The 144,179-nt window shown below is 43.8% G+C and overlaps 1 protein-coding gene across 1 annotated transcript; it reads left to right on the top strand.

Moving 5' to 3' along the window:
• Window positions 1-48,833: 48,833 nt before the first annotated feature.
• On the top strand, window positions 48,834-119,691 carry CLIC4 (chloride intracellular channel 4). The gene is made up of 6 exons (XM_004603453.3): window positions 48,834-49,091; window positions 94,235-94,344; window positions 99,635-99,760; window positions 108,484-108,590; window positions 114,976-115,157; window positions 116,127-119,691. The coding sequence occupies exons 1-6, from the start codon at window positions 49,020-49,022 to the stop codon at window positions 116,289-116,291; spliced, it is 762 nt and encodes a 253-aa protein (XP_004603510.1). The 5' UTR covers window positions 48,834-49,019; the 3' UTR covers window positions 116,292-119,691.
• The last annotated feature ends 24,488 nt before the right edge of the window (window positions 119,692-144,179 follow it).

The raw sequence follows: 144,179 nt of genomic DNA, 5'->3' as shown, positions 1-144,179 counted from the left end.
GGCTCTGGTTCTGGTTTACTGTCTTCCCTCTCACGGTCTGGAGTCTCTACTGTGAGATACGGATTGTGGGGCTGGAGAGAATTCAATGGACTGAGCACTCGCTTACTGTAGCAGGAGGCCAGGGTGGGATCCCTCCATTGCATGGTTCACTAAGTCCCACAGAGAGTGGCGCCTGAGCTCTGAGCCTGGAGTAGCCCCTGAGTACCACTGGGTAGAGCTTGAAAATATATAAACTCCATGAACTCAGGACCAGTGGCATTCAGTGGCTTGGCTGCCTGCATGTCATCCTGGCTTCTTGACAGTCACCTGCCAGCCGTGTGGCAAAGTGCACCTCTGTCTTTTTCTGGTGTTTTGTTTAGTTTTTAAGGCCACTCTTGGTGGTGCTCAGGGGCAATTCCTGGCCAGTACTGAGGAGTGACCCTTGTGATGCTTGGGGAATCCTATGAGGTGCTGGGAATCAAACCAGGATCGTGGCTGCTACAGCCACAGACAAGGCAAGTGGCTAACCAGAACTCTCTCAGGTTCAATTCAATTCCTTGGCCTACTGGCAGCTGCTGGAGAATTTTTCCTGCTCTGTGGTTGGGGTCAACTGTCCCAGCCCAGAGATTTCACACAGAATCTTATAATGTGTGTCTTGGATTCTTTCTTGTTCCCAATTAGACCAAGAGCTCCTTGACTTAAGAGCTCGGAGAGGGGCTGGAGCAGGTACAGCAGGTAGGGCGTTTGCCTTGCACGTGGCCGACCCGGGTTCGATTCCCAGCATCCCATATGGTCCTCTGAGCACTGCCAGGGGTGATGCCTGAGTGCAGATCCAGGAGTACCCCTGTGCATTGCCAGGTATGACCCAAAAAGCTCAGACATAAGCCTCCTTATTTTTTGGCCCCACCCTTAACTTTCCTCTACCATATGTTGGATTTTCAAGGAAAATTTTATTTTGCTTTTACAGCCTTACTGAGAAAATTGATACACACACACAAAAAAAAAACCTGACATATTTATGGAATGACATATTATAAATCAATACAGAAGGTAAGGCACTTGCCTGTTTTATTTTTATATTTGGGCAAAACTCAGCAGTGCTGAGGGCGTACTTTTGGCTCTGAGCTTAGGGATCACTCCTGATAGGCTCAGGGGCCCATATGGGGTGCCAGGAATCGAACCTGGGTTGGCCTGTGCAAGACTAGCGCCCTACCCACTGTGCTATTGTCCCTCCCCCAAGGCACTTGCCTTGCATAGAGCCAACCTTGGTTTGATCCCCAACACTGAAAAGGCTCCCTCACCAGCACCTCCAGGAATCACTTTGGAGCATAGAGCACCTCGAAATAAAGCCCAACAACCAAAAAAGAATTTTTTTTTTTTTTTTTTTTTTGCTTTTTGGATCACACCCAGCAATGCTCAGGAGTGACTCCTGCCTCTGCACTCAGGAATAATAATTATTCCTGCCGGTGCTCAGAGAACCATATGGGACGTTGAGGATAGAACCCAGGTCAGCTGCATGTAAGGCAAACACCCTACCCACTGTACTATGGCTCCAGCCCCAAACTGACACTTTTAAAGTGTGTGATTGGTTGAGGTTTGATGTTTATGCATACCTTGAAGCCGTTTGCACAACACCCTCAAAATTCTTCTTTTGCCTTATTTTTATTTATTTATTTATTTACTTATTTATTTATTGCTTTTTGGGTCACATCCAGCGATGCATAGGGATTACTCCTGGATCATGCACTCAGGAATTATTCCTGGCGGTGCTTGGGAGACCCTATGGGATGCTGGGAATTGAATCCAGGTTGGCCGAGTGCAAGGCAAACGCCCTACCCGCTGTGCTATTGCTCCAGCCCCTCTTTTGCCTTTTTAAATCACAACCTATCCCCAAACCCCATATACTCCAGGAAACACTGATCTGCTTTCTGTTACTAAACATGAGTTCTATGCTCTAGAATTTATGTCAATGGATATGTACAGTGTTTACTTCTTTTTGTCTGGCGTCTTTCACTTGGCATAATTATGTTGGGATCTATCTATGTTGACAAATGATTCAGGAATGCATTCCTTTAAAAGCTAAGTGGTGAGCAGCAACTAACACGGCTCCAGGATGCGGGACTGGGACAACTCCGAACCTCGAGGCCGCATTAGCGGCTGCACGACCTTTTCTAAAAACTGAAAACATACAATCTTTTAATAGAAAACTAATTATCAAATGCTTCCTTGGTAGTAGGGCTGTCTTTCTTAGGGGGAATCTCCAACAATAATAGTGAGTTTTGTGTTGAAATATGGAACGTAATCAAGGTAAAGAGAAAATGAAGTGAAATTCATCAGTTATACAGTTGGGGGTGGGGGGGCGGGGGGTATACTGGGGTTTTTGGTGGTGGAATATGGTCACTGGTGAATGGATGGGTGTTGGAATACTGTATAACTGAAACATAAACCTGAGAACTTTGTAACTTTCCACATGGTGATTCAATAAAAATAAATAAATAAATAAATAAATAAATAAAAATAAAAGCTAAGTGGTATTTTAGGGGCTGGAGTGATAGTACAGTGGATAGGGTGTTTGCCTTGCATGCAGCCAACCTGGGTTTGATTCCCAGCATCCAATATGGTGATATGGTCCCCCAGCACCACCAGGAGGAATTCCTGAGTGCAGAACCAAGAGTAACCCCTGTGCATTGCTCAGTGTGACCTAAAAAGCAAAACAAAACAAAAAAAATTTTTTTTTAATTAAAAAAAATAAAGCTAGGGGGCTGGAGCAATAGCACAGCTGGTGCTAGCACAGCTGACCCAAAAAGCAAGAAAATAAAAATAAAATAAAAATAAGTAAATAAAAGCTAGGGCTGGAGTGATAGCACATTGGTAGGGCATTCGCCTTTCATGCGGCCAATCCATGTTCAATTCCTCTGCCCCTCTCGGAGACCCTGGCAAGCTACTGAGAGTATCCAGCCCACACGGCAGAGCCTGGCAAGCTACCCATGGCACATTGGATATGACAAAAACAGTAGCAATAAGTCTCACAGTGAGGGACGTTACTGGTGCCCGCTCGAACAAATCGATGAGAAACGGGATAACAGTGACAGTGACAGTGAAATAAAAGCTAAGTGATATTTTATTGTATGGCTATACCACAATTTATTCATTGGCCCACTGATAGACATTTGGGTATCTTTTTCAGTTTTAGTTTAAAGAGTACAACTTTGCTATGAACATTCCTTCATCGAAGATGTTTTTTAAATGAGTGTCTGTGGGGGCTGGAGAGAGAATATAGCAGGTAAGGTGCTTGCCTTGTATGCGCTGACTGGGCTCTATCTCCAGATCCCCATGTGGTCCTCTGAGCCGTGTCTGAGTGTGACCTGAGCACTGCCAGGTATCACTGTCACTGTATCATCACTGTCATCCCATTGATCATCGATTTGCTTGAGCAGGCACCAATAACGTTTACATTTGTCCTAGCCCTGATATTTTAGCAGTCTCTCTTAATTTGTTCTTCCCAGTGGTGCCACATTGGAGGCTCTTTCAGGGTAAGGGGAATGAGACCCATCATTGTTACTGTATTTGGCATATTGAATACGCCACAGAGAGCCTGCCAGGCTCTGCCTTGCGGGCAGGATGCTCTCGGTACCTTGCCAGGTTCTCTGAGAGGGAGAACTAGGCTATAAGAGGTCGCCAGGTATACCCCAAAAATAAAAAACAAAGCAAACCCCAAAACTTTGTGTGTGTATGTCAGTGTGTGTGTGTGTGTGTGTGTGTGTGTGTGTGTGTGTGTGTTGCTAGGATTGAACCCAGGGCTTCACGCAGCTAAGGCATGAACTCCCATTGATCTTCATCTTTGCCCCTGGCACCACACATGATTATATGAAGAAGCACTACTAAAAAAAAAATTGGGGGGGGGCTAGAGATAGTGTAAGGGGTTAAGGTGCTTGCCTTGCATGACCCTGATTCCATTCACAGTATCACATATAAGTCCCTGAACATGTAGCCAGGTATGGTTCAGTTGCTCCCCAAAACATCTAGATAAGATGATCCCCAATGACACAAATATTTCAGGACCTAAAAGCTGGGGAGCAGCTGGGGGAACCACCATTTTTAGCTTTGACTGGTGCCCAACACCCGGATGCACTTGTTCACTTAGTCTGTGAAGCAGCTGCCGTTGTTGTTCCCAGTTTACAGACAAAATAGCTGAGGCACACAGAGAAGTGACTAGATCTGTATGAGGACATCCATAGGGCCAATGCAGCAGCTGTGACTCAGACCCCTGCCAGCCCCAGAGTCCAGGCCTGTCTCTACCACGTGGCTGTCAGCCAGCCCCTGGGCTTCCTTTGACTCACTGTGTGGTTAGGGTGGATCATCTGGGTTGGCTCCACTGTGCTGGGCTCACTGGAGCCTCCCAGTCAGGTCTGGGAGGCCCAGGAGAGGCTGGGGCCAGTGCAGCAGGTGGAAGAGCCAGCATGAGGCCCAGGGGCACCTGGTCTGGGAGGGATGGAAAGCGGGGCCCTGTTTAGGTGGAAACCACTGGACTTTTCATGCATGTTCTCTCTTAGAATGTTTCATAGCAACTTTGAGGGATGAATTATCCCCATTGTACAGATGGGAACACTGAGGCTCAGCACACTACTTATTTGTTAGGATTCTGGCACCTCCCAGTAACAGAAAAGCCAACAGAAAGGGGCATATGTGGTCAAGCAATTTATCTGACCCCAAGGCTCAAAGTTCTAGGAAACTTTCAGTGTGTGACTCCAGGGGACACAGGAGTTCAGAACATGGGTTCTTTCCCTCTTCTCAGACTCCCTCCTTCCCACTACGGCCCACCTGCCCCTCGCTGCCCCCGCAGAGAGCTGCAGTTTCAGGGACTGCAATGACCTCTGGAAGCAAACCGGGATCTCTCTTTTCCCTTGTGACCCCTTTCAAGAGGGAGAAGACCTTCCAGCAGCATCCGGCAGAGACTTCTAACCTCTCACTGCCCAACCACTCGGGGAGGGAATGAGACCTGGGCTGGGAGAGGTGGGGAAGGGCAAAGACCCACCAGGGACCACCTGTAGCGGAGTTTCCTCAAGGTTGGGGCTGCTGAGAGGACGAGGGGTCAACCACAGAGGAGAAGGGACCTGCTGGTCAGAGGAGGAGCTGAGCCTGAAACAAATTTTTTTTTTTGCTTTTTCTTGGGTCACAGCCGGCGATGCACAAGGGTTACTCCTGGCTCAAGCACTCAGGAATTACTCCTGGCGGTGCTTGGGGGACCCTATGGGATGCTGGGAATTGAACCCGGGTCGGCCGCATGCAAGGCAAATGCCCTATCCACCGTGCTATTGCTCCAGCCCCTGAAACAAATGTTTTGCAGTGTCTGTCCCCCTTGCACCTTCATTATCTCCACAGGCAGAGAGGAGGAGCAGCTCCTCCTGAAGAACCCAAAGGCATCAGATGCACCTCGCCCCGTTATATCAGGGGCGAGTGTCTGTCAGAAACACTCCTGTTTTTGAGTCAGCCATATTTTTCTTATGAGGAATCCCTGTATTATAGGAGACACAACGGCAGAGAGAAGTAACTCGCCCATGAGCCCTGGGGAGATAGTTCAGAGGCTGGAGCACCTGCAAGGATGGGGAGCAGCCCCCAGCACTAAGCCAGGAGTAGTCTTGTCACGCCACCCCCCCCCACACACACACACACATACACACACAGGCTTGCCTGAAGTCACCTAGAAAGTGTGACAGTGGTATTTGAATCCTGCCCGGTATTTCAGTATCCCACCCTTCAAAAGGTCAAAGGGTGTGGAGGGCAGCCAGGAGGCTGAGTCAGAGGCCAGGTGGGTAGCCCCAGGGCCAAGGAGTGCCCAGCAGGCATAGGTGAACGCTGCACTCGATTAGGGCAGTGGACTGGGAGGACCAGGCTGTGGTCAGGCCAGCTGGCAGGCTGAGCTGGGAATGCAATGTGAGCCCATGAGCCAGCATGGCCCACCCAGCTGGCCTCTCGAGTTCCAGGAGTCCCGCTCAGGAGCCAGAATCCATCCAAGGAACCTTAAATACAGATTCGAGTTGGGGGTGGGCGGTTGGGGCTTGAGGGCCACACCCGGTAGTGCTCAGGGCTTACCCCTGAGTGTCACTCCTAGCAGTGCTCACGGAACCACATGGGGAGTCAAGGAGAAAATAGGGTTTTGGTGTTAGGTTTGAATGTTTTTATTTTATTTTATTTGGGGGGGAGGGGTCACAACTGGCAGTGCTCAGGGTTTACTCCTAGCTCTGTGCTCAGAGATTATTTCTGGTAGTTTTGGGGAACCAGGTGGGGTAACAAAGATTAAACCCCTGTCAGCCACATGCAAGGCAAATGCCTTACCTGCTATACTATTGCTCAGCCTCTAAGTCTGGGTGTTGTTATACTAAGAATGAACATTACGTATAGATCAATTATAAAATTTAGGATTATTAGATTTAGTCATGAGTTTACATAGGTGAGAGCTAGGATCAGGATTAGGGTTCAGGTTAGGATTTGTTTAGGGGTGAAGTGTTAAGTTTTGCTCTGTTCAAAATTAAAAATGCAAGTTAACAATAAGGCAACTAAAATTTTGACTAATTTGTAGCTTTAGGCTAGGCTAGACTCAGGGTTAAGGTTAGAATCAGGATTAAGATTAGAGCTAGGGTTAGAGTTAGGTTGTGTAGGGATTGGGTGTTAAGTTTTTCTGTATTCATAGTTAATATCGCAATTTAAGAATAGAGTGATTGATGGACTAGACAGTACAGCTATCTTTCTGATGGTATACTATCACTCTGGCCCAGATGTCAGGTTTTTCTGTATTTATATAAGATAAACATTCAACTGAAGTATCATACAATTGTTAAATTTTGGTAAATTTGTACATTTGCACCTAGGCTAGGGTCAAGATCAGTATAGAGTCAGGGTTAGGGTGAGATTTGGGTTTAGGGATTGCATTAAGGTTAGGTGGCTGTTTTTGTTTTTTTCTGGGGTTTTTTGTTTGTTTGGTTTGGTTTTTTAGCTTTTTGGGATCACACCCAGTAATGCAGTTACTCCTGGATACGCACTCAGGAATTACTCCTGGCAGTGCTCGGGAGAACATATGGGATGCTGGGACTCGAACCCGGCTCGGCCAGCCGCGTGCAAGGCAAATGCCCTACCCGCTGTACTATTGCTACAGCCTTTATGGTAAGGATTTTAAGTAGGGCTAGTGTTAGGTTTCTGTGGGATTGCATGTTAGATTTTTCTGTATTCATAGTTAAAAATTCAAGTTAAGTATAGGGCAGTAGTTAAATTTTGGTAGGGTTAGCCCTAGGTTAGAATCAGGACAAGAGATAAGGCTAAGGTTAGAGTCAGGATTGTGTAGTGGCTAGGTGTTAAGTTTTTCTGTGTCCAAAGTTAATGACGCAACTGATTTAAAGTGATTGAAAAGAAAGGTTTTTTTTTTAATTAAAAAAAATAGCCCAATTTCTAGATAAAGAAACTGAGGCCAAATCTGGCATAAAAGATTTGTTTTGTTTTTGTCTTCTTAACTACCTTACTCCCCATTAGAACAATGCTTGGCACACAGTAGGCATTTCATAGACTTTGGAAGAATGTGATTGGCTGAATGAATGTGGGTTTTGAGGCACTTAGCACAGCAGTAGAAGCAGTGTCAGAAGCGTTGATTTTAAACGCATCACAGTGAGAAGCCCCTCGAGGGGTGGAAAAAAGTGATTTGTCCACAGCCAAGCATAAACCCTCATAAGGCTCATAGACTCCCACAGCTGAAACTTTTCATGGCTTTCTCCCGATACTCAGACACACAAACACATATGCCTCATTCTCATCACCAGGTCTGAAAGCACTCAGAGGGAACCATGAATGGGAGAAGGGTTCATGGCAGGATTCTTGAGCAGCCCAAGGCCAGGAAGTGCAGCCAGAGCTAAAGGGCCAGAAACAAACCCAGAAAAGTAAAGATGGATATTGCCTGCTCCTACCTTGCCCATTTGACCTCCACACTCACCAGTCCCGCCCTGCCCCCCCCCCGCCCCAACTCTGCTCACAAGCTTCCAGAAGGCTCCTGACTGCTCAGATCCGGCTTCACAGGGCCTCTTAGTTCAAGCACCCCAAAGAGAGCAGTGCATATAGTTCATTATCCTGGGGCCCTAACTTTGCATTGAGGAGCCCAGAGTTTGATCTCCAGCACCAACACTAAGTCCAGAGCAGTCCCTGACACCCCAAAATAAACAAATAAGAAAAAAAAAAAACTCATCTAGAAGAAACTGAATATTGAAGTCTCATTCCAGTTCTGGGAGTGAAGTTAAGGAGTGACTCATATTGGTCGGCAGAGGGTTGGGAGCTGCTCCTTGTCCAGCAGCTCCCTTCCGTGGCCCCAGGACTGTGGGAGAAGACCCTGAGATTGGGAGGCGGAGGAAGCAACGCCTTTCCAGACCAGTCGGGCAACTGCTAGTCCAATTCCTTCCCAGCCCCCGCTACCCCCTTCCCAGACAAAAGGTACCACTTACCACAGCCACAGCACAATGCCATCCATTGTCCCTTATTACTCACTCCTGCTTGAGGTTCTCTCAACTCATTCGTTCTTTTGAACTAGGCATCCCTCTTTGCTCATGTCTGTGGCTGAGGTATTGACCTAAAGCTAACTTGAAGCTATTCTCTCACGCTTCTCTGGAGGCTATAAGCAATTTGTACAGATTTGTATATACAAACCCTCTAAGAGATTGGTTGTGATGAGTTCTCTCACTCACCTCCTCATCAGGGTTGCCCCGGTTGGCCAGAACATTCTCCCCACTACCAGCATTGGTTGCCAGCCAGCCTATAGAACGTCTGTCCAAGGACCAGGGGTCCACCCATTCCTGGACTGCGATGGCTGGGATAATTTTTGCTTGCTTTGGTTTTTGCAAAAGTTTTCTCTGCTTATCCTGATTTTCCTGTGAGCCTGGCCAGTTCTCCACGCTCCTACCCCCACCCCAATTCTTTGTTCATTGTTTACAGAGGCTGATTCTTCTCCTTCCTGGTGTTTCCCCACCTTTTTCCTGCTGATTACACATTTTAGTCATAGCCCTGCAAAATTTTAACCAATGGCCACTTATATCATGTTGGACAAGTTCCTTTGGGCCTCAGTTTTCCCAGGTGGATTTTGGGAGTACTAATTTTCACCTCCCCCAGTGACCAAGAGGATTAAAAGAGCATGTAAACCTGTCACATAGCTGTCAGCTAAACAAAATGAGTCTGCCCTTCCTTTCAGCTTCAACTATTTTTATCTTGTTTTGTTTTGTTTTGGGGTCACAACCAAGTGTGCATAGGGCTTACTCTTGCCTCTGTGCTCAGGGGTCATTCCTGGCGATGCTCAAGGGACTATATGGGGTACTGGGGATTGAGAGACTGAACCACGTCAAGTGCCTTACCCCCCATACTAGCTCTCTGGCTTTTGCCTTCAGCTCTTACTTTAAGCTGTTCAAAAGCCCAGAAAGGCAGAAATAGACAAAGGGGAAGAGCTCTATGTTTGAGTTTATGTTGGGCATCTAATTTGCTGTATGGCTTTTGGAACTGTCTCTTCCCTTCTCTGATCTGCTTCCCATTTGTTAAATGAGAATTGGACCAAAAGATCATTTCTCACACTGCAAAAAAGGAGCTAATTTTGGGGCTTTTTTTTTTTTCACTAAAAACCAAAACCCAGAAACAGATTTTTTAGCTAAATTTGGTGAGGGGAAAACCACCAAATCCCTCTTAGGATATTTTAGTTTGTTTTGGGCCACACCCTGCACTGCTCAGGGCTTACTTCTGGCTCTGTGCTCAGGCATTGCTCCTGGTGGGACTCAAGGAACTGTATGGGTGCCAGGGTTGGAATTCAGGCTGGCCATATGCAAGGCAAGTACCCTAACCACGTGTACTCTCTCTCTCCAGACACCGCTGTCCGACCCCCGCCCCCCTCCGCCACCCTCCCTTAGGATGTTGAGCCAGTGCCATGGTAGTCACTGCTGAGTGTAAGTATCCAAATTAAAATATCCAAATTAAAATTGAGTTCCTCAGTCTTGCCAGCGACATTTCAATCCCTTAGTTAAACCCATGTAGCTAGTGGCCCTAGTAGCACTGAGTAGCACTTGAGTAGAGAGGAGGGAGTCTTTGATTACAGAAAGTGCTAGCATGGGTAGGGTGTTCACCTTGCATATGGCTGACCTGGGTTCAATCACAGCTTCTCATAGGATCCCTCAAGCACTGCCAGGAGTGATTCCTGAGTGCAGAGCCTGGAGTAATTCCTGAGCATCACTGGGTATGCCAAGAAAAGGGAAGAAAGAAAGAAAGAAAGAAAGAAAGAAAGAAAGAAAGAAAGAAAGAAAGAAAGAAAGAAAGAAAGAAAGAAAGAAAGAAAGAAAGAAAGAAAGAAAGAAAGAAAGAAAGAAAGAAAGAAAGAAAGAAAGAAAGAAAGAAAGAAAGAAAGAAAGAAAGAAAGAAGAGAAAAAAGAAAGTGTTATGTGATAGTGCTGATGCACTTCAGTCTAGTGTTTCCCACACATCTGATTGCACTGTCTCTGCAGAACATCTACAGCAAACCTAGTTAAAGATTAGTGCTCCGGTGGCTGGAGAGACAGTACAGGGGTTTTAGGCACTTGTCTAGCATGCAATTGACCCGGGTTCAACTTCCAGCGCTACATGTGGGTCCTCAAGCACCACCAGAAGTAATACCTGAGCACAGAACCTGGTGTAAGTCCTGAGCACAGCTGAGTATAACCCCTAACCCCTCCTCTCCTTACTTGTCCCCAAAGAAATATTGCTCCAGGGGCTGGAGCAATAGCACAGCGGGTAGGGCACTTGCCTTGCACGCGGCCGACCCGGGTTGATTCCCAGCATCCCATATGGTCCTCTGAGCACCACCAGGGATAATTCCTGAGTGCAGAGCCAGGAGTGACCCCTGTGCATTGCCAGGTGTGACCCAAAAAAAGAAAAACAAAAACAAAAACAAAACAAAACAAAAAAAGAAATATTGCTCCAGAAGCAAGGTCTGGGAGAGACTGAATTTGAGGGTCTCTTGGGTCCATCAGCAACAAGAGTGGAGGAGAGGAGTTATTTTACAAGAGAATCCCTTTTCAGGGAGAAGCTGCAGCTTAGCAGATTCTTGACTAATAAGACTTTGTAATTGTGCAAGAGAGCCCTAGAATAGAGGTGCTCCCAGAAAAGAGAGAGGGTGGAAATCTTAAATGTCCTAGGAAATCAAGGCCATGGGACTTGAAAGGAAAGGGCGACAAAATCGCAGAGTGAGTTGAAGATGAAAGTGGCAACCCAGTGGGAAGATGAAGTCAGGAAGGAGAGAGGACCAGGGTCCAGGTTAGCAAAGAAACTTCTGAGACGAGGAAGCTGGAGTTCTGTTCTGAGTCATCTGCACACAGCTGCTCCAGTCGCCTGTCACGGTGAGTCCATGAACTATACATCTTGCAGTGGGAAAAAAACAAGAGAAAAGGGCACGGCCCCACCTGTAAGCTGCCAAGAGAGTAGAAAGGGCCTTCAAAGGGTCTAGATGAAAAGGACATGAAGAATTCAGAGGCTGGGGTGTGACTCAGTGGCAGAGCACTCACCTTGCTTGTGTGAGGTCCTGGGTTCCAGTCCTGGCATGGAAAGAAAAATATAAATCAAAACTTACAAAAACAGGCTCTATCTTCAAGCCCCTGTTCTCCCTTGAACACAAAACTCATATCTTAACTTGCTTATCTCTCTTTCTTTGCTTGCTTATTTCTACTCTGAGGAAGCCTGTGTTCTCTCTCAAACATAAACTTACCCCTCTCCTCTCACATCTAAATAAGTGTCAGTGAAAAATGCCTTGTTTGCGGCTGAAGCGATAGCACAGCGGGCCCACCTTACACACGGCCAACCTAGGTTTGATTCCCAGCATCCCATATGGTCCCCCGAGCACCGCCAGGAGTGATTCCTGAGTGCATGAGCCAGAAGTAACACCTTAGCATCGCTGGGTGTGACCCAAAAAGAAAAAAAAAAGATTTGTTTGAAAAAAACAATAAAAACAACCCCCCCTCCAAAAAAAACCACAGCCAACCCTCCCCAAATTTCAGTCCTCGTCACCCCAGTTTGCCCAACTACCCCATCCTCCTGCCTCCACAGTGATTGGTTCAGACAGTCATGTGACCAGGGGGATTTGATTCCAGAACCTGTCTTTACTTATTTTTTATTTTAAAATATTTTTTTTTAATAATGTTTTGGGTCACACTGGGCACTGGGTGACAGAAACAGTTTATAAAAAAAGATGTAGAAATTGGCTAGAGAAATAGACCCTCTCCTTGAGAGTGTCTGAAAGATTAGAAGTTAGGAGATAGGTGATTATTTTACTTTATTTTGGTGTTTGGTCCATACTCGGCAGTGCTCAGTCTGAAACCCCAAATTACCTTTATGAGGGAATTTTGAGATTTGGACTGTTTCTCCCCTTTGTAAATTCCCTTTGTTTCCACATTCATTCCCTTCCCTGGGAACTCATCCTAGGAACTCTTATGCTTAACAATCCTTGAGCCAGACTGTCTGGGTTAAAAGGTCATACCTACCTTACTAGCTGCATATCCCTGAGCAGGTGGCACTATCTCTGCGCCTCAGTTTCCTTTGCTCTAAATAGGAATAATTATAACAGTACCTGTGTTGTTTTAAAAATTAGAAGGGTGAAGACATGAAAAACTCTTAGAAAAGTGCTTGGAATGTGAGTATCTACTACTTGTACTTTCCAACAACAAATGGTGGTGTAGACTATGTGTTTGGGCCACTCTTGGCTTGGTGCTTGGGGATCACTGCTTGGGGCAACAAGTGATGCCAGGAATCAAACCCAGGACACATGTAAAACATATGTTTTACCATATCCCCAGCCACCAGTAACAAATTCTTTTGTTTGTTTGTTTGTTTTTTGGGGGGGTCAAAACTGGCAGTGCTCAGGGGTTACTCCTGGCTCTGCACTCAGGAATTACTCCTGGTGGTACTCAGGGAACCATATGGGATGCTGGGGCTCAACCCTGAGTTGGCCACATGCAAGGCAAGAACCCTACCCACTGTCTTATCTCTCCAGCACTGTCACGACTCCTTTTTCTCAATTGTTCAATTTTATTTTCACGGGGGTATGGTGCTGCCAGCAGGTAAGCCTGTACCTGTGGGGCGAGTGCATCAGCAGCTTGATGATGCCTTTGGACTTCCAGATACCCCAAAATTGCTGCTGTGCTTTTGGCCAGACCCCAACAACTTGGGAACAAGTTTACCAAGAATTAAATGACCAAAAGTTAGGTATGTGGGAGACACACCCACAAACCTCCTCTGGCTCAGCTATATAAGCTTATTTATTGGCCTTATTTCATCATCATCACCATCATCATCATCATCATCATCCCGTTAATTGTTGAATTGAATTTCTCGAGAGGTCTCAGTAATGTCTCCATTCGTCCTAGTCCTGAGATTTTAGAAGCCTCTCTTTCTTGTCCTTCCCAATGATGCCGCATTGGAGGCTCTTTCAGGGTCAGGGAAATGAGACCCAGCATTGTTACTGGTTTTGGCATATGAATACACCAAGGGGAGTTTGTGAGGCTCTCCCATGTGGGCAGGAAACTCTCAGTAGCTTGCCAGGTTTTCCCAGAGGGAGAAGTAGGCTCTAAGATGTCTCACGGCCGCTTCTGGGAGTTTTAAGTCTCTGGATGTTGGCCATTGGTGGAATTACACGGCTCTGGGGGCAGTCCCTGGGTGTGACCACTTAGCTACTGGAAAATGGGAAATCTGGGTGGAAGAGGCCCAATCCGGATCCGAGCAGGCTTGGAAGTCTCAGCCCCAGTTCCCACACACCTGGATTCCTCTACCGGTACCTTCATGCGTGAGGCTCGTCTGAATGTGTGGAAAGAGGCCTTGAGCATGGTTGTGGCTAGGCTCCGGAGGTCTTCAGCCACCAGGAGCTCTGCACAGGGCGGGGGAGGGAAGCTGGGGCCCATCCCCTCTGAGGGGCCCCGGGGAAGATAGCCAGGTGTGCGGGCAAGAGACTCTCTTATTTCAGAGACCCATAAATCTCGAAAGAAATCAAAAGATGCAGTTAGGGCTTGTAGCACAGAGGTAGGTGGGAACCTATGACTGAGAACCCCAGGATCTCTTGGATCAGGACTCGGCCTCCTCCCCAAGGTCCCCAGTTTTCTAGTAGCTTGGAAGTCACACCCACAAACTGCTCCTGGCACCATGTAATCTCATCAATGGCCAAGGCCCAGAGACTATAAACCAGAGCTCCCAGAAGAGAGCACCACAGAATGCCCTGACCCTGCGCCAGGCTGTCTTCACCAGGGCACCTTGGAAGGGGACGGGTTGAGTTTCCCTCCCTGCCCCAAGCAGAACCCTGGAAACCAAAAACCTTCAGAACCCTACCGCTGCCATGCACAAGTCCACTCTCCACACACTTGGACGAGCCTCACCCAAGACGGGATGAACCTCACCAGAGAGTAGACCGGCAAGAAAACCCAGATATGCAAGAACCCATGACTGAGATCTCCAAGCCTGCTTGAATTGGGACTGGGCCTCCTCCCCCCAGGTCCCCAGTTTTCCAGAAGCTTGGCAGCCACACCCACAAACTTCGCCTGGCGCCATGTAATCTCATCAATGGCCAAGACTCAGAGACTATAAACTAAAGCCCCCCAGAAGAGAATGACACAGAATTTCCTGGACATTATGTTCTATCCATAACAAGCAATACAAAACAATCATCTACCGTTGCCTTTTAGGCAGGTTTGAGTGGTGGTGAGACTGGTGAGAAATAGCGAATGTAACGAAAGTAGAGAGAGAGAGTATGGGGGAAATTGCCCGCCACACAAGCAGGGGAAGGGTTGGAATGTGGCAGCGGGGAAGTACTGGAGATGTTGGTGGTGGAAAGTGTGCACTGGTGAAGGGATGGGTATTTGATGTTTATATGACCAAAGCTCAAACATGAAAGCTTTATAGCTGTATCTCACGGTGAATCAAAAAAATGAAGGGGAAATAATAATAAAATAATAAAATAAAGTTAACATTCAGAATAGAATGAAAAAAAGTAATGTGGAGTTCATGCCCAATTTAATCAGCTTAATCAATGGCTGAATAAATATCAGTACTCCTACATTATTAAAAATTTTTATTTTCATAAGGTTGTTCACATTAATTGATTACATTCAATAGTTCAACACCAGTTCCACCACCATTACACCTTTCCACCACCATTATTTCGAATTTTTCCACCACCACTCAAGCCTGCCTCCCCAGGCAGAGCTAGATAATTTATTTTCTATTGCTTATTATGAATGAGAGGTTGTGTGACTACAAAAATGGTCACAAAAGTGGCATTCTTAGAATTCTAAAATTGTAAATGATTGGAGTCCGGAGACATCTCTGTAGGGAGCTAATCCATTCTGAATTTCATTTGTTAGTCTCTGGATTAAGGCCTTGATGAGTTTAAATGGCACCCGGAGGCAGTTTGAGGGCATGATAGGCAGGACTCCGGAAGGGCGGGAGACAGGAAGAGATGGCCCATCCTCCCACGGCCATGTAGTCACAACTTCTTGAGTATCCTCCTTTTTTTTTTTTGCTTTTTTTTTCTAGGTCACACCTAGCAACCACTTGGGTTACTCCTGACTCTGCACTCAGGAATTACCCCTGGCGGTTCTCAGGGATTCAGGGGGTTCTCAGGGATATGGGATTCTGGGAATCGAACCCGGGTCAGCCGAGTACAAGGCAAATGCCCTACCCACTGTGCTATTGCTCCAGCCCCTTGAGCATCCTCTTTGCACAATGTCTGCTGTGAGTCCTAGCCACAGAGACACTGTGGTACAAGTACCCCACCACCACCACCACCACACCACTCCACGTCCCCTCTCCCTCACCTCCATGGCCTTCCCTGAGCTGTCTGCACTTCCTCCACCTAAAGCCCTTCCAGCAATGTCTCAGTTGTGACCAATCTCTTGCCCCTGACTAGTGTGTAGTGTGTGTGTGTGTGTGTGTGTGTGTGTGTGTGTGTGTGTGTGTGTGTGTGTGTGTCAGGGCGTGAGGGGGGTTGACTCAGAAGGCCTCTCATGACGAACGTTTTGTACCTCTGTGGTCCCTTCCCTGCTCAGACTCCTAGGTGAGGTCGTGTTTTTCCACTTGGCATGTCCACACAATACCCCACCCAACTTCGTCTTCATGGATGCCTGAAATTCCACCCATCACAATTCATTCCTTCCAGCTGAGCTACTGCTCCCAGGAACACCTTTAGAGCAGATTCCTCGGGGGTGGGCTGCTAACGCTTCCTGAGAGAAAAGCCAGCCTTCAGCATGGCCCTTTCTCTCCTAGATGAAGCCACTCTGGTCAGGACACTTAACCAGTCAGCAACCGTCTTGACCCTTAGCCTTCTCACACCTCTCAGAGGGCCCTGGGGTGTTCTTGTGCATTTCCTGCAAAAAGCACGTTCCGCCCTAAGGACAGGGTGTGTATGACCTGTTATAGCCGTACCCTCTCCTGCTAATGGGGTCTGGTTCACCAGTGGGCAGCTGGCCTGAAGGAAACTTTCTGTGGTCCTGCTGGATCCTTGGGCCTCAGTAAGCACCTCCTTCCTATCCATGCACAGACCCAGGTTCTTCCCAGATTTCTTCCCATACTTTGCTGCTTTTATTTGTTTGTTTAAGTAAACCAGAATTAGTTTCTGTTACTTGCTTCCTTTTCTCTCTTTTCTTTTCTTTCCTTTTTTTTTTTTTTTTTTGGTGGTGGTTGGGGGTGAGGTTTGGGCCATATTCCAGATGTTTTCAGGGATTACTCCAGGCTCTGAGTTCAGGGATCTCTCCTGGTGGAACTTGGGGAAAGTTGAAATATGTGGTGCTGGGATCAAACTGGAGCTTGCTTTAACCCGCACCACCTCTCTTGTCCTTGGATACTTACCTTTAAAGAACTCTAACCCCTCTAACCACACTTTTGCTTTATTGTTTTTTTATAACTAAATTTTAAAAAATGATAACACTGTGATTTACCAAGTTGTTCATAATACAGTTGATTCAGGCATTAAATATTCTACCACCAATCCCACCCCCAGTGTGTCCTTCCCTCCCCAGAATCCCGTTTCCCACCCACCACCCCAGCCCGTCCCCTTGCGAACACAAATTTACTTCATATCGTTCGATATCTTTAGCCTGCTTCTCCCTTTGGGAGAAACTGGCAGTCTTCTGAGAGTTTCCTGCCCATATGGGACAGCCTTGCAAACTTCCCATGGTGTATTCATATGCAAAATCCAGTAACAAGCTGGATCTCGTTCCCGTGACCCTGAAGAGCCCCCAGTGCAACATCGTTGAGAGGGCCGAGTCCAGATGGACTTCTAAGATCTCAGGGAAAGGACAAAATGAGATGTTACTGGGCCTGCCCAAGAAATCAGTGATTAACAGGCTATCGTGATTGTGATTGTGATTGTTTGTTACAGCACAAAAGCAAACAAAATTATCAAAGTTTAGATAAGAGTCTGTTTGTTCTAATTATTATATTTCCCAATAGTCTCCCTAAAGCTGTTGTCTGAGGCTCTACTGTGCTGATTGGTGCCAGCTGAGCCTCCTGGGTTATTGTTTAGGTTCCTTGAGCTGGGTGGGCTTCTTGGCGACTTTCCCATCAGATTTGCTGGGATCCTACTGAGTGGACAGTACTATGAAATTTGGAGGTGTCACGCGGCAGCCTATGCATATGTTATAGATCTGGAACAAGCTGGTGGCTTGGCAGTTTGCTGAGGCTTAGTTGTGGAGCTGGGCCACTTCTGAGTCAAGGCATCGGGTATGGCTGCAGGCTGCTGTGTCTTCAGGCAGAAAGGGGGGTCTGCCATCCCCATTCCAAGAAGGCCCCAGATACGCTTCCACTTTAGTGATGAGAAAGAAGTGGGGAGAGATGAATAAGTAGAGGAAGCTGGAGGGATAGGACAGCAGGTAGGGCCCTTGCCTTGCATGCTTCCAATCAGGGTTTGATCCATGGAACCCCACATGGTTCCCTGGGCCCTACCAGGAGTGATCCCTGAGCACAGAGCTTGAATAGGTGCTCCACCCCCAGCCCCCAGAAAAAAAAAAATATATATATATATATTTAAAGAGATAGAGTCAGGAGGACAACCCAGGGGTCCTGCCTCTCAGCCTCTGAGGGGTGGCTCTGAGGGGTGGCTCTTGAGGAAAGAAGAAAGTGTGAGCAAACAGACCTGCACACAGGGCGCACCATGGTTAATTGTGGAATTTGGGAGTCAGTATGTCTGGCTCTTTAGAGCCAGATATGTTCACTTACTAGTTAATGAAGCTTAAACAAGTTTTTTTTTTTTTTATCTCAGTATCTACCTTCCCTCTGCTATCACATAGAGATAGTGGGATCTTCTTACAGACAGTTCTACAGAAACACAGTTGGTAAATAGAGTGCTGGGTTCCCTGCACAGTGAGCATCCTGGATGACAACCCTATGATTCAATCACACCTTCCTTCTGTGGTTGTTGGAAGCATTAAATGAGATAGAGCATGTAGAGGTCTTGGCCCTGAGTCCCACACTCAGGGATGGTGACTGTCATACCATCACTCAGGCTCACAGGGGAAAGCCTCTGTAGTCTGAAGTAAAACTGCCAAGTGCTAAGCACCTCCCTGTCTCACCACCCACTCCCAAACCTCATAACCTTTCCTGAATGGCCTCCGTGCCCTGCCTCTCTCACCAGGACTCTCACGGCTTGGCCGGGTCTCTGGGGACAGGGCCATGACCTTGTCTAGCACACCATGACTTCCAGTTTGGCAAAGGCACCAAGCTGGCAAGTCCTTCCTCCTCCTAAGTTCCGAGGCTTCCAGGGGAAGCGGCCCTCCAGCCCCCTCCCTTTGACCGAGGCAGCCGGACTCAGAGTGCAGGCCTCTCCAGGACCCAGCCGAAGCAGGCCCAGAAGCCCCCCAGTGCAGCCCAATCCCCTCAAGGCCTCCTCTCTCCTGTCTGGGCAGCCCAGAGAGCTGGACCCAGGGCCCAGGGAGAGCCTAGAGCTCTGGCAGCGCCTGCAGTCCTCAAGCTGATCTCACAATGGCTCCTTTCACCAGAGAGGAGCTGGCCCAGGACACAGGGCCTGAGGTCCCAAGCCCCTGGGGCAAAGGGTAGGAGATGAGGACTAAGGGAAGGGCTGAGGCTGGGAGAGGTGCAGGTGATCTACACCCCTCCCCCGTGTCCCAGAGGCCAGGCTGCCACAGAGACCCCAAAGCAATCAGAATCCCTGGGTCCAGGAGCAGTGGGGGGAAGGGCAACAAGTGTGGGTGTAGATGGAGGGAAAGAGTTAGTCATGGGGCTGGGGAGTGGGGGGAGGTTGGGCCCGCTGCCCACGCTCTCGCTGGCATCTGCAGGCCCATAGCAAGAGGGTGACGTACTCTTGAAGCTGGTGCAGCCCTTCCAGTAACAGGCAGGCCGCTCCAGCCCAGCCTCCTGCACCCCCTCTCCCCAGGCCTCCAGGAGCTCCTAAGGGGGTTTCCTCTTCCACTTCCCCCCAGTGTCCCCTTCACTCCTGCAGTCTCAATCTCGTCTTAGTGACTCGGACCCTAAATTAAATCCCTTGCTGCTCAAAGAGCCATGACCTCAGGGACTCCCTGCCCTCCTTGCTCACCTTGTACCCACTCTTGCCTGCTCTCCAAAAGCCCTTCTTCCTGGGATGCCCCACTCTCCATCCCTGTCACCCCAATTTGCCCAACTACCGCCCTCCCTTCCCCATCCTCCTGCTCCACAGTGATTGGCTCAGACACAGTCATGTGACCAGGGGGATTTGATTCCAGAACCTGTCTTTACTTATTTTTTATTTTATTTTGGTGTTTTTTGTTGTTTTGTTTTGTTTTGTTTTGCTTTTTGGGCAATGCACAGGGGTTACTCCTGGCTCTGCACTCAGGAATTACCCTGGCGGTGCTCAGGGGACCATATGGGATGCTGGGAATCGAACCCAGGTTGACTGAGTGCAAGGAAAACATCCTACCCACTGTGCTATTGCTCCAGCCCCACTTATTTTTTATTCTAAATTATTTAAAAAAAAATTTTTTTTGCCACACTGGGCATTCAGGGTTTACTCCTGGCTCTGTCTTCAGCCCCTCATTTCATTTTTATGATACTAAAAAATGATTAGACTTACTATTCTAAATTCTAAGTTCTTCCTTAAGTTATTATTGCTACAGAATTATTTGGATTGGAGAAATAGAAGAGCGGGTAGGGCGTTTGCCTTGTATGCGGCCGACCTGGGTTCAATTCCTCAGTCCCTCTCAGAGAGCCCGGCAAGCTACCAAGACTATCCCGCCCGCATGGCAGAGCCTGGCAAGCTACCCCTGGCGTATTTGATATGCCAAAAACAGTAACAAGAAGTCTCACAATGGATACATTACTGGTGCCCACTTGAGCAAATCGATGAACAGTGGGATGACAGTGCTACAGTGCTGTGCTCAGGGATCACTCCTGGTGGGGCTCAGAAGACCGTATGCAGTGGCAGGGATCAAACTTATATCTGCCAGGTGCAAAGGCATGTGCCTTACTTTCTGTACTATCTCTCTGGTTCTAAAACTTACTTAACCTATTTAGTATTTGGAGAAAAGAATCTTTCCCTCATTCCTCCGGGCTGGGAGAGGTGGGTCTGGAGCTGCATGGCTTTAGAAGGGCTTGTCATGAGTGAAGCCAACATAAGGTAAAACAGAGAGGGGATGCCATGTTCTAACAACAGCTCGAGGACCCCGAATTCACTATGTCTAAGGCAGATAGATGGAATCACTCATTTTTTTTTTTTTGTCTTGGCCACACCCAGAAATACTCAGGACTTAGCCCTGGTCCTGCATTCATAGATCCCTTCTGGAGGGCCTCTGGGGACCATGAACAGTGCCGGGGATCAAACCCAGGTCAGCCACACGGAAGGCAAGAGCCCTCTGAACTATCTCTCCAGCCCACTTTTTTTTTTGAGTCAACAAGTTCCCTTTCGATTTTGTTTTGTTTTTGTTTTGGGACCACATCTGTCAGTGCTCAAGGGTTGTTCCTGACTCTGCACTCAGGAATCACTCCCAGCATGTTCAGGGGACCAGATGGGATGCCAGGGATCAAACCTGGGTCTGCCATGTGCAAAGCAAACGCCCTACTTGTTATACTATTGCTTTTGCCCCTCAACTGTATCACTGTCATCCCTCATCCCGTTGTTCGTCTATTTACTCATGTGGGCACCAGTAACATCTCTATTCCTCCCAGCCCTGAGATTTTAGCAGTCTCTCTTTACTCATCTTTCCCAACGATTGGAGGCTCTTTCAGGGTCAGGGGAATGAGACCTATCGTTACTGTTTTTTGGATTATGCCCCTCAACAAGTTTATTTATTTATTTGTTTGTTTAATGTAGGCCTCGGGCTTGCGTTTTGTGTTTTATGTCTCTGCACTGCTGTCCTCCCTGTTTTCACAGCCCCGCAGTGGCTCAGGACACAGGGCACTTGCTGTTTCCGCAAGCACTCAGAACCCTGAGACAAAGGCTCTGCCTGGAGGGATGTGGGGGTTTGAACCCACTTTCTCCTTTTTGCATTTGTTCAGTTCCTGAAGGTCCAGCTCCCATGCCAGCACCTCCAAGAGAGCCTTCCCCTCTCCCAGCCAGAGGGAGCGGCTCCTGGCTCTTGTCTGCACCGGAATCAACACTGGCAAGATCACAGTGACCCTTTGCTTGCAGGTCACTGCCCCCACTGGATGGTTGGCCTCCCCAGGGGCAAAGATGGTATGAGATTTCCCTCTTTCTTTAGGTGTTCAGTGATTGCCAGTGGAATGAGGTGAGCTACCATCAAACTGGTCAGGATCTGGCTGGATCGCTGCCTCTGGCACTTGTACCAGGCCTCTCTAGCCTCTGGGGCCAATGCTCCTTCCTCAACTTGAAATGTCTCCCTTCCATCTCAAATTCCAACTCATCTGTTGATGCATCAAGCTTGTAGCGAGAGGGTTGCTTTCAAGTCTGACAGGTAGATTTAAAGTCCAGACTCCCCAAGATTCACCCCCTGCAAAGCTGGGCTAGGTGAGACAAGTCCTAGAACTCACCGGAGCCTCAGATTCTTCGTGATGACAAACACAGAGGCTGGAGAGAGAGCACAGCAGGAAGAGCACTCGCCTTACACATGAGGGCTTCCATCCCAGGTACCTCATAGGGTCCCCAAGCCTCTCCAGGAGTGATCCTGAGCCAGGAGTAAGCCCTGAGCACTGCCAGGTGTAGCTGGCCCCCAACAAAAACCAAACAAAAAGTTACTTAGATAATTCTATGCTAGGAATTATCCTAAGGGACTTTATTGACCTAGCACATTGAGCTACTTTATCCTTATTAAGTGCTACGATCATCCTTATTCTAATGATAAAAAAAAACTGAGGCTCAGAGTGGTCCAGTCCTACCTGAGGTGACAACCAGGAAGTGGCAGAGCTGGGGTTGGAACCCAAGCAGTCTGAGTCAATGAAGAAAATTCTAGAACTTTTATTTATTTTTTAATTTTTTTTGCAGTGAAGCTCCACCTTCATATCTTGTGTGTGGAGATGGCAGCTGAGCTGATCGCTGCTGTGGCCACGGGTGTGTCCTCAGCTCCAGGGAGTCCAATCTGCCCAGAGAATGCCAGGCCCTGGGGTCAAGCTGGAGGGCCTCTGTCCACTTGGCTCTGACCTCACTTTAGGGCTCTCTCGGCTTGGCAAAGGCGATCTGCTCATAATGCCCGTTTGTCCGGACTGTGGCTCCATGGTCTCTGCATTCTGGGCACGCACTCCCTGGGCCCAAGAGGGATGGAGGGGGACGGCCCAGGCCCAGGGACAGCTGCTGGGAATTAAGAGCTGAGTGGCAGGGTAACCTAGATTCTAGAAACCCCAGCTCCATTGTTGCCTGGTTGCTAGAGTCCGAACACTTCACATGCAGACCTCCCTTCGAGCAAAAGTAGAAGCAGTCCTACTGGCTATGACTTAGCAGGTTAATTTGGGGGTCTCGAGACCTTATTATCATTTCACATGCAAAAAAGGTTTTGAGCCCAAAATAACCCTGGCAATGACTATTAGTAGCAACATCCTACTTTCATAGAGTGAGGGAAAATTGTAATCTCCTTGGACCCACTTCATCTGTGAAGTGGGGACAGTGATGAGACCTTTATCTGGTGGGGTCAAGATAAAAGAAATGAGCATTTTTCTGTATGCATTGCTAGTCTCTGTAACAACAATGAAGTATTAGGCTCATTTTGCTCTTTGCTGAGTTTAGTTCCCTGGAATTCACGTCACTCTTTGTCTTTTCTTAGCTGTGTGACCTTCACCACGTTACTTAACATCTCTGTGCTTATTTCGCCCATGTAAAATGGGAACAATGACAAAAAAAAATAATAATGTTTTGTCAATGTGCAGCATTGGGAATGATGGCAAAACAATAATGTCTTGTGAGTGCTTCATACATTTAAGAGCTCGTTGTTATTTTTTCCCAGGCTGTGATTCTTAGGATCACCACCTGCTCTTCCCCAGACCTCAGTTTCTCCAGAATTCACCCACTGAAGTTTAAGCTTGACTAGTGCCATCTCCTGGGCTTCCCTCCACCTGCCCACTCAGTCCAACTGCCTCTTCTGCAAGGGCAGCTCCTATGTCTGTTCTTTTTAGGGGAGAGAAAGGCTTCCCTTTCTCTGGTGTTGGGGGCCACCAGGGCCCCACCCATTGATATTAGGGAGCCACGCAGTGCCAGGGATGGAACTCAGAGCCTCGTGCCTACCAGGCATGCGCTCCAGCTCTCAGAACCATCCCCCTAGCCCAATATCCTGGTTCTTGTTCATCACCATGGCCCCAGAGCCTGGCCAGAACCTGGCACATGCTGGGACCTCAACACTGACCAGGTGCTTTTTGTGCCCCAGGCTCACTTCTGAGTGCTTAATGGTTAAAAGGCATTTGTGGGGTGCAGGGAGAGAGAGAGACAGAGAGAGAGAGAGCAGCAGCAGCAGCAGGCAGCAATAGCCTTGCATGCCACTGACCTGGGTTTGTCTCTGGTGCCCCAGGAGTTTATGGTCCCTAAACTCTGCCATATAGCCCCTAAACTCCGCCAGGAATGATTGCTGAGCACAGAGCCACACACAAATAAGCCCTGATCACAGCAGGGTGTGGCCACCAAGCCCCTAAAAATACAATTACTCCTTGAAATCTTGAAGGGCCGGGCAATTATTCCCCCCACCTCCCTTTTATCTCCAACGCATGACGCAGGTGAGGCGGAAGTAAAGCAACATGCCCCGGGACTCTCAGACTCCACATATCCTGCCCCCTGTTCTGACTGTCCCTTTCGTTTAGGGTCGGTTCTGGGATTCTCCCCTCCTTGGAGTGAGCGGTACTGACTGGCAAAGGTGGGTGACTGAGCAGTGAGCACAGCCTCCAGGGGCCACGCTGCCAGCACCTGCCATTCTGCCAAGTCCCCAAATGGCCTAGGCGCCGCTCTCTTCCTGCTGCTCCTCCAGAGCTGGAGCCAGACGGAGCAGAGGCCAGGGAAGGGCTTCGAGCAAGGCCTGGCTCCGTGCTGACTCACGCCATCCCTCCCTCCTTCCTTCCTCGGACACTCGCCGGCCTCCTCCAGACCGGAGCCAGGAAAACTATGTCAGAGGAACCCTGGACGCCACTGCCCTCCTGGAAGCTGAGGGTCTCTGCATGGCCCAGGGTGTAAAATTCACAGGAGGCCTGGAGAGTCAGGGCGGCCTTGGCAAGAAAGGGGGAGGTTTGGGCCCTGCAAGCAGGAGGCACAAAGACACAGAGAAATGGACCTGAAGAAAGGCACAACCTGTCTAGAGTCCATAATTTCTTTATTTTCAGGTTTGTTTGTTTTATTTTGCGGGGGAGGGGGTGTGTAGGGGAAGGTGGTGGCAATGTTGCCTGGACTTTTAAGAAAGTCATCAGGCACAAATTCAGAGGGTGGGTGGCAGCTTTGCTCACTGTCACCAACCTTCTGGATCATCCACCACCGCCCAGCTCCCGGCAGGGGTACACTGGAAGTTGGGGGAGGAGAGGGCGGTGTCCCAGAGTGTGGGAGGGAGGGGGGTGTGGCTAGGAACCCAGAGGATGGGGACAGTGCCATTCAGTGGTTGCAGCCTGGGAGGCAGGCTCCCCTCTGGGCGTCTCACCAGGCAGGTGCTGCGGTTTGCGCCGTGTGGTCAAGACGGAGCACTTGATCTGGGCTGGCGGAATTGGCGTGTTCTATGTAAAACAGACTCTGCATAGTGATATTGTCTGTCAGATGGGATTTAATAATACCGAATTGAGTGTTTCTGCACTTAGCATGTGTTAGGTATTGCCATAGATGTCTAATGTGTATTGTCCCATTTTCATCCTGACTACAGTTCTAAGAAGGAAGAGCTCTCGGGGGCTGGAGTGATAGCACAGCGGGTAGGGCGTTTGCCTTGCATGCAGCCGACCCGGGTTCAAATCCCAGCATCCCATATGGTCCCCTGAGCACCGCCAGGAGTAATTCCTGAGTGCAGAGCCAGGAGTAACCCAAAAACCAAAAAAAAAAAAAAGAAAAAGAAGGAAGATCTCTCTTCAGCGGAGGAAACTTTGGCATAGGGTGATTAAGCAGCTACATTGACAGTTAAGAAGAGCTGGGAAAACCCAGCAGGTTTGCTCCAGAAAATGTTTTCACTTCAATATGGATCACATCTACCTCATAAGGCAGTTATGTTAAATACTTTTCTTCATGTCAAGTTCTCAGAAGTTCCAGGCACACAGTACATGTTCACTAAACTAAATGTGTGTTCCTGATCAGTGAAGAGGGCAACATCAGCTCGAGATCTGAAATATCATAGAATCTTTTTTTTTGTTTTTTGCTTTTTTGAGTCACACCCAGCAATGCACAGGGGTCACTCCTGGCTCTGCACTCAGGAATTACCCCTGGCAGTGTTCAGGGGACCATATGGGATGCTGGGAATCCGGGTCGGCAGCATGCAAGGCAAGTGCCCTACAGTTGTGCTATCACTCCAGCTTCAGGACCTTATTATTATTATTATTTTTTTTTACCAACATTATAGGCCTCAGCATAGTTGGACTTGGAGGTCCTATTACAGCATAAGTCCTGAGCACATTCTGTCTCCTACTCTGTGTATCCATCTAGTCTATCGTACTGTTGTCCCTTTGCTCATCGATTCGCTGGAGCGGGCACCAGTAACGTCTCCATTGTGAGACTTGTTGTTACTGTTTTTGGCATATTGAAGATGCCATGGGGAGCTTGCCAGGCTCTGCCGCGTGGGCGGGATACTCTTGGTAGCTTGCTGGGCTCTCCGAGAGGGACGCATAGTCTAGTCTAAGAGAAGTTATTCTCTTTCTTTTCTTTTTGGAGGGATTGGGGAGGAGGGGCCACACCCAAATGAAGTCAGGTCTTACTCCTGACTCTGTGCTCGGGTCACTTCGTGCTCCTGGTGGTGTTCAGGGGATCATGTGTGGTGCAAAGCCGGTCACATGCAAGGCAAGCACCGAAATCCCAGAGTCATCCTAGGACCAATCACAGAAACTAGATAATGACAGGAGCTGACTGATTTAGCCTCCTCCGACCCCGGACCCGAGAGAGGGACAAGCTTTCTCACAAGCAGGGGAGTCTGGATGGAGGAGGGTACTCTGGGAAGGCACAGGAGGGACTGGATGGGACTTGAATGAGCCGGTGATCCTTGTCAGCTGGAGACCCAGGGGAGCCCTGAGTCACACAAATAATTTCCATACAATGTGCTCACTCAGGGTCCAGGCGGATGGGAGGAAGAGGTTTATTTGGACTGAGGGTGGAGGTGTGTTTGTGGGAGGGTCCCTGGAGGCTTCCCCTCTGAAGCCTGAAATGTGAGAAAGATTTCCTTAGCCAGGAAAGCCTGGGAAGAGGGTCAGAGAGTAGAGCACAAGCAAAGATCTGTGGACTTAGGGGAGGCTGGGGCTGGTGGGCCAAATAGGCCAGCAGAGGAAGAGGGCGGCAGGTTCTTGAGGAGATAGGGCTCATTCCTCTGTACTCGCCTACTGCACCGGAGGGGAGGGGAGGGGAGTGGCCGGGGCTATCTGTGAACACTCATCCAGGGCATTCACTCCTGACCTTGCAGCAAGGAAGTAGAGCTACTCACCCATTTTACAGAGAGGGTAAGTGAGATCCGAGTGATTGGCAGAAGGGTAGAGCTGGTGTGTGAAACCAGGCAGGGCAGCCTAATGCCTCAAGCTGGTGCCCTGTGTATCCTTCCCCAGACACCTCCCCCCCCGCCCGCCCCCAGCCCAGCAAGAATGGGGGTGTCAGGGAGGAGAGTGGGGAGGGCCATCAGGCCAGTGACTCATCCCCTGAGTCACTGCAGCTGATGTGGCTGTAGTATGGAACCGGCAGCTGGAAGACAGTCAGGAATTAAGGTTTGTTCTCCAGTGTGTATGCAGGGGCCTCTCCTCGGCCTGAGAGGCAGGAGGAGGTGGGGGGCTGACGTGTACAGGGGTCGAGAGTCAGGTCTTCATAAGGCCTGAGTTCTCCCCCTCTCTGGCCTCTCTTTTGAAGGAATAATAATCTGTGTTATTTCAAATACCATCGAAGCGCCAGAGCTGCTTTTTACCATGTCATTCAAAGGTTGTTTTTCTTATAAAAACCAGAAGCTCGGGTTGAAAATGTTAGCAGCATTTTTACAGCTTAGCATTTTGTTCTGGCTTTTTGGACTTTGTATTCCAGAGTTCTTTACAATAAACATCTTTTACTTTTTAATGGATTCTCCCCTCCACACAAAAAAAGAACATTCAAATGCATTATTCAAATTCCTCTGTGGACTTGATCTACACAGTCTCTGCATCCACACAGTCTTTGGAAGGCAACCCAGGAAAATGATCATGTGTAGCCGCCTGGGGGTGGAGGTGGGGGTGAAGGGGTGGGGGTGGGAGGGGGCTGCTTGCCCGCACTTGAATGATCACTGATTTCTCTGACCACTTGCTTAGATGACAGCCTCAAAGGGGGTTTTCCTTTTTAAGTCAAGAACCAAATGCAGGGGCTGGAGCGATAGCACAGTGGGTAGGGCGTTTGCCTTGCACGCAGCAGACCCAGGTTTGATTCCCATCATCCCAGATGGTCTCCTGAGCACCGACAGGAGTGATTCCTGAGTGCATGAGTCAGGAGTAACCCCTGTGCAACACCTGGTGTGACCCAAAAAAGAAAAAAGAACCAAATGCCTCCTGAGTCTCATCCTGGGCATCTCAAAATCCTCCCGACCCTCACCCTTCCAGTTCTAGCAGACACTCTCTTGGACAAGACTTGAGTCTGGCAGAATGCACCCCAGAGTGGACCCTGGAAGCTCAGAAATAACAGCTGTCACGAGGCACCTCTGCTGGCCTCAGGTGGCCCCTGGGAGCCACACCGGGGGCTCTCCCACACCGCAGCCTCCAGCCCATCAGCCTGGAGGACCCTGAGCTAGACAGGCAGCTGCTCCTCGCTGGCTGCTTACTGCCCCTCTGCACTATGGAGAGAGGTTCTATTGCTCTGGGCAGTCCAGGCCGTCCCCAACGGGCCTGACTGGCCCCTGCCCTCTCATCAGCTCCATGCTTTCCTCTCCACCAGCTCAGACTGACGATCAGCACCCAACTTACTCTTTCACCTCAGCCCTGAGTTCTTTCCGTCTGCTTAGCTACTAATATCTGTTCATCAGACCTAATTTTAGACTGGCCCTCCTCCAGGAAGCTCTCCTTGATTCACTGTGTCAGAGACCCTCAATGTCCTTGAACTCTCTACTACAGAATATTAACTGTGCCATTTTCTCATTAACTGTGAAACTTAGTGAAATTCCTTAATTTCTTGGTGCCTCTTTCCTTATTTATAAAATACTGTTTAATGTAGCTAGAGAGACATTACAGTGATAGGGGGCTTGCGGTGTTCAGGGCTGACCTGGGTTTGATCCCTTACAACCCATATGGTTCCTTGTCCTGAGCACAGAGCCCAGAACAATGTGAGTGTGGCCCAAGAAAAACAAAAAGCAAATAAAACAACAACAACAAAATACTGTTTTTATTTTCTTTCTTTCTTTTTTTTAAATACTGTTTAGGACCAGAGTGATAGTACAGCAGGAAAAGCATTTGCCTTGCATGAGGGAGACCCAGATTCAATACCTGATTTGTTTTTTTTGGGGGGCTTACTCCTGGCTCTGACCTCAGGGATCACTCCTGGCAGGAGGACCATATAGGATGTCAGGAATCAAACCCAGGTCAGCCACATGCAAGGCAAATGCCCTACTGGCTGTGCTATAGCTTTGTTCCACCCCCCCACCCTCTTAAGAATTTTTATATTTACACACCTGGCAGTGCTCAGGGCTCACTCCTTGCTCTGCACTTAGGAATTAGTCCTGGCTGTGCCAGGAATCAACCTGGATAGGCTGTGTTCAAGACACTCACCCTGCCCCCTGTACTAACAACCCCAGCCCATATATTATTCTGAGACCCTCCAAGTTTGATCCCCAAGGTGAGAGCTGAGAGTAAATCGAGATGAGAGCCGAGAGTAAATTGAGAGTAAAGCCAGAGTGCCACTGGGTGTGGCTCCCAAAACCAAAATAGATAAATAAACAAACAAATAAATAAAACACTGTTTGGTTTGAAGTCGTAAAGATTGCATAACGTTGTCACTGTCACTGTCATCCCGTTGCTTATCGATATGCTCAAGTGGGCACCAGTAACGGCTCCATGGTGAGACTTGTTACTGTTTTTGGCATATCGAATACACCACAGGTAGCTTGTCAGGCTCTGCCATGTGGGTGAGATACTCTTGGTAGCTCTCCGAGAGGGGCGGAGGAATCCAACCCGTGTCATCCGCGTGCAAGGCAAACGTCCTACCCACTGTGCTATTGCTCCAGCCCTACTGCATAACTTTAACACTGATAAAATGTTTAAAGTAGCGCCTAGTTTATGGTAACACCTGCTTTCTTGTTACATGATATTTAGAGTTTTATTTGTTTTTAGGTTTTAGGCCACACCCAGGGGTGCTTAGGGCAACTCCTAGGTCTGTGCTGGAGGGGAGGGTTGTCAGCAGTTGTCAGGGATGGGCTGAACTCAGGCTTCCTTCATTGAGCTCTCTCTGACCCTTCACATGATGTCTTGGAATTCCCCTTTTGTCTCTCCCACTAAGATGCTTCTTGACACTCTGGCTGGGTCAAGAAGGTCTGGTGTTAGGCCTCAAGGGATCAGGGATGGGCCACTCCTTCCTGGCTCCCTGTAGGGATGGGGTCCTGCTGTCACACCCATGAACTGCTTCCAGGTGTGCCATTTAAATACGTTAACAGCCATGATCTAGAGACTCACAAATGAATCTTGGAACCAAGCAGCTCACTGCAGAGATTTCTCTGGACTATTTAAAATTTTAGAATGCCAGGAGTGTGGGGCTTGTTATTCATAACAAGCAATGCAAAATAAATTATCTCGCATCTGCCTGTGGGACAGGCATGAATGGTGGCAGGAAAATTAAAAAAAAAATGGTGGCGGGAAGGTGTAATGATGGTGGGATTGGTGTTAAAATATTGAATATAATCCATTATTGTGAACAACTTTATGAAAATTAAATTTTAAAAATAAAAGGCAAATAGTTCTTTTAAAGAGAAGGTCTGGTGTTTACTGAGGGCCTGGTACATATTAAAAAGTTATTCAAAGGGCTAGAGCGATAGCACAGCAGGTAGGTTGTTGGCCTTGCACACGGCCGATCTGAGTTCGATTCCCAGCATCTCATATGGTCCCCTGAGCACCGCCAGGAGTGATTCCTGAGTGCAGAGCCAGAAATAAAACATGGCCAGGTATGACCCCAAAAACGAAACAAACAAACAAACAAACAAATCAAGAGCTGACCAATGGTTCAAAGGGCTGGAATACATGTTCTGCACTGTTCTACATGCAAGAGGCCTGTGTCTGATCCCCAGAACCTGTGGTCCCCTGAACAATAAAGAAACTTTCCCTTTTGGGGGGATGGGGCACAATTGGACCACACCTGGTAGGACTCAGGCACTATTTTCTTTTGGGGGGGGCATACCCAGCAATGCTCAGGGGTTACTACTGACTGCACTCAGGAATCACTCCTGGTGGTGCTCAGGGAACCGCATGGGATGCTGGGAGTCAAACCAGGTTCAGTGGTGTGTAAGGCAAGTGCATCAGTCCAGCCCTTCAGGTACTATTCTCAACTCATTGCTCAGGGGGGGCTCTTATAGGTGCTCAGGGGACCACATGGTGTTGGGGACAGAACCCGAACTCTCGCACACAGAGTATGTGCTCCTGATTTTTGAACTGTCTCTCCAGCTTCAGGTCTTTTTAAAATTTGCTTTTTATTTTGGGCGCTTGGGGGGCTACCACACCTGGCTGTGCTCAGGGCTTTTTCCGGGTTCTGTGCTCAGGGATCACTCCTAGTGGGATTCGGGGAACCATATGAGATACCTGGGAATCTAACCCAGGTCGACCACGTGCAAGGCAAGAGCCTTCCCTGCAATGCTATCTCTCCAACAGGTCTTGCTTTTCAATTCGTAGTTTTCTTGATCAGGTGGCAAGTATGCTTGGAGGGCAGGTCTGTGGCTAATAATTCTAGTAATACCAGACTTCAGTTGGGCACTTTACACAAACTATCCCACCAGCAGTTCTGGTGTTTGGGCCACCTATGCCAGTGGTGAGGGGACTTGCGCAGTCACAGGCAAACCCAGGGCTCCAGCCGCTTATTGGTTTCAAGCAGTCAATTAAGTTGCATGTTGTCCCTGTGACTAATGAAATGAAAAGCTGAAGAGAAGAATTCAAAATTTAAAACCAGGGATGAGAGGGAAAGTCACACTTTGGAATTGTTTGAACATTGTCTGACTGAAACAACCATATTTTAAACAGCTCTATAAATCACAGTTATTTAATAAAAATTTCTTTTTTCCTTTTGGATCATATCTGGTGGTGCTTAGGGGTCACTCCTGGTTCTGATCTCAGGAGTTCTTTTTTTTTTTTTTTCTTTTTGGGTCACAACCGGCGATGCACAGGGGTCACTCCTGGCTCTGCACTCAGGAATTACCCCTGGCAGTGCTCAGGGGACCATGTGGGATGCTGGGAATCGAACCCAGGTTGGCCGCGTGTAAGGCAAACGCCCTACCCGCTGTGCTATCTCTCCATCCCAGGAGTTATTTCTCACAGTGCTCAGGGGACCATATGGGATACTGGGAATCACTGGTCTGCTGCATGCAAGGCAAATGCCCTCCCTGCTGTACTATTGCTCCAGCTCCTAAAAAAAAAAAAAAAAAAAAATTAAACCAGCAGCTCTGGGCAGGGACCGATGTCTTTATCTTGTTCTTCTCCCCAAAGACTAAGATAAGAACAAGTGGAACTTCACTCATAAACCTTTGCTAGTGAGTCTCCAGGGACCAGAGGGGACGGCATTTATTGATTGCTCTGACGCCCAGAAGTCTGTGACCTGCCCTTCCTTCTTCTCTTTTCCTATAAAAACTGCATCCTATGATGGTGTAACACGCGTCCTGCATCTTCCAGCCTGTTGTCGCGGAAGCTCCTTTGTCACCCGTCACCCACCCAGGGGAACTGGATCTTCACAACAAGCGCACCCACTTACCCGACAAGAAAACTGAGTCTGGTGTTGATTGAGTTGTAGCTGGTCACATGTTAGCACTGCCAGACCTGGGCACTCTTCCTTACCCACGATACAGTGCCTCTTTGGAAAAGACAACAGTTTATCACAGGCTGAACAGTGACTTCTGAAAGTCCCTGACAAGCAGGAAACAGAAAAGGTGGGTCTGGGTTCCCCTGAAACTCTGCCCCCCTCCCCCCACAATGGGGGGTGGGGTTCGGGCCAGGGGAGGACTTAAGCATGACTTTGGAAAGCGCACAGCTGTCCTTCCTCCTCCAATGTGAGGGGGTGGGGGTGGGGGTGGGGGCGGGGGTGGGGGGAGGCTCCCAGAGGCCAGACTCCCTCCAAGGGCGCCTGTGGGTGAGGTTTCCCAGCTGGCCTGCCAGGAGGGCGCGACTTGGGCCCCAGAGATGGGAATCTAAGAGGTTCTTCCTGGCTATTCACAAAAGCGAAACCAACCAACCCACAAAAAAAGTTCCTCAGAAGAGACAAGTCATAGAATAAACAAGGCCTCCCCCTCACTCTCTCCAGGAGGGAAAATCATTTCAGTTGGGAGTTCAGCTTTTTCCTCTGGATGCCTGTGATGTTTATTTGAATTTGAAATAAATGCAAACTGAGAGGAAAGCTGCAAGTTACAATACAGACAAACAAATCTTTTAAGGGCTAAGGAAGAGAGCTCCAAGTTTTGACCCCTGAGTACCACTGAATGTGGCTCAAAAACCAAACCCAAAAAATCCCCAAGTTTCAAACTTTTAAATATCCTTTTTGTTTGTTTTTGAATCATAGCTGGCAGTGCTCAGGGGACATTTCCCGTTTTAAATCATAGCTGGCTGTACCCAAGGGACCATGTGAGGTCTTGGGGATTGAATCAGGGTTAGCAGCATGCAAGGCAAATATTCTAACTGAGTACTCTTTCTGGTTTTTTTGTTTTTTTTTTTTGGTGGTGGTGGGGATTTAGTTTTGGGACCATATCCGGTTATGCTCAAGGTTTACTCCTGGCAGACTTGGGGGATAATATGGGATGCTGGGAATCAAACCTGGGTCGGCTGCATGTGAGGCAAGCACCCTACTCTCTGTATTATCATCCCAGCTTCTCTCTCTGGTTCTTAAACTTTAAGATACCCTTTACCTGGATGTACCACTTTTTTCTTTTTGTCAATTTTGACCACATTTAGTTTTTATTCTTTTAACACATAATATCAGAAAAATTTGGAAGATAGTTAAGTAGGTATAGATATACATATCATTATGATGTAGAACATTTAATTACAGATTGTAAGCATTAATACTCTTTTATCCCCTTTACTTATTCTTGGGGTGGGAGTTACTCCTGGCTTTGCACTCAGGAATCACTCTTGGCAGTGCTTAGGGGACTATAAGGATACTGGAGATCAAACCCAAGTCAGCTGCACAACCGCATAAAAGGCTAACACCCCATCTGCTGTACTATTTCTATAGGTCCCCTTGACTTTTTTTTTTTTTTTTTTTTGCTTTTTGGATCACACCTGGCAATGCACAGGGGTTACTCCTGGCTCTGCACTCAGGAATTACCCCTGGCCGTGCTCAGGGGACCATATGGGATGCTGGGATTTGAACCCGGGTCGGCCGCGTGCAAGGCAAACGCCCTACCCGCTGTGCTATCTCTCCAGCCCCCCCCCTCGACTTTTTTTGGTTTGCTTTTTTTGTTTGTTTTGTTTTGTTTTTGAGTCACACCTAGCAGTGCTCAAGACTGACTCCTGGCTCGTCACTTAGGGATCACTCCTGGTGGGCTTGGGGGATCATATGGGGTGTTGCAGAATTAACGCAGGTCAACCACTTGTGAGGCAAATGCCCTACCCATGTATAATCATTCCAGGTTCTCCTCTTGATGCTATAGTATGTGTTTCCTAAGAACAAAAACATTTAGAAACTTGGTACAGCTATGAAATTCAGGGAAATTCACATTGATATAATACTTGAATCTACTCCCCGTATGTCCATTCTGTCACTTCAACCAGTAAGGTTCTCTGTTGTGTTCTTTTCCCTCAGTACTGGGTCCAGGCCAGTATTGTGTGTTGTACTTAGAGATCCTGTGTTTTGCCTCTGGAACAGCAACTTTGCCTTTCATGACATTGACATTTTGAAGAGCATTGCCCTGTTATTTTATAGGATATTGCTGGATTTGGGAGTGTCTGGCATCTCTTCACCATTCGATTCAGGTTATGCATTTGCAGTAATATCACAAAAGTGACATTGTGTGTCTCTGGGTGTCACTTCCAGACAAAACTGGTGCCTGCCAAGTGGAGATGGGGAGTTGTCACTTGGATCATCCAGTTAGGAGATGATCTGTCTTCCCCACTCTGAGTTACGATTTTCTCCCTAGCAAGGAAAACTGCTATCTGTGGGATGCTTTAAGGTCATGTAAATATCCTGTTCCTGCTGATTCTAGTAGTGTTTATTTCTGATCCAGAGGAAGAGATGCTGGCCCCCTTCACTTTCTTTGTCCTTGTAACTCATCCTCCCACCCGCCCTCACCCTAACTGCCCTCAGTCTATGGGAAGGGAACTCTTGGTGTGACAAATCAGCATTACGTGGGCCCTGTGAACTGCTCACTCCCTTGGTTGTCCTTCGGGATGATGTGGCAGTTGTGGATCTGGAAGCTGAAGGGAACAATGGGGTGCAGGGGAAGAAAGGACACCCTGCAGAGCTTCACCTGGGAACTAAAAGACTAACCAAGATGGAAAATAGGTGTGGGGCTCCTGCCTCAGGACTCTGGTTCTTTTTTCTTTTTTCTTTTTTGTCACACCCAGCAATGCACAGGGGTTACTCCTGGCTCATACACTCAGAAATTACTCCTGGCGGTGCTCGGGGGGCAGGGGAGACAATATGGGATGCTGGGAATTGAACTCAGGTCAGCCAAGTGCAAAGCACACGCCCTACCTGCTGTGCTATCGCTCCAGCCCCAAGGACTCTGGTTCTTGATATGATCAACTCAGGCAAAGCTATTGTCCTTCTGCTAGGAACTGTCCTCTGAGAGTATTAGTATTCACTGGTCTTTCTGGTTCAAATATGTATTGTTTCATGTGTGATTAGTGGCTGTTTCATACTGGAAACAAACGAACAAAGTCTGTGTTGCTGATACCACTCAAGATGCCAGCAAGGAAGAGAGGTAGCTGAGGCCTGGCACGCAGCTGGGACATTGCCGTCAGACCTGCTGCTTTTCTCTGTGCCCTCCTCACATGGACTTCTCTGAGCGAGGAGCTCTTTTGTTCTTGTGCAGCATGAAGAGCACTTCTTAGCTCTTAACACACACACACACACACACACACACACACACACACAGAGTTTACTGCTTGAATTTCAAATTGCTTAACGCCCCCTCTGCTACCTAGCTGTGAAGCAAAAGACCAATTGTTCAGGCCTCAAAGTACCAAATAAATGAACTGTGAATGACCAGAGATGGCGGAGAAATATCTTTCCACAAGTCAAGCTTTATGGCAGGAAAGAATGATTGATTTTTTTGCTCTAGCATTGCAGGGAAGTAGCTGGGAAGTGGACAGCTCACCTCTGGTGAAAAATGGCTCTTCCATGCATGGAAGAGGCCTAAGTTGAGCCCCAGGATTTCGTGGTCCTCTGAGCACTGTTGGGTGAGGCCCTCGCTGGAAAAACAAATGAACAAATAGATTTTCTTTGGACCAGGACTCACATGTATGTAGCCTCGACTGATTTCCAGCACTGCAAACAAACATCTTATTTAATTTTTACCCAAAAAAAAGAAAATAAAGTTTTTTTCATATAAAATAATTTGTCTATGTAACAGAATGTTACAGTTATTAAATAATGTTGCAGAACAGAAGGCTTAACCTGTAACAGTATTTTAGTAATCTCTTAACAAGGGCTTAATGGCTCCATGATCGGATCCAACAATATTCACTAACTTTCTTCTAAGGAAACATTTTTTTGATCATTCTTTTAGCAAATTATTTATGACAAGCAATATAAAATAAACTATTGAGGGTCTGCTATGGGGCAGGTTTAAGGGGTGGTTGGGAAAATTGGGAGTAATAGTTGTGAGAAGGTGCAAAGGTGATGGGGTTGGTGTTAGAATATTGAATGTAACAAATTATCATGTACAACTTTGTAAAAAAATATATATTTATAAATAAATAAATAAAATAATGTTGCTGAGGGGCTGGGAGTTGGCTCAGTGACTAAAGCATCTGCCTCGCTAAAGCGTGAGGCGGAGAGTTTCATTCCTAGTGCATCTTGCAGATGCCTAACAAGATTTTGACAGCTCTGCTGTTTGTGTCAGGGGAGCTCTGTTTCCTGAGATCGCCAGTGCCACAAATTATTTCTGGTAACACTGTAAATCGGTATGTGAGAATGCAGGAATGGAAACAAAATGGCTGGAGAAATAGCTCAGTGGGCTGGAGTACATGCTCTGCATCCAGGAGCCTAGGTTTGATTCCTATCCATAGACAGTCCACCAAGCACCACCCTGAGTGACCCTGAGCACTGAGCCAGAAGCACTAAGCCCTAAACCCTGAGCCCCTGACCACCAGTTGGGGGTGGGCCAGAAAAATAGAACAAAAGCCATGTGAGCAGTGTAGCAAAGAGTGTGACCCCTGGTGAGCTCATGTGTGAGTACCACAACTAAAGAAGCAAAAGCCCTGTCCACCAAGTGTTTGAGCCACATAGCTAAGCATGTGTGTGACCCCGGTGACCACAGCAGCAATATCCACAAAGAGTAGGGAAGGGGCGAGGGTCATAGTAAAATTAAAGCTGTTAATGCTGTCAATGCTGGTAGTTTGTGGGCAATATTTGGCTGTATTTAAGGCTTATTCCTGGGTCTGAGCTCAGGGATCCTCTTGGTGGTGCTTCGAGGAATCTTACGTGGTCCTGGGGACCGAAACAGGATTCTCCACATGCAAGATAAGCACCCCTGTACTATCTACTTCGAAGTTGGTTTTTTGTTTGTTTGTCTGTTTATTTGTCTTTGGTCCTCAATCAGCAATACTCAGAAGTTACTCCTGCCTTCATATGCAGGAATAACTCCTAGTTTGAGCTTGGGGGATCATATGGGATGCCAGGGATCGAACCCAGGTTGGTAGCATGCAAAGCAAACACCCTACCCACTGTACTATCTCTCCAGTCCCAGTCTCAGTTTTCTTTCTTTCTTTTTTTTTTCTCTTTAAATGTAGGAGTACTGCTATTTAATCAGCTATTGATTAAGCTAATTTAATTGGGCATGAACTCCACTGCCTCAGTTTTCTTAAAGGATTTTTCCTTCCTGGGGCTGGAATGATAGCACAGCAGGTAGGGCGTTTGCCTTGCAAGCGGTCAATCCAGGTTTGATTCCCAGCTTCCCATATGATCCCCTGAGCACTACCAGGAGTAATTCCTGAGTGCATGAACCAGGAGTAACCCCTGTGCATCACCAGGTATGACCCAAAAAGCCAAAAAAAAAGTCCTTTCTTTCTTTTTCTTTCTTTCTTTCTTTCTTTCTTTCTTTCTTTCTTTCTTTCTTTCTTTCTTTCTTTCTTTCTTTCTTTCTTTCTTTCTTTCTTTCTTTCTTTGTTTCTTTCTTTCTTTCATGTTTGGGTCACAAATGACAGTGCTTGGGAGCTACTCCTGGCTTCATGGGACCATGTGGAGCTGGGGCTGGAACCTGGGACCTCCTATATGCAAACCATGCACTCCTTGTCTGTCAAGCTCTCTCTCAGCTTCACTGTATCACTATCATCTCGTTGTTCATTGATTTACTTGAGCGGGTGCCAGTAACGTCTCCATTCATCCCAGCCCTGAGATTTTAGCAGCCTCTCAAATATAGTAACAATAACAGGTCTCTCCCAACTTATGAAGAAAAAATTTTTTCTTTTTAATTTTCATATTTATTTGAAGTTAAATCTTTTAAATTTGCTGTAGTTAAGGTAATGTGTTTATAATGAGGTTGATATTGAAAAAAATATTTTTCACTCTCAGCATCATGATTTCCAATACTGTTGATGGTAAGGTTTCATGCGTACAGCGTTTCAACACCACACTCTCCATGAACCTGTCCCCGTCCACCTTGCTACCTTCCGGGCAAGAAGGTTTTCTAAAACCTCTGCTGCTCCCCTCCTTGGTGTTCACTAGACAAGAGTCACTGAATTGGTGGCAGGAGGTCTAGGCAAATAAGCCACCAACTACCTGCACTTGGAATTTCTTATTTTTCTCCACCATTTCTCTGACACATCAAGGAAACTCCCGCTTCGGTGTCTATGTGCTTGCTGTTCTCTCTGTGAGAGCATTATTTACCCAAATGTCACCCTTATTTCCTCCAAGACTTCACTCAAATGTCATCTCCTCAGAGAGGATGTGCCTGCTTGCTATGCCTGACATCCTGTTCTGGCCCCTGACAGTCTCTTGGGGCCCTTCTTACCTCCAGCCCTGGGCACATTGGCCTGGATACTTGGTTTATTGTCTGTCTTCCTAAGCAGAATGGAATCTTTGTGAAAGCCAAAAAAGCAGGCTGTCCTGGACCTGGAACAGTGCCTGTCACATAGTAGGCCTTCTAGAAAGATTTGTGGCAGGAGTGAATAAAGAGAGCAAATGAGACTCCCCACAATACTGATAGTCTTTGCTAGTGTCTGGGAACAGTCAAAGGCCATTCAGATGGAAGGGAGAAGAATCATAATTGGAAACTTAATACAGTACCTTATTTGGGGGGTATGGCAGAGACGATCTTGGCTGGGGTGTGTGTGAGTGGGGATTGGGATGGGGGAGGAAGTATTTCCTCCCTGCCAAGCTGCAGCAAGAGGCTAATGGCCTTCATAGGGATCCAATCCAATTAAGGCCCTGGCTCTTAGTCAACTCGGGTTCCCTTCCTGGCTGGAGCGGCTTCCAAGTGACAGAATGAAACCTGTAACTTTCCCAAGACAGTCTCCAAGGGAGCAAGGCAGAAAGGGGCTGAGGGTAGGGTTTCTGCTCCCAGGAGAACAGATCTGCATTGCGTACAAATGGTCTTAATGTGTGTGTTGGTGAGGGAGGGAGGGAGAGAGGGAGAGAGGGAGAGAGAGAGAGAGAGAGAGAGAGAGAGAGAGAGAGAGAGAGAGAGAGAGAGAGAGAGAGAGAGAGAGAGAGAGAGAGAGAGAGAGATCTTGCTCTATACCAGCCTCACAGCAGCTGGAATCAGTGGGACAGCATCAGACACAGATGTGGGAGTTCTTAGTTCTGTTCCATTCAAATGTGTGACTGGAAGGAGATCAAGATGATGGTGGGAGGTCGAGCCTGCGCAGTTCACAGTGCTCTCTCTCGCAGAAAAGGAACAGCCACTGCATCCAGATTGTGCTTTTAATCTTTATTCCCCTTTTATTAAATCAGTTTTGAGTTTTTTCCTTTTTTTTTGTTTTGGGGCTACACCCAGCAATACTCAGGGGTTGTTCCTGACTTTGTGCTTAAGGATCACTCCTGGCAGTGCTCAGGGGACCATACGGGATACCAGGGATCGAGTCAGAGTTGGCCACATGCAAAACAAATGCTCTGCCTGCTGTATTCTTGCTCTGGCCCTTATTAAGTAAATTTTTAGATGGTAAATACATATTCATAGGACCAAAAATGTAAAGTTATGAGACAAAAAATATCAGTAAACAAATATAAATGTCTGTCCCCATATGATGCAGCTCCCCTCTGTGGCAAGGACCGTAGCCTTGGCTTGAGTGTCCTTCCAGTGAGACACATATACATGATACACGGTTCTGAAAGTGCAAATGTGCAGAGCAGGTACTCAAAGAGCATACATGGGAACACTACATTTAAGTTAATGGATAAATACTCGATAGGATGATTTTTGATCTCCTTATGAAAAATAAGTCATGCCTCATGTATTCAAACACATTCAAAATTTCTAATGTGAGGGGCTGGAGTGGTAGCACAGCAGGTAGGCACTTACCTTGCAGGCAGCTGTCCCAGGTACAATCCCTGGCATACCATGTAGTCACCTGAGCCCCGCCAGGAGTGATTCCTGAGTGCAGAGCCCAGACTAAACTGAGCACTGTGGGTACAACTCACAAAAAGTTTCATGTATATACATATATATATAAAGTTTCATATGTACACATATAAAGCTTCATATATACATATGTATTCTCTCATGTATGTACATGCTATTAAAAACATTACTTTTTTTTTTCTTTTTGGGTCACACCCAGCGATGCTCGGGGGTTACTCCTGGCTTTGCACTCAGTAATTACTCCTGGCAGTGCTTGGGGGACCATATGGGATGCCAGGGATTGAACCCGGGTTGGCCGAGTGCAAGGCAAACAACCTACCAGCTGTGCTATCGCTCCGGCCCCTACTTTTTTTTTTAAATAGAACTTGTACCATGTCATTAAGGTACCTTCCTATTTCTCAAATTTCTTTTTATGATTTGTTTTTGGAACACACCTGGCTGTGCTCAGGGCTTACTCTGGGCTCTATGCTTGGGAATCTCCTCTGGCAGTGCTAAAGGGAGCGTAGGTGGTGCTGGGAACTGAACCCAGGTCAGTTCTATGTAAAGCAAGCTCCCTGCCTACTGTCTCTCCAGTCCCTTCACATATACTTATATATATTTTTGATATATAGTGTTTTTAATCACTTCGTTCTTTTCTTCTGTTAACATTTCTAATATGTGGGAATTTGTGCATAGGAAGGCATTGATTTATTTCTTTGTGTTTATTTTTGTTTGGGGGCCACACCCAGAGGTGCTCAGGGCTTACTCCTAACTCTGCACTCAGAATCACTCCTGGCAGGGCTCAGGGGACCATAGGGGATGCCAGGCTGACTGCTTGCAAAGCAAGTGCCCTACCCACTGTACTGCTGTACTATGACTCTGGCCCAGGAAGACACTGATCTAAAAAATATTAACTTTCCTGGGCAAAGGAGACAGTACAAGGGTTAGGACACATATTTTGCATGCAACCTACCACCGTTTGATCCTACACACCAGATGACCCTCCAAGCATTGCAGGTTGTAGACTTGGAGGCCCCTGAGCACCACTGGGGTGACCTCGGTGACCCCTAACCCTGCAGGACTGGAGCAATCTGGCCCTAGCACTGAACTGCCAGTAGATTGACTGAGAACTCAGGAAATAGGCTCCAGGCCTCTTTAGCATCACTAGACACACACACACACACACACACACAATCTCTATTCACTTTTTGAGGTTTCTTATTATTGGCAGTGGATTTTTAGTTATTTTTTCTTTAGATTTCTAGTTGTTTTTTTTGGGGGCAATAATATTGAAGACAGTCAAACCAGTAGATCCTGTACCTAAAATAAGCCAAAGATGAGATTAGAGGGATAGTACAGGGTTTGCTATAGTTAAGACCTTACCTTGCATGTGACTGATGCTAGTTCAAAATATAACACCACATGTAGTCCCCAGAGCGCTGCCAGGAGATACTCCTGAGCATAGGCCCAGGAATAGTTCCTGAAAACTGCCTTGTGTGGCCCCCAAACAAATAAAAAAGAAACAAAAGATAACTCTTTGTGCTTTTTCCTTTTTTTGGTTTTAGGGCCACCTTTGGCTATGCTCAGGATTTACTTCTATCTCTTAGTCAGAGATGACTCCTGGCTGTAGTTAGGGGAATTTATTTTGTACTAGGGATGGAATGGAACCTGGGTCAGCTGTGTGCAAGGCAAGGCTTTACCCCTGTTCTATCTTTATGGCTTATAGATAACTTTTTTTTCCTTTGTGTTGGGGGGAAGGGTTTGGGAGTCCCATCTGATGATGCTCAAGGGGTTATTCCTAGTAGTGCTTGGAAGACCATATGGATGCTGGGGATCAAATCCAGATCAGCTATGTGTAAAGCAAGTACCCTCCCCACTACTATCTCTCTGGTCACAAGTTCAAGTTCTCAGTCATCTGTTCAAATGTCTCACACACATGGAGCACCCTCCCTTCAATCTTGCTGTCTGTGAATCCTGGAGCTGCATGTGATTTCTGCTCACACCATTGCCAGAGGTGTGTAGGCACCACAGAAACTAAAAAGATATCATCATCATCATCATCATCATCATCATCATCATCATCATCCCATTGATCACTGATTTTTCTCGAGTGGTCTCAGTAATGTCTCCATTCATCCTAGCCCTGAGATTTTTAACAGCCTCTTTGTACTCGTCCTTCCTATTGATGCCGCATTGGAGGCTCTTTCAGGGTCAGGGGAATGAGACCCATTATTGTTACTGGTTTTGGCATATGAACATGCCACGGGGAACTTGCCAGGCTCTCCCTTGCGGGCAGGAAACTCTTGGTAGCTTGCCGATATAATAGCATCATTTCCAGGAAGTGTGGCCCCTGGCAAATGTGTGAGTTCTGCAGCAACCCCATGGCACGTACCACAACCATAACTTGTGAGCCTCAACTTTGAGTATGACCTGTAGTGAACATGTGTGAAAGCACTACAACTAAAAGGAATGCAACCAGCTGTAAGCACCGTGGTTGAGTCTGTAAGCACTGCAACCTGAGGTGTGATCCGGAGAACACCACATGCTAAAAATGTGTAAGGATCACAGCCAGGCTTAGCCAACTGCATCAACAAGAGCGAAACAAAGGGTTGGAGAGATGACTAAAGAAGCAGGTATGCAAGTTTTCTTTATGAGAAGCCTGGGGTCAATGCTGGTAGCACATAAGCTTCTGAGCACTGCTGAGAGTGACCCTAGCACCTGCAGATGTGGCTCAAAAAACAAAAGGGATAAAAAAGAGTGAAGGGAAAGGAGAGGAGGGAAGTGACTTTTAAAAAATAAAAAATTAAAAAAGGGGGCTGGGGGCTGGAGTGATAGCACAGCGGGTAGGGCGTTTGCCTTGCACGCGGCTGACCCGGGTTCAAATCCCAGCATCCCATATGGTCCCCTGAGCACCGCCAGGAGTAATTCCTGAGTGCAGAGCCAGGAGTGACCCCTGTGCATTGCCGGGTGTGACCCAAAAACAAAAAAAAAAGGGGGGGGCTGGGAAAATTGCTCAGTGGGCAGGATCTCATGCTTTGCACAGGAGGCCTGGATTCAATTTTAAGTACCATATGGTCCTCTGAGCACTGCTGGGAGCAACCCCTGAGCACCGATATGACTCCTAAACCAAGGAAAAGATAATAAAGGTGGTGTGGCAAGGTTCCTTATGCTTAAAAACTATTATCTTATACCAAAGAAGATATCAACATGCATAATAAGAATGGTTAATGTTTATTAAATACTTTTCATGAAATATCTCATTGACCATTGAATCCTCACAGTCACCTTAGGATTTAGTTCTGTCTTTCCCCTCCTTTTTTTTTTTTGTTTGTTTTTTATTTTTATTATTTGGTTTTGGGGCAAAACTGTGCTCAAGGCTCACTCTTGGCTCTGAATTCAGGGATCACTTCTTCTGGTTTTGCATTTTGTTTTTTTGGGCCACACCCAACAGTCTTCAGAGGTTACTCCAGACTCTCACACTCAGGAATTATTCCTGGTGGTGCTCAGGGGACCATATGGGATCCTGGGAATTGAACCTGATTCAGCTGAGAGCAAGGCAAGTGCCCTACCTATTGTATTATCTCTCCGGCTCCTGTTTTTTCCCTTTGGAGTACTAAGAAAAGTTGTTTGAGTTAAGCAACTTGATCTAACAGGGATTCAAAACCAGGAAAAGCTCATATAAGTAATTGTATCATACCATCCTGATCGATGTATTGGCTCAGAGAAACTCCTTGGACTAGAGGGATATTTGACTTGGGCCTTAAAGGATGTGTAGGAGACTATTTTTACCCACCCACACTGCAGTGTGGATTTGAATCTCACCACCACCATGTTCCCAGCTTATACTTATGTTCTCTGACCTTCAGTTTCCTTAATTGTGAAATGGAGACAATGAAAACTGTTCTCTGAAACACCATGAGGAACTGCTAGGTGTGTGGTATGCAGTGTGGGAGTTGGGGGGTCAAGATTGTGGACAGATGAGTGTAATGCTAACAGCTAGTCCCTACAGAGTAATTACCAAGTGCCAACACCATCCCAGACACTTAGCAAAGGTTATTAAGTTGCCAGTGATTCTATGAACAGGTATGCTTTTTAGACACACCTTACAGGTGAGAAAATAAATTACAATAAGAGTAAGGAAATTACTCTGAGTTGGTAAATGACAGGCAGAATTGGGATCCAGGCAGTGTGGCCCAGAGTTCGTAGACAAATCCCTCACTCTACTCCCTAGATTGCAGATGGCAGAGTTGAGTTTGGACCTTAGGTCAGGGAGGGAGTGTGCCATCAAAGGAAGCTTTTTTTTTTTTTGCTTTTTAGGTCACATCTGGCGATACTCAGGGTTTACTTCATGCTGTGCAGGAAATACTCCCTAATTTCCTAATGGTGTTTGGAAGACCATATAGGACGCTGGGGATCAAACTCAGACCTGCCACGTGCAAGGCAAACATCCTACCTGCTGTACTATCCTGAAGCCCAAGGGAGACTTTTGGGAGGTAGCATCTTGTCCTTTGGAAAAGACTAGTCCTTATATTATGGCAATCATAAACAAACACAGAATACCTGGTTTCCTTAGGAGAGCAGGACCCCTCAAAAGCCATGCAAGGGGTACAGGAAGATATTAGGCTTTACACATGCATTCCTTCTGTGAGTTATTACTTCATGGCAGGTGTTGTTCTGTTGGGAATATAGACATAAACGAAATAAAACAAAAATCCTTGCCCCTATGGAGTTTATGTTCTAGTGAGGGGACCAGAGAGACAGTACAGTGGCTAATGTTTTTGTCTTACATGCTGCTGACCCCAGTTTGATCCCTGGTGCTTTGTATGGTCCCCTGAACATGCCCAGGAGTGATTCCTGAGCACAGTATCAGTGTAAACCCTGAGCACAATTAGGTGTGGTCCCCAAACCATAAAAAAATAGAGAAAATATGTATCAGAGGGTTAGAGTGTATTGATAGACACGATGGAGAGAAAGTGGGGAGATGAGATGAGCTGGAATACTTGCAAACTTGACTAAGGTGGGTTTGGGGTGAACTTCTGGACAAAGTAGTGTTTGAGCAAAGACATGCAGGAGGTCAGGAAATAGGAGTAGCAGGAATTTTTAAGGGATGAATGAGGGACAGAGGGAGAAGGGTGCATGCAAAGGCCCTGAGGCAAGAATATGTTTCATTCACTCAAGGAATAGCAAAGAAGTTAGTGTGCCTGAATGGAGAGGAAAGGGGAGAGTGTAAGAGATGAAGTTAGAGGAATATGTGTGTAAAACACATTAGCTCTCTTCATGGTCAATGTTTTATAAAAACAAGCAGGAGTATACAGGATGCAAAATGAGCACTCATTTCAACCTTGAATGATGAAGCTTGAATGTAAAATAAATGTGGAGCCTCTTGCAAAAACATCCTGATTCTCTCCTCGTCTCACCCTCTCCCAGATTTGCACTGCACATTCCTATGGGTGACACTGGGATGGAAACCAAGAAACATAGGTGTGAGTGATAGAGACCAGGCTTCAGAGAAGAGTCTCTGGATCAGAGCCTCCAACCCGCATTGGCTCAGGGCTCTGTGGAGGAGAATGTCAGGGCTGCCTCTGGAGATCAGGGTGCATCTCCTCAGTGAAACCTGAAAGACTGTCAGCTCTTCAGCCCTTCCTCAGCCTGTGCTCATGCTACATCTGGTGCTGTTAAGCCAGCATGGGGCCTGCCATAGACAGTCACCACAGGGAGGGACTATTTGCTGATTCAAATCAAATTTGATAAACTCTAAGGTACACCTCAGAGGACAGGAGCATCTTGAATAAACTTCTTTGTTTCAGGGCAATCTGAGGTTCCACTGATTTTTTTAAAGGCTTGAATCCGCTTTGAACTGGTTCCTCTTTTGGTTCTTTTTCAGGTAGGGGGGTGGGAGGGGAGGGTTGGAAGGGACTTTGGTTCAGATCATGAGTTCCTGAAAACCTAATTCTGGGTTCATATCAGAGTTCAACCAGGTGTTTCAGTTTGTTTTTGACTCTAGTTCCTATCTGGGGAGCTCCCTACAGGCTGCAATTATTTTTAACCAACAAGTTAGTGACTAAGGAGATGAAATGACTGCATTGCAACCTGCAGGTGACAGGGATAGTAGTGATAACAGCCTCCACTGAGCAGGACCTGTGTTAAGGCGAGGACCAGTAATGGCCCACCACTTCTATAAATGAAATTGAAACTTGGGGGGTTCAGGGGCTTTGTGATGCCCTTAAACAATCTGATTCTTGAGAATGTGCTACATGTTTCTTTTAAAAAAGTCCCAAGAGGAGTTGGAGAGATGTCAAGTATGAGAAGACTGAGTTCCATTCCCTGTATCCCAAGGTCCATCAAGTAATTCCCTAACCCCCTGTACACAGCTAGTAGTTCCTATACCCACCAGCACTGCAGGGTGTGGCTCCCAAACAAAAATAAAACAGAAACAAACAAACAAAAGTCTCTAGGCAAATATGAGCAATCTGCGTCTGGACTGGGAGAGGAAGATGTTGCTCTCCATGCAATTAGTCATTTGGTTTGTTCAACATTCTGATGCATTTTAAGTACTAGGATGTGGAGAAGGAACTCCTCTGTCTGATCCTCCTGGGACTCACTAACCTGGGAAGTGGGGAGGAGCAGCTGAGTCAAGTATGAGCAAAAGTCAGGAGAAGGAAACAAATAAGTAAGTGTTTCCAGAGGGGGTGACTTTTGCCCCAGGCGTTCAAGAGAAGAAAACCCAGACTAGGTGTTCAACTCCAAGTATCTCAGCACCTGCACACTTTTTTGGGTGTGTGTGTGTGGGTGGGGAAGCTCTAGGATATTATGCTTGACCATGACATATTAAATCATTGTATCACTGTCATCCCGTTGCTCATCCATTTGCTCGAGCGGGCATCAGTAACGTCTCCATTGTGAGACTTGTTACTATTCTTGGCATATCCACTATCTTGGCAAGCTTCCACTACGGGAAGCTTGCCAGGCTCTGCCCTGTGGGCAGGATACTCTCGGTAGCTTGCCGGGCTCTCTAAGAGGGACAGAGGAATTGAACCCAGGTTGGCAGCGTGCAAGGCAAATGCCCTACCTGCTGTGCTATCGCTCCAGCCCTACCACCCTGAACCCGCCCGATATATTAAATATGACAGCAAAATCCCAGGCAGTGAAAGAAAACTAAGTTGAACTTGGAAAAAAAATCTTTTTCTGTCCATTAGAGGACTTCATTATAAGAATGAAAACATAATCCACAGAAGAGTGAAAAAATATTTTTCTGCCTACCTTTTTTCTCAGGTTGAAGATTACCTATATAAACATTGTTATTGTTAAAATGTGAAGTCCTGGGACTGGAGAGATTGTACAGCCGGTTAGACACAGCGGGTAAGATGCTTGCTTTGCACACAGCAGACCGGGGTTCAGCTTGGACATCGCATATGGTCACCTGAGCACGCTAGGAGTGCTCCCTAAGCACAGAGCCTGGAGCTCTGAGCACAGCTGGGTGTGGCTCAAACCCCCTCCCTCCCTCCCTCCCTCCTCCCCCTCTCTCTCTCAAAAAAAAAAAAGTCCTCTTAGAGAGGGAAAAGGATAACAGGAAAATTGAATAAGACAGGGTTGTGTAGAGCACACACGCAGATAATTCTGATGCAAATTCAGTGGGGGTTGGGATGAAAGAGGCCCGACAATGCTTTGGAGTTCTCTGCAGCCTTCAGACACAGGGGTTTTTGCTGAAGGCTGTCTATGTAGCCTCTGCAAGGCGAGAGATCCAGTCCATAGTTTATCGCCCCAGGCCTAGCGCAGAGCCCGGAACACAGCAGAAACTCTAAATAACTTGTTCGACCCAAGACAGAAGAGACGGAGAGTCCAGGGAAAAACGAAGAAATCAGAGCGGGGGCGATGAGCGGGTGTAAGAAAGAGGTGTTGCTAAAAGAATGCAAACTTTCCGAAAAGTTGTCCCGTACGAGACAGTTTCACGTAACACAGGGAGGGAGGTGGCCGCTGAGGGAAAGAACGACGAATCCTGAGAGGCTGCAAGGAGGAAAGATGGCAGGAGACACAGCCCCATCTCCTCCAGCCGGCAGAACGCATGAGGTCACCTGGAGCCGCGCCAGCAGCAGCTGCGAGGACACGCCCGCGCTGCGGAGGGAGGCGGTGTCAGGCTCCGCAGCCCCGGGAGTTCCCCGCCCGTCTCTCTCGGAGGCGTGGCCCGGAGTCCGCCCAACGCCCGCCGGCGTTCCGGACGTCCCCCAGGCCACGCCCCCTAATCAGCCTCCAGGCATAGGAGTGGTCGGTTCTCCGGACCCGCCCAACACCACGCCCCGGAGCTCCGGCCGGGCCCACCCATTTCCTCCGGAGAGTCCCGAGACTTTCAGTCTTGGCCCCACCCCCAGGGAAGCCCCGCCCCGTGCCCCGCCCCGGGGCTTGAAGCCGCTGAAGCAGCGGCCGCCTGGGAGTCGCGCGCGGGGCGTGAGGCGGTGCTGAGGAGCCGGAGCTGAACCGAGCTCGACGCCCGGACTGTCCAGGAGGCACGCGCGGCGCGAGCCCGCACCGGAGACCCCCGAGAGCAGCCGCCGCCCACGCCAACGCCGTTCGCGGAGCGCAGCAGATCTAGCCATGGCTTTGTCGATGCCGCTGAACGGGCTCAAGGAGGAGGACAAAGAGCCCATCATCGAGCTCTTCGTCAAGGTGAGCGCTCGACGGCCGTCCCGCCGCGCCGAGCTGGCGCCGTGGGGCCGCGGGGGGCGGTGTCCGGGGGCGCGGGGCGCGGGCGAAGCCCGGGCACCCCCGCAGCGCCCTCGCGCGGTGCCGGCCGCCCCCGGGGCTGAGGGGAGCGCCGCTCGCGCGCCCCCGGCCCATTGTCTCGGCCCACCCGCGCTTTCCCGTTCCCGGAGGTCCCAGGAGCCGGGGTGGGACCGGCCGCCACAGAAAGCCAGCGCCCCTGGCGTCGGTCCCCGCCTCCAGCCGCGCCGATCCTGGTCGACTCCAGCTCGTGGTCCCGCGTCGCCACCTCGGTCCCTGGTAGCCCCCAGCCCTAGGGCCGGGGGAGGATGGTACCCCCGCCCCAGGTGCGCGGCCCCCGAGTGCCCCCGCTCCCCGGCGCCCCGAAACCCTCCTGCGCGGAGCCGCAGCCCGCAGTCAGCCTCAGAGCGCTGGACAGAACTCGGAGCGCCCGTGGCTATGAAACTGGAACTTTTAATTTTTTCAGAAAAAAAAAAAATCCAGAAAGAAGCCTCCGGAAAAGCCCGAGATTCCCCGCTTGGGGTTTTCCTGTCTGAGGTATTTTACCACCATCTGGTTTTCTTGTTTCTCAAACGCCGAGTGTTGCGTCTGATGCAACCTCCTGGCTGCTCCCCGCGGCGGTGCTGCCGGGGCAAGGATCGGGTCTGCCGCTGTGTCCGGGAAGAAAAACGGATGCGGGGGAGAATTCTTACTGGAGTTCTCAAGGGTTGATTCCCGGCCCTGGTGAATTCAGTTTTAAAATCCTGAGCTACCCGATTGGCAGACACACAGTAGCCCCGTCTTCCAACTCTCCACCCCCACCCGCCGCGTTTATGTCTTTAGTTTCAGCGAATGAGAGCAGTTAGGAACATCTGGATCCAGCAGCCTCCTTCAAAACTTCTATAAAATCCTTGACGCTTGCGTCAGCAAGGCTTGCTCGGAGCTGTTTTCGGAGCTGGAAACTTAGCAGGAGTCTAGACCCAAGTTTACGTTTTTTTCCCCTGCGTTTTGTTTTGAAGACCAGAAGGCACTGCATTAGGTGTATTTGAGAGAGGAAAGAAGGGATCAGCAAAGGATAAAAATGTTTGTCTTAGTTTTTCCCCCCCCTCCCCTCCCACTTAGCAGTTTCAGCTCAGGACCTTAAATAGCAGACCTTAAATAGACCCCCTAAGACTGCAGAGTTTCGGTTACTTTGGTAGATGGAGTTTTTTGATTTGCAGAGACTGTCGGGAGGAACCCTGAAATAAGAGAAAGGAAAGGAGTAGAAAAAGGCAACATGGAAAAAGAAGAGTGAGTCAGAGATTAGCGTTCAAACACTTTTCATTGAGCTAGGATTAGGAAGGAATTTCCGTAAATTCAAAAATAGTGTATCTACTGAAAAAAAATCTGTAAAAATACGATACTTAATGGTGAAACTATGGGAGTAGCATTAAATTTCGAATTAGATTACAAATACTTTGAGTAATGGCTTTTTCCCAGCTTTATATAAAGTACCCCATGCCAAACCAATAAGACATGAGAAAGAAATGAAGCATCTGAGAGGAAGATCACAGTGCTCTTAATGCTCTACTTAATGAGGATTTAACTCTTTAGTTAGGAGCACAGAATGGTGCATTGTTTCCCAAATTTAAATCACTTGCATGCTCCTTCTTAATTTTCCTATTTGTATTGAATTAGTATTATTTGCCAGATACAATTAACTTAAAAATTTTCAAAGGTTAAAAAAAGTATGAAAATGATATTGCGAGGATGTAATAACAGGGAACTATGGTGTAGGTATTACGACTGTATTTCTTACATTCATAACTATGCTTTTTTTGTTTCTTGGGGGGGCAAACCCAGGGGCTACTTTTGGGGCTCTGAGCTCAGGGCTCACTCCTGGCATATCTCTGGGGGACTGTATGTGGAACAGGGAGTTGAACTGAGTTTGGCTTCATGCAAAGCAAATGCTCTAACCCCTGTACTATCTGTGGTCCTATATCCTGCATTTAATATGTTCAGAAACAGTATTAAAAAGGCTTAAAATCACATCTTTTTTTTTTCTTTTTTCTTTTTGAGTCATATTCAGCGGTGCTCAGGGGTTACTCCTAGCTTTGTACTCAGGAATTACTCCTGGTGGTGATTAGGAGACCCTACAGAATGCAGGGGATCAAACCTGGCTCAGCCATGTGCAAGGCAAACACCCTACCTGCTGTACTATTGCCCCTGAATCAGTTTCTGTTTTTGTATGTGAAGTGTCAGGTATCGAACCCAAGTCTCATACATAGCAGGCATGAACTTGGTTACTAAGCCACATCCTGGTTCTCAAGCACAGTTTTGTAGTCACTGACTAGGTTACTATGGTCAAGTTCTTTTTGTGAAATAAGAGGGAAAATATTTTCTGCTGTTGTGTGATTCAGCATAGGTATAACTTGATACTGCTATAAATCAGGACTGTTGTTCTAAAGGTTAAAATAAGGCTAGGTAAATTGTGGTGTCAAGAGTATCCTTTATTTCTCCTGAAAGCTTTTGTGGCAGATGCATATAGTGGAAAATACCTTTTTAAATGTCGTTATTTTGAAAGTGAGAGGGTGGGGACCAGGGAGATGACTTAAAGGGCTGGAGCATATGCTTTGTATGTGGGAGCCCCAGGTTGATCCTTGTCACCACATGGTCCCCAGAGCACTGCTGAATGTGGGGAAAAAAGTACCAGGTTAAGGTCATGACTGTCTAGGTTGTTGAACCGTATTAATTATTGTGTCAAGATGTATCTGAGTTTGTAGCAGAAAACTGAACAAATGTAAAGAATATTTAACATAACTTGTGTAGGTAGTTTTAAATGTGTGAGAAGGCAGGCTGGAGAGATAGTGTAGGAGTTAAGGCCCTTGTCTTATACCACACTGGACCTGGTTGTATCTCTGACGCCTTGTGTGGTCCCTTGAGCACCGACAGGGGTCACTTCTGAGTACAACCAGCCATAGCACAGCCATATGTGACCCAGATCAAAAACAAAAAACAAACTTAAAAAAGAGAAATTGGCTAGCATCTTCCCAACTAGTGTGATTATACTCAGCTACTTTTTCTTCCTTGTTTTTAGAGTTGTCTGTTTATGAGCCTAATGACTCAGATTAGCTGTCTGATAGCAGTTCTTTATTTCTGCTTTGTTGACTCCCAACACCTAGAGGATGGGTAGTAAAAGAAGTACACAGAAGTCATCATCCTTAACAGTGTCATCATCAGGACCCAGGCAGATGTATATATTTTGACATACAACTCCTGGTGGAAACCACTGACCAATAGGGTGACGTTTAAAGCCTGTAGCAAGGGTATGAGGTTCCTTATTATCTGACTGCTGCCTGGGTTTCTAATCCAATTTGTCCACTTACTAATTGTGTGTCCCAAGACACATTACTTAAACCTGTCTGTGACTCACTGCACAGTAGGGATATTAATAGACTAATCTCTTGGGAATAAACTAGTTAATGTATGTGGTATGTAATACGCTCAGAACATTGTCCCACAGAAAGCAAAGAAACACTTATTCTTGCCATTTTGCGTACATATACTTATATTTATCACAAATGAGAGAAGTTAGGAAAGACAGGGTTTAAGGAATTTTCTTTTGCTCATATAAGTTCAATTCCTTTTGACATTGCAGCTGCCCCACTTCCCACTAGCAACTTTGGTATGTGATGTAATATTTCTTTTTTTCTTAAAGAATTTTTTTCGGTCCTACCCAGTGATGCTCAGGGTATGACCCAATGGTTTTGTATATATATATTCATTAATCACACCTGATATTGCTTGAGAAACCATCTGAATGTCAAGAATTAAGCCTAGGTTGGGTGCATGCAAGGCAAGCAACCTACCTGCTGTACTATCTCTCTGACCCCAGTTATATATGATCTTGGTGAAGGAAGAAGTTCTAGTAGAGTTGTGGGGTGATTTAGGCTTCTTATTGAATCATATTAAGTTGGGGCAGTATCATATGATAGAAGGCGTTAAAATGCTGGAATTGGGGTAGTGGTTGTAAAAACTTAATCCGGTGCAGGGTGGTGTAACTCATAAGAATAACTGTTCAGGGGCCGAGATAACTCAGAAGACTGGTGCACACGCTTTGCACGTGGGTACCTCAGATTTGATACCTGGTACTTCATGGTCCTCTGGGCTGGGAGTAGTCTCCAAGTACTACCAGCTGTGTTCTCCTCCCTACTCTCCTACAAAAACAGAAACAGGGTAACCATGAGATTTTTGGCAGAATTTCTGGAGTCAGACTGCTCAATTTGAATTTGGCTTGTAGCAGTGTGTCAGGCAAGTTTCTCTTTTCTTTTTTACCTCTAATATCAGGATAATAATAACAATTTTCAATAGATCCTGAGAGGATTAACTGGTATGTTTATTAATTAGGCAGTGTAAGATGCCCCAAACAATAGTTCAAATAAGATGGCTTTAATTTCCTTTCTTACCTAGTAGTACATGGCAATTGGTACATGGTAGGTTTCCTCCTTAGAGCCTGTTACTGAACGATGGTTCTCTCAGCATGTTTCCACCAACCACCAGAGCATTTTCCTTCTCTGAAGTGTCAAAACTTACTTCAAAGTCCTAATTGCTGCCCTGTTGGAGCTTGGGAATATGAAGAGAGACACATCTTTTTAAGTGCCCCAACCCAGAAGTTCTACTTGTCACTTCCCTTCATATTTCATTAGGGAGAACTTTATTATATGGCTTCTTCTAGCTGCAGGGAAAGCTGTGACATGTGATTTAGCTGTATATCACTCTACATAAAATATTAGGAGTAGTGCTTATCACACAGTAAATTCCTATTTTTGATAGGTATTCAATATGTAGTATTGATGATAATGTATTATTATTGTTAATTTTGGTCCACATCCAATGGTGCATAGGGCTTACTCCTGGCTTTCTGCTCAGGGATCACTTCTGGCAGGGCTCGGGGGATCATATGCAGTACCAGGGATTGAGCTGGGTTGTCACTGTGCACATTAACCTTTGCACTATTTTGCTAGCCTCTGGTAGTATATTATTCCTAAATGTGGGCTTTATTAATAGGATTCAGGAGAGGAAACTGGCCTCAGTCTCTCATTTTTCTTTTTTTTTTCCTTTTTGGGTCACACCTGGCTCTGCACAGGGGTTACTCCTGGCTCTGCACTCAGGAACCATCCCTGGCGGTGCTCAGGGGACCATATGGGATGCTGGGAATCAAACCCGGGTCGGCCACATGCAAGGCAAACGCCCTACCCGCTGTGCTATCGCTCCAGCCCCAGTCTCTCATTTTAAAAAGCACAGATAAATGACAAATTTTCTATAAGAAATAATGTTGATAACTTCATTTATTTATTTATTTATTTATTTTTTCTTTTTTGGGTCACACCCAATGATGCACAGGGGGTCACTCCTGGATCTGCACTCAGGAATCACCCCTGGCAGTGCTCAGGGGACCATATGGGATGCTGAGAATCAAACCCGGGTCGGCCACATGCAAGGCAAACGCCCTACCCGCTGTGCTATCGCTCCAGCCCCGATAACTTTATTTTAATAACTGAGTAGAGTTAAATTAACACTAAGGCAATATTTGCATTGAATCTAATTGATTTGCTATTTGAAGTTTCCAGAGAAGAACAGTTCAGGAGATTGGAATGTGAAGTTAACCATTTATAGTGTGAGCAAGAAACAGTGCTGTCCCAAATTTGGGGCAGTGGAGATGCAGAGACAGAAACACAACATTAGGACATACCAGGAGTAGAAGGAAGGAAAGAAAGAAAGGAATTAAGAGTGACTGTTGGGGATGGAGAGCATGCAGGAGTCTGCCAGGTAACTGCTAAACTTTGGGATGAAACACTTAAGTCTTTTCTCTCAGAGAATGTATAATCTATGATTGATAAATGCCACTAGGTTAAGAGACAGTTTAGAAAAACTGATAGATTTAAAAACCAGTCTTTAACATCATAATGTCTAGATGAAGTGAAACGTTTAATATTTATGTTTAATGTCTAAACAATACCTTGGAAAAAAAGTTAATAGGAACTCTGTTCTTGGGGTCTCTTCTCAGGCCGTTGCTAAAGATGCTGCCTCTCTTGATAAGGTGAAGGTGAATGTTTTGGTTAACTAAGATACTGAAGAGAAGGAAACAACAGAGCCATGCTAATGTGGGGAGAGATGAGGCTTCAGAGCCAGGGGAAACTTAACACATGTGAAACCCAGTATGGCATAAGTAGGGAGTATCTGGCTGTTAACGAAAAATTACAGCTGGTTTGAACGGATGCTTTCAGAAATACCTAGAAGCCAGTAAAGGATAGTGAGCAAGAACTTCCCGTTTCCTATTTCGTTAGAGCAGTTGGACTGTCAGTGTACTGGTGTCTCCTGAATAGGGAATTAATCAGCCCTTAAAAGGAAAACGTGTTAAGCAGGAAGGGAAGTGTGCTAAAGGCAGGCTGGGGTAGATAGCACGATTAGTCAACACACTCCCTAGCTTGTTCGAGGCCCTGTGTCTGAACCAGGCACCACATTTTTCCCCGGCCTTCTATTTGGGGCTTGCATCCCCTGCAAGAATCTCTTTGGGACTGGCTTCAGGGGAAAAGGCATCCCACCTCCTCCCTGCTCTACTGGATGCGGCCATTATTATTACTATTTTGAAAGGATTTTGATGGAGAGAATAAATTAGAATGGATTTGCTCAGTTTAGAGTCTTGTAGAGAACAGAAAGGGAGTTTCTGAAAGAAAAAACATTTAGGTCATGCTTACAAACCATCCAAATATGATTTAACAGAAATCTAAATTTAGTTCAGGATACCAGTTTGTGAATTCTCTTGCAATTTTCATTCCTGTTTTTTTTCTGAGACTTGACTTTTTATCTTTCAGTGCTTAGTACCAGGTATTAGTATAAGGAATATTAATTAATTAACCTTATTTGGTTTCATTTTCTCCCCTACCTCTTTATTTAAAATATAGAACCAGGTGCTGTATAGGTCTATTAATAAATTTCTAAAAGTAACTGTCACTGTCATCCCGTTGCTCATTGATTTGCTGGAGCGGGCACCAGTAATGTCTCCATGGTGAGACTTGTTGTTACTGTTTTTGGCATATCAAATATGCCACGGGTAACTTGCCAGGCTCTGCCGTGCGGGCGACATACTCTCGGCAGCTTGCCGGATTCTCTGAGTGGGGCAGAGGAATCCAACCTGTGTCGGCCGTGTGCAAGGTGAACGCCCTACCCACTGCGCTATCACTCCAGCCCCAAAAAGTAACAATGTAGATAAGTAGGAATGTACTTAAAAGTTATGACAGAGGTAATCTTAAACTTTAATGTTAGCATTTTGAAGAAGTAACAGTATTGGAACCAGGGCTAAACTCATTTCATTAAGCGTATTTTTAATTTATAGATATTCTTTCTCAGAGCTGACTTACAGTGGACTCCAGTGAGGTGCACAACAGGTTTTCTTTTTGTAATGAAGCTATTACTTCCAACTTTACAGGTGAAGTAATTAATTCTTTTGAACATAATCTAGTTTTCATAATAGTTGTTAAGCTGTCAATCATCTGTAATAATTTAAGTGCTGAATTTTACAACACTGCAGCATAGCTATTTGTATGTGTTACAGAAGAAAATAAGAATCTGAACAAAACATTGGAGGGAATAAAACCAAGCAATTAGATAAAAGCTGCGGTAATTAAGACCTTATAAGGCTATGCATATTATTCTTGGCTAACAACCATTTACTTTATTGTGGAGGTAGAAACCAGGTGCTAGGTTACTAAAATTTAAAAAAATAATTTTTTTGCCACACCCTGCAGTGCTTAGGGATTACTTCTGGCTCTGCACTCAGCAGTTATGTCTGACAGTGCTTGGGGGACCATATGGGATGCTGGAGATTGAACCCAGGTTGGTTTGCATACAAAGCAAGCACCCTACCCACTATACTATCCCTCCAGCACCTAAAATGAAATTTTAATTACAAAAATCAGGTGAACCAATTTAGGCTGTTTTGTTACTTAGGAAAATGGAAGAGTCATAATCAGATCCAAGAGTACATAGATAAATCAAGAGAAAAGGGGGATAAGACATAAAAAATGAAAAATTTGGGACCAGGCATATAATTTAGTAGTAGGGGATACTTTAATGTGTGTGAGATCCTTAGTTCTATCCAAAGGAATATACCAATAAAAATGTATATTGATTTTTGATGGCTCTCAATAAATCATGTTAAAAATTATTTCTGGATATCAATAACACATTCTGTTTGAATTTTAGAATTGTCATTAGTCAGTAGGACCCTGGATTGCAAATACGCTGGGTTTTTTTGGTTTTTTTTTTTTGTTTGGTTTTGGGTTTTGGCTTATACCATGCAGTGTTCAGAGCTCTGGCTCTGGGATCACTTGTGGTAATGTGTGTGGGCTAATATGGGGTGCTGGGAGTGAATTGAGGTTGGCCACTTGGAAATAAAGCACCTTATTTTCTGTGTTATCTCTCTGGGTGCGTGCGTGCATGCGTGCGTGTGTGTGTGTGTGTGTGTGTGTGTGTGTGTGTGGTGTCTCAGGATCAAACCCAGGTCTCATGCATAGAAGGCATGTGCTTTGCCTTCTATGTGAAGAGAACATCACTTCAGCCCTGGCGTATGTTCTCTGAGAAATGCACACATCCCCTGGGCCCACAAGTGTACTGTTTTTAAATGACTTAGCAAGAATAGTATCTAACTTTGTCTGTTTTAGTTTAAGTATTGACAGTGCGATAGCACAGCAGTAGGGCGTTCGCCTTTCATACGGCTGACCTATGCTCGATTCCTCCGCCCCTCTCAGAGACTGCGGCAAGCTACCGAGAGTATCGCGCCCGCACGGCAGAGCCTGGCAAGCTACCTGTGGCGTATTGGATATGCCAAAAACAGTAACAATAAGTCTCACAATGAGGGACGTTACTGGTGCCCGCTTGAACAAATTGATAAACAACGGGATGACAGTGACAGTGATTGACAGTGAATTAAAAAAGTAATGCCATATTTTGTGTCCTAGCAAATTCATTTGTAGGTACTGTGGTGTTTGTTTATTTTGCTATTGGGCCGCACTCAACAATGCTCAGGGGTTACTCCTGGCTCTGCTTAGGAATTACTCCTGGTGGTGCTTGGGGGACCATATGGGATGCTGGGGATTGAACCCTAGTTGGCAACATACAAGGCAAACACCTTACCACTTGTACTATCACTTCAGCCCTGGCGTATGTTCTCTGAGAAAGGCATTTTTCTGAAATCATAAAGATACATTTATTTATTAAATAAAAATTAGAAAACATACAAAAGAATAAAAAACAGGGGCTAGAGCGATAGCACAGTGGGTAGGGCGTTTGCCTTGCACACGGCTGACCCGGGTTCGATTCCCAGCATCCCGTATGGTCCTCCGAGCACCGCCAGGAGTAATTCCTGAGTGCATGAGCCAGGAGTAAACCCTGTGCATTTGCCGGGTGTGACCCAAAAAAAAGCAAAATTAAAAAAAAACAACACACATTATTTATATGTAAATAGATTTTTTTTTTTTTTTTTGGTTTTTGGTTTTTGGGTCACACCTGGCGATGCACAGGGTTTACTCCTGGCTCTGCACTCAGGAATTACTCCTGGCAGTGCTCAGGAGACCATATGGGATGCTGGGAATCTAACCATCTAACCTGGGTCGGCCGTGTGCAAGGCAAATGCCCTACCCGCTGTGCTATCACTCCAGCCCCCTAGATTTTAATACTTATAACTACTTTTAGAAATTATTACTATTACTCCTTGGTTATATGTCCTAATTTATTTTTATAAACGTGAATTATTGATGTTTATAACATTTTAATATTCTTTGTGACAAAAATACACTTGTGAAGTCCAGTTTGTCAATATTATATAAATTGATATTTTTACTTTATTTGGTCTTGTTAAAAAAAAAATAAGATTGTACATAGGTTTGTACTGCACCACTAAAAGCATTTACCTTGTTTCATTTTTGTGGATAGAAAGCAAGCTCATGTAGTGCAATAGTTATCTGTCGACAATTGAATTGCTTATAAAATATTGATTAAATGATTTGGAGATAGGCCTTCCTTTGTGCCCTTTGGGAGAAATCTGTTCTGAAAGTTTTGTTTTTTTCTTTAAACTATTGATTTCCCCCTTTAATATCTGTAATTAAATGTATGCCCATTTTATAGTTGGAAGATAGAATAATCACTTTTTGACATCGAGCTAGGGATTGAATCCAGGGCTTCTCACATGTAAGCATGTGCAAGTGAAGTGCTTGACCACAGATTACTCCCTTGGCCCACTGCAAACTTTGTATGGGAATAACTAGGCACAGCATAGGTATCATGTAGAAACAAACATGGAATACCTACTACATACTAAGTGCTGGATAGATTTTTAAAAAAGGAAGAAAGAATAAGGGCTTTGTCTTCAAGGAGCTCATTATGTATGTAGCCTAGTAGAAAGTCAGAGTGAGTGATGAGCATGGTAGATCACAGTCAAGTTCTCAGCACTGTCTTTGTTCTGGATAACACAGTGACTTTTGTCTTTTATGGTTTTCAAAATCCAATTGAATTAAGACCTTAATAAATGGTTTGGGGGCTGGAGAGATAGTACTTTGGATAAGGCACTTAAAACTGATACCAGTTTGATCTCTGGAGCCACGTGTTTCCCCAAGCACTGCCAGGAGTAAACCCTGAGCACAGCTTGGTGTGATCCACTCTCTTCTATCTCAAGAAAGAAAATAAAAGAAGAGGAAACAGGAGGGAAGGGGAATAAGGGGAGGGGACAGAGGTCAAGGCTTTTGCCTTGAATTCACCACATATGGACATATGGTCCCCTGAGCACCATCAGGAGTGACCCTGATAGTACAGAGCCAGGAATAAGACTTGAATGTCTCGGAATGTGGCCCAACTCACCCCCGCCCCTGCCCCAACCCCCCCAGTAACACACACCCCTACCCCCTAGCCTTCACCAAAAAATGAACAAGATAGTAGAGGGTAAGGTGCTTTTCTTGTGCCTAGCTAGAGTACTATTCCTAATGCTGCATACAGTCCCCCTGGAGCAGTGCCAAGAGTGCCCTGAGCACAGCCTGGTGTAGGCGTGGTTCCAAAGTGAAAAATAAATATAGAAAATACACATATGTATATACGTAATTGCATTAAGGATAAGAACTTGGTGTTTGAGAAAGAATGCTAGGAAACTGGTTAGATGGAAACTTAGTGGGGGCTTTGAGAAAATGACATGTAGGATGAATGATTATAGAAGACTGACAAGACACAGGAGGAGTTGGTATATATAAAGGCTGGAAATAGTGAACTAATTCAGAGAATGACTGTGATGTGTAGAGCAAGGAATAGATGAGCTGCATCAGAGAGGTCATGATATGTCATGTAAATTTAGCTTCTAGTTAAAAGAGCAGTTCCTGGGGCTGGAGCAATAGTACAGTGGGTAGGGCGCTTGCCTTGCACGTGGCCGACCCAGGTTCGATTCCCAGCATCCCATATAGTTCCCCGAGCACTACCAGGAGTCATTCCTGAGTGTAAAGCCAGGAGTGAACCCTGTGCATCACCGGGTGTGACCCAAAAAGCAAAAAATAAATGTATAAAATAAAAGAGCAGTTCCCAAGTGAGAAAGTAAGCGAGCATCCTGCTTTAATTGCGTTTTTTTTTTTTCTTTTTCTTTTTGGGTCACACCCGGCAATGCACAGGGGTTACTCCTGGTTCTACACTCAGAAATTACTCCTGGCAGTGCTCAGGGGACTATATGGGATGCTGGGATTCGAACCCGGATCGGCCGAGTGCAAGGCAAATGCCCTACCCGCTGTGCTATCACTCCAGCCCCTTTAATTGCGTTTTTAAGATGAGCATTCTGACCACTCTGGAAAATGAAGAGTCAAGAGTGGGGAAAAAAAGGACATGGGGATATTTTCTTGGTTGTAGAACACTTAGTTTCTATGGTGAGGCCCTAAGTTTCACTCCCTCCCTCCCTTCCTCCCTCCCTCCCTCAAAAAAGGGAACAAAACCCCACTTTTAGGCCATTGCAGTCAAAGATGATAATGGCTTGGATTTGGGTAGTGATGGAGAGAAGGGAATGGATTTGAGATAAGTTTTGAAGATGCATTAATTAGGAAAATACTGAGCAAGGAATGATGTGAGAAAGTAGTATGAAAAATGACTTGGGTTTCTAATTAAATCACTGGTTAATAGAGATGCTTTTTATTGAAACAGGAGGAACAAACTGTTCATCCTGGTGTGGTAAGTTTAGGATGATGATATTGTCAGTGGGAAGTGTCTAGTAGAAGGTTGGGGACACACAGAATTGATGCTCACGAAGAAATCTAGGCAGACTACACTTGGTATATAAAATATTGTTATGACATCCAAAGTATCAAAGATGATTTTGTTGGTAGAATGAAAGAGTAAGAAAAATGCCAAGGATCTAGTTCTGATCAAGTTTGAAGGGACTTTCTTACTCTTAGGAACTGGCATAGTAATGTAGGAGAGAATGCACAAGTGTATATAAGTGTATTTTATATATCAGTAGATTATGCATTATATTATACATTATATATATAAGTAATGTAGGAGACACTGAACAAGGAGGAGTTGCAGTAGAGTAGTGTTGAAAGAGGAAATCTTTGAGCATGAGGTACCAAAGAAACTAGAAGACATTTTAAAGATTGGGGGATATAATTTAAGTGGTGGAGCATATGCTTTGTGTGTATGAGGCTCTGGGTTTGATCACAGGCACCAGATGGGCACTCCCTCCTCCAGCCTTGCTCTCAGTGGTCCTGGTGGACCCCTTACACCCCCCACCCACTCACACACAAAAAGGGTGTGACTATTTGTATCAAGTGAGTTGAATATTACCAACTCACTTGGAAGTCATTAGTAACCTTAATTGTGACAGTTTTGATAGAGTATGGGTGTAACGTGAATGGAGTTCAGTACATAAAGTCAACTCTAGCAAGAAGCCTGGCTATGTAGAAGAGACAGGTTGGTAGCCGGAAGGGAATATATATCAAGCACTGTAGCACTGTCGTCCCGTTGTTCATGGATTTGCTTGAGTGGGCACCAGTAACATCTCATTGTGAGACTTGTTGGTACTGTTTTTGGCATATGTATAGTCCACAGGTAGCTTACCAGGCCCTGCTGTGCAGGTGGGATAATCTCGGTAGCTTGCCAGGCTCTCCGAGAGGGATGGAGGAAAAGAAACCCGGCTTGGCTGTGTGCAAAACAAATGCCCTACGTGCTGTGCTATCGCTCCAGTCCTATATATCAAGAAAGCACACACACATACACACAAAAGGCAAAAGAGCTGTAATGTAGGGGAAACATTTTTTTTTTTTTTTTGCTTTTTGGGTCACACCCAGCGATGCTCAGGGGTTACTCCTGGCTTTGCACTCAGGAATTACTCCTGGCGATGCTTGGGGGACCATATGGGATGCCGGGGATCGAACCCGGGTCGGCCGCCTGCAAGGCAAACGCCCTACCCGCTGTGCTATCGCTCCGGCCCCTAGGGGAAACATTTTAAACCAATAATTTTTTTTTTTCTTTTTGGGTCACACCTGGCGATGCACAGGGGTTATTCCTGGCTCTGCACTCAGAAATTACTCCTGGTGGTGCTCAGGGATGCTGGGAATTGAACCTGGGTGGGCAAATGCCCTACTCGCTGTGCTATTGCTCCAGTCCCAAAACCAATAACTTATTAGGGTAAATATTTCTCATCAGAGGATTCATAGTTACTGGCTTGGAAATGCTAAGAAGCGTGATTTGTGTGTATTTAGAATAGATGCTTACTCCCACTGACTTTTCTGTTGTATTTCCTCTGTGTGTAAGAGGAGAAATAATATAAAAGTTTATTTCTTATTTAATTGAATGTTTTGTAAGAGCCTTTTATGGGGCACTTTCTTTGTGCCAGGTACCATATTAACTGCATTACCCATGGCGTATTCGATATGCTAAAAACAGTAACAACAAGTCTCACAATGGAGATGTTGCTGGTGCCTACTCGAGCAAATCGATGAGCAACGGGATGACAGTGATACGTGTATACATGTATTTTTAAATTATATTTCCCCCCCCCAGTGCTGAGGATCAAACCCAGGTCCTCATACATATAAGGCAAGATTTTACTGCTGAACTATATCCCTAGATCCTAATATTTTTGGTTCAAATATAGGCTTTATTTTTATTTAATAGATAACACAAAATTATGCAAAACATTATATAATATTTTTATTATGTCTGGTATTCTATACACACACATTGCTTACATATATTCTACCAGGGAGGTACAGCTTTTCTCATAAAATTTGGGTTCTAGAATCATGTGACTAGTAAAAATACCCAGGATTTAAATATAGATATTGCACATGTTATATAAAATAAGCTGGAAGAATAAAGACAAACACAGGACAATATCACTTACATGTGACATTGAGAGTAACTGGAAAAGGAAATTAAATGGTTTAAAGTGGAGATGCCTAGATCAGCCCTGGGCCCAGAGTATAGTGAGGAGAAGAGAAGAAAGAGTAAAGGGGAAAGGGAGAAGAGATAGATGAGAAGCAATGGGGGCAAGGTAAAGAGGATTCAGATACATGGGTGGCATTAAGGAATGACAGCTAAATATCCAGCCAAAGAGTCAGCAACAGTAAATCACGAGACCCAAACCTTAGTAATCAAATGCGGAAGATGCCTGCCAAGATGGCAGGCTGGGGCTAGGGCGGGGATGGGGATTAGGAGAGGGAACCTAGGAACACTGGTGGAGGGAAGCTGACTGGTGGAACACTGTATTATATTTGTTTTTTGGACCACACCAGGCAGTATTCTTGAGCTACTCCCAATGCAATACTTGGGGGACCATGTGGTGCCAGGGATAAAATCCAGGCCTCTGGCATGTAAAGCATGTACTCCAGTCCTTTGAGCTACTCCTCTGGCCCATATTTATAAACATGTGTCAATACTGAAGGAAAATATAGAAACTTGTTGCATTGTATTGATTTCAGAAAAGGCTGATAGAAAAAAAAGTTTAAAATCACATGATTGAGAATAGTAAAAGTCTATTTAAATGCCCAGAAATAATACAAGAAGCCGGAGAAATAGTGTGAAGAAACACTAGCCTTAGTTCGTATTTGGGTTTGATTTAGAGCACAGTTTCTTTTTCCAAAATGGATATCATCTATTTTCCTTGGTGTGGGGGATTGTGGAATGATCCAGGGACAGTGAGTAGTTGGCCTTGTGTGCAAATGGAGGTCACTTTTGGTGTTTTGGCTTGGAGTTTATGGGTGGTGTGGGGGGGTGTTACTTAGTCTTTTTTCTTTTTTTTTTTTGGAAGGGGGATGGTAGGCCAAAAAAGTATGAGAACCTCTGATGTGTCTCAGAATGACTTCCATTGGGTCTGGGAATGTCACCCACTGGTTGTTTCATGTGTTTGAGGCTTTGAGTTTGATCCATGGCACTGCAAAAAAAGAAAATAACTTCATACTGAATATGAAGACTTGAATCCAGCATATTGTATATGTTAAAATGTACAGAGAAAATTCCCCCCCATGCAGAAGACTTGAGGAGAGTGCAATTTTCTGTCCCTAGGGAAGTGATGATAACTCATCTACTGGAATGAAGAGTTGGTTATTGTTCTGATGACTCAGCAAGAATCCTTGTGCTAGATTCTTTTATTGCCTGTTAAGGTTCTTTGCAATATTATATTGTGTTCTGAGATCCCAAAGTCAGAGCCAAGACTGATTGTTGATTTGAAGGATTTATATTCCCTATTAGGCACTAAGAAAGAGTTTCAAGTCTGAAATAGTTTTAGACTTGAATGGAGATTGTTAGAATTGATATTTCAAGTAGGCACTTGAGCTGTCATTTGGAAAGCTGGCTTTGTCTTATTTTGTTGTCATAGTGTACTAGTAAAGAAGATGGACTAAGGCTGGAGATATAAGCGGGTAGGGTGCTTACCTTCCACATCCCCTTGTTCTCTCCCTAGCACCTCATACGGTCCTCTGAGCACTGCTAGGTATGGCTCCCAAACCAGGAAAACACCACAAACCTCAGGAGCCATGTAGTCTATTTCAGTTTTGGTTCTACCTTTTTCTAGTTGATTTAATTTCTCCGCTGGGGTAATAATATCTACCACTTGAGCTTTTATAAAGATTAAAAGAATTAATATATAAGGAAACCACTTAATTGTTTGAGCATTGTAAGAGTTACTGGCTTACTATTATTGTATGAGCCTTTAGGACTGTTAAGACTTTCTAGGCGACGGTCAGTTCTGTTCAATATATATGTGTATATATATATATATATATATATATGATTTCAGCCACTAGGATGTCGCTCTCTGTGGCTACGACTCCAAATAGGGAACTTTTTATTCTTCATGGAAAGAGCAGATTTAGGATAAGAAAAATCGAAGATTAGATTTGAATTTGTTTCTGAATTAACTAACTTGTGTGGGCATCTACTAAGTGTGGCTAAAGGACAGTCAGGTTGAACCCTGTCATTTTATACCATCTCCCTCAGCAGTTCTTTCTGGAGTTGTAGCTAAAAACTAACCTACAAGAAGTACTGCTTTTTTGTTTTGTTTGAATTTTTGGGCCACACCCAGAGGTGCTCAGGGCTTACTCCTGGCTTGGTGTTTGGGGATCACGCATGGCGGGGCTCAAGAGATCATATAGGTTAATGAGAATCAAATCCAGCTTGGCTGCATGCAAGACAGACCCTCTACCCACTACACTGTCTCTCTGGCCCCATGAATTTTGTCTTTTTATTTCATTTATCTCTCTGAGCATTTCAGTTTTCCTTATTCTGGTATATACTTACAAAGTTGAATTGGTCTGTGCTTTTAGCATTTTTTTTTTAAGGCTTTCTGAATGTCTAAGAAAGATTAAGTTCTGTTTACTTTGCAACAGAAGAAATTGAGATAGTAAAGATGAATTGGTGTTTTTTTTTTTTTGTTCTGTTTTTGGGTCACACCTGGCGATGCACAGGGGTCACTCCTGGCTCTGCACTCAGGAATTACTCCTGGCGGTGCTCAGGGGACCATATGGGATGCTGGGATTTGAACCTGGGTTGGCCGCATGCAAGGCAAACACCCTACCCGCTATGCTGTCACTCCAGCCCAGATGAATTGGTTTATGCTTAGTTTCTTTTTTTTTTTTTTTTGCAAGGGTAGAGGGGCTCTCAAGCAGTGCTCAGGGTGCTTGTTTGGGATTATTCCCAACCCAGCCAGCTTGACCAAAGTATATGTAGCTGCTTAGGCTGTGTGATGCTCAGGCTGTATCTGTGCTCATGGACCTTCAGCACTGGTGGAGGGGCAGAAGAACATGTGGTACTGGCATATGAGTTGGGTCCCACATGTACCCTTGATTTTTTTGTTTTGTATTTTGGTTTTGGGCCACAACGGAAATGCTCAGGGGTTATTCCTGGCTCTGTGGTCAGGAATTACTCCTGGCACTACCGAGGAACCATATGGGATACTGGGGATCAAACCTGGGTTGGCCACACGCAAGACAAGTGCCCTACCTGCTGTACTGTTACTTTGGTACTATTACTCTAGCCCCAATACCCTTGATTTTGGAGCTATCTACCTGACTCCTACTTTAGTATTTTTTTAAAAGGGATAAAGGTATGTACAGTTGAAGTTTTCTTCAATTTATTTCTCAGTTCTAATATATATATGTATATATTTCACATATGTATATATGTATGTATATATAACTATATGCATATATTTATATATAAATAAATATATATACATACACACACTTTTTTTTTTTTTTTTTTTGGGTTTTGGGTCACACCTGGCGATGCACAGGGTTTACTCCTGGCTCTGCACTCAGGAATTACTCCTGGCGGTGCTCAGGGGACCATATGGGATGCTGGGAACCGAACCCGGGTCGGCCGCGTGCAAGGCAAATGCCCTACCCGCTATGCTATCGCTCCAGCCCCCCACACACTTTTTTTATGGGATCGGGTTACTCCTGGTGACACTCACAAAAGTCACAAAGTACTGCATTACCTGGGTTTACTCAAATGTGAAGCTTGGCCGGAGCATGTGGGGAGTGGCCTTGAGCATGGTGCCGGTTGGGTTGTGGAGGGTTTTGGCTGCTGGAGCTGGGTCCCTTGGTGCAGGGAGGGCTCTTACCTGCCCCCTCTGGGGCACCTCGTGTGAAACAGCCTGACAAGGAGTTCAGTGGCATGGTTATGGGGCCTCATGTTATGCTCCCTTTCGGGAGAAGCAGCTGTGGGATCTGGACGGTGGCTGATGGTGAGATTATCTGGCCAAGCAAGGTTGATGGTTAAGTGCAAGAGCCTGAGGAGTAGGAGTCATAGTACTGCTGGTTGGGAACTTGCCTTGCATATAGCTAACCAGAGTTTGATCCTCAGCCACCCCATATGGTCTCCTGGGCACCACCAGGGGTAGTTCCCAAGTGCAGAGCCAATAGTAACCCCTGAGCATTACCAGTTGTGGACCCCACAACAAAAAAAGTGCTGGAGCTTAAAGATGCAACGCCCTCCAGTCCAGGAACTTGGGCCCACCAGGCAGCAGTGGTGGCAGTGGTGGCTCTGGTGGTGCTGCGAGTGGGGCATTCTGATGCTTAGAAAGGTACAGTTGAGCCCATCCCTGTACTTAGTATCACCCTGGCCTAGGGTTTTGTTTTGTTTTTAAAATTTTAAAATTCAGAGTAGGATGTTGGTGTGGTTGTACTTGATGTATGTGCTAAGTATCATAAGGTGCCTTTAAAATCCTTCATTTTGTAATGTCATAAGTTTCTTTTTCTTTTTTTTTTTTTCTTTCTTTTTTGGGTCACACCCAGCAATGCTCAGGGATTATCCTGGTTCTGCACTCAGGAATTACTTCTGGCGGTGCTTGGGGGATTGAACCCGGGTTGGCTGTGTGCAAGGCAAACGCCCTACCCACTCTACTATCTCTCCGTCCCCTATAATTTCATAAGTTTGTTGAAACTATTTTACTCCTTGGTGAAGAGAGTACAATGATGTGAAAACTAGCACTGTTTGTTTTTCTATTGAAGATAGAATAATAGCTCTAAGATAACATCATTGAAAGCCTTCTGTCATCCAGGCATGTTGTACCAAGTCCTTTGCATATGTTTGCTTAGTCCTCACTTAAATTCTGAAATAGGCACTTATGAAAACTGTGTCACACATGAGATTGTTGTGTGATTGTAAGGCTGGTGAGCAGCAGGACTGATCATCTGTGTCTTTAAGACCAGGACCTGATAGAGGCGGGGTGGGGTGGGGTGGAGGGGACGGGGTGGGGGTGGTGGGAGGGATGCTGGGACCTTGGGGTGGAAAATGAGCACTGGTGGAGGGATGGGTACTCAAGCATTGTATGATTGAAACGCAAGCATGAAAGTTTGTAAGTCTGTAATTGTACCTCATGTGATTCGCTAATTAAAAACAAAACAGCAACAACAAAAAAAAACAGGACATGACTCTTTACCATTAAGGATTTTTCTATTTATTTGTATTTTTTTCCTTTATTAGAAACTTAAATTTTGCCCAGTAGATTTACATTTTCTTTACTTGCTACTTTCAGTTATGCAGAAAAATAAAAATAAATGGACATTCTTAGGGTGTGTAGGGATATTTCTAAAACAGATAAACAACTAAATGAGACGAAATGATATTAGATGAATTTGATTGCTTTCAGTTCTCTTGGTTAAATTTGAAATGAAACTAAAATTTCCATTACCTTTTTGCATTTTGGGGTCCTTGTTAGTATTTTGTAAAGTACTTTAAAGGGTTTATTTATAAATTTAAGGAACTTGACTTGAACATCTTGTTATTTGATTTTAGGACTGTTTTCCAATTTAGAAGTTCCAAAGCAGTTCCCACTTTAACAATAATCGCATACTAAATTTTTGTTAATAGTTTGGTTCTTTAAAACTTCCTCCTTCAAAGCATATACTAATCTTTGCATTGTTGCTAGAAAAAAAGCAAGGAAGTTTCTTTTTGTAGAGAGAGGAAATGGCTGTTAGTTCAGGACTTTATCCATATTAGGTATAAACTAAATATAGATGTGTAATTCAGGAGTGAAGTCATATCTATGAAGTTCCTTAAGCAGAGCTAATGAGATCAGCCAGTGCTTTTGGATCTGCTTTTTTTTTTTTTCCTTTTTGACTCACTTAAAAGGTTACCACACTAATCAGGCCTATGGTTTGCCTGCTTTTGGCCCTTAGAAGGAATCTTTCTTTAAAACAAACACATAGGGCCAGGGAGAAGCAGGAAGGGCTGGAGCACATGCTTTGCTCCCTCCAGGCTTAAAACCAAGTACTGAGTTGTCTGCCTTGAGCAACTCCCAGCACAACCAGGTGTGGCTCCAAAATCAAAACCACCCCCAAAAAAAAAGAAAGAAAGGAAGAAAGAAAGAAAGAGAAAAGAAAGGAAAAAAGAAGCAAACAACTCTTCACCGCCCCCTCCCCCCCAACAAATTGAAGAAATTAACTTTTTATGTAAAGAATAGTCACATACCTTTTCTTGATGGGACGTTTGTACGTTAGTTTCTTTAGTTTGTGGACCCTGGTGTCATTTTCCTATCATCAATTTTTTTTTTCTTTTTTGGCTTTTTGTGTCACACTCAGCAATGCTTAGGGGTTACTCCTGGCTCTGTACTCAGGAATTACTCCTGGTAGTGCTCAGGGAACTACATGGGATGCTGGGGTCAAACCTGGTTCAGCTGCATGCAAGACAAAACTCCCTACCTGCCATACTATAATTCCGGCCCCCATCTCTCACTGTCACTGTCATCCTGTTGCTCATCAATTTGCTTGAGCGGGCACCTGTAACTTCTCCATTGTGAGACTTGTTGTTACTGTTTTTTGGCATATCGAATATGCCACAGGTAGCTTGCCAGGCTCTGCTGTCTGGGCGGGATACTGTTGGTAGCTTGCTGGCCTCTCCGAGAGAGATGGAGGGATCAAACCTGTGTTGGCTGTGTGCAAGGCAAATGCCCTACCTGCTGTGCTATCGCTCCAGCCCCTCCCCCTCATCATCAATTCTTTTTTGTTTGTTTGTTTTTTGGGTCACAACCACAGATGCACAGGGGTTGCTCCTGGCTTTGCACTCAGGAATTACTCCTGGTGGTGCTCAGGGGACCATATGTGGTGTTAAGGATCAAGCCCCAGTCGGCCACGTGCAAGGCAAATGCCTTTCTCGCTGCTCTGGGCCCCATATTCTTGTCTCAAACATATTTTTACTTTACAAGCTTGTATAAAAAACATAATTTAATACAGTATTTTCCTTTCTCTTTCTCTGGATTTTTTTTTTCCCCCTACACAGACTATGCTCAGGGCTTATTCCTGGCTCTGTGTTCACACATCACTCCTGATGGGTCTGGAGGATCATATGGAGTGCCAGGTATTGAAACCAGGTGAACACAGGCAAGGGAAGCACTCTGCCTTCTGTACTATCTTTCTGGTCCGTATATAGCATTTTCTTACAACCATTTAATTTAACTATTAAGTCAAATATTGTGGCTAAGTGATAAAGTGGCAATAGGATTCTGATTGGTTATAGAGTTGTAGTAGAACAGAAGGAAACAATGAATTTTTTTTGTCTGGCCAAAGCACATGTTGTTCTTAAATAAGGAAGGACTCCTATTTATTTTTATTTATGATTTAAATTTCTTTTTTTTTGTTTTTTAGGCCATACACGGCAATGCTCAGGGCTGTAACCCTTCTGGCTCTGCACTCAGAGATCACTTTATTGCAGTGTGTTGCTCACTTGAATCATTATCAGCATGTTTTTCAGGACTGAAATGTGAATTTCAGGATATTAGAGGTTCTTTATCTTTTCCATCTCTATCAAGGTTCATTTTATCAGAGAGAACTCATTTAATATTTCATTCAATTTTTTTTTGGTAAATTGATAAGCATACTCAAGGGATAGAAACATTTAAGAGACTACTAAATTTGTTCTTTGTTTGTCTTACCTCATAATAAAATACCAGAGATAAAAATGGTATTCAGTTATTGAACTTGAGACATGTAATTTGGGTTTATGACTAGCTCCTCACGAGATTGTCATTAATCTAAACGTAATAATAGATTGGGCTTAGAGGTCTAGAATCTTCAAATTATGTAACTGGAAGATCAAGTTCAAGTTCTTCTCATCTGCAAAGTGGGTGTGTTCCTTAGAAATGATATTGGTCCAGCTCAGGTGTTTCATTTATTTTTTTATCAAATTGCCTTAGTCCTTGGTGTTTGTACTCAAAGTTGACACCTGAGGTTTCAAAGTCACACTTAGATAATTAGAAATAATTGGTATATTAGAAAAAATATATAAATTGAACCAATAATTGGACAATTTGCCAGAAAAATAAAAGATATTTCAAGAGTGACTGTTTTGGCCAAGAAGAATATATTATGTTTTTCAAATGAATATATCTAAAATAAAGGAAAGATTTGCTTGTTGCATCAGACAACTAAGTTTAAATTTGCTTTTATAGGCACTTGACATTGAAATTTTAAGTTAAAGAAAATCAGTCATATAAACAAGCTATCTTGTATTCATATATTTGAATTTATACTAGGCCAATTAAGAAGATGCTCACAAAATTTGAATTTTACTTTCATAACTAACATAGTATATATAATTAAAATTATTTTAATCCCTTTTACCCTTACATATTTATATACGTAAATATGTATATAATCTTTTGTATATTTATATAAAAATGCATATATTTATATAAATATAGTAAATATATTTTAACTTTATTACTTTATAAGATTTATTACTTTATTACATCCAGCAATACTCCAGGATTACAATTGGTTCTGCACTTAGTAATTACTACTGACAATGCTTGGGACCATATGGGATGCTGGGGATGTGCAAGGCAAGAGTCCTACCCATTGTACTATCGCTCTGGCCCTATCTGCAGCATTATTTATTTATTTATTTATTTATTTATTTTTGCTTTTTGGGTCACACCCCAAGATGCACAGGGGTTATTCCTGGTTCATGCACTCAGGAATTACCCCTGGCGGTGCTCAGGGGACCATATGGGATTTTGGGAATCGACCCTTGGTCAGCCGCATGCAAGGCAAATGCCCTACCTGCTGTGCTATTGCTCCAGCCCATGTAGCATTTTTTGTGACTAGAGTTTTGCTTTTTTTTTTTCCTTGCTTTTTTTTGGGGGGGGGTCACACGGTGATGCACAGGGGTCACTCCTGGCTCTGCACTCAGGAATTACCCCTGGCAGTACTCAGGGGGCCGTATGGGATGCTGGGAATCAACCCGGTTGGCTGCGTGCAAGGCAAACGCCCTACCCGCTGTGCTATTGCTCCAGACCCCTGACTAGAGTTTTTCTTTGTTTATATTGTGGGCATTATATGAAACCATTGTTCCAGGTTTTTAGAGTTCCAAAATGTTAACTGTTAATAATGTGATGGTTATCTGATGCAAATTTTCTGTCCTTATATATATTAAATAATTTGGTCTTCAAAGTTTCTCAATATCGTATTTATTTTATGGATTGTAGGATAACATTGAGTTTGTACTTTCAGCCTTGCCGCAGGGAACTTAGTTTACCTTAAAGCAATGTCCTTTCTGTATGGACACAGGAAGATAGTTAATATTATGCTTTGTAACTTGGGAGTTGATTGACTCCAATAATATTTACTCCTGAGCATCTACTTTCTTGACTCAGTTGCCCTTAGTTCCTAGCACCCTAAAAACAGGATCCCGACAAGGAACGGAATGAACCCAGGGCAAACTTGGCATCGAAATGGGCCAGGCCAAAGCACCACAATATTCAACTATAAGTTGAGAGCATGGTCATAGACAAATGCTGTCATGATCCAAAAGTAACGATGAGATTAGGACCCTGCTGGGGTTAGGAAGATTAATCTGACCTGAGGACTGTGGTCTGGAATATATAGTGAAATGTCCTCAGGAAGAACCAAACTTTAAGTTTGATATATCTCTTACTGTGCTCATACAGAATGACATTGCTAGAAATATTAGAAGTAGATTCACCATAACTAATTAAGTAGATTACTAGCTAAGGAAGGAAGAAAGCGACACACCCTTGTTTGGATCCCACCCTTGAGCAGATCTCCTAGTAATCTGGAGTTATCTCTCTTGCCCCCTTGCCCCTACCTATCTTTCCCGAGGCCCCTCGCAGCAGGTGGGTTTCAGTTTCCCTCCCCACCCCGACCTCCGGAGCCTAGCCACAGCCATGCTCAAGGCCCCTCTCCACACGTTCGGAGGAGCCTCATGCATGAAGGAAACTGGTAGAGGAACCCAGGTGTATGGAACCCAAGGCTGAGACCTCCAAGTCTGCTCGGATTGGGACTGGGCCTCTTCTGCCCAGATTCCCCATTTTCCAGTAGCTAGGCAGTCACACCCAGGGACTGCCCCCTGCACCGTGTAATCCCACCAACAATGGCCAGCATCCAGAGTCTATAAAACCAAGCTCCTGGAAGCGACATCTTATAATGGAGTTCTCCCTCTGGGAGAACCTGGCAAACTACCGAGTTTCCTGCCCACATGGGAGAGCCTCACGAACACCCCAGTGCGTATAGTGCGTATTCATATGCCAAAACCAGTAACAAATGATGGATCTCCTTCCCTAACCCTGAAAGAGCCTCCAGTGCGGCACCATTGGAAAGGATGAATAAAGAGAGGCTTCTAGCTTCTAAAATCTCAGGGCTAGGACGAATGGAGATGTTACCGAGACCGCGTGAGAAATTTGACAATCAACGGGATGGGGATGATGATGATGATGATGATGAGGAGGAGGAGGAGGAGGAGGAGGAGGAGGAGGAGGAGAAGAAGAAGATCTCCTTCGATGAGATTTTGTTAATATCCTGGAGGAGTGGTCTTACCCCTCTTTGTTGATTTGTTCATGTTCAACCCACCTTTGTGTCACCATCCTATGTGATTGCTATATAAACTAAGACTGTAGTAGCGGGAGAAAAGAGGCAAGACAGAAGACACAGGAGAAGACACAGAAGCAAGAGAGAAGACACAGAAGCAGAGCACAAAGAGAAAAAGAATTGGAGTCTCAGAAGAGACCACAGGAGAGACGACAGAGACAGAGAGAGGTCGGAAGAGACCAGAGGAGAGACAACAGAGAGACAGAGATAGAGAGAGAGAGACAGAAGAGAGCACAGCGGCACACAAAGAAGCAGAGCACAAAAGAGGAGCCATCCCAATCTGGTCCTTACACAGTGGCTCGAGAGCACCAAATGTCAGTGGTGAGAGAGAGCACCGCCCTGAGAGCCCCCGAACAACGTAACATACACATCGCCGACCCAACGCGTGCGCCTTTGTGTTTTTTACAATGGATTGCTTTTTTATTTTGCTTTTTGGGTCACACCCGGCGATGCACAGGGGTTACTCCTGGCTCTGCACTCAGGAATTACCCTTGGTGGTGCTCAGGGATGCTGGAATCGAACCTGGGTTGGCTGCATGCAAGGCAAACACCCTACCCTCTGTGCTATTGCTCCAGCCCCTGGATTACTATTTTTTTTTAACCTAAAGTATATAATCTCTTTAAAAAACAAAATCTCTAGGGGCCATGGTGATTGCACAGCAGGTTAGGACTCTTTTTTGCATGAGGCCAACCTGGGTTCTATCCCTGGCACCACTTATGGTACCCAAGACTGTCAGGAGTGATCCTGAGCGTAGAGCCAGGAGTAAGTCCTGAGCATAGTCAGGTGCCGCCCAAATACAATACAAAACAAAACAACAAGAAGAAGCTTTATGGAGAATTTAGATTTTTTTTAAGTAAGTGTAAATTGAAAATTTTTCTCTTGCTGAATTCTTGCAATTTCTAGATAAATTGCTTACTTGGTCGGGATATTTTTTAGTTAAAGGGAAATAGCTCTCATCCACTTAAAGCTAGGTAGCTGCTATATACATAGATGGAGGAAGAGAAGTATTTTTTTTTTAATTTCATATGTGTGATTCTGAATATAGTTTATACTGTAGTGTGTGTTTTTTAACTCCTCTAACTGAAGGAGTGCTGCTGGATTTTAACTTGCATAAGCATTCTACTGACTTACCCCCCTCCCCCAAAGTATTTGTTTTTTGCTGATAAACAGAACTAGACTCTGGCCTTTGGAGCATTTATCTTTGGTTAGAAGATATTAAAAGAAAGAGGGTTCCGGGAAAAAGTTTGAGATATTTTTGTTGTGAGGATAATTGCAAAGGGCACATACTTCTTTTTTATTAAATAAGGTAATAATGTGTCACTATAGTGCACTAGTTTTCTGTATTACTGAAATATTTACATATCAAACATTTACTTAGTTTTCAAGCTGAAAAATACCTCCATTTTACTTACATTCTTTAATACTGAATTTTGCGCTATTTCTTTGTTTTACTTTAGCACTTTTAAGATGTTACTCCATATTTATCTTCCTCACTTCTTCTCTCCCTTCCTATAACTTGTAATAAAAATGTATTATTTTTTTCTGGCCTCTTTCTGATGAGAAATAAGCTTTCATGAAAATCATTCCTTTGTATGCAGTTGTATTTTTTTAGTAACTTAAATTTTTTCTTTTCTTTGGTTTTTATTTATTTATTTATTTTTGCTATTTGAGTCACACCCGGCGATGCACAGGGGTTACTCCTGGCTCTGTACTCAGAAATTACTCCTGACGGTGCTCAGGGGGTCGTATGGGATGCTGGGAATCGAACCTGGGTCGGCTGTGTGCAAGGCAAGCACCGTACCCGCTGTGCTATCGCTCCAGCCCCATCTTTGGTTTTTAAATTTCTAATTATATCACTGTATCATATCACTGTCATCCCATTGTTCAGCGGGCGTCAGTAACGTCTCCATCGTGCTAGCTCTAAGAATTAGCAGCCTCTCTTTTTTTTTTCTTCTTTTTGGATCACACCTGGCGATGCACAGGGGTTACTCCTGGCTTTGCACTCAGGAATTACCCCTGGCCATGCTCTGGGGACCATATGGGATGCTGGGATTTGAACCCGGGTCGGCCGCATGCAAGGCAAACGCCCTACCCTCTGTGCTATCTCTCCAGCCCCTAGCAGCCTTTCTTGACTCGTCCTTCCCAACAGTGCCATATTGGAGGCTCTTTCAGGGTCAGGGGAATGAGATCCATCATTGTTACTGTTTTTGGCATATCAAATACGACAAAGGGAGCCTGCCAGGCTCTGCCACACGGGCAGGATACTCTTGGTAGCTTTCCGGGTTCTTTGAAAGGGAAAACTAGACAATAAGAGGTCCTTCCGGGAGCTTTGTTTTTATAGTTTTATAGTATATAAATCCTACTGACCAAATGGGTGTGACTTTATATTTCTCTCTCTCTCTCTCTCTCTTTCTCTCTCTCTCTCTCTCTCTCTTTCTCTCTCTCTCTCTCTCTTTCTCTCTCTCTCTCTCTCTCTCTCTCTCTCTCTCTCTCTCTCTCTCTCTCTCTCTCTCTCTCTCCCCCTCTTCTTCTGATACTTAGAATGAAAAACACTGGCTTGTCTTGCATGTAGCCCACTTAGGTTCAATACCCTGCACCATTTAAGATTCTCCCTAGCACTATCAGGAATGATACGTGAGAACAGAGCCAGGGATCAGCCTTTTGTACTACAGGGTGTAGCCCCATCCCCCCAATATGTTCAAGCTTTCTTAATTCTTAAAATGCATAATTTAGGAACTAGCCTTGTACTCATTGGTAGAGTACATGCCTTGATGTGTGATGCTTTGGGTTTGATGGCCTTCACCTCAGAGACACAAAGTGCTGTAGTACAGATTCAGTGATGCAGCAATGACCTTCAGAGCTATTAAGATATGTAAGACTGTTTACACATTTCTCCTAAAGAGCCTCAGGAGTTAAGCTTTTCAAACCCATATCTTCTTTTATGTGTACGTATATGCGTGGGTTTTTTAAAAATATTTTCTTAAACTTTCCTTTAGTATTATTTTCCTGACTCTATAATTTTATTTCATTTATCTTTTTGTTTGATTTTTGTTCTTGGGTTTTGAGATCATATATGGCAGTGCTAGGGATTACTTCTCTCGCAGTGCTCAGGGGACCTGTAAACATGGATCAAACCAGTGTTGACTGCTTGCACCTTAAGCCCTGTGCTATCTCTGCAGCCCTATGTATTACAGTTTTAAGTAACATGGTTATAAAAGTGTTGACATTTCTGGTATTGATATGCAAAATTATGCACTTCACCACCATCAAAGTGCCCACAGCTCTTCATCATTGTCCATATGTCACCCCTGGTCTTCTCATTCTTCCCCCACCCCTTGCCTGACTGCTTGGTAATCTGAGTTTTATAATCAAGATCAAAGGTTTATCATTGTTCAATAGGTGTATTCCCTTGTTTTGTCTCTGTATACCACAGACGAATGAGATCATCGAGTATTTGTCCTTCTCCCTCTGATGTCTTTCATGTGGGTACTTGTGTGTGTGTGTCGGGGAGGGGGGAGTTTCCCTTCACAAATTTAGCTCTACTGATACTAGCCTATTTCCTTTAGTTTTCTACTATGATATTTTGTAGTTTGGTAAACCAGAAACAATAAATTATGCTGGACAGAGAATACAGGGATTAGGTAGATTCATACCTTGCATAGGACTGACTGGTTCTGTGTGGCACCCCATGAATAATTGGGCATAGTCCTGGAGTTCCCTGAGCCCCACCTGTGTGGTCTGAGTAATCCCTAGCACTGTATGGCCCAAGCAGGCAGTCGGGGCCCCCAGGTCTCCTGAACACTACTTGGGAGGATCAAAAACAAAACAAAATAAAGCAAAACAAAAAAACAACTGAATAATTTCTGAGTGTTTGTGTATTGAATTTGATGAATCAGGTACATGACCGTTTATTACTCGGTCTTGGTGGCATTGGTTTTGGTTATTCAGGGGCTTTTCCTCTGAAGTACATGTAGGTGTCAACTGGACCCTCTTTGGATTAATATATACTTTAAATACATGCCAGATTTCAATGACTCAGTACGAAAAAGACTGTAATACAACTGTTGGTTATATGTTAAAATAATATTTATATATATAACACTTTCAATATATTTGATTAATCTTTTAACTTTTTTTTTGTTTTGTGGCCACACCCGGTGGTGCTCAGGATTACTCCTGATTCTGCATTAAGGGATCACACCTGGAGAGGCTCAGGGGCCCATATGAGGTGCTGAGAATTGAACCAGAGTTAGAGTGCAAAGCAAGCTCCCTACCCACTATACTATAGTGCTGACCTTGTAATTTTTTTAACTTTTTAAAGTGTGAATGCTAGAAAATATAACAATTGTGGTTCATCCATACTATCAGTCTTAGCACTCCTTAGCTGTATTACCTGTTACTTTTTCTTTGCATTTCAGTTTTCTTACATGTGAGGAAAACATTTTTATATTTGTGTTTATATATTACATATATAAACACATATATACATACATACTTCATATTATGCATATTGATTATGAAATAAATTGCTAAATTAAATTTTAGCTGGAAGTTAAGGTGGAAGGTAAGATGGCATTTTCATTTATTCCAGTTGATTCTGATTTTGTTTATATGCTATAATCTTGACTCTGTGCCTAGGGATTCTTTCTGGTGAGTTTGTGGACTGTTTACAGTCCCAGAATTTGAACCTAAACCTATATCATCCTGTGTGCAAGGCAGGTGCCCTACCTTCTGTGCTCTCTCTCCAGCCCTCTAGTTGATTCTAGCAGTGAGAAAAATCAGGACTGATTTATCCAAGACAGAAACAAATGTTATGCTCTTGGGCTAGAAAGAGATATAGGGCATAAGGTGCCTGCCCTGCTTGTCCCTGACCCTGGTTTGACTTCTTAAACTGCCAGGAGTAGCACTTATGGGGTATGGCCCCAAAGAAGAGATTTACACTTCTGGTAATCTTTTTTTTAAAGTTATATTTTATTGTTGTTATTATTATTATTTAATTTTCCTCATTAGATTCTTTTATTTCTTGTATTTGGCTCTACACCTGGCAAAGCTTATGAGACCATGCACAGCCGTGATCAAACCTGGGCCTTGCTCATGTAGAACATGTGCTCAGTCTTTTTTTTTTTTTTTTCTTTTTGGGTCACACCTGGCAATGCACAGGGCTTATTCCTGGCTCCGTATTCAGGAATTACTCCTGGTGGTGCTCAGGGGACCATATGGGATGCTGGGAATTGAACCCAGGTCGGCCACATGCAAAGCAGACGCCCTACCCGCTGTGCTATTGCTCCAGCGCCAGTCTTTTGAGCTACCCTTAGGGCCCCTTTGGGCTCTCATTTAGCTTGCTTGTTTACTTGCCTGCGTGTCTGCCTGCCTTTCTTCTTTCCTTCTTTCCTTGGGGGCCACACCTGGCAGTGCTCAGAGCTTATGCCTGACTTTGCATTTAGTGGTCACTTCGGATGGGCTCAGGGTCCATATCGGGTGCTGGGGATTGAACCTGGGTTGGCTGTGTACAAGGCAAACATCCTGTCTGTTGTACTATCACTCTATCCTTCTCATTCAGTATTTTAAATTTCATAATTTATAATTTGTTCGGAAGAGATAATACTTTATTTCTTCTTTTGGTTAAAAAATACTTTATTTTATTCTTTTGGTGAATAACTGCACATTCTAGAGAAAATTCTGTTTATGGTTCTGTTCTTAGATGGAAAGTTTTAATACTGCCTATATGACACTTTAAACATATGATTTTGCTGTGATATTACAGATTGGATTTTAGCACAGGTAGTCTTTGTATGCAGTTCAAGGATGGAATAGAAATTGAAAGTACTAATTCCCTATATTATTTCAGCTGGTAAATGTGTGTGTGGGGGGTGGAGGCACATCAAGTAGTGCTCAGGGCTTATTCCTTGCTCTGCATTCAGGGATCACTCCTGGAGTTGCTCAGGGTACCATATGAAGTGCTGGGAATTGAACTCTGGTCAGCCCACATGCAAGGCAAGCACCTTACCTGCTGTACTGTTTTGCCAGTCTCCTCAGCTATTAGATTTTGAGTGATTACTATGCATTTAGTATTTTCTCAGGCATTAAGAGGAGGACTTCAAAAGAAACTTGTCATGTAGTTTAATATTTTGGCAGCAGTTAGGGACGGGAATAACATATATCATGTGTCAGTATTTGCTTAACTCCTTCCACAGAAGTTAATTATCCTCCTACTGTTTTCCCCAAGGTGTTCTAAGGAAAATTTTGTTAATTTTGGTTTGTAGTTTTCCATTCAAGAGAATAATTTTCAAGCTAAGATTATAGCTCTGTGGTTATCTTTAAAGCAATCTGTCTTTTTCCCTTTTTGTGTTTTGGCCACACCCAGCAGTGCTCAGAACTTACTCCATTTCCCAGCTTGGCTCCGGACCATATTGGGTGCCAGGGATCAAACTAGGGTCAGTTGTATGTAAGGCTATGTACCTGCTAAGCTATTTTTCAGGCCTGGGATTTGCCATTCTCTCTTGAACAAAGTGTAGGCACATCCTCACTCCCATTTTTTTGTTTTGGGGTCATTCCCAGTTGGTGTTCAGGGGCTCCTTTAAGATCTGTGTTGGGTCGGGTAGGAGGGAAAGACCACATGGTACCGGGGATGGGACCTGCACCTCCCCCTTGACTCACTCCCATCCCTCAAAACAACAGGAGTCATTTCCTTCCTTCCTTCCTTCCTTCCTTCCTTCCTTCCTTCCTTCCTTCCTTCCTTCCTTCCTTCCTTCCTTCCTTCCTTCCTTCCTTCCTTCCTCCCTCCCTCCCTCCACCCCTCCCTTCCTCCCTCCCTCCTTCTATGCTCAGTTATTACTCCTAGCAGAGCATGGGGGACCATTTGTAGTGCTGGGGATTGAATTACTGTCAGCTATGTGCAAAGTAGGTGTTTTGCCTCCTATACTCTCTCTGGCCACAAGTTTGTTTTTAGAGGGTATGAGGGTGGGGGGCACAGCCTTTGGTGTGTAGGGGTTATTCTGGTGGTGCTTGAGAGGCCATTTGTGGTGCTATGGATAGGACAGGATCTCACAGAAGTGGCTGCATGCAAGGCAAGTGCCTCACTTCCTGTATTGTTTCTCCAGCTCTGGTAGCAAGTTTTATCATGTCACTGGACACCAGAACCTGTCAATAATATCCCATCATCCCATTCTCTGCCCCTAGTACACACCCTATCCTAAGTTCCATGAAGTTCCATGAAGTCAGGGATATTCTCTTCTTGACATTTACTTTGTTGCTGAGCATTTACCATACCTGGGCAATATTGTAAGAGATTTCATATCGTAACTCACTAGATTTCTGTGAACTAGGTGTTAGTCTCCATTTTACATATTTGTAATAATGTGCTCATTGTCACACAGATGGTTCCATAGAAGAGCCCATATATCACACAGTCTGCATCCAAAGTACTTGCTGTTCACTATTGTGTTAATTTCTTTCTATACAGAAAGTATTTGATAAATATTTGTTAAGAGAGTTGCTAAATTGTTCCCCCTGTAACTTTCAAACTCCTTACATTAGTCTAGAACTTCTTTAATGATCAGGTCTCTGCCAGTATCACTATTTCATCCCTCAGTCACTTTCTGCATGACTGGTTTCTTGTTCTACAGTTCTGAGAGATCTTTCATAACCATCTTATCTAAAGTAGGTGCTCTTTGTCCTTTCCTAGTACTTTTTTTCCCCTTTAGGCATTTAGTGCAATTTATAATTGTTAACTGGATATACTTATCTTTTTCTTTACAAAAATCTTAGTTTCATAAGGTCAAATCTTCTTTTATTCCCCTGCTTTCCAGTGTTCAAGGGGCCCGGGGGGGGGGGCCTTTCCTGGTGATACTTGGCTAATAAAATCAGACAGTTCAGTGCTCTCCAGTGCTATACCCAGCAATTCTCAAGGTGCTGTAAGCCATACCCTTGATCCTGAGCTATCTTGTAGGCCTCATGAGGTCAAATCTGTTCACAGTTGTTTCCCCAGGGCCAGCTACAGTCCTTAGGATATAGGTCTTTAGTGTATATGTGTTGAATGTTAAGTACATAGACCTCGATCAGAGGCAAGAGATATTCTATAAGATAGTCTATTAATGGAGCAATAGCACAGTGGGTAGGGCGTTTGCTTTGCATGCGGCTGACCTGGATTCGATTTCTTGGTCCCTTTCTTGGTAGCCTGACAAGCTACCCAGAGTATCCCACCCGCACGGCAGAGACTGGCAATCTACCCGTGGCATATTCGATATGTCAAAAACAGTAACAAGTCTCACAATGGACACGTTACTGGTGCCTGCACGAGCAAATCGATGAATACCAGGACGACATTGCTACAATGCTACAGTCTATGAATGAGAGAACTGCTTGCTGCACCACCATCTCAGGTGAGGCTTGCCCTTGGGTAATAATCACTGGGCCTACTCCCGGTGGGTCTGAGCAGCCTCTACACCTGACCTGCACCATAGTAAGGGCCCATGTTGTAGCTCCTTCCTGACCTCTTCTTGCTGCTCCACCATCCCAGAGAATACAGAGAGCAATCTCCAGCTTAAATCCTTGTTATCTCCCATGGGGGATTAACTACAAAGACTCACCCCAGCACAGAAGGAACACTAGAAAACTAAATGGGGAAAACATATAGAAGCCCACCAAGCTTAATGAGCAATAGCATCAAAAAAGACATAAACAACACCAGTAATCCTTAGACAGTGTCTTTAGTGACACTATGATGAGGATGTTCAATAAGTTAAAATAAAATGGTATCACAGGTAGTCAACAAAACATAAAGTATGAGTCAAAATGAAAAAACTACTATAGTTAAAAATGATAGAAATGAAGAACATGGTAGGTGATTTAAAAGTCAGTAGAAGCTCTGAATAGCAGAATAACAGAAACCAAGTAACAGATCAAGGGCCTCCAAGAAGAGGTGGAGGAAACTGCTAGGAACAATAGAAGGTAGACAACAGTAGTCTGAAAAGAAATGGACAGCATGCAGAGAACTATGGGATGAGTTCATGAGGAACAATATGAGGATCACTGAAGTCCCTGAAAAAGAGGAAGGCAAATGTAATGAAGAAACAAGAGTTAAAGAACTCATCAATAGGGCTTTCCAGAGTTGAGGAGTACAGGTACTGAGATACAAGATTTGGGATTTGGACCTGAAGGGTTTCGGTGAAATAGACCCAATTAGGAAAATTCCAAGACACATTATACTCAGAATGACAAGATCCAAATATAGAGACAGAATATTGAATGTAGCAAGATTAAAAAAAGGAACTTGTATACAAAGGAAAGCCTGTAAGATAAATGGCAGATCTATCAGATGAAACTAGGAGCCAGAGCCAGAAAAATATGGAAGGATATAGTATAAAAACTCTATGAGAAGCTGGAGCGATAGCACAGTGGGTAGGGCATTTTGCCTTGCACGTGGCCGACCTGGGTTTGATCCCCAGCATTCCATATGGTCCCCTGAGCACCGCCAGGAGTAATTCCTGAGTGCAAAGCCATGTGTATCTCAGGGTGTGACCCAAAAAGAAAAAAAAAAAACCTCTACGAAATGACCATCACCAGCAATACTCTTATCTAGCTAGATTACCATTCAGATTTCAAGGAACTGTATAGCTCCAGGAATAGAACAGCTTAGGGAATTCATAGCCTTGAAACCAGTTTTGCAAGAAGCATTAAAAGAGCTCCTTTAAAGGGCAGGAGAAACTTCCCATCATGTGGTATTGAGTATAGCACTCTCTAATGGTACAAATGGTTATCCTGTACTATGTTAAGAAAGGTTAAAAACATATAGCAGTAATCATCACAAATGGATTTTCATTGATTTATTTTCTGATAATTCTGTTTGCTATTCCTTTAGGTTTTTTTATTGGACCACATAATGTGAAATAAAGTTGTTAGATTCCTTGCAAGAGGGAATGCTGATTTGGGAGGGAACCTGGGACTTTGGTGGAGGGAAGGGGAAATTGGTGGTGGGATTCTTGTTGGAACATTTTATGCCTAAAACAACAAACACTCTGCCTGCTGTTCTATCTCTTGACCCTGAGATTTTGATTATAATGTGTTCTCAAATTTTTAATTATTAAGATTTTATTTTACGGACCACACGTAATAAAAAGGCAGGACTATTCATTTCCATTTATTTGTTCATTGTTGGAGCCTCCAGTATGTAGCGTAGTTCCTCACATGGTTGATAAGTGAATATATATTTAATTCTTAAGAACTTTTTATCTCCCCCTAGAGATTATAGTATGATAAAAGTGAGCTACAGTGTGGTTACAGAGAAGATACAAGAATAGAATCAAGTTTATCTTTTAACATTTTACTGCATGCAATTTGCTTTATTGTTTGGTCCTTCTCCAGTAAGTTACAGGCATTGTAGTCCTTTTCCCTTAAATACTTAAGTGTATATTTCCTAAAAACTAGGCATATGAGTTCTATATCAACATTATAGTTATATCCGCTTCAATAGGTCACTCTCCACCTTCCTTAACTTCCCCTGTTCAGAATAGAAAACTAAGACCCAGAGAGGGAAAATGACTTCTAAGTGGAAAATGTAGTCAGAAATCTTTTTTTTTCTATTTCCTTCCTTCTGATAAGTCAGCTCAGTACAGTGATGAAAAATTTAATTGCTCCAATACTGTATTCTATACCATTAAGGATTTGATCTCTGGGTCACCATACTTGTTAACTATGTTTTTTTTTCTTTTTGTCCTAAGTCAAGTCAGATTAATTATATTTGTTTTTACTTTTTAAAAGAGAATTGCCCCTGCTTTGTAATTTGTGTGAAATAAAAATGTTCTTGCATGCCATTGTCTAGGCTTTAAGGGACTTTAGGGTGGTTTGGTTGTCTTGCAAGTTAGGGTGGCATTAAACTGAGGGAGGAGACAGTTGACTAACAGTGATCAGGTTGTTAGCCTGCAAAGAGCAGAGTCCAAAAGGCATCCCAAGAAATTAAAAGTTTAACCATGGAGTAAACTTCTTTTCTGGTTTTTTTTGTTTGTTTGTTTTGCATATTTTCTATGTCATTTTTATTCAGGTATGGCTTGCTGACTAGATGCAATAGAATTAGAATTTCTTGGAGTACTTAAAACGTTCAGATTTCAGAGCTGGGAATAATAGTGCAGTGGGTTAGGCACTTGCCTTGCACACAGGTGACCTTGGTTTAGTCCTGGCACAGTATATGGTTCTCTGAGCCCTCTCAGGAGTGAGTGAGCTAGAGCGCAGAGCTAGAAATAGGCCCTGGATACAATAGGGTGTAACCCCCAAAAAACAAAACAAGTCAGGTTCCTGGACACCATCACAGGCATACCGAATCAGAGTTTCTGGAGGTGAGAACTGGTAATTTTAAACCCACTCCCTTCTGGATTTTCATGTATCCTAAGATTTGAGAATATGCTTCTGTTATATAGATATTTTCATCTTCAGAACTCTTTCACATTTACTCTATAACCTGTGGCTTATTTAATTTTATATATGGTTAGGATAAGAACGTTTTTGCTTTCAAAAAATTTTAAATCAGAGTCATGTCCATAGTGCGAATATCCAAGAGTATGAGAGGGCTTATGATAATGCCTTCCCTATTACCTGCTTAAGCAGTATCCTGTTCCAAGCCTTTTAATGTATTCATTCATTTCTCACCAACAATCATTACAGACCCCCTCCCTTTTTTTTTCATAACAGAGGAAAATAGACCCAGAGAGATTCAATTGATTTTTCAAAGTCATAGCTAGGAACTGATGGAGTTGTCAGAAGTCTGACTCTTAACTATCCTCTGCTCAGAGAGAGTATATAAAGATTAACTAGGTCAGTACATGTCAGGAACTTGCTTTGGGAGAGTAGAGAATTCTTTTTCAATGAGGCAAAGAAATGTTCCATATGAGCTCTTTTTGTTATTGGGCCACACCCTTCAGTGCTTGGAGCCTCCTCCCAACTCTGCTTAGGGATAAAGGGGTTGCTCTTGTTAGTACTCAGGACTGTAGAACAGGGATTGAGCCAGAGTTGGCTGCATGCAAGGCAAGCAACTTAACCCTTGTACTTTCTCACCCTCTGTGTAAGCTGTTGAATTGATTTTAATTTTTTTGGTGGGGTGCGGGAGCTGGGGCAAATGCAAGGCAAGTGCTGTACTGCTGATCTGCATCCTCAGTCTGCTTCATGTGAATTCTTGAATAGTTTAGTCTGGAGTTCCCTCTGAGCCTCGTAGTTGGGTCTCCTCTTGTAGTTTCAGACTAACAATTCCTCCTTATAATTGTACAGACACTTAATTGGAAGTTAGGCTTTGTGAATTGGTGATACTGAAGAAAGTGGTAGCAACTGAAGTCTTTTCCATATTCTGATATCAACTGTCTAATATGGTCATGCTTCTATTATATTTTCTTTGACTTTATTAATTAGGTTTATGATGTAATTGTGGCCAGGAAGCAGTGATACATTCTTTGCATGACCAGAGGATTTTTCTTATATTCCAAAAAAGTATACCTTGGCTTGGAATATAGATCAGTGTAATTCTCTTTCATTCTCAGACTGGGAACTAGAACTTCACATTTACTATTTTTCTTAAAGCATGGGATCATAATATGTCATTTGGAAGAACATTATGTAGAAGACACTTAGATTTGTTTTACTTCTCATTTCCTGAAAGAATAATGTAGGAGTTTAATAACTAAGCACTTGAACTGAAGAACCTATTGTTAGGACTTGAGTTGTGTGCCTGAAGTCAGGTGACATTTACAGAACTCTTATCAGGTATTGCCAGGAACTGTGTGTGCCCTAAATTTTTTGATTCCCATAATATTGTGTTGTAGGAAGTCAAGTTTACAATGTTAAGTAATTTACTGAAATTTGCACAGCAGATAGATCGCGAAGTCATGATTCAAATCCAGGTAGGTCTGATTCTAAATCTTACTAATTCCTACATATACCATGGTTCTAGCAAAACTCCTAAAGAAGAAATAGAGGCCAGGGAACTTTACCCAGTTATTTAGTTGTTCTGTGACTTCTAATTTAATCTATATCAAAACAAGCCATTTATGTATCCAGACAGTTAATTTGTGTACACAAAAGGTAAATGAGGTCTTAAAATCTTTCAAGTTCATTTTTTTGATGACATATTGTCTACACATTCCCCTAGAAATAGTGTCAAGGGAAATGATTTAATGGTGAGTAGTCCATTCTTACCCTTAGTTCCCAGCTTCTCTTTTCTTCCCCATGTCATCATTATCTCTAATCCCCAGATCCATAGACAGGAAAATAGAGAGGAATGAAGTTAAAGTTCTTCTTGGATGATTTAAATTCTGACTATTCTGACTGTTTTAAAAACTGATTAATCTGAGTTTTCTAAGTGAGCAATTCCTTAACCTTAGTTTAGTAAAACATTAAAATATTTATGGCATCTACTACTGAACCCTGTTCTGCAATGTAGGAGTTAATCCAGCAGCTTCTGTTGAAATACTGGTGTTAGGCAATTCAAGAATTACAACAGAGGTCTGGAGGGAGTAATATGAAGAATAGTGAGTGTGTGAAGAACCCCAGATAGCAAATTAGACAAAACTACCCCTTTCATAAAAACAAAACTGAAATGAATGCTCAGGCTCATTATTTATCTGGAAATGGTATTTTCCCCCCTGAGTCACTGGTTTATTTAAGTTTTTTGATTTATAATAAAGAAAACATACACATGCATCTTTTTGTAATGTGGATTCATAATTTAAAACTCATGTGTTGCCCAATGTATGTATATTAATACTTTTTTTTTCTTTTTGGGTCACACTCGGCGATGCACAGGGGTTACTCCTTGCTCTCCACTCGGAATTACTCCTGGCGGTGCTCAGGGGACCATATGGGATGCTGGGGATCGAACCCGGGTTAGCCGAGTGCAAGGCAAACGCCCTACTCTCTGTGCTATCACTCCAGCTCCATGTATATTAATACTTTTAATCTATGCCTCTGTGTCTTATTTTTGGTGTGGCGGCCATATCTTAAAGCCCTGGTTTCAAGGCTCTGTGTTCAGGGTTCACTCCTGGCAGATTCAGGGAAACATGTGGGGTACTGGGGTTCAAATCTGGGTCAGACATGTGCAAGGCAGGTGCCCTACCAGCTGTACTGTTTCACTGGCCCTCATCAATGTATTTTAAAAACAACTCTGTTGAGATACAATTTTTATATCATATACTTCACCTATTTGAAGTGTATATAATTCCATTGTTTTTGATATAATCATAGAGTTTGCATCCATCACCAGAGTCATTCTTGAATATTTTTTAATACTCTTAAGAGAAACCCTGTACCCATCAGCAGGCCTCCACCAGCCCTCTTGTCTTCTCCCTACCCTTAATCTCCAGGTAGTTGCTGATCTACTTTCTGTCTCTATGCATTTGCTTTTTATAGACATTTCATATAAGTGGGATCACATATATGGTTCTTGATGACTGACTGTTCATTTAGCGTAATTTTCAAAGTTCAAATTCTAACATCCATATCTTATTCCTTTTTGCTTTTATTTTGTTGTTGTTATTATTATTATTATTATTATTGTTGTTTTTGCTCTTGGGGTCACACCGGGCAATGCTCAGGGGTTACTCCTGGCTTTTTTTTTTTTTTTTTTTTTTTTTTTTGCTTTTTGGGTCACACCCGGCGGTGCACAGGGGTTACTCCTGGCTTTGCACTCAGGAATTACTCCTGGCGGTGCTCAGGGGACGATATGGGATGCTGGGAACCTAACCCGGGTTGGCTGTGTACAAGGCCAACACCCTACCCTCTGTGCTATTGCTCCAGCCCCTTTTCTGATTATTATTAATTTGGGTTGGGGCTATGCTTTGTGGTACTGAGGCTCTGGCTGAGGAGTGACTTCTGGTGGTGCTTTGTTGACTGTATGTGGTGCCAGAGATTTGAACCAGGATCAGAGATTTGAACTTGGGTTGGTGGGATGTAAGGCAAACACCTTAACACCTGTAATAATAACCCTGGACCCTCATTTTAAAATTTAATAGTTCTTAGACTCTGCTTCTAAAAGATGGGACTGGTTACTTTTAAAATTTTAATTGCTTCACACATCCATCTCATACTTGAAACTGTAGAACCCACCAATTTCAGAACACCAACAGGCACAGACAAAAAAAAAAAAGATTCAATAAAAGCTTTCCCTCTGGTCATTGAGATGAGGATCAGTGATCTTAAAGATGATACCAAAATATGAAATGATAAATATTAAATTTTCAGTTTGTTTTTGCTGTGGTGTAGATTGGGTAGTTTCAGTGGTTGTCCATTACTTTTTCCTTTCTGTTTCCTCCATTTGACTGTTGAGCCCATCTTCTGAGCGTTTTATTTCAGTTACATTTTTTAGTTCTTAAATTTGTTTCTTCGCTATTCTTTGCCGAAGTATTCAATTTTTGTAAAATTAGTTTGAAGCTGTTCATAATAGTTGTTCCTACTAGTTGTTCACAGGATTTTTTGTTTTGTTTTGTTTTGTTGGGCTACACCTGTCTGTGCTCAGAGTCTTCTCCCCAACTCTGTACTTGGGAATTTTTCCTAGTGGTTCTTGAAGGGGTCATGTAGTGCCATGGATGAACTGAGGGCCCGGTGTGTGCAAGGCCTACACCGAGAACTTTGTGTTTGTAATGGCAGGTTTGAGCTCAGGGTGTCACACATTGACGTTCTAATGCAGAGCTGCATCCAGGATTTTTTTTTTCCTTTTTGTTTTTTTGCTTGACAGTGACAGTGCTATAGTGCTATTGTTTCTTTGGGGGAATCATACCTGATGTTGCTTGGACTTAATTCTGATACTGCCCAGGGGTCACTCCTGGTAGTCATTGGGGACCAGATGCAGTGTTGGGGATTGAACTGGGATCAGTTATGTGCTAAGCAAGCGTCTTAACCCTTCTCTTTAGGCCCCAGTCAGATTTTTTTTAAAAGAAAAAATAGTATGTATATGGAAAAACACATTCTAGAGGATAATCCACTCAATGGCAAATGGTGCAGGGATGGGGACTCAGTTTCTGTAGTGTTTCAGCTTTTATTTATCTTTAGGTATTTGAGCCGTACCCATAGTGGTGCTCAGAGGCTGTTCCTGGCTGTGTGCTCAGGGGTGACCCCTAATGGTGCTTGGGGGTGCCAAGGTTTGAATCAGGATTATGGCCAAAGCAGCTAAGTGCAAGACATGTGCCTTACCTTCTGTCCTCTCTCTCCCCGCCAAGACTGACTATATGAGTTACTGTTTGGTGCAGTTAAGTGCATATTTTTTAAGATGCTGTTGTTCAATATCTATGTGCTGCTGTATTACTTTTTTGGGTATGTGTTTGTATGTGCTGTACCATACCCATTTATGCTTTACTGCTTCTAGCAGTAACTTTGCCATAAGGTTCTCTCCCTCCTTCTCTGTCTCTCTTTCTCTTTTGGGGGTGTGGGAATTAAACCCCTGTCCTTACACCTGCAGGGTACAGTACCCCTAAGCAACCCCATAATACTCTCCTTTGTCATTTGCACCAGTAGATTGCATTCAACATTCTTCTAACTAAAGTTCCTTTAACTTTGTTGAAATGGAATTTTACTAGTATAACTTTGGTTAAAAGAGAAAAAAAATTTTTTTTGGGGGGGTGGGGGCCTGGGAGCACACCCAGCAGTGCTCAGGACTTATTCTTGGTTCTCTGCTCACGACACTGTATGCTGTAGCAGGGACCAAACCCAAATTGGTTACACACAAGGCCAGCACTCTACCTACTATGCTGTCTCCACGGCCCAAAGGAAGAAATTTTTGAATTCAACTTCTAGAAATCTGAATTTTACACATTCCCCTATACTTTATGACATATCAGTTGTTTTCAATTTTCTAACAGTATTAAAACATTGTTAAATTTTACACATGGCAGTGCAAAATTGAATTATCATGAGTTTTGGAAGAGTAGCACTGTAGGACTGTCATCTCGTTGTTCATCGATTTGCTCAAGCGGGCACCAGTAACATCTCCATTGTGAGACTTGTTACTGTTTTTTGGCATATCGAATACTCCATGGGTAGCTTGCAAGTCTCTGCCGTATGGGCGGGATACTCTTGGTAGCTTGCCAAGCTTTCCGAGAGAGATGGAGGAATCGAACTAAGGCCAGCCGCGTGCAAGGCAAATGCTCTACCCGCTGTGCTATTTGGAAGAGTGGCTAATAAAAAGTTCATATTTTTAGATCTTTCTTTATGATCATGCTTGATTTTTTTATTTGTGTGTATAAAAGACTGTAGTTTGATAGGAGTGTGAGATGAGATGTGTAATAAGTTTCTGATCCATCTCAAAGAGGAATAGCTTGGTAGTTTCCTAGAAAATTGTAGGCAAGGAGATGGTCAGCTCTGAAAACAAAACATTTTGCATCGTGACCAGTTTATGAAGAGGTCTATGTTCCCAGGCTCTCTGTCTGTCCTCTAGGGTAGCTCTACAGATTATTGGAGGGAATTGTGGTTTTGATCTGTAGCCAGCCACAGTGTATCTCCAAGATGCCTTTAATTTAATGTTCTTCCAAGTGCCTTTAGGCAATGTCTTTAATACATCTTTTTTTTTTTAAAACAAATTTTATTATTTTAACACAGCTCTGACAGCTCGGGAAATTATAGTTAACTGTATAGATTAAACACTATAACAAAGGCCTTGAGTCAGATTTGTTCTTATCTACCAAACTTTACTGTTTTTAAGCAGTTCTCAAATTTGGCATACTTGTTTTTGTATTTATACTTTTACTGTTAAGCATGTTAAAACCAGAGATGGAATAAAAGCAAAACAACAATGATGATAAAAAAAAAAATAGGTCTCTGACACTACAACCTATGGGCTAGAAACAGCTCAACGCGGCTGAGTGCAAGCTTTGTGTGCAGGAAGCCAGGGCTTATCCACGGCACTACACATTCTTTTAAGCACCACCCGTCGAAATCCCTGAGCATTATCAGGTGTGGCCCATCCCCATCACCACCCCACCAGCAAATACACACAAATAAGCCCCACAACTCTGTGTAAAATGTTAATTCTCAAACTATATAGAAAGGCAATTTGTAAAACTATTTTGAAGGGGTATTCTGGGGCCACAGTGCTCAGGGGCAACTCCCAACTCTGTTACCTTAGGGACTTCCCTGGCAGCCTTGGGGGAAACCTTGTGGTGCCGGGATTGAACTGGGGTCAAGACAGAAGGCACCTTAACTCCTGTACTATCTTTCTGGCCCAGACTTATACAAATTATGTTTTTACCTGTAAAACTTGTATAATATTAATGTTGTATTGTATTTGGATGATCAGCATCCTCAAAAAGGCAGCAGTGGGTAGAGGACAACTTTGTCCTGTAAACTTCCTTGTCTCTGAAGAAGGTATTCTGCCTGTTGGTACCTGAGTTTCTTGGTATGGTCAGCTTTTACTGTCATCATCTTGGAGACCTATACCTGGAATAAAGTTTCTCTGACCCTCAATCCCAGGAATTCTTTCACATTGGACTTACTGTAAAACCTAGATATACTTATTTCTCTATTTATTTAATATTTTATTTTTTGCTTTTTGGGTCACACCCAGCGATGCACCGGTGTTACTCCTGGCTCTGCACTCAGGAATTACTCCTGGCAGTGCTTGGGGGAGACTATATGGGGTGCTGGGAATCAAACCTGGATCAGCTGAATGCAAGGCAAATGCCCTACCTGCTGTGCTGTTGCTCTAGCCCCTTATTTGTTTTGTGGGGCTTACTCCCAGCTCTGTACTTAACAGTCACTCCTGGAAGGCTCAGGGGACCATAGGAGTGCCAGGGATTGAACCTGGATTGGCTGTGTGCAAACAGGCATCTTGCCCACTGTACTTTTCTCTCTGGTTCCAAATCAGATAACTCAATTTTTGCCTCACCCCCAGATTTCTGTTCATGTAAGAATTAATGACTTTACTAATGCATAATACAGCCTTTTTCTGAAATGGCTTCTGAGTTTCTGAGATTCCTTGAAGATAATGAGCAGTTCTTTGCTAGCATCTTTTTTTTTTTTTTTTGGCTTTTTGGGTCACACCCAGCGATGCTCAGGAGTCACTCCTGTCTCTGCACTTAAGAATTACCCCTGGCTGTGCTCAGGGGACATATGGGATTCTGGCAATTGAACCTGGGTCGGCCGCATGCAAGGCAAAGGCCCTACCCGCTGTGCTATCACTCCAGCCCCTCTTTACTAGCATCTTTGGATGATTTGTTGAAAGTTATTTTTGGCTCTTTTACAGTTTTTATGATCACATACATGGTGAAGAGGTGCAGTACTACCCTTGGAAAGCTTTTCTCTTCTAGCGTGCTGCTCTCTAGTTCCATCCGGGTTTTTTCTTCACCCTCCCTTCTTTTGGCACAGACTTGATGGAATTAAATACTTGGGCCACTTTGATTTTTAGGAAAATTCTACTTCATCATTGAACTCAAGGAAGTCAACAGCTTCATTCATTATGATTACAAATAGCTTATTATAGGGCTAGCTTTTGTTATTTTCTTGCACCCCAAGGAACATGTAAAATAGGACATGGGCTTTTTTTTTTTTTTTACATGGGCTTTTTTTATGATGAATATTTTTAAAAGTGAGAGTGAGGTTGTTGGTAATTCTCGAACTCTTCGGAGACATGCATTTCTCCAAGATTCCATTTTATTCAACCTGAGAATTACTTATCAGACTTTCCATGGAAAAATAACGTTATTGAACAAGGGACTTATCTATAATATGTTTAGTGTGTTTAGCAGATTTAAAAGAACATGGGTCTTTAAAAGAGTCCAGTTTTATGTTGCCTTATAGAATGAGAATAAGTCTCATAAACCCCACAATTGACTTTGTCTTTGCCCTAAGACAAGGATACATATACCTGGTTTGGGATTATTAGGTCATATTCTTCCTGTTTGGTAGCCATTAATGCCATGTAGCTATTTAAATTCACATTAATTAAAGGCAAAATAAAGAATTCAAGTTTGATCAAACTAGCCACTTTTTAAAGTAATTTCATATATATGTCACAGATGGTTAGTAGTAATATAATTTATATCACTGCAGAATATACTTTTGGGTACCTATGTACTTGACTGGCTCATTTAAAGAAGACAGACATAAATAAAACAGGAAAATATTAAAAAGTTGTGTTTCCACCCTTAACAGTGCAACTTTTCCCATTATTTTACACTCTTGATTATAATTCGGAAAAAGCTTTGTCTTTATGAGTACTCTCAACTTGACCATGTTTTTTATGTTTATTTTGTTTTTCAGGCTGGCAGTGATGGTGAAAGCATAGGAAACTGTCCCTTTTCCCAGAGGCTCTTCATGATTCTTTGGCTCAAAGGAGTTGTTTTCAGTGTCACAACTGTTGATCTGAAAAGGTAAGACTTGGTTTGCTGTTTAGGATCACTTAAATAAATTTCTTTTCTTTTTTTTTTGGTTTTTTGGGTTATACCTGGCGATGCACAGGGGTTACTCCTGGCTCATGCACTCAGGAATTAACTCCTGGTGGTGCTCAGGGAACCATATGGGATGTTTGGAATCGAACCCAGCTTGGCCACATATAAGGCAAACGCCCTACCCACTGTGCTATTGCTCCAGCCCCATATGCTTAAATAAATTCTTAGTAATCCTTTTCTCATTTCTTACTTTGTTTTCTAAAGGAAATGCATTGTGTGAAACTTTAGCTTATTTATGTACAAATTTAGCTTATGCATCATGATTATTATAATGTCAGTTGCATGTAGCCACTCATTCTTCTAAAAAACGGAATACTCACCTTACTGAAATTTTAAGAGAGCACCAGTATCTCAGTTTTAGTGTGGATACAGTGAAACTTTTGATTTTCTAGTTAAATATGGAACTATGTTTTGTTTTTGTTTGGGGACCACACCCAATGGTGCTCAGGGTTTACATCTGGCTTTGTGCTCAGGGATTGCTCCTGTTCTGGGGGGCCATATGCAGTGCTGGATATTGAACCTGGGTCAGTCACATATAAGGCAAGCATTCTTACCTGCTGTGCTAACTATCTCTCTGATCTGATAGTTATGCATGAAACTATAAAGAATTTTCTAGGCAGATAATTTCTTAGTCTCATGTGCTAAATAATTGGATTCCATAATCTGGAACCTTAAAGAGAAAAATGGGATTTTAGGAGGCTGAAAACTGCTGTGGTCTATTCCATGTAATTAACTTTTCAGGGAATAATAGGAAATTTTGTATAATAAAAACTTTGTCATGTTTGGCTCATTTCATTATTACAAAAAGAGTCATATTTTAGTCAAGGACTTTTTCCCTTTTTCCTTAGCAAGCCAGTCTAAGATTATTCATACTCAATTCTTTTTTTTTTTGCTTTTTGGGTCATACCCGGTGATGCACAGGGGTTACTCCTGGCTCTCCACTCAGGAATTACTCCTGGCGGTGCTCAGGGGACCATATGGGATGCTGGGATTCGAACCCGGGTCGGCTGCGTGCAAGGCAAATGCCCTACCCACTGTGCTATCACTCCAGCCCCTCATACTCAATTCTTTGTTTCACTTTTTATACCAGAGTTAAAGATACCAGCATGAAAAAAGGATTTGTCAGTGAGAATGCTTTCCTTTTCACCCAAATGCTGCAATATAGTTTTAAGCAGCTAAGTTATGAACAGTGTTCAGTAGTAAATATGGACAGCACATTGCTTGATGGTAAGGTTATTTATGTTATGCCACCTGATATCACATAAAAGTTATCTGTAAGCTGTAATCTCATCCCTAGTTTTAAATTAGCATACTTAAAATTTATTCGTTACTGCTAGTGTGCTTATTTGAGAGGTTGCAGACTTAAAAATGTATTTATTGAAAACATGCCAAAAAATATTCTAGGAACTCTTTTAGTTATATATGTGAATGTGGAGATAAACCCTGGAGGGTAGTAAGAGTCAAAATGATATCTCTAAGAGTTGGAGAGAATTAAGTTGCAGGTGTTAGAGTGCATTGCATGTTGCCAACCTAGGTTTGATCCCTGGCACCACATGGTTTCCCAAGCATGGCTAGGCTGTAACAAAAAAATAAAAAACAGACAAGTTCTTATGGAAGCATGCCTATTTCATGTCGGACAAAGCTGTTGTAAAGACTAATTTAAATATGTAGCTATCACTCATTGCAGCTTTTTTCCTCCCAGAATACATTCAGAGTTCCCCTATTAAACTTCTAAAAATAGGCCATGCCACCAGGCACACACCCTTACAATGTATCTTAAAATACATGCATTCCTCAATGTCCGTTTTTGGCTTCGAGAAAGTGAGTTGACGCCCTGTTTCAGAGAAGCCTTTGAACGGCTCAGTACAGTGCTTGATTGTATTACACAGTAGTAATACTACCATAGATGATGGGAATCTGGTTCAGAAAAGGAATGCATAATGACTATTTTTAAATTCTTCTTTTTACTTTATATTTACAAAGTTTTAAAGAAACTGCTCTTCTATAAGTTCCTTAATGTTGAGAATTTATGTTTAAAAGTAAATGTGCCCTATTTTAACAAGTGCTAGATAAAAAGTAAGATGAAGAATTTAGGGCCTGGCCTTCTAATGAGAAAATTATCTCTCAAAAATTATATTCCTAAACATTGTATGAGGGAAACATGAGCACGAAAGTGTATAAATCTGTAACTGTACTCTTATGGTGATTCACTAATTAAGAAAAATAAATTAATTAAAAAATTATAATCCTAGAGCTTTGCTTAAAATCAACTGTAGAGAGCACTAAAAATTGGAATATGTATATTTTTAGTTTTCTTATGTCTGCAGTACATGTTAAAAAATGCTTTTTAAGGGTAGCACTGCCGTCCTGTTGTTCATTGATTTGCGCAGCGGGCACCAGTAACGTCTCCATTGTGAGACTTGTTACTGTTTTTGGCATGTCAAATATGCCATGGGTAGCTTGCTAGGCTCTGCCATGCAGGCGGGATACGCTCAGTAGCTTGCCGGCCTCTCCGAGAGGGATGGAAGAATCAAACCTGGGTTGGCCACATGCAAGACAAACACCCTACCTGCTGTGCTATCACTCCAGTCCTTTTAAGGGTAATTAAAAGTATATAAGTTGTACATGACAAATTTCCTCCATCCTCATCCCTTTGTAATTGACTTTCCCCTCATAGAGATTGTTGCATTTAGGTTTGCTCTTTATCCTTCCAGACCTTCCCAGTGATTTTACCCATTTGTAAATGTTTGCAGTACCTTTTTTTTTTTTAATTAAGAATTTTTTTTTTTTTTAGAAGGCCATGTGGGGGAAGGGAGTTGCGGGCTGAATGAGGGCTAGAGACTGAGCACAGCGGCCACTCAACACCTTTATTGCAAACCACAACAGCTAATTAGAGAGAGAAAACAGAAGGGAATGCCTTGCCACAGTGGCAGGGTGGGGTGGGGGGGAGATGGGATTGGGGAGGGTGGGAGGGACACTGGGTTTACAGGTGGTGGAGAATGGGCACTGGTGAAGGGATGGGTTCCCAAACTTTGTATGAGGGAAGTATAAGCACAAAAGTGTATAAATCTGTAACTGTACCCTCACCGTGATTCTCTAATTAAAAATAAATAAATTAAAAAAAAAAGGTGAAAGCATTACGTGTGACTTGTCACAAGACACCTCTAATAAAAAGATCGCAAAAAAAAAAAAAATTTTTTTAGTGAGTAGTCTTGTAAGGGAGCGATAGCACAGTGTTTGGGCGGTCACCTTTCACGCGGCCGACCCGAGTTGATTCCTCCGCCCCTCTTGGAGAGCCCGGCAAGCTACTGAGAGTCTGAGATTATCGAGCCCGAGAGGCAGAGCCTGGCAAGCTACCCATGCGTATTGGATATGCCAAAAACAGTAACAATAAGTCTCTCAATGAGAGATGTTACTGGTGCCCGCTCGAACAAATCGATGAGCAACAGGATGACAGTGATAGCTCAAACAGTCTTGTAAGATTTCAAAGAGAAGGCAATCCAAAAGTCTGACTATTGGCTCTATTAAAAGTCGAGTATAAAATAAATGTTACACTATATCACTGTATCACGGTCATCCCTTTGTTTATCAATTTGCTCGAGGGGGCACCAATGACGTCTCCATTGTGAGACTTGTTGCTACTGTTTTTGGCATATTGATTACTCCATGGGTAACTTGCCAGCCTCTGCCATGTGGACGAGATATTTCCGTAGCTTGCCGGGGTCTCCAAAAGAGGTGGAGGAATAGAACCTCGGGTGGCCATGTGCAAGGCAAACGCCCTCCCCGCTGGGCTATTGCTCCAGCTACACAGGAGAGTTAATTTAGGGATTATGTACATGGCTGACCTGGGTTTGATACCCAGCACCATATATGGGACCTGGACCCCCCCAGGGGTGATCCTTAAGCACTAAGCCAGGAGTAAGCCCTGAGCACCAAAACTGTGGCCCAAAATCTCTTCCCCAACAAAAACAAGGTTATAGAAGAACAGAACATCTTGAAAGTAAAAAGTACCTCTCATAATATATTCTTAATACGGAATCTTTAAATAGAACTTTTGAAAAACTGTGAGCAAATGCCAATTTTATAATGCTTATTTTCTTGCTTTCCCTGATAATTGCATAATTCCTTTGTGAAAAGTACTGATCCTAGAACAAATCCACTGAGAGCAAGAGAACTCTCCTGAGAACCATTTAGAAACCCACTCTAAGCATTGAAAAAATGATTGTTATATGACATTTTTTTCTGTGAAAAACATCAATTCCTGGTTCTGGTACCACGTGTACAACTTTCTTTTTGACTCTCTGTTGGAGTTAATCACTATGCTGTTGGTATTCGTGTACCGTTGAGAGGTTTGAAACAGTCTCCTGTTGTTTCCCTGCCATTGCAGCCTTAATTCTAACCCTAATTTTTGTTTCTTGCTGCAGTTGTATTAGAGAATTTTCAAATTTAAAAAAAGGTGCCAGGATCCAGACAGTATTTAAATTTCAGTCAGTATCCACTTGAGCAAGAGCACCATATTATATAAGCACAGTGTCTCGTACATTTTTCCTAATCTACAGCAAGTTCCATCTAACTCAAAGTTATGGCTTCTCCATCCAATGTTGTTGATTGGTAGGAATCTAATCAGATCAACTCTAGATCGCCCCGAATTTTGCTTTTGGCTAATTGCTTCGTTATTGTTTAATTTAGGTTTGTCCTCTAATTCCTCAGATTTCTTACAGATAAATTTCTTTTTGCTTGTGGTGGGGGCATTAAACATTTGCAAGGCAGAAACACCTACGCTATTATATTATTCCTCTAGAGACTGAAATCAGTCTCTGTTTAGGGAACAGGTACCAGGAATCAAACCCAGGGCATTTTAAATGCAAACAATATGCTCTACCGCTGAACTCAATCCTGGCCTACTAGAAACTTATTTCCCTAATTCTCCTGCCTCACTCCTTCCCTTTACTACCATTTCTCATAAGCTCCTCAGTTAAATTTGGAGTAAGAGTGATCTTTTTCTTTTTATTAAAATAAAACTTTTAATTATATATACATAAAGTATGCTTTGGGGAGGTTTTCTTAGAGTACTATGTAGCTGTTATATTTAGTGGAAACAACTACTACTGTTCGTTATCCTATTTAGGACCACTCAAAATTTAATGTATTCTTGTCTTCTCAGTTAAAATTTTAAAAATGAGCACATTTTGACCACTATTTTGCTTAACAGGAAGCCTGCAGACTTGCAGAACTTGGCTCCAGGGACCCACCCACCATTTATAACTTTCAACAATGAAGTCAAAACGGATGTAAATAAGATTGAAGAATTTCTTGAAGAAGTCTTATGCCCTCCCAAGTGAGTATCAAAGGAAAAAGAAAAAGGAAAATATACATGGAAATACTGCCATCTCTTTAAAGCTTTGTTTTTCTGTTCTTGGTGATATTTGAGTTAAAATCACATAAAAATTAAGTTAAAACGATTGACTTCTTTCTCTCCATTCATTTTAATATATGTTACACAGATGACAGAAATGGTTTCCAGCTAAAGCCACTAAGACATACTAAAGAAAGGTAGTCTTGTGACTAAGCACCAGAGTACATGGTACAAATAGGTTTTCGGCATGTGTAATGGGCCATTTGAGGGATACGAGTCCCAAATACAAGTTTTGAGAGGTAAGAAATGAGGAAAGACAAGTTTAAATGGGATCAGCTAGAATATTTACTCAGTAGTGCAGTACTGCTAGGGATTTTAAAGCTACTTCCCAAGGAAATCGGTTTTTAGACTGTTTCTCTAGGATCCAATTTTCTTTTCTCTACTTCCTGGAGGTGTTTCAGTTTGCTAAGTCTTGTCCTTGGCTTAATAGTTTTATAGTGCTCAACTATTTGCCATAATGTGTATTACAGCTGAGGAGTAATAGCTACAACATTATATGCTCCAATAATAGATATATATACTGTCTTATTAGTTTGCAACTTTGCGATTTTATACCGTACTGCAGTCTTAGCATAGGTTTAAAACTATTGGTTTCTTTAAGATTTTCTAGTTCTATTATGCTGAAAGTGAAAATGCTTCTGGTCTATGCCTTTCTTGTTAGTTAACTTGACTATTATGCTCTCCATCAAAATAAATATCCCAGGAATGACATTATTGGGTTAGAGTTATAAAGCAATTATTTAATAATCATTCATTCAGCTAGTATTTTACTGAGAACAAAACCCTGTGATTACAGTAGTGAATAAGACTTTTTTGCTATCAGAAAGTACAGTTAAATATAGATGAAGAGGTGTTACAGTGTGAGAAAGAAAATGGAATCAGGAAAGATTTTTTCTTTTTTTATTTTTGAGGAAGGCATGGGGAGTTGAACCACACAGTATTGCTTAGGGCTCTGTTCTTAGAGGTTGCTTCTTAGGGTGCCCAGAGAACCGTGTAGTGCTGGGGATCAAACCTGGGCCTCCTTTATGCAAGCCATGTAATATCTTAGCTCTAGCCCATACATATTAATATATTGCATTAGGGACCACTCATGGAGGGGCTTAGGGGACCATATGTAGTTCTGGGATTGAATTTAGGTTGGCTGCATGCAAGGTGAGAGTTCTACCTCTGGCTGTAGCCCATATTGATTTTTATATAATAGAGAAATGTTAGCCCCACTTTGTTTAGGTATATTTATTCATAGAGACAATAATCTTTTCTTTTAGTTTTAATAATTTAAAGTTTATTTCTGTTATGAAGGGTTTAGCAGTATACTAAATTCTCTTTAGACTTGTTTCCTTGTTTTTATTTTTATATTTCAAATAGAATTTCTAGGGCTGGAGAGATAGTACATTGGGTAGGGAGCTTTCCTTGCCATGCGGCTGACCTGGGTTTAGTCACCAGTATCCCATATGGTCCTGAGCACTGTAGGGAATAGTTTCTGAGTGCAGAGCCAGAAGTAACCCCTCAGCATTTTGGTATAGCCCCAATTTACCCCCCTTCCCCTTCCCCCCATACACACCAACCCAAGAAAAAAAGGGAGTTCCTAAAAAAGATTTTAAGATTTCACTTTAGGTAGAAGGGATTATTTTTGATGTTGCAAATGCCATTGCTGTTATTAACTAGCAATTATGTGCAGTGTACTGGGCTTTGTGGATTATTTCAGTTAATCCTTTCAAAGACTTGATGAAGAAATTGAAGGTGAGTAATCCAAATAATTTGTCCAAGGTTTCACAATTAATGGTGGCAAAGCAGGAATGCTTAATTTTCATACCCAGGTTTACATGACTTCAAAAACCTATGTTTTGTCTAGTCTCTTTCTCTCCCTCATTTTGTTGTTTGGTTTCTATAAAAGAGGTAGAATGTAAGTCTGTAATTGTACTTTAGTCAGTACCAAATTGAAGGCTAGCTGGAGCTTAGAAGGGGAAGAAAGAAATCAAAGACAGTTTACTTGAGTTTAATTCAGTGACTCCTTTTAAAAAGAGGCAAGGTCAAACTTGTGATGAATTTTCTTTTATATGTGCTTTTCCTTACCATTAACGTGAAATGCTGACCCGACAGGACTACATACTATCCCAAAGCAGCGTTTTTCTGGAGGAGAAGGAAGTGTTTCTGAGACCCCCACTAGGCATTCCTTTTCCTTTTCTCTATTGTTTTAGGGAATTCAGGGACTACCCTAGTTAATTGCCTTTTCCTTGGAGGTCATGCAGGTCTTTGAGTCCTTAAGAATTGCTAATCCTTCTTCAACTCTTATTAGTCTTCTTGCCTGCAGATTGGATAAGGAAGAAAGGCAGAAGAGTTGTACAAGCTGATGGACTTTTGAATCTAGCATTTCTAATAACATGTTTTCGGCATTTGCGGATTCTGAGAACAGAGTGCTTTTTATTTGAGCACTTCCTGGCTGAATCACAATGACTATAATGTAGGCACTGCCTAGAGTTTAAAATTTAAAACTAATGGAATGCTTAGATCAAGGAACTTATGCTGGTCTGTGTTAGCTGTGGGTTTTCTTCTGAGGGTTATAGGTGTTTTTTTCTTTGTTTTGAAAGTTCCCTTGTTTGAACGAGCCATTTTGCTTAAGAAAAAAGTTTTCAAAACTTTAAATAAGGATTTTTCATTGTAGTAGGCCTGTATATGTGGTTAGCTTAACTGATAAAAGGATAGAAGGAAGTTAGATAATTTTGAAGGATAATTCTGTAGACCACTCCAGAAAATTGATGATCAGTGTGATGATGATGATGATGAATTCTGTAAAATGTTATTTCTCTTTTTTAAAATGAGAAATACAGTGTGAGCTGAATGTACAAGGATAATTTATTAGACTAACAAGTTTTCATTCCATTATTAGTACAAGAAAGGAGATGTCCCAGTTCTCTACTAACTGTTCTGTACTCAATGTTGGATATAGTCTTCCATAGTCTACTATTACCAACTGATTTAATGTGGAATAAAGGTTGATCTGAAAATCTTAAATACCTGTGCCTTGAGGGCTGATCTGTCCTTGACACAAGGCTTTGTTTGTGGTTTGGGTGCACATCTGGCAATGCCCAATGGTCTATTGCCAGCTTGATGCTTGGGGGTCCATGTAGCATTGGGCAGTATCATTATTTATTTTTTAAAACATTTGGACCACAGCTCAGCTCAGGGCTTATTTCTGGCCCTGTGCTCAGGGATCATTCCTGGTGAGATTTGGAAGACTATATGTGGTTCCGGGGATTGAACCTAGGTCAGCCACTATACTAACTGTTCCAGCCCTCAGTGTAGTTATTTGATATTTTTGTTTGTTTTTGTTTTGTATAGCACCACACCCAGTGATGCTCAGGGGTTACTGATGGCTTTGCGCTCAGGAATTACTCCTGGCAGTGCTTGGGGCCATATGTGATGCAGCAGATTGAACCCAGGTTGGCATCATGCAAGGCAATTGCCCCACTCAGTATGTTATTGCTCTGGTCCCAGTGTTATTATTTGATTCCAGGTCTCCTGCGTGCTCAGCTATGTCCCCAGCTCTGATAGTTTCTTATGAGTTTCCCTTTCTTTCATTAAATGTTAAAATGAGTGTTCACAATATCACTGTCATCCTGTTGTTCGATTTGCTCAAACAGGTGCCAGTAAATGTCTCCATTCGTCCCAGTCCTGAGATTTTAGCAGCCTCTCCTTACTTGTCCTTCCCAACGGTGCTGTATTGGAGGCTCTTTCAGGGTCAGGGGAATGAGACCTGTTATTGTATGTGGCATATCGAATACGCCACAGGGAACTTGCCAGGCTCTGCCGTGTGGGTGGGATACTCTTCTCTAGTTTGCCAGGCTCTCCGAAAGGGACGGAGAATGTATATAAAAGAATACAAGCAAGTATGTTAAAACCATACATGTGTGTGCTGCTTTAGGTAATAATTGCGATTACCAAACACTAAATAAAACTTTTCTCTCTTCCCTGAGCCCCTGTGGTCTGTTTCACTATGTGCTTAGACTAATAATAATTGAATTATTCAAATCCCATGTTTGTGGAAATGCAAAAAAAGTTAGCAAAGGATTTGGGCCCTGTTGGTTTAGAATATATTTCATCTTTTGTAGAGAACTTTTTTAAAAAAAATTTCATAAGGTTGTTCCACAATGATGGATTACATTCAGTATCTCGACACAGTCCCACCACCATCACACCTTCTCACCTCCATTATTTTGAATTTCCCACCACCACTAAAACCTGCCAAACAGGCAGACGCTAGATAGTTTATTTGTATTGTCTGCTATGAATAACATAGGATGTCTTAGAAATCTAAAATTTTAGATAATTGGGGTCTGGAGAAATCTCGACAACGAGCTGCTTGGTTCCAAGATTCTTTTGTGTGTCTCTGGATCTTTGTGTCTCTGGATCATGGTCCTTAATGGAATAAGTAGTCATCAGGGGCAGCTTGTGGGCGTGGCATCCAGGGTCTAATGGGGGCGGGGAGCTGGGAAGGGCTTGCTCATCCCCATCCCATGAGGCCTGGAGTTTACCTTCACTAATGCTAAGTACCTGGGCTTTTCTTTGGATTCTGGAAGATGGCTGTCGCTGGGATTCCTAGGGGGCAGGTGGAGGGTCAGTGCCTGCTCCCATCTGAGGCAACCTGGTGAAATTGGCCTGGCGCAAAGTCCGGAGGCATTTTTGCATCCAGCTGCAGGGTTCCGACATTCTTTTGTGTGTCCTTTTGTAGAGAACGTGATCTGTAGTGAAAAGCTAAAATAACCTTCAGTTTCATTTCATCAGCACTCTTTTTTTTTTTCTTTCTTTCTTTCTTTCTTTCTTTCTTTCTTTCTTTCTTTCTTTCTTTCTTTCTTTCTTTCTTTCTTTCTTTCTTTCTTTCTTTCTTTCTTTCTTTCTTTCTTTCTTTCTTTCTTTCTTTCTGCTTTTTTTGGGTCACATCCAGTGATGCACAAGGGTTACTCTTGGCTCTGCACCCAGGAATTACTCCTGGTGGTGCTTGGGGGACCATATGGGATGCTGGGAATCAAACCTCGGTTGTCTGCGTGTAAGACAAACGCCCTACCTGCTGTGCTATCCCCCCAACCCCTCATCAACATTTTTAATGGCCCAAGGACCAAGTATGTAAACTTTCTGGAATATAATTTCCTTCTGGACAAAAAGAAAGGTTGAAATAAATGGTCTCTTGTAGCTGTTGAACTGTATGCATTAAATTAATAGTATAAATTTAACAGTTTATTTTGTCTTGGAAGGGGAAAAATAGGGTCTTGTGTATTTGTTTTGTTTTTTTGGGCTATTTAAAAACTGGGCCATTGCTGGGGGGTTGTGCTGGGTCCCTAGGGTTGTGATCTAGGGAACATCTGGTGCCGGAATCAAACTCAGTTCTCCTGGAAAGCATGTGTTCAGCCCATTGAAAAGTCTCTGGATAAGGAAGGAGTGAATAATTTGCTTTAGTGCGCAATAGCTTTTGCAAATTTTTATAGTACATATTTGCATATGAATATAAGGAATTGTTGATGCAAGTTCTTCATTCTTATCTATCTCTAGTAAGTTTGCTTTATATGATCATTACACCCCCTCATTACTTAGTACAAAGCCTGACACATAGTAGGTTTTTCATAGGGTAATAGTTATATGCATGAATAACAAATATGCAAATTATGTGGAATTCAAGCCTATTTTCTGAGTTATTTTGAGAATTATGAAACTTCATTAGAAATAGGTAGGTGCAGCTAGGTATTAGTTGGGGAGAAGGATAATTTTGAAAAAACTTGTCTAGAGGAAGACATGAATGTGCAGAATAGTCGTTTATGTTCTTCGCTCAGTTTTCTGTTTGGAATGAGTCAGTGAAGGTACTGTGTTATAAGCCATGAAAACATTTAAACTGGAATGTGGTTGTTTTTATAGTTAAGGAAAGCTCAAGAATGTTAAACCTGGGATTAACTGTTTCCGCTTAGGCAAGAGAAAAATGAAGAGAATAAGTTTTCTGTAATTAGTATGAGAAAGATACTTATTGAATACAAAATAGATGAAATTAATTTACTATAACTTTTTTTGTTTAGTATAATTTTTCATTGAAAACTTGCTGTGTAAGCCTTTCATTTGTAGAGGAAATTGTTATGCATAGAAATGAGCGTAACTTTTAGAAGGGTAACTTGAGTATATAGCTGTTCAATAGATGTTTTATATTCTTACAAACAGTGCTGTGTCCAATTTTAAAGACTATCGCCTTTGAATTCAAAATAGTAAATGCGCGAAATAGAAATATAAAACTAATTTGAAACTACAACTAAAACGTTTACTAAATTATGACTGCAATTAAACTGATCTCCCCAAAATGTGTCTCATTTTCACTCTTTAATTTAAATAAGAGCACATAACAGCATCTTTAAGAAATATGATGAATCTTGGCTGATGGCCAGAGAGATTGTACGGTGGCTTGCATGTACTGCCTTCCATTACCAGCCCCCCATATGGTGCCGTAAGCACCCGGTGTGGCCCTCAAAACAAAAATTATTGACTGTCAACAGAGTACAAAAGGAAGAGCATTTTCCTTGCATGCTGCTGATCCAGGTTTGACTGTTAATAACTGTCCACCAAACACAGCCAGAAGTGATTCCCTGAGCAACACCAGGTATGCCCTTATTAAACACACCCACACACCCACTCACCCCCTGCCAGGGGGTAAGAGGGAGTAAATCTAAATCATTAATGTAAAACTTTTTCTAAAGTCTTAAATTTTACAGGGCTTTTAATTTTACAGGGCTTTGATGAATTTTCCCTAAAGAAATTCTAAGTGTGAATCTTTCTAACTCTCGCTTCCCTGGAATTGTTGCAAGGAAGAGTGAAGAAAAGAGCTTTTTCACATGTATTTCCAATTTGAGGGAGAAATATCCAGAGCACGTGTGTTTGAAATTTAAATGCGTAAAATGTACAGTTGTGGTTTATTTATTTATTTTTTGCTTTTTGGGTCACACCCGGCAATGCACAGGGGTATTCCTGGCTCATGCACTCAGGAATTACCCCTGGTGGTGCTCAGGGGACCATATGGGATGCTGGGATTCGAACCTGGGTCGGCCGCGTGCAAGGCAAACGCCCTACCCGCTCTGCTATCGCTCCAGCCCCAGTGGTTTATTTTTTAAGAAAGCAGACAGGTCACAAATGTCTGTTTTCTTCTCTTTTCTTTTCTTTTCTTTTCTTTTCTTTTCTTTTCTTTTCTTTTCTTTTCTTTTCTTTTCTTTTCTTTTCTTTTCTTTTCTTTTCTTTTCTTTCTTTCTTATTTATTTATTTATTTTTTTTGGTTCTTGGGTCACACCTGGCGATGCACAAGGGTTACTCCTGCTCATGCACTCAGGATTTACTCCTGGTGGTGCTCGGGGGACCATATGGGATGCTGGGAATCGAACCTGGGTCGGCCACGTGCAAGACAAACACCCTACCCCCTGTGCTATCACTCCAGCCCCACAAATGTCTGTTTTCAAACTAAAAAATTGTGCCAACACAACAGAGTACTTGTTAACAATTTCTGGCATCTTTCTATTTCCTAGTGCCACCTGTACAGTTTTAATACATGGGAGGTTTCTGAAGAGTCCTGACGATAGGATTGGTTACTATGCTCAGCCTCCTGCTGTTTCTATCCTTAACTTATTATGGACAATCAGGATGCTCCAAAGGAGACCCCTGCACTGAGTTTGTCCAGGGCATAGCACACCAACATACTGCTTGGCATTGCTAATTGAGAATGTCCCATTGTTTAAATGCTGACTAGGGCAAATGAGGAAATGTATTTTTAACTTCATTTGTAGTTTATTTAAATTCATATTCAAATGGCCACATACCACTAATTGCTACCATATCGAACAATTTAGTAGAGAATAATTCCTTTTTCACAAAAAGTTCTTTTCAACAGCACTACTCTGCAACTCTACAGCAGCATTTCTCAACCAGGGGCCATATTCGTGCTGTGCCCTGACTCTTCGCCCCCTCCACCCTCACTGGTGAACATCAGTCCCACTGGTGAACATCATATTAGTTATGGCTGGGAGTACAGCATGAGACTTGGGGACTGATTAGTAGGATAGGGTGCCACTTGAAGGAAACAAGGACAGAAGGGGCCACAGTCAAAGAAAGGTTGGCTGTGCTAGAGTTCTTTCTTTTTACTCTTTCACAACTGGCAGTGCTCTGGGGTTACTCCTGGCTCTGCACTCAGGAATCATACTTGACAGTCTTGAGGGACCTTATTGGATGTTAGGGGTGGAACCTGGGTCACATGTATGCAAGGCAGACACACCTTACTCACTGTACTATTTCTCTGACCCTTAGAGTTTTTTTTTTTTTTTTTTTGACTTGGCACAAATCTCTGAGCAAGTAGATTTGTTTGTCCACCATTTTAACATTTAACACAAAATGGAGGTGGCGTGTGGATGCTATTTGGTTGCCAAGAATATTGATATTTGAACAAAAAACACTGCATAACTTTGTTTCCTAAGGAAAAACACATCTTTGGAATGTCATGGAAAGCAGATAATGGTATTTGTTAGTTGGCTATAAAAATTAGCCTAGTAACTGTTAATATAATTATTTATTTAGCAAATTTATGCTAATTTATTTTTGAGAAACTATAAATTATCATCACTTTTTCTATTTAGGTACTTGAAGCTTTCACCAAAGCACCCAGAATCAAATACAGCTGGAATGGACATCTTCGCCAAATTCTCTGCCTATATCAAGAATTCAAGGCCAGAGGCTAATGAAGGTAAAGGATGTTTTTCTGTTTGTTTGTTTTGCTTTTTTTTTTTTAACATCACACTACAATGCCCCCACAATACCCCAAAATTCCTTATAATGAAAGTGATTACAAGTGAATAATTTGGAATCCAGATACTTATATAAGTATTAAAATGTGATTTAAAAAGTTTGTTAGACAGCTAATTAGAGAGAGAAAACAGAAGGGAATGCCTTGCCACAATGGCAGGGTGGGGTGGGGGGGAGATGGGTTTGGGGAGGGTGGGAGGGACACTGGGTTTACGGGTGGTGGAGAATGGGCACTGGTGAAGGGATGGGTTCCCAAACTTTGTATGAGGGAAGTATAAGCACAAAAGTGTATAAATCTGTAACTGTACCCTCACGGTGATTCTCTAATTAAAAATAAATAAATTAAAAAAAAAAAGTTTGTTAGAGGTTTGATGACAAACCAGGGTAAATCTTTAAATTGCTGGTGTGTATGTGTGTGTTATCTAAAAGTGAGGATGCTTTGCATATAGAGGATATGTGATAAAATGGTTATTGGATGAGTTAGTTTCCATAGCCTTCTGAGATGAAGGGAGCCATACAAAGAACTAGCTAATGGTGTACTGAAAGTAATGGATCGAGTGGCTGAAATAGATTATTGATAGAGTCTAACATAAACAGTTACTAAATCTTCTATGTACTGTTGGGTGTCAGCAGACTAAATTCAACTTGGTAAATATTTTGAGTATCAGTTAGATTCTCAAACTTTCCAAATATCTTGCATCTCCTATAACTAAGACTTAGAGCTGAGTCATTATTTGGTAAGAATTGCTTAGGTAGATGAATATAGTTTTACAAATTTTTAAAATTAAAGTACACTTCTAGGGGCTGGAGACATTGTATAGCAGGTAGGATGCTTTGCTTACATTCAACCAACATGGATTCAATCCCTGGCATCTCATATGGTTTCCTGAGCTTGCTAGGAGTGATTCCTGAGTGCATAGCCAGGAGTAAACCCTGAGCACATCTGGGTGTGCCCCTAAAACAGACAAAAAAACAAAAAACCCACCCTTGCCAAAGTATGTTTAGGAAATGACTATATTAGTCTATCAAGCTTATATATAGCTAAGGTAAACTTTGAAGAAGGTTTCATTTAATGAAACTTGTCTAATTTCCTTTTTTTTCTCCCTTCTTTAAGCATTATTCTCTTTGGGGAAAGCTGTATATAGAGATAAAAAGTGTTTAATTAAAAGTTACAACAGTATCCAGAAGACACTTTCTTTTTCTTTTTTTCATATTATTCATAAATAGTCTTTATTGTATTTTTATTTAAATTATGGCTTCACGTGGTCTGTAATTTTTGTTAGGTCTAAGATATTTTCGCTTTAATTTTTCAAATTTTTTGTTTTGTTTTGTTTTTGGGTCACACCTGGCGATGCACAGGGATTACTCTTGGCTCTACACTCAGGAATCACCCCTGGCGGTGCTCAGGGTACCATATGGGATGATCGAACACGCAAATGCAAATGCCCTACCCGCTGTGCTATCGCTCCAGCCCCTAATTTTTCAAATTTTTAAACATTTTTTAGTGAATCACCATGATGTCTATAAACCACTAGTTTATAGACTTATAAACTTTTATAATTACATTTCAGTCATAAAATGATTGAGTACCCATCCCTCCACCAATGCACATTTTCCACAACCAATATTACCAGTATCCCTCCCTCTACCCCCTCAATATCCCCCTCACCTGCCTCTGTGGCAGGCACATTCCCTTTTACTCTCTCTCTCTCCTTTTGGGTGTTATGGTTTGCAGTGCAGGTAGCCAACATTTTTGGTCTGTGGTCTTTTTTCAGCACACATCTCCCAATCCCAAGCGAGCCCTCCAATCATCATTCACTTAGTGGTCCCTTCTCTATCCCAGCTGCCTTTTCCCCCAGCATGTGAGGCCAGCTTCCAAGCCATGGAGCTATCTCTAAAGACACTTTGATTCATCATTGGTTTGAATAGTTGGATAATTTAGGTGGAATTCTTTTCTGTTGTTGTTGTTATTGTTCTCTGTCTCTCACTGCCCCCACCCCTTTTTTTATTTTTATTTTTTGGGTGGAGTTCTTTGGACAGAAATTTGTGGCAGTAAATGAGCAAAAATACCAAAGGGGAAAAAATGCGAGAGGCTTGGTTAGGCAATAACGAACATCTTTAAAGAACATTTGCTAGTTCCCTTGTGGTGTTTCAGTAGGCAGATACCCAAGCAATTCAGGCTATCATATTTTTATCAACTTTTTAAATTGTAGCATTTTATAATTCAGCATTGAATTTTAATCACTTTTGGAATAATACTCACCAAGAAATGTTGTTCTCTTGTGAAGGAACAAAGGGGAAATTCTTAGTTGCCAAGCCTGGCTTACACTATTAAATGTGTTCCAGTATCTTCCTTGGTATGGGAAGAATTTTCCCTAGTAATTGGCTTTTTTCTTGACTAATGTTTCTTGTCTACGCACTTTTCTATAACAAGTAAACAGTTCCATTGAAGCCCCTCCTATCCTTAGACTCTTTCCTGTTCTACCTTTCCTCAAAGCAGGCCACTGTTCTTTTCATTGTTTCCTTTTATACCCAGATGCTCTTGCTGCATTGTTCTTTGAACTCTTAGTTTAAGTCTTAATGTTTTTATTTCTCTATGTGGCTTTTGGAAGCTGAAGGATGGTTAAATTTCTTTTGCCACTTGGTGGTGAGGAAAAGAGGAATAAAATGTCTTTGCTTAAAAAAAGACCAATTGGTTTGGGGGATGGGTGGGGTGGGGAGAAAGTGACTCACATAAGTATAAGTTTGTGTTCTATTTTTTCCTATCAATTGAGTACTGTCTTAAGTAGCCACCTACTCTTAACTGTCCTTAGAAGAATGCTGTTAATCAGAGGCTCCCAAACTTACTTGGCCTGCCACTTCCTTGACAGAAAAATTAATAATCACTTCATGCCTACCCGGAAATGTTCATGTGAACAAACAGAACGTTCCTTGCCTCTCCATGAGAGAGAGAGAGAGAGAGAGAGAGAGAGAGAGAGAGAGAGAGAGAGAGAGAGAGAGAGAGAGAAAACCCTGCATTCCAGCTTCTTAGGGTGGGGAAAAAAGCTGTATAGCCTCCTTTGGGAAACACTTCTTCAAACAAGAACAAAAATAATATAACGGGTGACAGATCATTTGTTTTAGGAAGCTTTATATTAAATTACCTACTAGTAAATAAGAGTTCCAGTTGCCAAGCAACATTCCCCCCACAGGGGCATGTGATGGCCATGAGATTTCAGAACACTGTTTTTAGTTATTTTAGGGACTTAATAGGTTTCCCTTACGTATTTTTTTGGTTACAGTTCTGCAGTTCTTTTATCTGTCTGTTTAGTGCAATTAAAAATATTAACAGTCCAGAAAGTAGTGATTCAACTCCTGGTTTTAATCTAAACAGTAAATAACTCACATAGAGATGGAGTTGTCATAAATAGGAATAGCTTGGCCTTTGAGTAGTAACTGTTAAGTGTTTTACAAACTCCAGTATGTTAGCACAATTTTAAGACCCCGACTTTAATACAGATTTAAGACTCCACGTCATAGTACTGGGCTGGTGAAAGTGAAACCAAATGTGGTGCTTAGATTTTGGGACAAGTCAACAAATAAGATTTAAAGACTATTGTAAAGGAAAACACTGATGATAGATACAATAGAAAATATTTAGATACAATAGAAAATATTTAGATACAATAGAAAATATTTTGGTAAAATGTTCAAGTTTATTGGGAGGAAGAATGTTACCTTTTGAAGCATTGAAAGAAAAATCAGTGGTTAATTCCTTTTATGGTAAAGAATTAGGTATAACTTGTTCTGGATCCAAATTCTGCTAGTACTGTAATTTACTAATTTATGTAATAGTAACTAAGTGCTTAGCTGTAACTAGTATGTACTTCATTAGCTGTTAGCTATAGAATATTCTTAAAGAATTAGTGAATTGAGCAGTGATAAAATCTGCCATTATGTGTTCTGAGACATAGATCATAATATTATGATTTGTATATATATATATTTTTTTGCTTTTTGGGTCACACCCAGCGATGCTCAGGGGTTACTCCTGGCTTTGCACTCAGGAATTACTCCTGGCGGTGCTTGGGGGACCATATGGGATGCCGGGGATCGAACCCAGGTCGGCCGCGTGCAAGGCAAACGCCCTACCCGCTGTGCTATCGCTCCGGCCCCATGATTTGTATTTTTAAGTAGAGGCAGTTTCTTTCTTTTTTTTTTTTTTATTCCAGATTTCTATTTTATTTTCTAGATTTTTTATTCCTCCCTCTCTTGATATCTTTTTTCTCTCCCACCCTTCATCCTTCTTCCTTTCTGGAAAAGCATTTGGAATCAGATGGTGATTGATGGTTGTTTTTCAGTGTAGGTAGGAAGAGGCATAGTATACCTACCTGTTCTTTCAAAAATCAGTTATGTGTAGTGCTCTGGCTTTAATACTATTTCTAAACTGTGATACCTCAATTTTTTAAAATGGTTGTATAAGGTTATCCCTTAGTAAAACTAATAGCAATTTTAAAATATAGTTTTAGGGGCCGGAGCGATAGCACAGCGGGTAGGGCGTTTGCCTTGCACGCGGCCGACCCGGGTTCGATCCCCGGCATCCCATATGGTCCCCCAAGCACCGCCAGGAGTAATTCCTGAGTGCAAAGCCAGGAGTAACCCCTGAGCATCGCTGGGTGTGACCCAAAAAGAAAAAAAAAATAAATAAATAAAATATAGTTTTATCCAGGTAAATAATAATTTTTGTTTTCTTCATTGTGAATTATTACTGTTTTCTACAGATAGATCTGGTTTTATTAGAGTAACTCTTTTCTGCTGCATTAACTCATTTAGGTTATACTATAATGTGTGCTTATTGAAATAATTAAAACATAAAATCAATGAAATCTCAGTATTCCTCTTAAATCACATTATTTTAACTTTCATTTAAATGTAATTTTGCAAATGTATGTAAATTTATTCAGGTAATTATATTCTGCAGTTGCCTTTTTGTATATTATGTGGTAGAATTCCTTCCATGTAAAAATATAAATCAGCTTAATTTTTAGAAGTACTGCTTAATATTCCATATGGATTTTTATTTCTACATTATCTTGCAGATATTTGGATTTCTTGAGTTTATTTTATTGCAACTGATAATACTGCCAGTGAATGTTCTTATAAGTAGTTTTGTCATTTTATTTTGTAGGGGAAAATGGTTTTGTACATGGGAAGAAACTATAAATTCAAAACTTAGAAATAAGGCTTAGGGGCTAGAGTGATAGCACATTGGGTAGGGTGTTTGCCTTGCACAATCGGGTTCGATTCCCAGCATCCCATATGGTCCCTTGAGCAGAGCCAGGAGTGACCCCTGTGCATTGCCGGGTGTGACCCAAGAAGCAAAAAAAAAAAAAAAAAAGGCTTAGCTAGCACTCGTTTCTTTAAAAAGTTTGTACGAATATCTAGTCAAACCAATGGTATAAATATAAATTTGGAGTTTGAATAAGTTTTTCCCAGTTATTCTTGGAAGGTATATGCCAGTTTATATTTACACTAATGTGAGAGTATTTGTTTCTTACACTTCTGAGTGAGAGCCAGAGAGAATGATTATCTTTGAAAGAAGTGGAGAATATGAATCATTTTAATTTTGCTCTCTTCTAAGAGGCCCAAAAAGGTGCTTTGGTTTTCATGAGCAATTTTAAATTCATGCAATTTTAAATTGATTACATGACTTTTATTACAGTTTTTTTGAGCTTTTGAAATATCTTCTTTGAGATGCCAGCATAAAAGTATTAAAAAAGAATAGCACTAAAACTAATCACAGGACAAGGAGTTACTTTCTGCTGGCCTCTTACTGCCTTCTAGTGGTTAATCTTGACATTTTCATTATTTTTATTTTTTAATGTTGGTTTGGTTTTGGCTGGTGAAGTTGAGGGGAGCCACATTCAGAATTACTCCTGTTAGTGTTCAGGAGACCGTATGGGATGCTGTGGACCAAACCCGGGTCTGTTGTATGCAAGGCAAGTGGCCTATCTGCTGTACTATTGCTCTAGCCCTGAATGATTTTTCTTTTTCACTACTTCTTGGTATCTTTGTTGTTTGCTTTTCCATATATAGGTGATAAACTTTATATCAGATAATTATGTTTTGCGGGGGTGGGGCTCACATCTGACAATGTTCAGGGGTTACTTCTGGTTTTGTACTCAGGAATCATTCCTGGTGGTACTTGGGGCAGCATATGGGATGTTGGGATTGAACCCAGGTTGGTTGCGTGCAACGTAAATCACTCCAGCCCCTATTCTGACACTTTTGATAAGTTTGAATAGTATGTGATAGATCTTCTGGAATGTGATCTATCTTTCTTTCAGCTTTGGAGAGGGGTCTCTTGAAAACACTCCAGAAACTGGATGAATATCTGAATTCTCCCCTCCCTGATGAAATTGATGAGAATAGTATGGAGGACATTAAGTTTTCTACACGGAAATTCCTAGATGGCAACGAGATGACACTAGCCGATTGTAATCTGCTGCCCAAACTGCATATTGTCAAGGTAGGTCAATAGGATGTGGTGACTTGTCGCCTTCAAACCTAGTTTTCTGCTTGCTACGCATTGTATCTACTAAGTTTTTCCTTTGTACACAAGACTTCTCTGATTTCCCTTTGTACGCCTAGGAACCCCAGATAGTCTAACTAATGCTATTTAGGCAGCAGTTGAGATACCATGGAGTTAAATGAAGTGGAAAAAAAAGATGTCTTAAAATTTGAAAAGGAAGGTACTTTTTTGTTTTCTGCATAAATTTAAAGATGTAGTAGATAACTTTGAATTGGAATTTGCCACTCCAACTTACATTTTCAGGTTCTCTGATCTTTTCCGTTCACGGTTAAAAAAAAATGAGTATTGATTGTGAAATACTGTGTTAAGTATAAGTTATAAATAGTACTTGTGTAGTAAAAAAAATAAAGATCAAGAAAAAACTCAGCAGATTTGAAAATAAATCTGGGGGGCTGGAGAGATAGTTAACGTGCTGAGCACATATTGGAGGCACATATTTGATTCAAATAAAAAACAAAGAAATCTAAAAAGTAGTGGTTTTCTTTTGGGCCACACAAGCAGTACTCAGGTGCTGTTTATTCCTAATTCAGTTGAAGGTCGTATTCTCTGGTACTGTTTTTAGGTACTGTGCAGTGCTGGAGTTAATCTCACAGCTGTAGCATGCAAGCATGAGCATTAGTCTTTGAGCTGCCTCTCCACCCCTAGACCAGTGTCTAAAGTGTTATTCAGTGGATTACACTTGACTGTGTCTCCGGTTAGCTAAGGCTGGCATTTGTAATCACTGTCACACTTCTGAGTCTGGTATAGTTTACAGATCTTGTCATTATTTAACTTCTTGTTAGAATGAAAGTGGCAGTCTTTTTTCCACAAAATCAATAATTTACCCAAATGTTGGAGATATGTCTGGTCTGTGTTACATGGAAAATAAATGTTGATGTCTTATCCCTTTATCCCCTTGTGTTTCAGGTGGTGGCCAAAAAATACCGCAACTTTGATATTCCAAAAGGAATGACCGGCATCTGGAGATACTTAACTAATGCTTATAGTAGAGATGAGTTTACCAATACCTGCCCCAGTGATAAGGAGGTGGAAATAGCATATAGCGATGTAGCCAAAAGACTTTCCAAGTAAAATAGCACTTGTAAGAGAGATGTCTTCTCATCTTCCCCTAAGAACATGGCTTTTCTTAACAGACTGCTCCTTCCTATGAAGTTTGAATTTTATTTTGCATGATCATGCAGTTAATCAAGATTAGGATAAAGGATAGACAAGGTATAGTAGCTATCTTGAAATATACACTCCTAAGCAGTATTATTTCAAATTTCTTCTAACCTGACTATCTCACCTCATCTTTATCCGCCTCTCCTATCATTTGGAGACACTCCATCACAAACTTTTCACTTTAGAGGTAGTTTGCCCTCTTTGAAGCTCTCACCACTGAGTCCGTTTCTTGTGTATAGATGGCAGAACATTTTGAGGTGTAATGTTTAACTGTTAACTGCTAAAATAGTAACCATGTACTCATCAGTTAATCCCAAACTGGTGCATAATGCATGGTACAAGGAATATTTATGTACTTGGGGAATTTTATATTATTTAGTAAGAGTATGAAACAATTGCTACTGTATCAAAATAATCTGTTTCAACTTAGTCTGTCCTGGATATGTACTAAAAGGATACTAGGGCCAGCGTAAAAAATCTACAGAAAGTCACAACACATTTTGCTATTTCACTCTGTATGTGGATTTTAATTGCTTAAAAGCATGTAGTAAATAATAAATCTTTAAACCAAGTAGAACACTGACATCAGGTGGAAGCTGAAAGTTTAGAGAGAGAGATGTATTCTTAAGATTTTTTGAGCATTCAGTCCATATCAGAAACCAGTGGGCACCTTATACTCTCTGCTTAAATATTGGTTTTATTATATGTGCTCAGCCCAGTGCCATTTATATCACTGTCTTCCTTTATTCTGAAAAGCTCTTTAAGGTAAGAACAGACCATTGTAGATCTTTTGAGCATCACTACATAAACTGACATTTAGTTGAGTTAGCAATAGCTGTATAATGATAAGTAATATAAAAATTAATGCAGAGATTAACCTGAGGACTTTAGGGTGGGTTTGTCAAAATATCAAGTAGATTTTTTTCTAAAAAATATTTATTTGATGTTGATAGTCTAGAAAAAAGAACGCACTGTTTGCCCTGTATTTGAAACAAGATAAAAATAGACTAAATTGTTAACTGTTATAGGTAGGTATTTATCATCATACTTCCTTCAGATTATTACTATTAATATTATTTTTGGTGAGGCAAGATAGTTTTGAGATTTATTTAGACAGATGTAAGGGGAGAGAAAGGGAGAAGTATGTGTTCAAGAGAAAGCACAAGCATCTCCAGAGTGGAAAATAACCAAGCAAAGAAACAGGCAAATGACATACACGTTCAAGGGAGAACATGGGCTTGAAGAGCAGGCCTCAGTTAATTTTTTCTACACCGTATTAAGGAATAGCACCCTGTATGTTTTGCAAGTTGAAGTCCTGAACCAAGATATTTGTGCTCTAATTTGATAGGATGAACTAGGTGAAATAGAAACAAATGCTTGTTATGTATTTATTCATTTTTTAAAATGAACTTTCTAAGTACTAGTCCAAAGACTGTGGTTGTGACTATAATATATTTTGGTAATTTTTTTTATACCTAGCTTAAAAAGTGCTATTTCTTATAGAATGTTTTTGAAATTTCAAGTATATTGCTTTAAAATAGCAAAGTTTTTCCCTTTTTGATATCTTAACTGTTAGTAAGCCCTGGCTTTATGGAAGCAGCCCAACTTTTTATAAGTATGCCACATTTTTTAACCTATCAGTAATTATTTAGGTTGGTATAGAAAGATAAGAAGAGCTCCATATTGTATCCACTTGGCTCAGGGAGATTTCTTTGACTAATCTTTCTTAGAACTTTTTATTAGAGATCAAACTCCCTTTTATAATTAAATATTGGATGATGATTTATTTGGCTCTAGAAAGAAGCATTATCAGGTTATTGAGAAATACTGTAACAGTTGCTTCAGTGGGTACAAATGTCACATCTGTACCAATACACAGGCAGCCATCATCATTTTTTTCCTGCTTTTTTAAGTAGTGACAACTTGGCATTTACTGAACCTTGCTTCATAGTTTAAAAGATTAAAAAAAGAGAGAGAGAGCCGAGAGAAGTTGGTATCTGTTCTTTCAAGTGGACTAAGTGGTATTAGGGCAGAGGGTTAGTGAAAAAAGAGTCACGTAACTCAAAATGGAGTGATAAAAAAACAATCTGAAACTCGCTTGTGAATATTTCCCCTTTGAATTCTCTCTCAAATTTTGTTTTCCACTTCATCAAAAGGTTAGATTTAGCTATCTCTGGATATCCTAGGAAGGCAGGTGTGTTTGAGATTTTGATGAAGACAGAACTCCATGATGAAGACAGAAAGGCAAGTCATAGTTATACCAGGAAAGTCAGCCAAATGGAATTAAGATTGGCAAATGGACAGAAGTGGTAAAAAGGATGATCCTATGATAGGCATCTTCCCTCTTAATTGTTTGCAGGATCATAGCTTAAAATCTTGGGAGACTTGGGGCACAAAAGTTTTCGTGGCAGTTCATGTAGTATTTTGCCTTATCTCAGTCATTCATGTTTTGATATAGTTGACATAATTGAAATCATGATATTTTTTCTGCTACTGAATCTTTTCCTCCCTGCTTCATTTCCGTTCCACTTCAGCAAGGAGATTGGATATTAAATGAAAACGCTCACTATTTTGTTGGGGATTTTGAGAGATTTTTGTATTCAACAATTGGAAAGCTCTGTTATTTCAGCTGATACAACTTTTTTTATATAGATGTAGATTTTCTGTACAGTTCTGTTACCTCCTTTTGATAGGATTTCTGACTTACAGTAAAATGCAGATGATATTTTATTTGTTAGTAACTTTGGCTTGCATAACTTATCGTAAACCCTTGAGCAATTTGTATACAATTAAGAGTTTCCTGACATTTAGGCTTACAATAAGTTGATTCCTCTAGAATTTAGGCATTTTTACTTTATTTCTGTTGAGTTTGAATCAAAGTTCATGTAGATAGCTTTTAACTCTGTGCATTAAAGAATACCCATTTAGAAAATATTTACAAGGTAAAAAATGAGAAGAAATGGAAATGTATTTTTTCATGATAATTTTCATACACATTTCATCAAGTTTATTGATTTTTTACACTGCCTATAATTTGTATTTGATTAAAAGAGAGGAAAGCATTCATTACTGATGTGAACTTTTAAAAAATTGCATTGATAATTTATAGATTATTAATGTTGGTCACCACAGTTATATTTTTATCATGACAGGCTTTCAACTTTTCCCAAATCCTAATTTTGGACAGAATTGGAGTATTTTCTTTAGACTTATTTGAAAAAATGAAACCTTTTTTTTTTTTCTCTCTGGAACCAGTATGTTGCTGGCAGCTGTTGTATTAAAAATAAAGTATATTTTCACTACCACAAAAGGTTCTTTGTTTTCTTCTTCATGAAAATAAATAAATTGAGGTAAAAGTTTCGTGTGAGACTACTTTTTTCCCTTTGGGTGATTTAGTAAACAATGAAGAAAAATCATCTTCATAGGTCATAAAACAACTTAATTTAAATGTTCATGAAAATACTTTGATTAAAGTGTTCTTGATATTCATCCTTATCAAAATAGGATCAGCAGTAAAAACTTTGATAAAGATACCTGTTAAGGGCCCAAGTTTGATTCCTCCGTCTCTCCCAGAAAGCCTGGCAAGCTAATGAGTATCCCGCCTGCACGGTAGAGCCTGGCAAGCTACCTGTGGCGTATTCAATATGCCAAAAACAGTAACAACAAATCTTACAATGGAGACATTACTGCTGCCCACTCGAGCAAATCGATGAACAATGGGATGACAGTGCTATGACCTGTTAAAGGGGATGGAGAGATAGTACAAGTAAGCATCTTGCACATGGCTGACCCAGATTTCATATGTGGCATCCCATTATGTTTCCTGAGCACTGCCAGGAATGATCCCTAAGCGCATAACCATGAATAAGCCCTGAGCACCACCCAATATGACCCAAAATACGATCTCCACCCCCTCCAAAAAAAGACGCCAATTAAGAACCTACACTAAATTTCATGTATGACTATGAAATAGAAGCCCTCTCACTGAAGTCAGGAATAAGAATTACCGTCTATGGCAGCTATCACTCAGGTACTTTTAATAGCTAATTTATTAGAAAGCCTCCTTGTAAATGCAGTAAAGTATCAAAAGTAAGGAATGGGTGGGGGGGGGACCTGGGGTCATTGGAGGAGGGATGGCTCATGGGTGTTGAGTTTAGAAATGGGAACACTGTACATCTTAAATTCTATTTTGAAGAATTTTGTATAGAAAAGAAAGTGAAGTTGACGGCTCTTTGTTTTCTCAGAGGAAGGCACCACCCTGGGTTTTGTTGTTTGTTTGTTTGCTTTTTATTTTGGGGTCACACCCAGCATTGCTCAGGGCTTGCTTCTGGCTCTGCTCTCAGGAATCACTCCAAGTGTCTTCAGGCGACCCAATGGGGTGCTGGGGATCAAACCCTGGTCAACCACATGCAAGGCAAGTGCCCTACCTACTGTACTACCACTCTGGCCCAGTTGATGGTTCTTTGAAGAAATTACATATAATAAAGATAATCTATTAGAAAAAAGAAAGTTGAATAGAATCATTGAATACAAGATTGAGAAATAGAAACATTATATGCAGATATTAACTAAAATTTAAAAAGCTAGTAATATTTCTAGAGGAAAATAGAGTAAAAGAAATGGGACGTTATTGACATACATATGAGTTCAGAAACGTGTAATAGTTGCCTGTTTTTAAAAAGTAAAATATAGGGCTATTTGGTGTATGTGCGTGTGTGTGTGGTAAAATAAAGTTTAGGGCTACTTGGTGTGTGTATGTATGTGTGTGTGTGTGTGTGTGTGTGTGTGTGTGGTATAGAGCTACTGTGTGTGTGTGTGTGTGTGGTGGAGCCCACACCCACAGTGTTCAGGGCTTACTCCAGATTCTGCTCAGAGATACTCCTGTCCTTGGTCAGGAGACTGTTGTGCTGGGGAAAGAACCCTAGTTGTCTGGCTGCATGCAAAGCGAATGCCCTGCATGCTGTACTCTCTCGCCATGATGACAATGCATTCTGAGAAGTGCATCATTAGGCAGTTTCCTTGTGTAAATATCCGAGTGTAATTACACAAAGATAGCACAGCCAATTCAACACCTCAGCTATGGTGGACCCCGCTGGCATTGCTCCTGTATATGCGGCCCACTGATGAAGACATTGTCAGGTGTCATGTGCTTCACAATGCTACAACATGCATGCAGAAAATGTGCAGCAAGGACAACCAGGCACAAACAACCAGAGATTCCATTTCTCTGAAATGACAAGAGGGTGGGAGCGATAGTACATGGAAGAAGTAACTGCTATGAGTACTTTTGGGAATGATGAAATGTCCTGAAATGAACGGTAAACATCGCACAGCTTTGTAAATACATAAAAAATTTAATGGCATGTAAATTGCGTCCCAATTTTTAGAAACTAAAGGGAAAAATTCTGACTTGCTGGAGTTTTGAATAATCAATGTATTGACAGGTGATTGGCAAGGTAATGTTTGTGTTCCTTTGTATTTGGATGAAAGTTAAATTTACCTATCATCTCATATATATATATATATATATAATGTATTATATACATAATACATGGTTGGGGACCATATCTGGCAGTACATAGGGCTTAATCCTGGTCACGAAGTCACTCCTGGTATTGCTGGAGGTCTGTATGTGATGCCAGGGGTGGGACAGGAGTCAGCCATATGCAAGGCAAGTACCTGTTAAGTCCTGTACTATTGCTCTGGCCCCCGAGATACATACTTAAAAAGAGGAAAATATATTATTGGTGATACAACTCTATATATTTGATTTAATCCACCTGAAATGGGTGATTTTTATAGTTTGTAAATTATACCAATAACAATTTCTTGAAATAAAAATACAAATCTGAAATCAAGAATTCACTGGGGGAGTGATCTCTCCAGTGGTATATAGAAAACAGGGATAAGGGAATGCATGGTATCAAAAGGCGGAATATCTAGCTTACCCTTGGCCCTCGATTATAAAAATGAGGACAAGAGGAAAGAAATTGAGGGAGGAGGGCGAAGCGATAGTACAGCTGATAGGGCGCTTGCCTTGCACCCACTAGGGTACCCCGAACACCGCAAGGAGTGATCCCTGAGGGCAAAGCCAATAGTAAGCACTGAGTACCGCGGGTGTGGCCCAAAACCAAACAAAAAAATAAAATAATGGGGGGGCTGGAGCGATAGCACAGCGGGTAGGGCGTTTGCCTTGCACGCAGCCAACCCGGGTTCGAATCCCAGCATCCCATATGGTCCCCTGAGCACCGCCAGGGGTAATTACTGAGTGCAGAGCCAGGAGTAACCCCTGTGCATCGCCAGGTGTGACCCAAAAAAAAAGAAAAAAAAAAAGGGGTCTAGGTCCCATATTAGTCAGGCCCTCTCCCAGGAGTTCATCCCTCAAGGAGGAAGTAGGAGCCTAACTTGGGTCCCTAACTTGGTCCCTAAATTAGCCCTCCCTCACATCAGATGGGTCAAGGCCTAATGAGGCCGGAAGGGGGCGCTGGCTCCCTGCTTTTGCAGTTCCGCTATTGCAAGCACGGTGGTGGCTGCTGCAGACGCCCTCCAGTTTGGCGAGCTGTCAGCTCCCTTCAGCAGCGTCCAGGGCTTCCTTCCTCTTTATCAGATCTGCCCGGGCTGCTGCAGCGCTTTGCGAAGGCGGCTCCAACCTTCTTCCCTTCTTCCTGTGTCGCACAGAGGCTTTCAGACTCAGCCACTAACCTATGATTCCTCGCCTGCCACCCGCCGGAGGCCGGGCCTGGGGTACCCTTGGCCCGGGCTCCATCCCTCTTTTCTTTGGAGGTGCGGCCCCGTTTTGAGGTCAGACTGCGTTTGGGCTTTGGCTGCCATCAGATCCAAAAGCAAGCGCGCGCCTCTAGCAGGTCAGCTTTGCAGAGCCGTGGCGCGTCCGCAGGAAGCGCTTTGCAAGCAAAACTAGCAGGTCTGGTGGCAGTTGGGTCGAGGCGAGGGCGAGGGACTTTGCTGTGGTTAGTCCTGGAGGTCCTCCCTCCCCCCACCCTCTACCCCAGGGCACAGAGAGTCCTTTTAACGCCCCGGCCCCGAAGGCGTTGGCCCAAGTGGCTGTGAGCGCCGCTGCAGGCGCAGGCGGCTTAGGCGGGCGGGGCTCCAGGGGAGACCGGTGCCTCTGGGAAGGGAGCCGCGCTGGGGACCCGGAGTTGACAGTGTCCGAGAAAGGCGCTAGAAGGGAATGACCCCCGCCTCCCAAACGTTTCCCGTCTTTTCACTTTCCCCCGTCGGCTGTGATAGTGATGATCATGATTTACAATTATTTTCTTAGATAACATGCACAGAGAAGTGATTTGCCTGGTGTCGCCAAGTGAGGATCTGATGATACAACTCTGGCTCCAGAGCTCCCCTGGGCATTAGGGGACACGTTGACCAGCGGAGGCTCAGCAAACTGAATCCTCCACTCCTCGCCCCTCCTCCCCTCTCCTCCCTGCTTTCCTTCTTTTCTCCTTCCCTCCCCTCTCCCCTTTCCTTTCCTCTCTCCTCTCCTTTCTTCTCTCCACCCCTCTCCTCTCTCTCTTTTTTAAATTTGAGGTGGGTGGTCACACCAAGTGGTGTTCAGGGGACCATACAGTGCCAGGGATCAAACTTAGGGACACACACACACACACACACACACACCACACACACACACACACACACACACACACACACACACACGAGGCATGAACTCTACCTGGGCATGACCCCAGGATGAACTGCATCCCTGAATGGAAAGCAATTTTATTTTTTGTGTTTGGGCCACACCTGGTGGTGTTCAGAGCTTATACTGGCTCTGTGTTCAGGGTCACTCCTGACGGGGCTCTGGGATCCTATGGGGTACTGAGGCTTGAACCTGTGTCAGTTGCATGCAAGACAAGCGCCCTACCTGCTGTACTATCTCTTTGGCCCTGTAATTAAAATTGGTTTAAAAATTGCGGGGGAGGGGGGACTTTCTCTTTTTCTTTCTTGGTATTTTTTTTGCTTGTTTTCTATCAATTTTATTATTTTTTGAAATTGTAGTTGAAGTACCACCGTTATAATAGTGTTAACATTTTTATTTTATTTTTTTGCTTTTTGGGTCACACTTGGAGATGCACAGGGGTTAATCCTGGCTTTGCACTCAGGAATTACTCTTGGCAGTGCTCAGTGGACCATATGGGATGCTGGGAATCGAACCCAGGTCGGCCATGTGCAAGGCAAATGCCCTACCGGCTGTGCTATCACTGCAGCACCTTTTTTTTTTACATCTTGGATATTAGTTTATTTACATCTTGGATATTATTATTTTATTTACTAGGATATTATTAGTCTTGGATATTATTAGTTTATTTACATCTTGGATATTAGTTTATTTGACATGTGCGTATATGTAAAAATAATAATTTACATATGAATGAGTAAAAAAGAAGGCTTGGAAAGTACTGGAAGTTTTCTCTTCTTTAAAAAATTTCTTATTAGTTAACACTTATGATTTTAATGTACACAATCACTGCACCTTTGCCACTCTCAAAGTTCCCCGGACCCTCGACACTGTCCTTATATCACTTCTAGTCTGACTTTTCCTTTTCCCAGCCCCCTCTTCTCTCACCCCATCCCCACCCCCACCCCAACCCTCGCTTGGTAATCTCAGTTTTGTAGTCCAGGGCCCAAGGTTTGTCATGGATGCTGTTGGCCCCCTCCTGTCAGTTCTCTGCAGATCACAGAGGAGTGAGATCACCTGGTATGTGCCGCCTCCCTCTGACTTATTTCACTGAACTCGGTGCCCTCCATTCAGTTCCACACAGGCGGGAGGCTGATATCTCGGTGCAGGGGAGGAGCTGCAGGGTGCCCCAAGAACACTCGGTGGTGTGAAGCTCAGGAGGCCAGTGGCGAGCCCTGGCCAGCTCTGGCTTCCACCATACCTGGCCAGGGATGGGAAAAGTTAGCAGAACTAAAGGGCTCTGGGGCTTCGTGCCCGTCACACAGCCCCTAAGAGGCAGGGGTCCTGGCTAGGGAGGCAGACTCTGGAGGCCAGGGGGGCAGAGGAGGCCTGTCCCGGTCCTTGACTCTGAGACATGGGTGCAGCTCCCTGTGGTCTGCAGAGGTCTGGGAGCTGCCAGTGGGCCTCCTGCTGCTACACGGAGGGTTTCCTGTCAAGGAAGGGGGAGGAGAGGGAGGAAACCCAGACCCCTCCCCCTCCCACCTCATTCCTGATTTTTGTCTCATTCTTTTAGGGAGTTTATGGCACAGAAATCATTCTGCATCTCTCCAGATATTATAAGAGTATTATGGCTGTCGTTCCAAATCTTGAGATTGACTTTTAGTTGAATTATTTAAAAATGGGAAATAAAGGCAAAAGTATCTAAAATGAAGTTGAGCCCAACCCATGGATGCACACTACTGATTTCTTAATAGTGTTTTTTGAGTCTGTCTATGTGTGTGTGTGGGGGGGGGGGATTCCAGTCCATAAAGTACTCAGGGACCCAGAGGCCACTCCTGGAGATAGTTTCACAGGGTCTGGCTTTATGGGGGTGACTCGGCCTGGTGGATCATTGGGCCACACCTGCTAGTACCAGAAAACCGTGCAGTGCTAGGAATCAAGTTCAGCTCTCTGTGCAAAGCCTGGAATATGTGATATGTGTGGGAGGCCCAGGTTCTGTTCTGAGCACTGCCAAAAGCGACCCCTGAGCACAGAGCCAGGTGTGACCTCCAAACCAGAATGCTACCACTACTACTAAATAATCCTTGACATCTGGAATCTGTATCGCATTTTGAAAGTCCTTTTGATGCAATCTCTGCTGCAACCTGTGATGTGTTTTTTCCTCTCTCCTTCTCCCTCTCTCTCTGTCCTTTCTCTCCCTCTCCCTCTCCTCTCCCTCGCCCCTCTCTGTCTCTCTTCCTCTCCCTTTCTCTTCCCCTCTCCCTCTCTCCCACCCAAGCCCCTTACATTTTTCCAAATAAGATTTTTACCTCACTAAAACAAAAAGACAAAATTAAAATAACCTTGGTGTTGCACTACTCTTGGTGATGCTCAGGGGCTACTCCTAGTTCTGTACTCAGGGCTGCTCCTCAGTGCTCAGGGGATCATGCCCTGCCAAGGACTGGGGACAGTCACATGCAAGGAAAGTGTTTAGCCCCTGTCCCATCTCTCCAGCCCCTAAAAATATCTTTCTCTCATGATAGTGCAGTGGGTACAGCATTTGCCTTGCACATAGTAGACCCGGGTTCAATTCCTGGCATCCTATATCGTCCTCTGAGCACTCCCTGGAGTAATTACTGAGCACAGAGCTGGGAGTAACCCCTGAAAATTGCCGGGTGTAACCCAAGAATTGGAAAAAAAATCTCATTGAAATACAGTCTGAGTTGAGCTTAATGATGCACAATCTGAGTTGTGTATCATTAAAAATAACACGGTGAGCACCTCTTAAGTGCCAGGCACTGCTTTTGTAGATGGATGGAGACACGTGATCTCGGCTTCCCAGGAGTGTCCAGGATCACAAGAGAGAAAACACATAAGCACAAATAACCAGGCAATAAAAGCAGGCGAGAAACAATTCACAGGAGACTTACAAGAGTACTCGTCATCCGTCCATTCACGAATATTTATTGACCTTACCTTGTGTGGATTCTTAAAGGGAATACTGACTTTTCACTAGGAAAATCAACAACGCATCAAAGAGACTATTTGGGAAGGGAGGGTGGGCTGCAACCCCCTATAACAGGGCTTACCACCAGCTCTGTGCTCATGGAGCATTCCTGGTGGTGCTTGGCCAACTTTAAGTGAATCTGGACAATTGAACTGGGGCCAGCCACATACGAGGCAAGCGCTTTACACCCTGTATTGTTTCCAGCCCTGAGAATAATTTTTTTTTTTAGTTTTATATATTTATTTATTTATTTATTTTTTAAAATTTATTTATTTATTTATTTTATTTATTTTTTTTTTAAAGAAATATTTTATTGAACCACCGTGAAAACAAAAAATACAAAGCTTTCAGGTTTAAGTCACAGTCAAATACTGATTAAACCACCATCCCTTCACCAGTGCACCCGTTCCACCACCAAGAACCCCAATACACCCCCCTCCCACCCCTCCCCCCATCTAAGTAGCTGATGATATTCCCATTATTCTCTCTATATATTGAGTACATTTCATATTTCCATACAGAACTCACTATTGTTGATTGGAAATTTTCCCCAACAATCAGGCCTGCTGAATAAGCATCATCTAATAATTTCTCTTACTTGGTAAAGGTGAAGACTTTGAGTCCGCGCGGCCGCTATCGCGGCCGCGCGGTTTTGGGTTTCTAATATTTTAGCTCAGTTCACAGTCAAAATGGATGGCTGCAAGAATCTGCTCTGGTGCCAAAATGGGTTAGGAGACCTCAGGATCACAGTCAGTAGGCGGGAGGCTCTGCTTCTCGTGCCGCGGCTCTTGGTTCATCTCTGGGCGGAAGGCGCGCCGGGAACACCTCCCCTCCCAGGATCACCTACAGGCTACGCCACTAAAGAAAGTCCTACCTCCTGGTGCAGGGGTCTTAGAGGGTGGCTCTCACCGCGTGGCTGCTGCCGCTGCCGCCATTTTCGCTCAGAAAAATGGGGTAGAGAGGGAAAAAAATCCCTCCCCGGGCTGCACGAGGTTGTAGTTCAGTTCGCAGTCAAAATGCATGGCTGCAAGAATCTGCTCTGGTGCCAAAATGGGTTAGGAGACCTCAGGATCACAGTCAGTAGGCGGGAGGCTCTGCTTCTCGTGCCGCGGCTCTTGGTTCCTAAAATTTATTTATTTTTAATTAGAGAATCACCGTGAGGGTACAGTTACAGATTTATACACTTTTGTGCTTATACTTCCCTCATACAAAGTTTGGAACCCATCCCTTCACCAGTGCCCATTCTCCACCACCCGTAAACCCAGTGTCCCTCCCACCCTCCCCAATCCCATCTCCCCCCCACCCCACCCTGCCACTGTGGCAAGGCATTCCCTTCTGTTTTCTCTCTCTAATTAGCTGTTGTGGTTTGCAATAAAGGTGTTGAGTGGCCGCTGTGCTCAGTCTCTAGCCCTCATTCAGCCCGCAACTCCCTTCCCCCACATGGCCTTCGACTGCAATGTAGTTGGTGATCGCTTCTCTGAGTTGACCTTTCCCCGGAACGTGAGGCCAGCCTCGAAGCCATGGAGTCAACCTCCTGGTACTTATTTCTACAGTTCTTGGGTGTTAGTCTCCCACTCTGTTATTCTATATACCATAGATGAGTGCAATCTTTCTATGTCTGTCTCTCTCTTTCTGACTCATTTCACTCAGCATGAAACTTTTCATGCCCATCCACTTGACTACAAAATTCTTGACCTCCTTTTTTCTAACAGCTGCATAGTATTCCATTGTATAGATGTACCAAAGTTTCCTCAACCAGTCATCCGTTCTGGGGCATTCGGGTTTTTTCCAGATTCTGGCTATTGTAAACAGTGCTGCGATGAACATACATGTGCAGATGTTGTTTCGATTGTACTTTTTTGCCTCTCTGGGATATATTCCCAGCAGTGGTATTGCTGGGTCAAATGGGAATTCAATATCTAATTTTTTGAGAGTCGTCCATATTGTTTTCCAGAAGGGCTGAACCAGTCGGCATTCCCACCAGCAGTGAAGAAGGGTCCCTTTCTCCCCACATCCTCTCCAACAGCGGTTGCTTTTGTTCTTTTGGATGTGTGCTAGTCTCTGTGGTGTGAGGTGGTATCTCAAAGTTGTTTTGATCTGCATCTCTCTGATGATTAGTGATGCAGAGCACTTTTCCTGAGAATAATTTTTGTTTGGGTGCCGTACCCAACAGTGCTTAGGGCTTACGCCTGGCTCTGTATTTAGGTATCACTCCTGGTGGGGCTCCAGGGAACATAATGGGGTGCTTGGGATTAAGCCTTAGTTGGCTGGATGCAAGGCAAGTGTGTTAGCTGCACAATTGCTCCGGCCCCCTGAGAATAATTGCTTTAAGTCTTTTTTTTAAAGTTTTTTTATTTTAACCTTCTTAAAATGATTATTGAAGTGATTCTGCTCATTGTAGAAATTTTGGAAAGTACAGAAAAGAATAAAGTAGCACAGGCACAAATTTTCCCCAAAGTCACCACTGTGACCCATTTGTGGTGTGTTTTCTGTCCTTTGGTTAAGGGTTTTTTTTTTATCAAGAATTTTCGAGTTTACTCTCCAAATCTATTTATCATAAATATTTCCCACAGTATCTGGGACTTGACTCTTAGAAGACTTCCCCCCACCCCCAACTACTTTTAGTCCCATGGATACTTCTCAGTCTCCTCACTCAGCCTCTGCTGGATGATGCGGGGTGTTTGTGGTGGTTCATTAGGCTCTGCTCTGTGGGGACATCTGTACAGGCATCTCCCACTGTATTTCAGCCCTAAAGTTACCAAGGAAACAGAAAAGCAAGCCAGAAGTGTGGCCGTGTGTGTGTGTGTGTGTGTGTGTGTGTGTGTGTGTGAAACTTGCGATGCTCTAGGGTTACTCCTGGCTCTGCACTCAGAAATTACTCCTGGCATAGTAAAATTGTGCTCAGGGGACCATATGGGATGCTGGGGATCGAATCCCCAGGTCACACGCTTAAAAGGCAAAAGTCTGCCCCACTGACTATTGCTGTAGCCCCAGTTTGGTGTTTTTTTTGGGCTTTTTGGGTCATACCTGGCAATGCTCAGGGCTGACTCCTGGCTCTGCAGTCTGGAATCACTCCTGGTGGTGCTCAGGGGACCATATGGGATGCTGGGAATCGAACCTGGGTTGGCCGCATGCAAGGCAAATGCCCTACCCACTGTGCTATCGCTCCAGTCCCTGTAGCCCCAGTTTGGCTGTCTTAAGATTGAAAAATCTCAGTGGGTTACTTGCCAGAAAGTTTCTCAGGAAAGGGTCTGACAGAATGAGAACAAAAAAACATGAACATTTTCCAGGTTTTGGATAGCTGCACTGTGCTCTGAGTGCTTCCTCGGTGGCCCCTTTGTGCTCCCTCCCTGTACGCCAACTGCTGTGATGGCTTTGCCCTGACACCGTGTTCTCTGAGCACCAGCCTCCAGTGCCTCTTGGCTCTCTTCCCAGAGTGGGGTGGCTTCTCCCAGGCAATGTTCATGGGGCCCGGGGGTCACTCCAGCAATACTTGGCCACCCTGGATGGCTGGTTCAGTGCTAGGGCCCAAGGATGCTGTGCCAGAAACCACTTGGGCTGCCCTGGTGGTGCTCAGAGGATGCTACTGCATCACACCCAGTGGGCGGGAAGGTGGGAGATGAGGTGTTAAGGATCTAATCAGGATTCTATGTATACTCTGATTTCTGTTGTCTCTCTGGCCTCTTATATTCACTTTTTTTTATGATGTCCTTGGCCCTTTCATCCATGCGCACATGCGCTTCTGTGTCTATGTGGCTCTTAGAAACAGGGTTCTAGCCATCTGTCTGTGCAGCAAACACTTTCTTACTTGTTTATCTTTTCATCTGGTGTGTGCTTTTTTGATCACACTGGAATTTTTTTTTCCTATAGCACAGATCTGTCCAATATTTCCTTTGTGGCTTCTTCCCCAGCTCTGAAATGTGAAAGTCCTACCCCATGTGAGGGGCATTTGCTTGGGGAGTTCCCAGGTTGGGCACAATGAAATCTAGGCTGGACGTCAGCGGGATAGTGTTGAGTTTGTGGGTTGGACTTTGTGGGTTGCACAAAGGGGCCACTGAGGAAGCACCCAGAGAACAGTGCAGCTGTCCAAATCCCGGGGCCAGATTAGAGACACTTCTTTTTTGTTTTTTGCCAAGGTGGAGATGTTGAGCTGCATCTAGTGGTGCTCAGAGCTTATTACTCTTGGTTCTGTGCTCGGGAATCACTTCTGGCAGCTCAGAGGACCATATGTGGAGCTGGAGATCTCATCAGGATGACTGTGTGCAAATGCCTTAACCTCTGTGCGACTCTCCAGCCCCAGGAATGTCTCTTAATACTGAGTTGTGGGGAGAAGAGGTGGGGCAGTCACTGGTTCTGAGATGGCGTGGGGTTGGGGGGCGGCTGCAAAACAAAATATCTTTTCAGGACAACCCTTGAATGTTGGCATGTCTGATTTCTCTGCAAAGCGTTCAGACTCTATTTTGAAAATCTGTTAAGGGAAATCCAGTCGGAGCTCAGTGAGACGAAGCATTCTCTTTGCTTTCTTCCTTGGGGGTCTGGGGGGTGAGATTTTTCTCTGATGATATCCTATCAGCTCCTGAAAGGCTTCCCCAGGCCTCAGATTTCCTCTTACCTCACAGCCAGGTGACCTCAGGACTCTGCCTCCCCCCCCACGAACCCCATCACCACCTCTCTGCCCCGCCCCCCCGCAGCTCCTCCCTGGGTCCCAACCTCAGGAATGGGCTGCCTATTCCACCTTTCTCAGTCACCGGCTCCACCTGAGAAAGTGCCCCTGGAGGGCTTGTAAGAGCTCTGGAAATGAGTGATTCAGGGGGTTAAACTTTCAGACTAAGCACACTCCTCCGAGGACTGTGTTTCAGCCTCTGGTTAGACACCCCCTGGAGATGTATTATACCTCCCGGCCCCTTTTTTCATTCTCCTTGACAGGACAGTCTCATATATTCTTCAGTGGGGAAAAAAAATGGGTTTTTGCATTACTCGAATGCCTGTCTCCCAACACAAATGCTCCATTTTTCGCCCTCCTGTGTGTGTGCATTTCTCAGGGTTGCAAATCAGCACAGAGGGCCCGGCAGGTCTATTCGTCCCGCTCAGCAGAGCTGGAACGGAGGTCTCCATCATAAACTGTCTACCGAGGCTCGGTGCAAATCTTTTTCTGTTGGACTCTGGTGTATCTAGACGAGGGCACAAATCAGGCCTGTAATGGCTGATGAAGTTTGCAAGCTAAGCAGCACCCTCCACCCCTGCCCGTCATGGAGGACAGCCTGGATAGAATCTGGAGGCCCCCCTGACTAGGGGTCTCTCCATATCCCCTCCCACAGGGAACCAACTCCAGCGACCTCGACAGCAGAGATCAATTGGGACTGTTTATGAACATACCCTGAATGTCCTCCTTGGTATCTGGCCTCAGTCGCTAGCATTTCATCTGTGGAAGTCACCCCCACACTCATGTGAGCCACAATTCATACCCATTCCTTGCTCTATGGTGCTCCGTCATACAGGGCATGGGGCTTCTATTGCTATGGAGTAAACGGCCCCAGAATCTGGTGAGCCTAAAAAACCATTTATTCTTTGTCATAGTTTCTAGGGATAGGGGCTGAGGACGTGTGAATAGTAGAGCACATGGACTAAGGATAAAGGCCTGGATTCAATCCCCAGCACTGTGAAATAAATAAATAAAATAGCAGGAGTCACTGAGTCAGGCGATTCTGGGTGTGATGCTGCACTTGATGGTCAGGGGCAAAGCTACAGCCCCTGAGGGTCAGGTTGGGCTGGAGGATGCCTGTTTGCAGGGTGTCGTGCCCACTTTCTCGGCTGTGATGGGAGCCTGCCCCGCCCTCTGCTCCTGGCTCTTGGAAAAGAGCTTGGGCTTCTTCTGGACAAGGTGACCGGCATTCCCTGGAATGAGTGATTGGGAACTGGAGGCAGAAGCTACAACTGTCACTTGTGACATTTCCTAGGAAGTCGAGGAGGAGGGTTTCCAGGATCGCATCTGTCGCAGTCCAGCAGTCACCATCAGTCCCCTCTGTCACTGAGAGGACTCCACAAGGATGGGGGTATCAGGAGGCAATGTTCCCGGGGGTCCACCCTTGTGGGAGCTGGCTACCCCAGAGGGACAAGATCACAACGAGAAAGATCTTTTTTTTTTTCAGCAGGCCCTAGTCACACTGTTGTGTTAGACATAATTTTTTAAAAATTGTTTTTGTTTATTTTGGGTTCATACTTGGAAGTGCTCAGGACTTACTTCTGGTTCTGTGCTCAGGGGGTTACTCCTAGCCCATGTCAGGGACCATATGTGGTGCCAGAGGTCAAACCTGGTTAGCTGTGTCCAAGATAAGTTGTACTATTGCTCCAGCCTGTTTTTTAAAAAAAACTTTATTGGCATTTAATGGGACTAAAATGGTGTTAAGATTTATGGGGTTGACATGCAAAGCTACTGCACCTTTACCACCACCAAATTGCCTAAGACCTCCCTACAACCCCCATCCTTGTATCACCTCTTCCCTCCCCTTTCACACATCCCTCACTGATCATTTATCTCACTTCTGTGGCCAATAGTGTTGTTTGCGTTTGTCTATTCCCTGTGTTCTATGTGCCCATCAATTGTAGTGTAGCTAATCCTGGCAGCTATCTTAGTTCCTGAAGTTCGATTCCTGATGAAGCAGTTCTCAGGATTCCTGGGAACCAATCTGGAATATAATGCAAGAAAATTCCTGCAGGAACTCAGCCTGTTTAGGCCTCTCCCTTGCTTTTGCTCCCCAAAGAATGGTCCCCTCTTTTGTGCTGCTGGCAACCAAAGTCAGACCTCTTTAGCATGACCGGCATTGCCGTTAACTTCCCTCGACATCTCTTTACAGTGAGCCGGTGTCATCAGGACCGTGGCAAACCAGAGCATTACTGAGACATGTGGGCTCCACCCCTCGGTGTGGGGAAGCAGCAGCTTCCTGAACCCCGACAATTTTTCTCTCAGGCCCTGCCTGGCAGGTGCTCTGGCTCTTTTGAAATCAAACCAGTTTGGAGACCGTGTTTTTTTGCACCTCTGGGAGAGGTTGCCGGGTGAGTAGAAAAAGGAAAGTTGCCTTTTCTCAGGGCTGGAGAGAGCTTAATGGGTCAAACTTTGTATGGAGGGGAGTCCAGGGTTCACCACCGAGCACCATCGGGAGGGACCCCCTCTCCCCACCAAACCAAGAAATAAATGTTGCCTTTTCACTGTGTGCCTCACTATCCCCAACTGTAAAATGGGGATCATAACACCAAACCTGCAGGTTGGTGTGTTAAATAGATGTGTTGTTCGTGTCACACTTGCCACATATTGGCACCCTAAGAATCTTGGTTCCTCTCTCGCTCTCGTTTCCTCCTCTCAGCCGAACACAGGCGCGTATTGCACCCTCAGTGACTGAAATACTTCCTGTGATGTGTCCTTGGTTTCTCCTAGAGGGGAAAGTAGTTTTATTTTTCTAGTGATAACAGCGATGCACATGTTCACCAGCTAAAACTTTGGAAACTGTGGGAAAGTACAAAAAAGGAAATAAAAATTACCCACAATTTCACACCCCAGATCCACCACTGCTACTATTTGGGTGTTTCCACCGGGTGTTGAGCGGCTTCTTGTTCTCAGAATTGGAAGGTGTGGCTCAGGGCCGAGGGAGATCTCTGTGTGTGTGAGAGAGAGGGGGAGGGGTGTGTGTATGGGGGGAGGGAGGTCCCTGAAGCCCAGATTTCACTCACAAGAAGAAAGAAGAAATGCAGATGGGAAGTAAGACCTAGGGCTGTGACAGGATAGTCCCAACCTGCTCCCCTTCTCCCCCACTCCCCAGTTCCCAGCAGGTCCACCCAGTCTTTGATTCCTTCCTGTCTCTAGGCTTCGGTTTCCTCATCTGTGAAACGGGCACAGGGGCTGATTTCCAGGCCTCGGCTATGTGTGGCTCAGAGGGTCTTTGGAAAGGAAAGTGCCCTGCGGCGGCTCTGCCTGACACACGGGCACCTCTTTATTTCTCAGGGCGCCGCTCTCTCCTGTTTGGGAAAGAAGACAGCTCCTCAGCAACTCCTTGGCTCCAGGACGTGGCCTCCTGCTGTTCTCTTCCTTAGTGGCCCCTGGCAGGAAGGGATGTGAGGAGAGGCCCCTCCGAGGACTGTGAGCCTGTGGCCCTGTGGGCAGAGAGGGGCCAGCGGGTTCAGGGCCCAGCTGTGTCCATGGGCTGTGATAGGGCAAGTCACAGGTGCCTGGGGCCACCATTATGACATTAAGGTGTGCATGAGAGCAAACCCCTCAGATGAGTCTGTCTGCACAAGGTCTGGGGATAATTCTCGGCACCCGGGGGGCACAGTACAGAAAGGAACGCGACTCTATAGGGTCTGAGGACAGGAGTGTCTGAGGCGACAGTCTTTCCAGAGCAGCAGGGGTAGGGGAGCAGGACAAAGAGAAATCAGAGCCCCTTTTGCACTATTTTCTTTTTAAAATGATGATGTTTTGTTATAACAATTACATATATAATTGTTATATAATATATCGTGATTAAATCATAACAAATAATACTACAAGACAATTATCATTGTTCACTTGTGTCACTTGTCATCCCGTTGATCTTCGATTTGCTTGAGCGGGTGCCAGTAATGTCTCCATTCGTCCCTGTCTTGTGCTAGTGTAGCCTAGTGGTATCTGCTAGCTCCAGGAACAGGAAGAGCCTCAAAACATTCATTCAGGGGTTTGATGAAGAAGTCTTGCTGGTGGGCGGCTGCGCAGTCTTTTGATGTCCTGTGGAATCCAATTGGTAACAGCTCTAGTCCAGTGGTTGTCTCTGAATCGCATTATGTGTCCAGCCCATCTGACTTTTGACGCCTTGGCAAATGAGACAGCGTCCCTGTTTCTTGACCGTCAACGGAGGTCGGAACTCTGGATTCCTTCTCTCACTTGAGTGAAATGTGATACTCCAAGCATAGCTCTTTCGATTCCTCTTTGGGATACCCGAATAGCGTTCTCATTCTGTTAATAATAATCATTGTTATTAGCCTAAAATCAAACACACATGCAAGGCAAGTGCTCTACTGCTGAGTTACAACATCCCTGACTCCTAAAATCATTGTTGCCTAAACATTTCTATTATAAGAAATTGCAAACATGCAGAACAGAGGCCTCATCTCTCTGTATTCTCGCCACCGGGGAGTCCTAACTGTTGATTCTGACATATTCAATCCACTTCCTCAACATGACACCTTTATACATTATATCCATCTCCTTCTTTTGGCTGAAACTTTTTGCTTGTCTTTGGTTTGGTTTGGAGTCACTCCTGGTGAAGCTCAGGAATTACTCCTGGCTTTGAGCTCAGGGATTGCTTATGGTGGTGCTCAGGGGACTATATGGAATGTTGGGGAGAGAACACAGGTCAGGCACTTGCAAGGTAAGTGCCTTATCTGCTTACCTTGGCTGAAACTTTTTTTTTTCTTTTTTGGGTCACACCCAGCGATGCTCACTGATGCTCAGGGGTTACTCCTGGCTCTGTGCTCAGGAATTACTCCTGGTGGTGCTTGGGGGACCATATGGGACATACAGGATGCTGGGGATTGAACCCAGGTCAACCGCATGCCAGGCAAACACCCTACCCAGTGTACTATCGTCCAGCCCCAGCTGAAACTTCTTTTTTTTTTTTTTTTACTTTTTGGGTCACACCCGGCAAATCACAGAGGTTATTCCTGGCTCTGCACACAGGAATTACCCTTGACAGTGCTCAGGGGATCATATGGGATGCTGGGATTCGAACCCGGGTTGTCCACGTGCAAGGTAAACGTCCTACCCGCTTTGCTATCGCTCCAGCTCCCTGCCCCCCCAGCTGAAACATTTTTGAGGTAAGTTTTAAACATCTGGATACCTGCACCCTAAATAATACAACATAATGCTCTGAAGACTATGGACATTTCCTTCTGTATCCTAGTACCTGAGACAATTAATGGCCTTTTCCAAATGCCATCTATAAGGTTTTCCAAATTTCCCAACTTCTCAACGCATGTAGAGTCAAACCAGGCTCCATGTCCCTCTGCACTTTTCTCTCCCTGTCTGTGTCATTCCTGCATCCCGCTTAGTGACAGTAGCCATGTCTGTGTCATGGAGATACACGAGTACCATGGCAACACAAGCTCTGGAGGAGAAGGGTCCTTGTCTCGTGCTGTCAGGGAGGGCGAAGGAGCAGCCAACTGCCATCAGCTGCTCAAGGCAGCAGAGCTGGGACTGGGGACAATCTTTGGCCAAGATGGGGACTAAATGTGCTGAGACACACTGACCAGGGCTTCACCACACTAGTCATTGTCCCCATGGGACATTTGGACGGTTGGAAAGGGGCCCTCGTGAGACCAAGTCAGACTAGTGTGAGTCAGATTGGATTTTGTTCTCAGTTGCAGAGCCAGCACTCAATGCAGTACTCAAGCTAGACTCCCACACAGCGCAGCTCTGGCTAGGGGGAGAGGTGACTGGCCAGCAAGCAGGGCTGGACCAAAGTTCCTCTTGCAGACTGAGAGCTGATCATCAGAGTAGACTCTGCACTGTGCAAGGACAGTGCCTGGAGCCGCACTCCTGAGATCTTCCTTGGCTCCCCGTGCTTCCTCCATGCCCAGTGTTTCTCCAATGCCCAATAGTTGCTCTGTGCCCAGTGTTTTCTCTGTGACAAGTGCTTTCTTGGTGCCAATGCTTCTTTGGCGCTGAGCACCGGGACAGGCTGTGTTGACACACTTGGGTTCCCTTCTCAAGGAGAGCCTGGTCTCGGGGCTGACTGGGACTCTGCACTGGTTCTGCTGGCCCTTAAACACTTTGCCCCATAGACTAGGAGAGAGACAAGGTCAATGGTGTTTGGCACTTCCTTGGTGGAGAAGGTGCAATAATTGGTATATCAAAACCATATAAGCCTTTACACTATTGTTTGGTGCCTAAACTACAATAAGTTTTTTTTTAATAGAGAGCTAGATGGGGCTGGAGTGACAGCACAGCAAGTATGGTGTTTGCCTTGCATGTGGCTGACTAGGGTTCAATCTCTCGCACCTTATATGGTTCCCCAAGCCCACAGGAGTGATCCATCAATGTGGAGTCAGGAGTAAGCCCTGAGCACTATCTGATGTGATCCCCAAACCAATAAATAAATAAAGTAGAGGACTGAAGAGAGAATACAGGGGTTAAGGTGCTTGCCTGCATGTAACTGATCCAGTTCAACTCCCAGCACCACATACAGTTCCTCAAGCATCACTGGGAGTGATGCCTGAGCACAGAACCAGGAGTAAGCCTTGAGCACAGAAGGGTATGGCCCAACCCACCCACCTTTCCAAACAGAATCGTGCCCTCCTGGTAATTATTAAGGAACAGACTCAAACCCAGAGCATAGAGGGTTCTGCTTAGTAAACAAAGGGATGGTATCTTACAGGTGGTTTCAGAGTTCCCACCTCTGAATTCTGTCCCCGGCTCCCTTCCTCCACATGTCTGAGTGAGGTGTGTTAGCCCCATTCAGTCCACTTTATGGGTCACCCTGACTCACTCATCCCCCAGTATGAAGGGATTTAATGCTGCTCGTCCATCTCACTTTGCCTCTTCCTGGTTTCCCCCTATGTTTAGCCAGATAGAAGAGATAAAGATGCTCTCTGTGCAGGAGGAAACAACCTTGGGGCTGGGGAACCATCTTAATGAGGCCTGAACACCACCAAGAACATCACGGTTTCCACTTGGCCACTTGAGGAATCTGGGGTCTCAGTGCCCAGGGTCTTCTGACCACCTCACAAAGCCTTTCAGTCACCCCATCCTCGACTCTATCTCTGTGTGTGTCCCCCTGGCTCTGGAAGGTACAGGCACCTGTAAGACTGATTACACAGAATGCCTTTCTCTCTCTCCTCGCTTGGTCTCAGACCTGTAGAAGCAGGGGCTTGGGCTGTGCTGGAAGCCACTGGGGGGTTCTCACATGTCATTCTGGAATGTAGATTGCTTGGGGCTACTGTGGGAATCTTCACCCTAGCAGGCGGCCTGACTGCAGGCAGATCCGTGGCCAAAGTGGATGAATAAAGGGAGGAATGACAAGAATAAAACTCTAGGAAGTACTTTACCCCTGAGGGGCAGTTCATCTTCTTAGATGCATCTTCTGCTCTCCCAGAGCCTAAAGATCCTCCTTCAAGCTTGTAACCTTGGGAAAATGCCATTGGCTTCCTGGAACCTTAGTTTTTCCATCTGCAGAATGGGCATGTTTCCTGCTCTGTCAGAGTTGGGAAGGCAGGCCTAGAAGGTGGGAAGGCAGAGATCCATGGGGCATCTTGGATACAAAGAATGGAGAGGGAAATCAAGTTAGGATTGAGAGATATAGGATGGGATGCCTACTATTTTCATGCCACCCCTTATGTCTCTAGTTAAGGGGGGAAAGGTCTAGAAATCACCCCCAGTGGTTGCTAGAAATTCTTCAGCTCTATTTGCAAATTTTAAACTTTTTTCCCACATAGAGACACACTGGATTTCTATTTTTGTATTGAAAATACCCATATATATATATGCACTATAGCACTGTTGTCCCATTTTTCATCAAGTTACTCAAGCGGGCACCAGTAACATCGCTATTGTGAGACTTGTTATTACTTGTTATATATATATATTCTCTGTGTGTATGTATATATATATTATATATATATACATACACACAGAGAATAGAGCTACCAGTGGTTTCCATTTGGTGAGCTCTGACTGCAGCAGACTGAGGGCTAGGACTATGTCTATTGTACACTGTCCATTTCATGAGGAAACTGAAGTCCAAAGAGGTGGGCAAGGCCAGGAAAAGTAGCCGCAGGTTTTGAACTCCTGCCTGACCCTGGCATGCCCAGCTGCCTCCACTGAGGGACAGGAAGCCCAGCGGCTGAGGGAGAAGGACATGGAAGGTCAAAGTCCAGGTGACCTCCTCACACGAGAGGCGCTGAGTAGCCCCTGGGCACCACTCAGGGTTCAAAACACCAAAAACAAACAGAGAGGCCCTTATGTGAGAGGAGAAACAGCCCCTAAAAGACATCTCTGAGGAGTGAATTCCTGGCACAGTGTCAGAAAAAGGACTTTGGGGTGACAAGGACGTGAGTGTGTGTCCCAGCTCTGCCTTTCCTGGCTTTGGTTGAGACCTCAGGCAAGTCCCTACATTTGAGCTTCCGTTTATTCATTGCTGCTGGGGAGTGAAATCTCTTGCCTCACAAACTTATGTGGACAAAAGCATGGAGTGGACAAGAACATAATGTAAACTGTGAAGTCCTGTTCACTTTACTCTCCACCCTCCACCACCCCGTGGCAGAGTGCGGGGTACCTGGGGCTGGAGCCCAGGGCTGGCCTGGTGCTAGGAAACTCACTTGGCAGCTCTTGAGGAAACAGCGATTGCTCATTCCACTGCCAGCTGCGTTTATGGTGAGATTCTGGCTTCCCTGTGACCCCCAATCTAAAAATGAGGAGCTGGGACTCAAGAGAGATCATACAGCTAAGAAGATTCTTCAATTTCATGCAGTTGACCCAGATTCAATTACAGCACTCTATCTGGTTCTCCAAGCCCAACCAGAAGTGTCCCCTGAGCACAGAGCCAGGAGTAAGACCTGAGCACCACAGGATGTGACGCTTCCACTCCCCACCACACACATGCAGATGAAGTGTTTTCTCTGAGCATGAGAACTCTGTGGAAGACAAAGTCTTGCTCCATGCCCCTGGCTTTGCTCAGGCTCAGGTGCCCTTTTTTGGGGGGTGGGGAGGGCGGGGTTGGGCCAAACCTGGCAGTGCTTGAGCTTACTCGACTCTGCACTCAGGAATCACTTCTGACTGGGTTTGCGGGGGGGGGGGGGGTCTATATGGGATCCTGGGGATTGAACCCAGGCTACATGCAAGGCAAGCACCTTACCAGCTGTACTATCTCTCAGGCTTCTGTGGTGCCTGTCTTAACGCCATCTCTGAGCTACCTTTACTCATCAGATGAGGTCAGCTCTTGCAGGAAACCTTCCGGCTCCACCTTTGGGGTGACGGCACCTATGGTACGTGTGTTTTCTGCTCTAGTCAGCAGGCACCACCTCAGGTGGAATGTGAATTTCACGGTGTGTCCCACCTGGGCTCTGGGCTGGATGGGCTCCATCAACCCTGCCCCTGGGTTAGTGGAGGATGCACCTCAAAGTATTCCCCTTCCTACAAGAATTCCCCCCAGGACTGGAGTGATAGCACAACAGGTAGTATTTGCCTTGCATGTGGCCAAACTATTTGATTCCTCCATTCCTCTCCGAGAGCCTAGCAAGCTACCAAGAGTATCTCGTCTGCATGACAGAGCCTAGCAAGCTACCCGTGGCGTATTCAGTATGCCAAAAACAGTAACAACAAGTCTCACAATGAAATGTTACTGGTGCCCGCTTGAGCAAATCGATGAACAACGGGATGACAGTGCGACAGTGCTACAGTGCTACAAGAATCCCCCAACATGGCCGTTTAATAGCTCCATTTCCCAGCTGGGGACTCGGAGGCTCATAACAGAGAGTGTTCAGGCACACGACTAGAGCGGGGCTGAGCTGAGCCTTGAACCCAGCTCCTCTGGCTGTGCCATCCTGGCCCCTGTCTCCTGGGGCCGGTGCTTCTCCCAAGGCGCGGCTGAGCAGTGTGGTGGGCCTGTTGTGGGGTGTCTCACGGGGAATGTTTTCAGTTCAGCTTCTGGAACCTCCCCCTCCACCCTCTGTCCAAGCTCTTGTGTCAACCTCTTCCACACACAGAGGCTGCTCCCAGGGCTACTTCTCCATTCTGAGCTAGCCCAGGGGCCGGGGGGACAGCAGGGCCAACCGCAGATTGACAGATGTCCCCACGTGTGGAAGTGGGGCCTCAGTGCCTGAGAGGGCGCTTCCTCTTTGGCTCTTTCCCTTGGTGGAAGGATCCAGGCCCCGGTCCAGGCCTGGATGTCAGGCTGTGCTTCTGTGTCTCCCGCCCACAATCTTGACTGATTGACTGGTTGACCATTGGACTTCCCACTTGGTGCCTGGACATTCCCGGCCCACTGGGCTGGACAATTCAATGTTCTGGCAGAGGATGTAGAGCTGTTCGGGACCTGCATTGAGGGGACTTCCACCCCCGCCCCCATTGCTTGATAGTGGCACTTGGGGACCTCCAGGGCTACACCCTGGAGTTCTGAGTGTCTTGGCTGAGTTCTGAGTGTCTCTCACTAAAATGTTAAGGTCAATTAAGTGGCCATCATGTTCGGTCTATAGTCTATTTTCAGCCCACCTCTCCCATCCTGAGCGGGCCCGCCTAGCACCCTTTACTTGGTGGTCCCTTCTCTATCTTAGAAGTAAGTGTAAAATATAGCCAGCATTATTCTTCTGTTGAAAATATTAAACAAGTTCATCTCAATGCATAGAATATTGCAAAGGCATAGGAATAGCAAATGCAATTTACAACATTTTAGAAATAATTGTTTGTTTGTAATATAGTCATATTTGATGAGTAGCAATTTACTGTGCTGTGCAAGTAAACCCAACTTGAGTAGGACCTAACTGATGTCAGCCCTGTGTATGAAGCAGGGTGTCAATAATATAAATGTATTTATTATATTGAAGTAAGTAGCCCTGGAGTCAAAGAAATAAACATGATGGAAAAAATTTTTTAAAAATGTTAAGGTCAGGCTACACACAGATGAGCCACCGTGCCGTGGACTCTGTGAAGCACGTACTGTTATCAGCTCATTTGGGAGAGGAAGGCCACGGCTCAACCATCTCACTGGCAAAGCCCAGGCCCACAGCAACATATCCAGACCGAGAATCCATCCTTCCATTCCCGCACCAGGGCTCGATTGACTTTTGAGAACATCTGCACAACTTCAAAAAGAAATCTCTGACTGTGTGTGTTCCCACAAGTCTGTGACACCCTTGAACAGAGACACAGCCCCGCTCTTAGATGTCCTCAAAAGTCAAAATGTTCTCAGTGAAATTGGGACCCAACACTTCCTTATCATGTGGAATTTTGAATTTTGTACTTAGCACAACACTTTGGTGTGCGTATTATATCGCTGATGATCATTAAAGGCCACTTATGAAAAAATAAATTCGCGTGAGAGGAAGTTAAGTCTGTGAAAATAAATTCCACATGTGGACTCTGGATAACGAATGTCCAATGAGCTGCTTTTCTTGTTCAGGTTTGCTCATATTTTGTCTTCCGTGCAAGTGTGGGTACCTCAGATTTCTCTCTCTCTCTCTGTCTTTAAATAAATTTTGTGGAACTAAAGCTTACACATAAGAAAGTGCATCGGTCACACTTCTCAGGAGCCTTCACCCCTAATTCCTGAGTAGAGAGATTGGCCAGAGTTGAAGTTCCCTATTTATAGTTACTGAAGCATTTTTCAAAATGGTTTTTGTTATTTATTACTTTTGTTTCTTTTTTTGTTTGTTTTAGGGCCACACCTGACAGTACTCAGGGCTTACTCCTGGCTTCATACTTAGGGGTCAATCCTGGAAGGGCTCTGGAAACCATGCGGGGTGTCAAGGACTGAACCAGAGTTCTGTGCAAGGCAAGAGCCCTACTACTGTATTATCTCTCAAGTCCTTATTTTATATTTATTTGTTAGCACAGTGGGTAGGGCGTTTGCCTTGCATGTGGCCAACCCGGGTTCAATTCCTTCGTTCCTCTCAAAGAGCCCAGCAAACTACTGAGAGTATCTTGCCCGCACGGCAGAGCCTGAGAAGCTATCCATGGTGTATTCTATATGCCAAAAACAGTAACAACAAGTCTCACAAATGGAGATGTTACTGGTGCCCACTCGAGCAAACTGATGAGCAACAGGATGACAGTGATACAATGACAATAATTATTTGGGGGAGGGGTGTTGGGTCATACCTGGCAGTGCTCAGTGCTCATTCTTGGCAGTGCTCAGAAAACCATATATGGTGCTACGGGTCAACTAGAATCAACTATGTGCAAGGCAAGTGCACTATCCCCTGTACTACCTCTCCAGGCCCTCAAACTGAAGGCTAAACTGTTAATCACTAAAATATCAGCCACAGTGGGAATATTTACACCAGGAAAATCTGCAAATGCTACCATTTGAACCTCCACATCTAGTTTGACACAACACTACCAGTAACCATGCTGGGAGAAAGATCCTAGTTCCCCAGAAGCTTCCTGCCCCACCCTCCTGCCACACACACACACACACACACACACACACACACACACACACACACA

This window comes from Sorex araneus, chromosome 5 (assembly GCF_027595985.1).
Source record: "Sorex araneus isolate mSorAra2 chromosome 5, mSorAra2.pri, whole genome shotgun sequence".
Classification (NCBI taxonomy): Eukaryota; Metazoa; Chordata; class Mammalia; order Eulipotyphla; family Soricidae; genus Sorex; species Sorex araneus.
Note: the sequence above shows the minus strand (reverse complement) of the source record. Positions and strands in the feature narration are given on the sequence as shown.

Excerpts from the sequence above, each read along its gene's own strand:
- CLIC4 (XM_004603453.3), top strand. The coding sequence starts at position 49,020 with ATGGCTTTGTCGATGCCGCTGAACGGGCTCAAGGAGGAGGACAAAGAG. Across the intron at positions 49,092-94,234 it reads TCATCGAGCTCTTCGTCAAG|GCTGGCAGTGATGGTGAAAG; the intron begins GTGAGCGCTCGA and ends TTTGTTTTTCAG. Across the intron at positions 94,345-99,634 it reads ACAACTGTTGATCTGAAAAG|GAAGCCTGCAGACTTGCAGA; the intron begins GTAAGACTTGGT and ends TTTGCTTAACAG.